Here is a 144,179-nt window from a genome sequence, read left to right as displayed (position 1 = left end):
TCATCAACTTTAAATGTAACCAGATAAGAAATGCAAAAAGGTCTGCTTCAGGGAGGCATACTTGGAGAGTGTAGTCATATTCAAACTCAGTTTTCACCTGGTTGTTGCAACATGAAGTACGATAATATAAACCCGAAGGGTGAAATTCAGCACCAGCATGACTAGTCCAAAACCATACTATTCTGATAGCAGTTCCAAATAAGTCAAAGGGTGAGAGCTTAATTTGTACATAAACATTGCCCAGGTTTTAGTCAGGTTCTCTATGTAAGGCTGAAATGTCACCCTTCATGAAAACAGAACCAAAGAAAAGCACATTTCTGAAATTGCTCCATTTATCATGTTGATTCCATGTCTTTCTGTTGCAGAGCCTACTGGGTTTTACATCAGTCCTGGTTTCAGTAGGCTCAGGATCATGCAGATCTCTGTGGTGAGTTACAAAATTACCTTTGAAAGGATGCCAGATGTGTATCAGGTATGAACAATGAGCTCTTTGCAGAATTAACATCACAATTATTATCACTCATAAATTTTCCATAGTCCAAAACATACTTCATATTATTAACATAATAATTCTACAGGCCTAAGAAAAGTCTGCTTTCCAGTCAGTTCCTATAACCTGTAACTTTTGAAATTTAAATGCCAATTTTCAGAATTTACTCTGAATTCCTTTCTGTTTCTATAGCACTGGGCACAACTATTCACTCCATTTATTCCAGCCTCCATATCATCCAGCTGCAACTCATTTTGACTTCTCTGCTGACTCAACCACATGCCACAAATGAATTGGAAATAAAGGTCAAATTTCAAGGCATGCTATATATATCTTGAGTTGGAGGTACACAGTCAGTCCAGAAACATGCATGGTCTGCCTTATCCATCCTATATAACTAGTCAGAAAGAGGAATGCTACATACATCAGCGTAGACTTTGGCTTAAAGACAGTTATATTTTGCTTTTTTAAATTAAGTTAGTAAAGACAACAAGGGCATTGGGTTCAGGAGAATCTCTTTGGGTAAAGTAGGCAAACTGTGATAGTAATATAGTTAATTCCGCATTAGCTTTCTGTCTGACAAAGCAAATGATACCGGAGAATTAACGCTTCATTGCCTAAGAGTCTACTAATACATGCAGCTGTAATTAACAAGCACATCCTAGAATACCTAACAATAGTGATGATGGAGACATAACATGCATTTAGAGTGCGTGCAAAGTATTATTTCATCTAGGAACATTACTAATGTTATGAGTTCCTCGGGAACCAGCAGTTCAATCTGATTTCACGGACAAATAACACTAGATCCTAGAAACATTTGATCTACCGGATATTGCTGGCATTGCTTACTGTTGCTTTCTCTGAACACAGACTTCTGTCAGGTACCATTCCTTAGGGCACAAATAGCTTTCTCTCTTACTCAGGAGTAGATTTTTACTCTAATTAAAATGTAAGTATATCTCTCACTATTCCAGAAGCTATCAAAGACTCTGCATATTCTTTGACAGTTCCTTAAGGTATGATCTGAAACTATTACCCTCCCCCAAAGATTTATACTTCAAAACAATTAGAACATTAGTAAACAACTGTCTTTTAATCAACACAGTAAGTATGAAAAACTCATTGAAATGTTAAAAGACTACTCTTTGCATAGAAGCTAGGAAATAAGGACAGTCAGGCAGGTTTTCTTCCTGCAGGACAACTGAAATTTGCTGAACATTGCCTATATGTACGAACTTCTTTACAGAACTCAGTGCAACACAATTTCAACCTCTTGAAAAGGGGAAGAGAAGGGGCAAGCACAATTCACAGGGGATCTTATTGGGAAGGCAGGAAAAGGAGAAATGGGATGCTCCAATGCACCATTTTGCACTTCTGAAAATGTGGTAGGCAAGACCAGAATAGTCTCCTGGAATGTGTTCTGGGAAGTAAAGTGATCATTGTGAAATGCACGATCCAGCTATAAGCAGAAATCAGAGCTTGATGCCCTCCTTAACACTTCTTTTGGAGGCTGCCTTTGAGGTGCTTTCAAGTTTTTTGAATACAAATGTTACTGCCTATTTTGCATGGCTGCATCCAGAAAAGCCTGTCAAGCTCTTCAGCATAGCATGTGGCTGGTGCACACAGAGGTGCTCAGTAGCCTTCCATGTCCTTTGGCAGGGGAAAGCATTCAGCTTGCCTCACCACAGATGGTTGCATGGACAGAGCTGACAGGTCGGCATACGGCAGCAGTCACAGGAGCAAGAGGTCAGTAGTCTCCTTAGACCATTCTTGCCAATAAATGACATACTTCAGATAAACACAAGAAAGCCAAACAAGGCAGTTATAAAGAAGGGGATTATAGTTGTACATACCGAAAGAAACTTCACTGATGAAGAGAGAGAAGGGTCAGCTAACATTAAGTACAAAATGTCATTTTCTGCACATGCATTTTGTAGGGAACCTCTCATGCTGATCAGCTGAAAAGTAGGAATTTTTTTTAGGGTTACTTCATTAACAGGTTTATTCTACTGTACCAGGATAATTTCTGGATGATGCAGAAGCTATTGGGCATTTCAGCACACATTTCTGCTATACTACGTCACAAATTGCCATACTCCTAGCAAACAATTATGCTATATTTTTTCACTGCTTTAATCCAGCTGAATTCAAAGTGGTTTGGAAAAGTAACCCCACCACAGCTACTTTCAAAATAGGATTTAGGGGGAGCAGAACCCATGATATCTGCTCCAGAGGAGGAATTGAAACACATCTAAAACATCCAGCCAAAACATAAGCTTATTTGAGGATAAAGATTAAAAGCATCACATTGCCATTTTTAGTTTTTCTGGGCTTAGTTTCTGGTTAGTGGATATTTTTAACTGCAGTTTTCAACTATTTTTAGGTTGATGCAAAAGGGAATGCACTTTGCTAATCTAAGAAATAGCTAGAAGAACTAAGTCATGTTTAAAACTACATCACACTTTGTTATTCCAGGCCATCAGCACCTGCCACCTGTTACATTAAAAGAGGCAAACCAGCCTGACCTAAAGTAACCATAAACCATGGGTGGAGGCAGGAGGGAGGGGGTGTTAAATCAACCTCCATCTGCGATTTCCATCATGGAAAGCATCAGTCAACACTTAAAGGGAGTAGAAGCAAGGAAGTAACAAGGCCACCATGAGATTAGAAGAAGTTCAGAATGCAGCAGACTGCTTCGGGAAAGTTTTCCCTGACACTCCTCATTCCCTGTTCTTACTCCTGCCACCAAAGTAGGATTGCACAGTGAAAAGCATTCACTTAGGAGGACACTGGTGGGAGAGATGGGGTACTACAAAGTAGCGCAAGCAAATACAAAGCCCATTTGACAGTAGAAGTGGCACATCACACATACACTTTTCTGGAGAAGGAAAAATGAAGGAGAACCTATTGTCTTCACTTCTGTACACCTAACCCTCGCTCAGGTGTTTACCTTGAAAGTGTCCTTTGCAGTCACCTATGGTCTTATGAGTCCTGTGTAGATCATTTGGATGGCAAATGCCAGCCTAGTAAACATTAGCTTTCACCACTTTCGTAGAGCAGTCTAAAATCCTTTCTGCTGCCCTGTCCTCAACTCCTTAATACCGGGAGAATTAGTCATCATTCTTACCATCCCAAGCACTAAGTAATACCTGTTCTTGGCTGTAACTTGGCTACCTAATACCCCTTCTGTTTTGCTTGTTTGTTGACTGGAGCGCATTGTGTTCTTTAAAATTAGCTCTGTTAGGAGGATTTTAAACATAGAACTAAGCATGTTCTTCACTATTACCAGCCTGTACAGAATAAGTAAGATGATAATGCATGGCACAATGGACTCGAGTCAAAACGTAAAGCAAGCTGCCAAGTCAAGACTACAGAGAGAGGAAGCAGGTTAACCCAGCTCTGCTTCTTTACTATTCTGCTGCCTGTGTACTCCTTGATCATGAGCTAGCCCCACTCATCCCACTAGTAGCAGACGTTATCCATAGCCCTGCTCACTAAGAACTGGTAGAGGAGATTATTTCTCAAAAGCATATTGTGAGAACTAATTAACTCTAGTTTGCAGATGTTAATGTATTACCCGAGATCTTCTCTTGCATCATTTAAGCAATAAGGATGGGGGCCTGCAGGGGGGTTTGCTAGCTTTGAGAAACTGGGAAAAAAATATCTTTTTTTAAAATGACATTCTAATTATGAGAAGTTTGAATCTAGCCAGAAGGCTTTGTTCAAACAGTAACTGTTGCACGTGATGCTGTGCATGTAGGTGTCACAGTTCACACCAACAGAGCATAACTCTCCTAGGAACATGACTTCAGAAGATTACAGCTTTGAAATGCAAATCCCTAACTAAGGTCACTTCTGCAAACATAACCTTTAAGAACTGGCAGAAAGCATTTTTCTTCTTTATAAGTAGTGACTGTGATTACAAACTGTGCTATTTAAAATCATCTATGAAAAATAAAATCAAACAGCCTCTGAATTTTGTAACTTTGCTGCCTTAGAATTATGTAAGAGATGCTGATATTGGGTAACTCTATAATCCATCTTCCCCAATTTTTTAAATAATTGGAAACATGTAGAGAAGCTTACAAAGTTTTTCAGATTGTCCCAACATAGTGAAGAAATTATCTCGCTTTTCTAGCTTTGAAGGAAGTCTGCTTTGAGTGGCAGTCTCTCAGACTTCTTTTGACACTCTTACTAATTGATATTCCCACTACTGTTTTTTGTTCCCCACAATCCCAATTGCTGAAAACAAAACATTGTTAGAACCACTACAGGAATACGTATTCCTGACTGCACACCTTAAAAAATATGCTGGAACTGGATAGATTTAACGAACGAAACTTCCACCTGCAGGTACAGCATTTTCATGGTGAAGTGCCCCCTATTTTAGTTTAATGGGACTACCACGGAGAAGTCTTCCATGGCTGTGTTTTGCAGATGGAAGGCTTCCCTTCCTCAAGGGAGGATCAACACAGGAGAGCTAACCCACTTTAAAAAACAAACAAACAAAATAACAACAACAGCAACACAAAACCCAAATATTTAACATGAGCATCTCATAGAGAATGGGTGCCCAAAGTTCTGTCACTTCATGATTTGTTGTTGTTTTTTTTTTTTTTTTTCCTCCACACTGGACTAGAGATACAGTCTCTACTGAGTGTACTGGGATTTCTACTATAGGCTTTGGTGCCTTCTGCAGCATCTAACACTGGATACACAGGAGCATTTTAGAAGATAAACAATTAAGTCATTTGTGCCTCAGTATACAGAGTGGCAAGAATAACTTGCCACTTCACTTTATTGTCTGTGTTCAATACCTAACCACTAGGAGCCAGACAAAATTGCTTTGCAAACAAGAATTTCCATGAACTCCTCTTCCCCCCTACCTACAAAAGCTCTGTTAGTTGTAGTGGCCCATGACCTTTGCTGGAAAGGAAGCTGCAGGCTGTCCCTTAAAGACATTCTGTAGGTGTCCTTAGGGCATCACTAGTGTTATGTCTCCAAGAGGAGAGAGACTAGGCATTGGGCAGCTCTAACCCAACACCTATAACACAAAAGGATACAAATCCAAACATTGTCATTTCTCCAGGGCCAAACAGGGGGCACACACCTCATCATACTGTTTCCCAGTCAGGGTAGCTGGTTTCTTTCCTATAGGACTCTCTCTCACCACCTGTAGCACAGCACAATCTGACTTGAAGCCAAGTACCCCCTCCTAAGAGAAGGTAGCACCACAGTGCCAGGACTGTAACCAGCTTCCTCTACAAAGCCTTTCTTCTGTTCAGCTGCAGTAGAGTCATGCAACTGGTTTGATCTGGAAAGCCTTGTGCTTACTTTGAAGGCAAGGGAGAGGACTTCTGTAAACCATGATGTTTTTTCTTCAGTCTAGTCTTAACTTATAAGCCATTAAAAGTTACCTTGATTTAAAGCAGGAATTTTTCCAATGTTTTTTGATTTCCTCCCTCAAAAGCCTGCCTTGTCCCTTCAGGCTTACCATAGCCTCAGAGGGCCTTCTGTTTCCAGCAGAGTTCATACTGGCCAAGCACATGAAAAGCAACCTTGATTGTGGGTGGCTTTCAGCTGTGAAGTGTGACACCAACCTCCACCTTCCTCTGGCACTCACACCTGCTCCATATAATTCACATAATGCTCCTAAAATGAGTTCTGGAAGTCCTTTGATACAAGTTCATCAAGGTCTTACTCAGCCAGAGGCATATCATTTACTCACAATGAACCTGCCAGGAGACCAGTCTGCTTAACACAATGGGCTGCAGTTTTGCACCAGTGGGTTTCAACTGAGAAACAAACAGGTGTAACAAATCAGGCACAATGTGCCCACCACATCAAACACAGATACCTCCTGAATATTAAAAAGGCCATAGGAATGCTGTAATGTTCTCTGTTTGTCTTATTGAATGCAATAGATTCATGTACACAGCATGTTGTTGCACTTTGGCCAAAAAAAAAAAAAAAGAGAGAGAGAGAGAGAAAACAACAAAACAAGAGAGAAGGGCTGCAGACTGATCTTTCTTCTACTGAAGTCAACAGGAGTTTTGCTGTGCAAAACTGACACAGAAGTTTCCTTTCTCCCACATTAGCTGCTCAAAAACAGCAGGTCAGTTTGGATAGGGAGGCGAAGGAAGACTGGCCAAAATAGAGAGAGAAGGTATTAAAATGCAGTCATTTCAGGTGTATCAACCCAACATCAATTTACAACCAATAGCAAAGCAGGATGATAGGAGTCTGCCTCATACATTCTGTGAATGTAGAATAAAAGAAATACATGCACATACCCTGTGAGCAATAAATTAGGAATCATAACCATGATTATGATTCTCCTCCTAGATTTGCATCATAGACTTGTATCTTGTTTCCCCTCCTAGAAGGTGCTTTCCTCATTCAATTAGCAGAAGCTGTTCACTGCATTATCACACCTAGTGTACAATTAAGAACTATTTCAGGTTATTTATATCCAAAAAGGCTCAAATTAAAACAAGCATCTCAACCTTGGAGTTCTTAGCTTTCAAGCTTCTGCCATTTCTTTAATGAACAGATTGTGATTTCTTGGGAGAGGGAAGAGAAATACAAACTTCTTTCCCACACTCCATTCCTTAAATGCTTGTTGACTCTTTTTGCCACATTTCTGCCTTTCTTCTCACATGCTTTCTATATCTCAGTCCAATACCTTTGTTCAATGAACTTAAGCACCTCTCCATGAATTCCAAGTCCCACTTTCCTTCTGATCTTCCCCAACAGCTTTCAACCTCACATTTCAAAGGGGTCGCTGTGCGCTTGCAGCCCAGAAAGCCACTCATGTCCTGGGCTGCATCAACAGCAGCGTGACCAGCAGGGCAAGGGAGGTGATTCTCCCCCTCTGCTCTGCTCTCGTGAGACCCCACCTGTACACCTGTGTTCAGCTCTGGGGCCTCCAGCACAGGGGCATGGAGCTGTTAGAGCAGGTCCAGAGGAGGGCCACGAGGATGATCAGAGGGCTGGAGCACCTCTCCTACAGAGGACAGGCTGAGGGAGTTGGGGTTGTTCAGCCTGGAGAAGAGAAGGCCCCAGGGAGACCTTATAGTGGACTTACACATTTTTATCAGGACACAGAATAAGAATATTCATACAATAGGAGCTGTGGGAGAAAAGGAAAGTTGCTAAGGGGAAGAGTTGTCACAGTTTGCAGATTTTTTTATCAAGGAAATAACCATGAACAAAATGATCTCAGTGTGCTTCCAATGCAGTTACCTTTCACATGAAGTGCTTAGCCCAGGCCTTGTATGCCAAATAGTGTCTGTAGTGGGAGTGCTTCCATATGCATACCAGATGACAGCTCATCTTTGTCCTTGGCTGTTATCAAGCCTCTGACCTGCCACAAGTCACTCAAGGAAGTGGAGCTGCCACCTCAACATATCCCACACCAAGCTCTGGGCTTTGCTTCCTTCTACCTTATCTTCTTTGGAAGTTCAAGAACTGGTGCTGTGTGACTCACACAGAGACATAAGTGATTAACAAGTGTAGCAAAGTCTGAGAACAGCCCATTTAGTAAACCAGCCAGCATATACCTACAAATAAGGGAAGAATTGTAAGAAGACAAGAATTCCCTGTGAATGATTCACAAATACTAAAACCTGCCCAAATTTGTCACGTAACACTTTCCAAGCTGAAGTAGTGTGCTAGCCTGCAGCATTCGAGGTTTGCTGAGGCAGCTCACCCCTCCACCCACAGTGTCCTTTCAAAGGTAGATCTCAAAGCACTTTGCCAATTGGGTCGATATCATTTTATACCCTTTTTAAGTGGGGAAAAGGGAGGCTGCCTGCAGAAGTTCAGCCTGCCAGCCAGAAGTGCAACCAAGAGCGGAACAAGGATCTCATTATCCCCAGACAGTCACCTTCTAGTTTAAGTATGCAGATACTTTTGCTGGTTGGGGCAGGGAAGGGGGTCATTCCAAATTCAAATTTGTGCTATGAATTTAATTTAATTCTTTTAAAATCTAAGGTTTTTTCCCACTTATCAAATATTTTTATATAAGTTCATAAGAGAATGTTTGTTTAGACAAAAACAATCACACCCTGCCATAATTACCCTTTATGTCCATCACACAACAGTTAATGTTTAAATGGTCCCACCGTCCCTGCTATCAGGATTATGAGGACATAATTTCAACCATAAACAAATTTACACAGTCATACTGCTTAGCCCCACAACAGAATTGGCACAGGACAGAGACCTTACAGAGACAGAAGGAGACACTGGGAGAGTCCCTTTAAGACCATTCCCCAGTGAAAGGCTTTGTTGTGAGTTTACAGGGTGATGGGAGTACAACAGCATGCAACAGTGCTGTGGGGGAGAAGGCAGGAGCAGGGACAGGACAAATTACCACAACCTCAGCTGCAGAGAATAAAATATCCCAGGCGGTGCATCATGACCAGCCAGCAACTCCTCTTCTCTGGGGCAGTGTCCTCCAAGATGCCTGTCACTGAGGAAGAGGGATAAAAGTGTGACCAGGCAAAATGCTAGAGAGGTGAAGAGGTGAACATCCCACAAACTTACTTGGTACTGCAACAGGTGCTAATTCACAGAACTGTCACCACATCATCCCAAGAGTTGTCTGTTTTAGTTTACTGTTTCCATCTGTTCCAGCCCAGACTCATACCACAGAAAACAAGTTGCCTGTCAAGCACTGGTTATACAAGTGGAAGAGGCCCACTGTCCTGCTCTAGTAGAAGTCCTGGCTTGGCCACAAGTCTTATAATGGTTTTAGTGTGACTTTCCTGAGAAGCAGTATCTGGCAATACAACAGCTAGCTCAGCATTAGGTACATTATGTAGTTCCTTCCACTACAAGAATAGAAGCAGGTTTTCTTGGAATGAAAAACAAGGTCCATGAGCCCCTCTCAATTAAGCACCATCAAAAAGAGCAAAATAAACTTGTTTTCCTAAGCCTTGGTGATGCAGCAGCACCACAGCTAGTTTACAGTGTAAAAACATGTCTTTCACAACACAAAGTCCACCCTCCTCACAAGCAAGGGAGGAGAGCAGAAGTCTTATGGACTCCATACATTTTGTGTACCCAGAACTGCCCAAGCATTGTCTGAAAAAATAACAAGCACAATCCTTCTCATCACAACCCAGCTGCAAGGGGTTAGCATATTTGTCTGGCATTCAAATGAGTGGTCTTTTATATACTGTTTGTTGCATGAAGTAGGAGACACACTGGTTTTACACAGTGACAGACACATTTCTCCAGTGAGGAAGACTGGCTGTCCTTCCACAAAAAGTTGTCAGCATCAGGAAAGAAAAAATGTTTCCTCCTCCAGAAGAGGGGCATCATCCTAGCAACAAAACACTGATACTCTTCCCTATGGCCATTATCACATGACTCAGTAGTCTCAGCACCACTTGTCTAATCTCTGTCTGTAATCAGAGATTAGGTTTATTATAAGCTGTAGCACACCAATGCAAGCAGATGTAATAGTTGGATCTTAGCCAATTTAGAGTTCAAGGACTCCACCTTCAATCATTGCTTTTATTGATCGTTACGAAAAGTTACATCCATCAGAAGCTGAAACTTTAACCTCCTACTATGAAAGTAAAACCCCCAGCATAGGAACACTGACATTAACAATCATCAAACTTTGGGGTAAGTACATACCAAAAGGGTGAAAAACAGCCCAAGGAAGAGAAACTCCTGCTTTTCTCTGACATTTTCTGTGCTCTCCAAGCCCTGTAAGAGGGAGGAGGGAGTCTCTGGGCCTACAGCCTTGCTTTCTCTCCACCTGGCTCCATTTTGTCTGGGGAAGGGCATGAACAGAGCAGCTGGAGGCATCAGAAGACTGACAGAAGAGGTTAAACAAGGAGTGTTTGGACTTTTTACAGCTTGAAGCAAACCCTTGTTAGGGGCCTGAAAACAGGGCCTGCAAAACCAGGCCTCCTTTTGCAGAGCTTCCAGCCCATAATATTTATTCTCTGCCTTTGTCACAGAGCACAGGAGGGAGAGGATTTTGCTGCTAAATTAACAAGGAGCCTTATCACTCCACTAAATTCCAAAACTTCTGCTGCAACTGGGACGTGTTCTTTCTTCAGGCCATCCTGGGGCCATGCAATTCATGACATCTGCAGATAACAGGCAACGCAGCCTCGTTGCCTGTGCTGCTGCAAGGAAAGCTGTATCCTGCTGGCCCACAAAACCATGTCCCTCTCTTCAGTGCCTAGTGAAGGTTTTCTTTGCAAAACCACGGGCATAATTGTTACTTGGTGGTTTCAAAAAGGCACGCTACATATTCCCCTGAAAAGCCAGAGAGTTCCTTATTTACTTTCTCATAAATACTTGTCAACCATTAAAAGCTGTTTTGCAATAACCCAAGGCAAGGGAGTAGCATTTCCCTGTCCTTGAGAGCTTCAAAGTACAGTCCAGCCCAACTCAACACCAAGCAAACTGAGTATCTTGCACTTGTTGGAGGGGCTAATGATGCATGCGTTCCTCACAGGCCTCCTCCTGCTGCTCCACAAGATGGGGGCTGTCATAAATGAAGCACAGACGCAGCATGACAGAGCTTTGAGGTGTTCATGAGGCAGCTTCATGCTGAAGGCTACCCCAGGGGAGCTGAGGTGGCTGCACAGCACATGAGGTATGGGCAGCAAGATATAGGGCTCCCAGGGCTTGCTCCTCAGCCCCTCTCAGGAAAGCACCTTAAAAACCTGGGAGCAAACCACTGGATTCCAGCATTTGGTGCATCACTCAAGGACATTCCTGGGAGTATAACCTAGTGTATTTCTGTCATTTTGATAAGAAAATGGGATTGTTTTTTTTTTTTTTTTTGAGCCTCACACCTCCTTCAAACCCCTATTTGCCCCTGTATCACTGAACTCAGGAGAGCAGCAAGTAATGCAGGACTTTAGAACTATCTCAGAGGTCTTGACTGTGAGAGTCCACAAAACCCCAGCGCAAAACAAAACCAGCTAACAAAAGAAGAGAAAAGAAAAAAGAAAAATCCATGAGCACATTAAAGCAAGCTAAAAAGAATAACATTCGCCTGGCAAGCTTGTGTCAAGTTGTGTACGAAATCAAAAGCAGAGAGCAAAGACTCACTGTGAGCAAAGTGGGTGATTTGACTCCCGGGGATTTGTCCCATGGGCAGAGTTAAAAGAGCTGATTTCCTTCCCTGTGCAGTAGTGAATCTGTTGAACAATCTAGAAATAGAATAACTTTAAATGTCATCAGAAATATCTTCTCTTCCATCTCCCTGTGTAACACGGAAGGGACTGATAAGAAGCCCTTTGTGTGAAATCTGATTTGGTTGGTGCTTTTGTGCAAGTAATTCAGAAGCGACAACAGCAGGAGGAGGAAATCAAAATCTAAGGCACTTGCTTAGACTTGACCTAATAGCTGCTACAATTCCACAGACTGCACTCCATAAGCATGTTCTCCTACTGTTTGTAGATTGTCTGTGAACAGCTGAAATACAATCTGTTTAAGCAAGTTCTTCTTTCAGAATGCTTTCCCTAAAAATTTTTAACATGAATCCCTGAGCTGTGTATCCTTTGTAGGCATGTTGCTACGAATAGTCTGTATTCAAAATGCTAGCCAGACTGGTTAAGTTTGAATGGCCTGAGTGATCACATGAAATTATATGAATAACTTTTATTTTTTTCAGTCTCAGCTGCACATCGGGAACAAGTACTCATGAGCTTATAATTCATTATTTCTACATACTCTTTACACTATTTCTACAGAGATCTCTGCCATTACCAGGGACAGGAGCAGTAGTGGCAGCAGAGTATGGAGTAGGAATAGCCGGGGTTCATAACTCCAGTGTATGAAATGCATCTGAATCTTAAGACTCTTTCCATTTGGAGAAGAAAAACTGTATCTGTTTAATTGATAAATCTAATCTGAGAAACATGTAAGAACCAGTGGTATCAGCATTTGGTGGCACTTTATTACATGCTCAAATGCAAGTCCACGCTAATAGGACATTATTTAGTGTATCAAGCTGAGGACTCAAGGACTGAGAAATGCTGAAAGCAAGATTACTTTATAGTTTGAGGGTGCTCCTTTCATGCATGCAAACATAAATACACATTCATACGAGTTCTCCAAGGTTTGTAAGAGATATTTCACGTTGCATCTGTCCTCCAACACACAAAGGCAGCAGTGGTAACAGCACTTCACCATCTGCAGGGAAAGCAAGGGAGTTAATCTGAGCCGAGATAAAGCTTACACGTAAAAGAAATATTTTTTCATTAGCCTAATTACTGTAATTAGAAAAAATGAGAAAGCCTTCCAGGCAGACAAGTCTTGTTAGGCATCTGTAACAGAAACAGCCAATTCCCAGACAATAAATAAATAAATAAATAAATAAATATACATATATGGATGGAGGTATTTGCAAAAATAAAGAAATGAAACCAATTATCTACAACCTGAGGATCTGAGCTCTGCGGAAACAGCAACTCTTCTCCTCCTCAGTAGCAGATGCAAAGCTCTGCAGATGGTTGCATGCTTGCCAGAGGGGCAGACCCTGCTAAGGTCTGCATTCCCCCCAGAACAAGGCAGCATCACATGAGACTGAAGAATCCTTGCTAAGGGTACATAAACACTACACGCCTTAAAGAAACCTTTGCTCCAGAGCAATGAATAACAGAAGGAGACCCCCCTCAGGCAGCTTATATCCATCTGGGCCTGGGTCCGTTCCCACCAGCCCACCTGCAGTTGTGCTGAGCTCACAGGTGCCGGCTGGCATTTGGGTGCTCTCTCTGGCATGTCTACTTTCTGAGTTGTTTTTCTGGCCTGCCTCCTCATGATGCTGGCAGAAAGATCCAATAACTGCAAGCGCTGCATTAAGAAAACAAACAAACAAACAAACAAACAAAACAGATAAGTGGAATAGATAATAAAAATGACTAAGGTGATGGTCCAGTGGACCAGATTGTGAGCAGGGCCTGTTAGCAGTTTGGGCTGCCTTTCTCATTTAGGAAAGGCAGTAAACAGAGCTTCAGCTCTCAGATTGTCAAGGATTTACTCTGGCTGCCTGCCTTGCAAATTTTCTTGCTAAAGTTGCAATATCCACACAGTGATGCTCTTCACCCCATCTCTTCCTCTAAACATCTTGTGAGTGTGCATGCTTACAAGTAACCTCAGGTTGGCTTTGTCAGAGAAACAACACATTATTCCAAAAGGTACCCAGCTTTTGGCTTTTTCAAACTCCCCTGAGTGTTGGTGGCCATCAGGTTAACACAGCTTCTGCCCCATGATTCTCCTGGTATGGCTCTGTGGTGGCCTGATGTCATACCTAACCACAGAAGACCATGACCTAATATACCATAACTGTTAAAAATATTGTGTCCAACACATTGGTTTCCTAACCTCACAGGGAAAATATTTATGCCATAAAACTTCTTTCCTTTGAAGAAAGAAAGGATCTGAAAGGTGGTATTTAAAATACAAGGTAGACTATGGGGAGTAGGAACATTAAATGGTCGAGTTTTCTTCTGAGAAAATAGAAGTATTAGCTACTTCTTTAGGATAAGAAAAATATTATAAAGACATTAAATGATGGTTTTAATAGTCTAAAGACATTTCTAATATTCTAAAGACATTGGAGGATGTTTTTTTAACATCCATGTACCTCTGTACCGCACTGGCAGTTCAGCAGCTCAGCGTTGCTAGAGGGATGTAAAGCAGCCTCCAAGTGAGGGTGTGGCTCAGGCAGCATGGAATTGCAATTTAAAAAGTCCATTATTTGCAAGCTTGAATGGAAGAGCAGAGTTATAGGAAGGGACATGTAAAAATGCAACCCATTGGCTGCAGAGACTGCTGGTGAGGGTAATGTGGGAGAAGGCATTTTCAGGTCACTGTGTACAGGCAGGGGACACTGAAAGGACAGAAGTGTAAAAAGATGAACCCTGCAAGACACAGACTTCAGCACTGCCACTGATCACTGTTTTGCTTGCAGAAACCAAGGTTCACTGCCGTCTCACAAGAATGCCATTTGTGCTTACAGCTAAGCAGACTTATCTTGAAATGCAGCCCTTTTCATGAGATCTAGTGGCCTGCAAAGCTTTCCGTCTGATTTGTTATTATTTTGTTTTTCCCCTTGCCTCTCCATGTCTGCATTCCCACACATAAGCCCGGCAGAGGCTGGCAGCCTTGCGAGTAGGGACGGGCAGGAATTTCCTGGGTCCAGCTCTGGGCCCCAGATGGGGGACCCATCTTTGATGACGGACAATGCTTACAGCTACCTCCTGCTAGCTGAGACCAGCTTAACAGCATCACTGCCTAAACCAGTTCGTTCTTCACAGACCAGAAAAATGCAAGCACTGCTACCTCTGATGGTCCTTAATGCATGTATTTCCATTTCTACTCCCCCAGCTCCTTGATGGCATCCCACAGGCTTTACCTGAATCCTGGTCCTGCCCCAGCTGCAGGCTACCCAGGCCTGTGAAGCCAGCCTAAAAACAGGGATTTCAGTAAAATCCTTGTTTTTTTTTTTTTTTGTTTTTGTTTTTTTTTTTTTTTCAGCTCTGTTTTGCTTCCTTACAGCACATCACACTAGAAATATGGGCAAATGTTTCTTGGTACTGAGAGCCGCCTTTTCATTTCGAAAGAATGTCCCCACCAACCACATTCCCATGTGAGGAAAAAGAAGCAATTACTGGTAAAGCTGCGAAGTAGGAAGGCAGAGATGTGCTCCCTGCCAGACCTTGCTGCCGGCTAAGCATGGCCCCAATGGTTTCAGTCACTCCTGTCCCACGCTGGGGTCTTGTCTTCCAGTTTATTGCACAGTCTGGCATAACTCATGTTTTTTATGTATTATTTTTTGATTGAAGGGGAAATAACCCCCTGACCAACTGGAGTGCATGGAAAGCATTGGAGGAAAAGGTGACAAGAAAAGATCCTCTTACCTTATACTGAAAGCATGCCATACATCAGGCCAGGAAAAGAGAGACATTTGTAAGCTGCAACCCAAACTTCAGGAGCATAAATCAACTTATGTAGGTGGATGAATAAAACATTGGTTAGTCTTCAGGTGTAACCCTGCAGATAAGAAAAAGGTGGAACAGTTTTTATTCTGATCATGCAGACAAATTCTGTTTTTATAATTGAGCAATTTCAAATTCCAGAACCTGGGGGAGGTGGTAGAAAAGGAAAAATGGGGAGATAAAAAATCTGGACAGAGGAATGAATTTTGGAACAATGATTCATCTACTGCTAAAAAAAACACCAAACAAATGCTGAACTCTTCCACCCATCTCCAGGACTCCACTGTTTCAAGAAGCCCCTCCATTCAAGGAATGAAAACTCTGCTCTGGCCGGAGTCAAGAGCTCTCCTTTATGGATAGCAGGAAACTTCTTCAAAGGGCCAGTTTATGACCCAGCTTGAGAGCTGGAAATAATTAAGCATTCTTGTCAGAGGTCAAAGTCATGGGGTGAAATTCCTGGGAACTCCAAACAACCCTGGGTTGAATTGAACATTTGGGCTTTTTTTTGCCCATCATGGAAAGGCAGCAGGCAGCCTGGGGAGAGTAACAAGCCCTGCCTGAGCTATCCTGCCTTGCTCTTGGTCTAAAGAAGCAAAGCTGAGCTTAAAAAAAAATCTGGAAATAAGAATCACAGCCAAATAATGTATTTATAGCAGCACCAAATATTAACTGAATGCAAAATCATGAACTAAGATCCTGATTCATTTTCTGCTGCTGATGTAACCCTGCTGAATTTGATGGAGCACTGGACAGCATGAGAGGAATCTGTCGCTAGATCAAAACAACAACACTGCTCTGGTCCCGGGGAACGGCTGTGCTCCATCGTATATGTTACAGCTGCAACATGGCCTATGTTTGCAGTGGGGCTGGTGCTACTACTTGAACAGTACAAGAACAGAACCACACACAGTTATTACTGAGAGGCTACACTCAATGTGCCTGCAAGCAGAAAGGCAAGGAGGGAAGAAGATAGAAAGGAGAAGGAGAGGATGGATGTCTTCTCCACATGCTGCGTGCTGACAGGAGACATGCTCAAAAGCATCTTTATTCACCCTCCTGCAAGGAATCAGGCCACTCTCTGCTTGTCTGTGTCCCTTAATCATTCAAAACAAAATATCTGATATCAAACTGCTGCATAAAGTAAAAAGAGTGCGGTCAGATCTTAAATCCCAACTTGGTGGACATCCCACTTCACAATGGGATGTCCACAATGGGATGAACTGAGGCCAAAGTACAGTTACTGATGGAATTTCAGGATAGTTGGGGCCCTGGCACAGTGGGATAGGTCCATCCCCAGTGCAGATGGCCCCTCTGTCTACGCCTCTCCTCATGCTCTTTTTCTGCCAGCCTGCAAACAGCCCTGCTCCATCAATTCATCCTTGTTTGTCCCCCTCCCTCCTCCCCGTTCAAATTTCTAAACCCAAAGAGCAACTGAAACCATGCCGTGACCTTCTGCACTGACCACTCTGTCTTTTGTGAATCAAAATTGATTTTCCTTGCATGGGAACATCCAGGATCTACCCACTGACCTTCAGCCTGAGGTTGCATGCTAAGAGTAAGAGAGAATGTGAAAGCAGCATTTGACTGTCAGTGTTGGCAAGAAATATGAGCCACCCTCTAGTAGAAAACAGTCTGCTTCTGTCCAGTGCCTGGAAATAAGGGAATTGCCAGACTCACTTAGACACAAGGGTCAGTATCCTGTCTCTGACACTAGCCAGCACCAGATGCTTCAGAGAAAGATCTGAGAAGCCTGTGGCTGGCAGACACAGGATAATCTGACCCTTATCTTCCTGCTTTGGAGAACAGCATAGCCAGACGCACAGAAACACAGGTGCATCCATGCACATCAGGAACTGCCTGCCTCCGAGTGCTCTCCTCCTGGAAATATTACAATGTCCTGTAAATACCGATCGCAGTAGTGTGCCTCTTGCCCCTAGGAACTGACTCTGTTTGGGAAGGGAATGAATAAGACAAGGGATGCTGAGGGTTCAGCAACTGTGTTTAGCACTAGAGTTTTTCTCTGTGTGTAGCTAATGATTCAGCTGAAAATAGCCCATAAATGCAACCCTGTTCACCAGCCCAGAGTCAGCAGTCCAGACAGGAGCTAAAATACCATATTTTTGACAGAACTAGCCTGTTTGAATAACTTCCTAACCCTTAGCCCACATTTCCACAACCTAGGCATATTCTTCATCATGATGCAGTATCCCTTTTCCACCACTCCAGGGTCAACAGTTAGGCTTCCCAATGACTTCAGGTAAGTTGTCTGTGATCTTCAAGTCCCTAAGGAGGACAGAAAGAAGGGAGATGGAAGGAAGGAAGGCAACAGGCAGAGACTGCAGAGGACTTCAGTCATTCCAGGCTGCTTGGCAAGGTTTATCCTGTTCTGAAGGATTTGCTTTTGTTTCCCAGTGCCCATGCTGAGTTATGTGAAGCAATTAATAATGTAACTCTCATCAAGAGCCTTGAAGAGCCTATGCAAGATGTACAAGGAGTGGCTGAAGTCTCTTGGTTTGTTTATCCCAGAGCAGAGGAGGCTGAGGGGAAGCCTCATGGCGGCCTGCAGCTCCCTCAGGAGGGGAGCGGAGGGGCAGGCGCTGAGCTCTGCTCTCTGGGGACAGCGACAGGACCCGAGGGAACGGCATGGAGCTGGGACGGGGGAGGGTCAGGCTGGGGGTTAGGGAAAGGTTCTGCACCCAGAGGGTGGTCGGGCACTGGGACAGGCTTCCCAGGGAGGTGGTCATGGCACCAAGCCTACCGCAGTTCAAGCAGCATTAGGACAATGTACTCAGAGCCAGCAGTGTGCCCTGGCAGCCAGAAGAGCCAGACATGTCCAGGGGTGCATCAGGCACAGCACTGCTAGCTGGCTGAGGGAAGGGATTGTCCTGTTCCACTCTGGTGCAGCCTCACCTTGAGTACTGTGTGCGGTTTTGGGCACCACAGTATAAGAAGAACATAAAACTACTAGAGAGTGTCCAAAGCAGGGCTACAAAGATGGTGAAGGGTCTAGAGTAGAAGACATATGAGGAGTAGCTGAGGTCACTTGGTTTGTTTGTCTCGGAGAAGAGCAGGCTGAGGGGAGGCCTCATGATGGCCTGCAGCTCCCTCGCGAGGAGAGTGGTGGGGCAGGTGCTGAGCTCTGCTCTCTGGGAACAGCAACAGGACCCGAGGGAATGGCATGGAGCTGGGACAGGGGAAGCTCAGGCTGCATGTTAGGAAAAGGTTCTTCACCAAGGGGGTGGTTGGGCACAGGGACAGGCTCCCCAGGGCAGTGGTCAAAGCACTGAACCTGTCAGAGTTCAAGAAGCGTTTGGACAATGATCTCAGACACATGGTATGATTTTTGGGTGATCCTGTGTTGAGCCAGGAGTTGGACTCGACAATCCTCGTAGGTCCCTTCCAACTCAGGATATTCTCTGATTCTGTGAAATCCTATTCAGTGGTAAACTGGGCTGAAGCTAGCAGATGGGTAAAGGGACGCTCAGCCCTCATCTATCAGTACTGTGCAGCCACGTGTCAGTGACCTGTCCTGTAGCATGGGATTGTCCTCCCTCCTTCCACCCCAATAAATGCTTTTCTCAAAGTGAACATTTGCATCTCCTTCAAGGATGAAACCCACCTGCAGTTGCTTAAGCTAGAAAACCAGAGCGCTCCCTCACAGATGGGCTCCAAAAAGGCACTGGGAGGAGCAGGGCAGGTTTCTGAGGCTGAGATATCTCACTGTCAAGCTCTACTGCCAAATTGATGGCTGAGGTGAAGTCCTCCATGGGCAGGAGGTGCCTGAGGTGCAGGCAGATCACCCTTTCTACCTTTCTACCTGTATCAACAGGTCTTTGTGGCATTGTTGATCTGCAGGGAAAAATTGGCTTTATATTGTAAAGCTGCAGCTGGAGATTTGAGGTGAGGCGTGTCAGGATAGTGGAAAGCCACTGGAAAGGCCACTGGATTTCATGGCCTAATTTCTCCCTCTATTTTGAGTTTATCTGTTGTTACGTAAATCAGATGATTATGAAAACATTACGCTGCTCATCACCAGCAGCTTGGAGGACAAGGGGAGGAGGAGGTTCCTGTTGACCTGCTGGAGAATATTGTTGTTGATACAGTTCAGGAAAACAGAGACTTCAGCACATTTTTTTTAATTAATGCCTGTTTCCGAGCCTCAGATGTCTTGCGGAATACTTTCTATACCAGTAATGAAAATGCATAAAATTGTGGAGAACAGTAGCATGATAATCCACATTATCTGATACTACTGCTGTTTGATAGCTCTTCAAGCAACATATGAAACAACCTTGATCTTCCTAATGCTCTTTACTCAGAAAGGGGCCTGACATAAAGGTACTTGTAATCTGCTTTCTAAAATCAGTGGGCATGAAAAATAGTGTCTTGGCATAAAAGAAGTGCTTCCTTGGTATTAATGAAGCAAGCTATTTTTAGTTTGTTATAAAGTAATTTGTGAGGGGCCTCTCTGAATCAATCTGAAACACAGAAAATCCTCTTCCTTCATCTGGAGAACATTTTACTCCCTCTCTCTTGCAAGGTATGTTGTCGAACAACAACAGAACAGCCTCACAGGCAGCATTTTCTGGAAAGGATCCTTAAATAGAAGTTCTCCTTGCCCTTCCTCTGGGTCCACCCAGGGGTTCAAACTGATTAACAAGTGTTGGTGGTTATCCTCATATTGGCAAGTTTCATGCCAGACTGAGGATGCTGTTCCCTGTGGTTAATCCCTGAAGCTATTAAGGAATAAATTGCTACGTACAGTTGTGCCACGGCAAAGCTGAGCCTCAGGAGCATGGTGGTACCCTGATAGCTGAGTAGTTCCTGGGGGCTGCTTTGCTTGCTGTTCGAAATACTGCCAAGGGTACAAAAGCTCATGTGAAAACGCATCCCTCCCATACATCCCATGGCTGAGGCTGCTGGAGGTGCCGGGTTCTGCTGGTGTGCTGCCTGTGGGCTGCTGCTCAAGGAGAAGCAAAACCTTCTTCCACTGCAAACGGTTTCCTAGGGAAAGCCAGGGGACTCGTGAAATGGAGCTGCTCGCCAAGCACATCTAACAGAGAGCAAAGTGCTGCCATTTGCGCAAAGAAAAAACAAATGCTCCCAAACTCAAATAGTTCAGCCAAAAGACTGCAGTTTTTGATAGGTTGCCAAACTCAGTGTTTTTCCATGCAAAATGCTAAAAAAAAAAAAGAAAAAGTTGTGTCTGTTCTACAGGGACCCTCCACCTTCCTATTCACTCATCAAATGTTCAGGATTATACCACTGTTTTACTGTTAGCCTTGGGAAAAAAATGTTATGTAGGCCATTTGGAAAGAGAATTTTTTTCTGCTTGCGTGGTTGTGATAAATTACACTTTGAAGAAAAAGGAAGATAGATGATTGTGGAATTGTTTGGTGGTTTTTTGTTTTTCACCTGGAAGAAAATAGAGATAATTGCTTTGTTCTGATCCTGAAATCAGCCTATTTCCCTGGTGAATGGGAAATGAGGTGGCATAAACAACAAAAAGGGGGGCTGCTCCTTAGTCCTGTAAACTCTTGTTTTAGCAACTTGAATATCTCCAATGCAGAAGACCTAAGGTGAAACGGTTCTCGTAGATTAGATATGTCTCCTGAAGAACACCCCTCCACATGTGGGTCCTTTCCATCCCTTTTTCTCCCCTCATCCTTCTCCTGATCGACTCGGTCCTGACCCAAGGACAGTAATAACTGCAGTTTGGTCTGAGGAACAACTTCTCCTTTTTTATTCTGTGGTCTTTCCACACTCTTGGACGATTTTTTACCCAGCCTGGAAGTTCTTAAATTACAGAAAACAATACCATACATGAAAACCACAGCACTCTGTTCTCACTGAAGCCCAAATGCACATTTCTGCTTTCTTTATAACAAAATAGCACTATTGCAATAATGCTAAAGCTATTGCCAAAGTGTAACTTTATCACTTGACACTAAAGAATGATCATTAATAGCAGTACCCCACTGTGTTTTTTTGGGAACAGAACATATGGACATCCTTCACATGCACATAAAATGTGAATAATGACAACACTTGCAGGTATACATTCTCTGAAGGAAAGCATGGATCCAGAAGCACTACATGTAGCTTTTTTTTTCCCCTGAAAGCAATTAAATACAGATGGCTACTGAGTTTCACAACAGCAAGCATATAGGATACTTCAGACTGTTTGGTGAGTGAGTGAAGTGAGGAAAGCAATTCACAGAATGTGACCTCTGGAATGCAGTTATTCCAGGAAGATGCCACATATTATCAGGGAGTGAATTTCAGGACTGAGTTATTTCTGGTAACAATTGAGCTATGGCAAAAATATTTACAACTAACTTATTAAACAAAAACATCCAAATATTTGTCAAGGAGTTTAATTATGATGAACAATTTCTGCAGATCTCATTAGTTTCTTCTTCAGAGAGAAATAAATGGATGGAGAGTTTGGAAATGATCCTATATGTTCATTTACAAGACACATACAACTCCCATTAATTTTAAACAAGAGGGTAATACACAGCAAAGACAAGCAAGACACGCAACCCACAGAACTGCTGAAAGTGCCCTTGCACATACTCCAGCCCTTCACAAAAGTTCTCCATTTCTTCACAGCTGGTCTCCATGTGAATGGAGATTTTATCTACATCTATACTTTCCCCATTTTCTTCCCCATGTATGCCAGCATCTGACACTTCCTTCGCAGAAGAGCCCCACCCCCAGCCCCAGCCCTGCTCACCCCTTTCCATTCAGAGCCATGCAGGCACCTCTGACTCTATACTTGGCCACCCCTGGGGCCAGGCTGGCCCCTGCTTCAGGGCAGCTCTGACCTTTCCTGGTCTCAAGGAAAAGGACAAGTGCCTTGACCCCAAGTCACCTCTACTGTTCTTCCCTCTTTCCTCTACACCAAAAATACTGAAAAAATTTAATATACTCTTGCTCAACCAATGGCAATTACACACTCCATTATTTTAAGGAAAAACAACTCGCAGTAGCTAAAGATAGTCCTTGGATTTTCTGTTATTTACTTAAGTGTGTGTTGAGCAATCCAACCTTAGCACAGATAAACAGAGTAACCCAGGGAAATTTTACTGCAGTAATCTGTCTGCCCTGAGAGAAAGCCTGCCTCAGAAGCTTTCAGTTACAAAGCAGAAGAAGAAGGATTTAAAGCACATCTGACTATAAAGTATGGATCTGAATGTGCTTTCCCACTATACAGTGACCTTTCCCTACTATTTCTTCTGATATCTAGCATCCCAAAGCTGGGATGTGAACCTGAAACAGATCTCCCAGGCCAGTTGCAATGGCTGTCCCTGGCCAGACCTCCTCTCCCTTGGTCCCAGCCCCTCTCATTTGTTCATGACTGCATGAGGATGCAACAGAGAGGACTCGGTGTACCTTGCTGTAACCCAGCAGTGTGTCATTCACCACAGCCATGCCTCCAACATGTCCCTTGGACATGTATTTTCAATTTTGTTAAAAAAAACAACCAGCCAGAAGGCACTGTTGTCTTTTCTCTCACTTTAGTGATCGCCCAAACCAGCGGATGTCTGGGCCGTTCTGTTCCCACTGCCAGAAAAACATATCAAGTGCTTTGTGCTGCAGCCTTCCTGGCAAGACACACAACTCCTTAAAATGTACCCATTTTCAGACTGCAATGTTAAACCAGGCGTGGGACTGGATTTACTGTAAAAGGCTCCCTCTGGCCCATGAATCTTCCAGCAATCCCCTGATGCAGTGAGTGCAATTTTGAGTGACTGTTCTAGCTTTACTCAGCAGTCCAGAGAGGTTTGTTTCACATAATTTTGACATGAGCCTAGCTGAAACTGGATGGAGGGTTTTACTTTCTGATGCCTGAGTCAGGACAGCTTCTTTCTCAGCAGGGTAATGAACCTGGTGTGCTGAAAGGAGAAGGAAACCCAAGGCAGACAGCTTGTAGCTAGTGTCAGCATCTCTGCATTTGGGAACTTTTCAATGTAGATTTTTGTTTTGATGAATCAGGACAGTTTTTTTGCAGTGTTTGGTGGGGCCAGGCTTCCCTTGCTGCCCCCCTGGCTCTCCCTAGGCACTTGCCTTGCTTGCAAGCTTCATCACTGTAAATGCATACCCGAGCATCTCCTGGAGGAAACAAAAAAAATGCAAACCAGCCACAGTCAGAGACTTGCTCTGTTAAGTTTATTTAGCTAGGAGGCACCTGAAACTCTAAGAGGGTTCTGACCAAAATACGTTTAGTATTCAGGACTGTTTTGTGCAGGCTGGCTTGCTTTGCTGCTGTGAAGAAGACAGCTTGGCACGCCCCTGAAAGCACTCCAGAGGCAGAGCAAGTGTCAAAGGAGCGCAGTGCAAAAGCCCATGAGCTGGCTGCATTGTTTTGTGCAGCATTTGTTTCATGTCACATCTCACGTAACAACTACTTGCTGTAAAAGTGATTTGCATAAAACAGTGTTTTCCCAGGGAACTGGGGCACAGACACACTGGCAGATCTCGGGGCTGAATTTGAGGGATGCTCAGCTTGGACAAAATCTCAACGAGTCTAAACATTACAAGGCACTAATTGCCTCAAAGGAAGCCATATATATATACAGATTCATGGGCCTGTTGGAAGAGGTTTTTGGGGGGAGAAGTATCTTTAGGGAAATATAAAAAGATGGCCCCTAGACTTTGGAAAAATGATTTCAGATGAATGTAGCAGGGGTGCAAACCACTCGTTGGAAGAATAAATGGACTTACTGAGCCTATGTTGAATAGGAAAAGGATTTCTTCTAAAGGTGGAATACCTCTGGAAACAATGTTTGCCAGCAGTAGGGCAGGCTGTAAAAGAGCAAAAGAAAGAACAGACGCTAAATCATTCAGTAGCAAAGCCTCTGGTGCTTATAGCAGGAGCCTCCCTGGGAAGAGCGGGTTCTGCACGCCAAAACACTGTAGCAGCTGATGTTGGTGTGGCCTGAAAGGCATTGTCTGTTTTCCATTGGTTCTTGAGCAACACTTTGCTGGCATTTTTCACCAACCCAATGGCTGTCAGGAAAGCCTGCTAGATTTCTTTCAGGAACAAGTAAACTTGGAACTATTATTCAACAAAAATTTTTTGAGAATAATGAATTTTTTTAATGAATTCCTTTAATGAATAAGGAAGAAGCTGATTTACATATCCGTTCCAAATAGCAAGATGCACAGCTGTCATACCAGAAGAAGAGGAATGCCAGTCTGGACATACATCAGTCTGTCCAGCTGAGGAAAACGATAAGCTGGGAGTGAAGACCTTGACTTGAAAGGGATGGGAGGGCCTGAGTAACTACTTTGATATGCTCAATACACTGCAGCAAAAGATTTGGTGCTTCCCTCTCATCTAAAGTTAACCTTTCGTTTCTGCGTGGAGCAGGGTCCTCAGATATGCTTCCTCGGATTTACTGTAATATTTATCAGCTGACTTCCCTGGGAGCATTTATCCACAGAACACATCTGGTATTTCCTATTGAAATTACTGTAAAGAATTTAAAAACCTATGGTGAGATTTTGAGGGCCTTCCAAAAGCTTCATATCTCCACTGACACAGAGATAAAACAGCAGTCCTCCCAGGGCAGCAGAGATTAACACAGAGATGCTCATACATGCATACAAAAGGATGAGCAGTTTTCACCAGAAAGAGGCATCTTTTGCCAATATATTGGAGTATGGCCTGAAAACTTTGTGAGTTAAAGCAGTGATACACATGCCTCATCAGAATAACATCAGCCTACTCAGGTCTGACCTTAGCCTAACTGGCTGAGGTTTCTAAGGTTTCCAGACATTTTCTGACTTCTGCCTGTCCTGTTCTTTTAGAAGTAATGTGCACCTGCAGCACTAATACATGGCTGTGGCTCTTGCTTTCGTTAAGGAAGTTTCATTTCTAAGGGAATCAGGCTTTCCAAACACGGCCCACAGAGGCGCTGAAATGCCTGCTGGCTCTGATTCACTACCCAAGGAGGTAAAGCTGCAAAATCTGGAGGAGTCTTTCTTGCCACAGCTTCAGTTTCAGCCACAGCAGCCCAGCGTGGCAGGGAAGATGGCCCAGAAAGCTCAGCTAATACACTTCACAGCCAGGTTAAAGCAGATGCAAGTCACTTTGGTATGTGCGGTCATGCTTGGAAATGTAGGAGCTGACATGGTGGCCGGCCTGCTGCATCTGTGAAGTCCTGAAGTCTTGATTTTGCCACCTCAGTAATTAGCATTGATGGGGCTAGGAGCTGCAGCCAGCTTGGCCTATGAAGCACGAGGGAAATGTGATTTCAGGAAAGATATTGGTGTGACAAGCTGCTGGCCATTAGTGACCACAGGGCTTGGTCTGGTTCCTCCTATCTCAGATGCAAACATCGCTCTTTGGTAAAACGTTCCACAAGCGAGTTAACAACTGTGTTTACGTAGGTGAGTAGCTGACTAGTCTGGAGATTAGAAATATTTGACGATGTTAAAAATGTGTCATGGATGGAAAAGGCTAGGGCTAGCAAACAAGCAGATTAAATAAAGATCAAAACATAAACAGTGTTTGCTTTGTGAGGTAATAAATTGGCTGTGGTTGCTTATCCATTTCAGAGCAAATTAGAGTTGGGGACAGACTGACTGGGTTCTATGAATTTGCGAGGCATGCAGAAAGTAATAAATTTACCTTCTGTACTTCTTCCACCAGAAGCACTCCAGCAAGTATCCCACTCTGAAGTGGTGTGCACTGAGACAAAAAAGCTGAAGTGCAGTGAATGAGCCTCTCTCTCTCCCCCCTCTCTTTCTCTTCTTGCTAACTCCGGCTTTCTTGCTAGTGGCCAGTCAGAGCCTGGTGCTCCCCACTCCCCCTCAGCCCACCTCTTTTGACCTCAGAGGTCTGGCTCATTTTTCCCATTCACTGACAGAGCTCTTTGGAGCTTGCCTTGACCAACAAATTTATTGAATTGCCTTTTGACTGCATCACACTTTCTCTCTTTCCACACCATCTTCTCTCCCCACTTCATCCATGCTCCATCACAGCGTGGGGAGCTTCGAGACACCTTAGTAAAGAACAAAATTTCAATACAGAGTGCTCAGTTACTCAGTATTGTTCCTATGACGGACATTAGCACCATTCTCCTGAGTTAATTAGATTTTCCCCTGCCTGCTCAGCTGGGCTGCTAGAAGGGCAGCATGGCTGCATGGCCTCCTCTTGACACCTTGTTCACTTCAGGCCCTGCAAACAGCCCCTGAAGAGCCTACTGTCAGCATCTCATTACAACTGTTGTTTCTCTAGAAACTACTAATGCCTGTAGTCAAGACAACCAAAACACCTGCAGCAGTGCCTCAAAGGGCACAGGAGATTATGAACTGGGCTCAGAACTGAAGAAAGGACTTCAAAAGAGGCAAGAGAAGGAGTGAGCCTTCCCTCATCCTCTCATGCTCCCTCCTCTGTTGGATATTCTTTGCTTTGTGACCAATAATAGGAATTTTGTCAGTGTACACCTAATCATGCTTTCCCACTTTGTTGATTTAGATGGGGTCTTGTCCCATCTCCATGCTGATGATGAGGTGCAAGCCAAACCTCCATCCATGCATGGGAAGGAAGCCTCAGTCCACCATACTCCTGCTATCCCTTAATTATTTTTTAAAGCAACTCAGCCTCTCAACTTCTTCATCATTCGCGACAATGAGAGTGAGGGTCCTGAAGCACCAAGGCACTTCTTGCTGCCCTTGTCTATAGCCTGGGGAGGCACTGAGCTGTGCAGAGCCAGGCAGACTGTGGCCATTCTTCCTCACGCAGCACAGCAGGGTTGAAGCCTACAATATGACTCTCCAGCAGTTCAAAATTGTTAGCACTGAAGCAAGGGTAGAAATATTGTCAGGAATTGGGGCTGCCAAGTAAATAATCATAATGAAATTATTACTCAGGATATCTGCACTGAACGTGGTGCCTAAAGGAACCACTCCCTGTGGGCTCCCTTATTCAAGGGAGCACTCAGCCTGAATATCTGAGAGATCTTGTAAAAAAAAAAAAAAACAAAACAAAAACACAACAAGGTTTGCCAAGCTGAAAGGAAATGACTAAAACCGGAAGAAAAACACTTGTGGTTTCTCTCTTACAAGAAAGAGAGCAGCCCGAGAACAAATGTAGGACTTACAACTAAGTCCTTCCTGATGAACCACTGGGAGAACGTGGTTGAACGTGAGAACCTTGGGCTCACGGAGGACTCAAGGAACACAGTGAGAAGGGTCGGTAGAGGGAATTGGGAGCACCTCTGGCTAGGTAAGTGCCCCCCTGGCTGTGCCTTTTGCTGCCACCCCAAAGCCCAGCTTGAGCCTGGTCAGGTCTCTCTTAGCTTAGACATGCATCAGCCTGATGGGTTTTGAACAGCCCTTCCAAACCATGTGCTTGCTAAAGCTCTGTGCTTGCTAAAGGCTGGATTATTTGTCATTTTACCACCACGGTCTGTTTTACTGAAATAATATTTTCTGAAATAAAATTTACTGAAATAAAATTTTTTTCATCCACCTGCCACTTGCTGAGAGAAAACATTATAAGTTCTTCTGGAGAAAGCCCATCCTTACTTGGCGCAAGCTGTGCATTGCCAAACAGATCATCAGCGTTTAATTATCTCATCTATTGTATTTATCAGATAGGAAGCTTCTCATTACTGTATATTCAGCAATAAAAAAGAAAAGTCTCTTTCATACTGGACATACTGGCAGTTCTCTAAACCAAGGTTTGGGATGTGAAAAAGCTCAAATATAATTTTAAAATGGAGTTTTTGCAGACAAAAGAGATCATTCTTTGCAAGCACAGGTTTGAACATAGGTCTGTTTCATCATTCTTATTCATTTCTAGGCTTTCTAACCTATAGATTTTTCACATGGTTGAATTTTTATCATGATTTTTTTTCCTTCGTTTATGTGATTCATAATGTCTGAGGAACATAACATGATTGCTACTTTGCTAGTCTGTGGTGTTGGGCAAGGTGTTTTCTAATGCTGGTGGGATTTGATTAAAGAAAAAAATAGCAAAAAAAGCATCTGCAAATGTTATTTGAATAATGACTACAAAGCTGTGTCAGTGGTACATGGCTCTTTCTTTCACTTTCCGCAGATGTTCACAGCTGATCTGTGATTGTACAGAGACCAAACATGAATCCTCAGAAAATATTACATTGTGACCTGCACCACACAGTCCAACCTCTTTCAGAAACACCATCCAGGGTGCAATAGGATATGACAATAGGACATGACTTGGGTAACACTGTGTGTTGTAAGCAGAAATGAATTGTTCTGTTCACTTTCACTCTATTTCAAGGAATAATTTCTTCAGTTAAAAACAATACTTGCAGACTAAATTCAGTTAAGCAACACCCCATGATTACTAAAAAGGGACTATTGCTTCTACTGCCCTGGAGGGTTCCCTTGTCTTCTCTTTTTGCAACCTGTCAGGATTTGCAATACAGTCAGGAGGACGAGCAAAGGCTGGACACACCTGTGTAGTGGTCAAGCCTCATGAAAAGCAGCCCTCGGCAACCTTATTGTAGGTTTCTGAAGTCCGTATCTACCAGCTCCAGACAGCCCTCACTAAACAAAGAAATAACAGAAAGATAGAAAATTCAGCTCATGGTGCTGAGGGTTCCTCTGAAGCAATATTGCTTCACAGGGTCAGTTAAAGTTATCCATTCTGCTAAAAGCATCATATAAACAGCAGGCCAAGCTCGACCAAGGATGGACATGGGGGCATAGTACTGAAGCCAGTTGTCTAGAATATGGATTTTTTGTCTGCTTCTAAGGAAAACAAAACAAGGCAGATGATAATAGCTTATGTTTCATCAGACAAGCCACATTGCCTCTTGGAAAGAGCTTTGACTCTCCTTCCATGCCAGGGGCCACTGTGGCTTAGAGGACTTGCCTGCTTCTGATAGTGGTGATAAATGAATGGGCTGGGAGCAAGCTTTGAACGCTGGTGAGATACAGTATCTTGCAGCATGAACATTCAAAATTCAAGCCCATGACAGAGGTGAGAGAAGAGCATAAATAGGGAAGGGGGAATCTTGTATTTCAAGAGGGAAGGGAGATGAGGAATGGCAAAATAGTTTGGGGAAGTTACAGCATTCTCCTTCACCCTCCTTACAGTCCCTATTGATTCCTTCTGCCAGTTGTTCTACCCACCCCAAAAGCAAATCTTCCTATCACTATGCAATGCAGTTTGATCTGCACAGTGTCCAACAGAGAAGAACAAAACAGAAGCAAAAGAAAACAAGAGAAGAACAAAATATGAAAATATGTCTGATTTCTGCCCTAATACACCTACTGCTCTAAAATACACATCTAGTCTATGTTCTGCTAAATCCATACCTATGGGCTTTATTTGCACCTAGAAAAAGCTTGTGCCAAGTAATCAAGGTGGGCTAGTTGATAATGATAATCTTTTTATAAAATTTATCATTTGAGGCCTACTCAAAATATCTTTGGTTGTAGGTTAGGGTGTTGTTGTAGTTGTTTGTTTTGTGTGTCTTTTGGTGTTTTTTTTTTCTTTAAAAAAATCATTCTTGTTACGTTTCTCTCACCTAAATTTGCCCTTTTAGAACAAAGCATGCTCTAAGCAATCTACCATACAAGCCTAGTGGCAGGCATTTTACCAGGAACAGCATATTTTAAGCAAATATTAGCATTTCAAAGAAATTTTGAATTTGTACTTTCAAGAATTGAAACTGGAAACTATTGTTCTTGCCACTCAGTGGAAAACAATCTGAATGAATCAAATACTAACCAAAGAGCATATCATGAATACCAAATACTTAAAACACTTCCAGCAGCATCTGGGAAACAAACTGAAAAGCAGAGACAGTTCTTTGTCTGTGAGTCGTGTAACAAGGGCTCCATTTGCCATTATTTGGTTTGAAGCATGTGGTTGGCTGTTCTCAGACCCTCTGACATCCCACCAAAGACCAGACCAACAATTCTCCTCTGTCAGCAGTTTAAAAAAAAAAAAAAAAGGCAGTGGTGTCTAAACAACCAGATTCCAAGAAGATTTAGAGATTCAGACAGGGCAAAAATAATGATCTTCAATTAATTTTTAATCCCTCTAATTTAAAGCTCAGTGTTTGTGTCTACATGGCTCTTGAGAGCAGGCCCCCCAAAAAAAGCTGTACTCACAATGTGCCTTATAATCAATAATCGATCCATCCTGTATTCTTGTTGGAGAAACTCCTGAGATGCAGTGCAGACATCTTCCCAGATATAAGGAGCAAGTCTCAAGTGACAAACTCATCACAGCTCAGCTGAACATCATCTGCTTCAATACCTCTGCAGACACCTAGATGAAACCCACCTCCTAGAGAGTTTTGTTGGGGAAAATCAGGTGCATGTGTTTTCTCCATCCAAACACTGATCAAGATCCTCCCATCTCATGCCTGAGCTTTATGGGTTTTGCTGTCTCAGAGCATCCAACAAGGGCCTGCTGCTGTATCTTCTACTTATCTTTCACAGAAAGCCTACTCTTGGTTTCTAGACCTCACTTGTTATGGAAACAGCTGCATTATCCACATGCTCAGACTGAGCAGTAAAAGATCTTGAGGATTTTGTGGCTATTAGGGATGCTTAAACGAGAGCTGGTCTGTGTTCTGTGATGTTTTCTCCTTCTCCATGGTAGCTCCTAAACATGTTGACTTTCTTCCTCTGGTCATTTGCTACTAGAGGGGGACTGAAGGGCTTTTCTAGAAGGTGACAAGGAGTAGTAAGGACTGAAATATCAAAGGAGGGTATTTTTTCATGTGGTCATGAAGAGAATTAAAGAAGGGAAAAGGACTTTTTTTCTTACCTTATAAAATCATCTGAACAGCAAGAAATGACCCCAGTTACTCTGATTCATAAGTTGAGGGAGGCTACTTTGTAGAGCTTGGCTGCTGGGGATGCACCAGCATGTTATTTCTTCAGAAGTTTCACACGAAGTCTTGAGACACACCATGACCCAGTGCAGGAACTTGGCTATAGGGAGGACATAGCCATGAAGTGTCTGCATCCCTATACCTCCCTTTGCCACTCAGCCACAGTGACAGTCTTTACCCTTTTTCCTGAAGCTTTCCTGTACTCACACAGGGACCTTACTGGCCTTGTCTTAAGTAGAGAGTCCCTGAGAAAGACACTGGAAAAAGCTCTTGAATGGAAGAAAATATTTTTGATAGCAAACAACTGCAACAAAACCATTTTGAGTAATCTGATTTGGGTGACTGGCTGCCACGTAGCAGCATGGGGTTGATAACCGCACAAAGGGTCTTTGTTGCTCTCATACTCCATCACAGACATGAATCCAAAACAAACACTTCATCTTCCTCTGATGAATTGCTTGTTCCACAAGTGCCATTTCTATCTGAGCTGATGAACTCTTATTCGCCAAAACAGATCTCTGAATGACTCAACACAGGACACCTCAGTAGGATTTTGTTTCATGTTTCTCTGGTACAGCTTTCTGAAAATAAGACACCATTTTGTAACAATAGCACTGATTATTTCTGCTCAGATTTCTGATTAAAAATAGCAAGAACAAGATTTTCTAAGCTGCAGACAAACAACCGTTGTTGAAGAAAAAGGAATAAAAGGTCTAAGTGGATTTTCTACCACAATAATCTGTGCATTTTTACCTGGTTCAAATGTTGGATGGGCAATCTCATGAACTGCACACCATCAACGTTGTGCTGAACTGCTCTTTTAAGTGTAAGTACTCAGGGTAAGAAGCATCACTAGAAATGAAGTATCCCACATATGTTTCCTAGGAGATACTGTGCTTCGGAAAGTCCCTCTGAACATCAAACTTTCCCCTTCTTTCAGAATTAAGAATTTGCTGCTGATAGACCTAGCTAGCAAATTACAATGTTCCCACACTAATTAAATAGCTAAATAAAGGTGCCATGTAGCTATGATTCCTACCTCAGGACACCTTCCCCCAGAGTAAGAGGAATGTTTTACTGCCCCCTTAAGCCCCCGTTCAGGTATGCAGCTCACTTCGCAGCCTGGGACATGGCTTTGTAGGGACATGGCTTGCTCCAGCAGAGAGGGGGAAAGGACTCCTTTTCTGTCTTTAGCAAGACAGACATTCTTCAATTTCTTTTATGGCTAGAGATGACATAGCTGTCTCTTGTGAGGAGAAGAGCCAGCATGGGGGTGGAGACCTACAGCTTTGCCTCCCCATTTGATGTGGTCTCTTTTAAAGGTTGCCCACTGAGACCCAACATTGATCAATCTATTTTTATAAAAAGAGCAGTGATCCCAATGAAGATTTATATAACACATTTGTGCTATAGCTCTTGGTTCCTTTTTCTTAACATACTTAAAGCAATATAACAACTTTCACAGGCATACCTTAGGAGACTGCCAACATTTCCTTGATGTAGGATGATCACAGTTGAAAGGAATGTGAATTTTATCCAGCCATTGGTAAGGTTTTGTTTTCCTTAATCCCCGAGACTAACTCATTGGATAGTTTGAAGGCTAAAAACTAAGTCTTAATTGAGATTTGCTCTCACTTAGGTTACCATGTGGCTCTTTTAACCAAAACACCGTGGCGCCTTTGAGGAGGGACTGGGGCAGGGGCTGGCTGTTGGGACAGGAGCCCGCAGCGCTTTTTGCTTTTGAGAGCCGGTTGTGCATGAGAGTTTTTCAATATGCAGCAAAACACAACTAAAGTTTCTGTTCAGCATTAAAGATTCTTTATTTGAAATGCTCTCTTAGTTAAACCTGCGAATGGTGCAACCTAGCCAGAACTCCCACAGGCTAGAAACAAACCACCAGTTTTATATCCCAGGGTGCCATCATTTTGCTTTGTGCTGCACACACACTGGTGATTTTTTCCCCCAGTGTGAGAATTTAGCTTATCTTTTGAGAACTGTACAAGACAAAAACCCCAAATCCTTCATCCCCCAGCAAAACTCACTAACAGTTGGGTTTCATCTAGATGTCTGCAGAGGTGTTGAAGGAAACTGTTGCACTTCAGCTGTGTTGACTGCATCACTGAAAACAGTAGCCAAGTTGAGTAGTAAAGACATGGCTGTGGAAATAAGGGAGATTTTAGTACCATTTCTACTGAAATAATTTTTAAGCACCCTAGTAGCTAAATAGCAGCATTTTCTTTAGTGAAATAAGTTAGGTCTCTTTTCTATGGGGTGTTTACTGCCCCACTGCAAGGACGATCCACAGATGTGAGGTGGTAGGAATGGAAATGCTAGGTACAACCCCTCTTCACATCCCCAGTGACTATGAAGTCACTTAAATGGGGGGGGAAATGTCCTGGCAAAGGGGGGACTAAAGGAGGAGGCAGACAACTGCCTTCTTGCCCCCCCGTTAGCATCCCCATGTCTCCAAAGTATCCTTCAGGCAATATAAGGGATAGCCCGGAGGCTTTAGTTTGGAGAAAAACCTAGAAGGAATCTCAGTTCCCAACAATGAGCTAGGGGCAGAAGCACTTGAAAGGTAATGCCTAGGCTTAGCTTTAGCTAGGATTTTAGCCCTGGGTTTCCATTAAAGACTAATAACTTGGACTGACTGTTTAGATGATGTTTGGGTCAGTGAAGACAGGCAAGCCACTTCTCACCCTGAAATAGGTATGAAAGATGAAATGAAGGAACCTCTGGAAGGACCTCTTTCTCCCATTCTGGGGGGATTGTAGATTATCAAAATTGGGTCTGGATGCCTGACAGCTAAAATTACGCCAGAGGTGGCTGTGTTTCAGCACAAGAGCTGCTTCCTTTTAAACAGGAAGTACAACTCATTTCTACTTTGCGAGAAAGTCACAAGGTTGAATGCAACGGCAGCGGTGCATTGTTCATGTGCAGCACTGTTGAGTGCCAAAAAGAAAAGACTACACATAACGAGCTTGAGCACCTCAGCATTTCACAACTTTCATGCCAAAAAGAGATCATCAACATTTCTGAAAACATAATTAGCTTTTTTTTATTTGAGCTGTAAAGAGTTTCCACATCAGACTTTTTTGAAGCTAAATAATAAATCCTGGTGAGCATTTTGTTTTAGGGAGATATTCCCAATAAATACCAACAGACTTTTAATCTTTGAAGGTATTCATGGCTTAATGATACCTAATAACAAGAACTGCTAATTCTTCCCACAACTCTCAATCACTACAAGACTACCACCAAAATCCTACCAAGCAAACAGTGCAAGTTGGAAACCAATTGGGCTGTGCCAACAGGAGCATGGCCAGCATATATGGAGAAGTGGTTTTTTCCCTTTGCTCTGTGCTCATTAGAGCACATCTAGACAGTGTGTCCAGTTTTGGGCCACCTAGTACAGGAAAGACAATGATAGCCTGGAGGGAGCTCAGCAGAGGGCCACCACAATGATTGGTGCTGGAGCACTTGCCCTGCAAGGAGAAGCTGAGGGACCAGGGTTCATCCAGCCTAGAGAAGAGATGGTTTTCAGGGGACCTATCAGCAGCCCCACAGCGCCTACAAGGAGAAGATAAGAAGACTGAGCCAGGCTTTTCCACAAACATGCATAGTGGCAGGATGAGACACAAAAGTTGTGTGTTCTGACAGAGGATGGGATGTTCTGTCTTGACATGAGGAAAGTCATTTTCCCCACAGGGACAGCCAAGCAGCCAAGAAGTGGAGCAGGTCACCCAGACAGGTCACACAGTCTCCATCCTTGAAGGTTTTTAAGACCAAATGGACAGAGCCCTGAGTGAGTCTGATCCTACAGTTTGTCCTGATTTGAGCAGGAGGTTTGGCTAGGTGAGCTTAGGAGATGCCTTCCCAAATAAAGGATTCTGTGATTCTTGTACTGTAAACTGTAATTTGTCATGAAGGGCATAGAAACACTGGTAGACATCACTGAACAGCTTGCAACAACACATGTAAGTACATAAGTAAACTATAGTAATGTGTGGTCACATCTCCACTAACATCACATCCATTTAATTCAAGACCTTGCGAAGCAAGAACTCAAAGGTTATCATCGTGGTTACATGAGTGCTCAGAACTAACTGCTGATCTGCCAAGAGCTGGTCTAGAGCCAGGTGAAGTAACTGGAAAGTTTGAAGGTACATATCAGCTGACTTGAGATGTAGATATCCAAATCTGAACTCATTATTGGCAGCTGATTGGCTGTCCAGAAAAAGAAGTCAGACCACACCTTCAGACAAATCTAAAATAGATGAGACAGATTAGTGCCAAAACACATTTACTCTCCCCTGACTTCAAAGAGTCTCTGTCTGACTGCTCCAGATACTGCCTCACATAGTGCTGACCTCTAAAGCTGGATGAGATGGATCCTACCCCTATTGACTTCCACAGGGGGGATGGATTGTGGTTGGAGCCTGTTGTGGTCAGCAGTCATACTCAGAGCTAGAATATTCAAATTCCATGCAGAAGTGTACTTCTGGTGCAGTTTCCCATTTAGAGTTTTATTGCCACAGTTCTTCAATGCTAACAGCTATTTACTGGGGGAAATTATTTTCCCTGACTGTCATGGGTGTAACGGTTTTGAAGCCTATAAGAAGAAATTTGGTGAAATATCGTAATGAAAAGCATGAGGAAAGCAGAGAAAAATACCTGGACTCTACTAGCAGATCTGAAAAGTTATGTATGTGCTGTGGGATCCAATAGCTTTTCACTCGTCCCAAGCCTATGTATGCTGTTCTGGACAATATGAGCCTATGCTCATGTGCCACAGCAGTAGGAGAAAACAATACCACCTTCCACATTACCAGGGGAGATGCTTCCAGCACAGGCAGAGAAGTGTTTGTGCCAGGCACTGCCCCCCACCTAGGACACTGCAGGGCAAATTGAGATGAGCTACCCAGGGTGATGAGGGCTGCAGGGAGGCTGCTTTCACCAAAGCTGGGGTTAACTCCACAGTCCGTTTCTGCTGGCAAAAGCATGAGGCCACATGATGTGAATCAAGATGCCAATCTGGGTTAAAAATAACCATGTGGGATGTTGGACAGAGAGCAGTGCAGTAGCCAACTGCTCCCAGCCAGACAACACTGGTGGGAGCAGGAGGAAGGGTGGGACTGCTCTCCTCAGCAGCTACCAGCTTGTGCTGGCCAGGACCTGCTGCAGAAGACACCCATCAACTGGGTCTGAGCAGAGGGAGGGCAGAGGAGGGTTTGAGTGATTCCCATGGACACCTTCGGTGGTGAAACATCATGCATAAAGTAGCAACTGACTTCTGATGACAGTATTATTCTCACACCCTGAAAAGGGGTGTATCCTGGGCTGTAGTACATTTAGGCTAGAAATTAGAACAAGCTTTCACTTACTCTCCCTTTCAGTTGTTTCCTTCAGTCTTCAGCATCTTTGCCTCCCACAAATAAAACAGTGCCCAAGCCAGAATCACCCACTGTCAGCACTTCCTGCAGAAATGACTTTCAGTGCCATAACGATAGAGGTATAGTAGTATAAAGATTTAAGTGACGAACAGGTCTCTGAGAGAAGCAATCGCTTTCATGAGGCAAACTGAAATAAAATACAGCCTTTCAAGTGAGTCTGAAGAAATGCTGCATGCCCAATTATTGCCTGTTTTCTCTCAGTGAATATGCCAACTAACTAGAAATGAAATTGTTGACTGCTCCTATCAGCCTTCCCTCTCTTTTTATTGCTGTTAAAGTTTTTGCCTCTCACCATCTATGTTTCCATTTATTTTACTTAGATGGAGTGCTTAAACTATCTTCTCCCTGAGTCATGCTGCTTGCCGTGGTAATATAAAGAGGCAATGTAGGCCTGGCTCAACACAACCAAGCAGTGTTCTGAATTCCCTAGCTGACCTAAATGAGATGGCTCTAAACTTTCCTCTGTGGAAAGCTGACATGATGCTTGGGAATGCCAAGCCAAGCAAGTAAGGAAATTGTCAGAACAAGCTTTTCTAAAATCAGACCAATAAAGCAGAACGAATATATGGGCAATGTCATTGCTATGTAAGGATATGCAGGACTCCAGTACATAAATTTACTTTAGACTTTGACTAGCATAGCTGTGAATACACAAAAAATGCCACCCCATCAAAATTTTGATCCTAGCATAGGCACCATCATACTAATATCAGAGGTCCTTCTGCTTGCAGGATTTATTCTATCTGAAAGGTTAATCTGAGTAAAAACTAGATGTAAAGTCAAGTTTCTCCCAGCCTCCCAAGTAGTCAAAACACGAACAAGCATGAGATATTACACACTACCCATGCAAGAAGAACTTGCCCTGTATTGTGTGTGCTGGAATTAATAGGAAGGCCCTTCAAAAGGGATCAAGAGCCTTTTTGAGTGTATTTGTGCTGCCGACATTTGTGTCTGGCCATTGACACCTTAACAGGGTTGCTTCAGGTACAAAGCACTTGCATACAGGATAGATACTTACACATATTGCACCATTGTAGTCATTGTAGTTCACATATGCCAGAGAAGCTCCATAAACTTCCCATGCTGACTTTTGCAGTGGTGGGGGACAGGCCGTTTATGAGAAAGTCAGTTATCTCTGTTGAGTAATGACCCCCTACTCCTCTTTCAGCTCCTCTCTCCCTATCAGAGAGGATCAGTGACCCCTGCCCCTTACTCCTACTTCATACCCACCACATGACATACTCTACAAAGTGCAATTGCTTCATATAAACCATACTGTTCAGATAAGCATGCCTGCTACCACACTCCTTTCAGCCCACAGGATATTCTCCTAAGCTAGCAAGGAATTGATTTTTCAGCCTGTAGATGCTGCCTAGTATATAGATGTCACCTCTTGCATCCCAGTGCAGCCAGGTACCTAGCATTTGTTTTGCTACTGCATCTATGTAGGAAGAAAGCTTCAGACTGGAGATTATTCTTGCTTTGCATGTGCACAAGCCAGTACTTTCAGTCAATGACCGACTGTCACTGGCCCACAACTAGGATTCACATCCCACTGTGGGCCAAGAAGTTCGTTCTGCTCCAGATTTCTCTACACACATGTACAGTATATCGGTTACCTTTCAGTCTCTAGTGTATTTATGCACAGAACTTCTTCTGAAGAGTTTCTCTTCCCATCTTTCTTCTATGAGTGCAATACACCAAGCTACCTTACCACCCCTAAAATGTCTAACTAGATCAAAGTTTCATCCCATGCTTTGTTCTGAATATTTTTCCCCAAGCTTGGCTGATATTGTGTTCTATAACATTTATATTCTGATGGCATGCTGAATTTGAAAACCAACCGTAAGTTGACAAATAATCAGTACTTTATAGACCCACAGAAGAGACATACTGTTATTTTCCATTGTATTAAGTACTTTGTGCTTTCACTGCCCTCTTGAAAGGCTGTCTTCAGCTGATCAGCTACAGTGAAAGAGTTTCACCATTATTCCTTAGGTGACAAAGATTGTTAGATCCTGAAAGCCATCAAGTTAGCAGGAAGACTAAACTAAACATGGTGTACCAGACAAGTAGTTAGGAGCAGTGTCCCCAAGGAGCTTCACACACAGTTTGCAAGATGAAAGATGGCTCTTGCTGCCTGCTCTGCCATTTCCACCTCAGATGCTCAGGTCAAACCAGGTTTCACTACACCACTGCCTGCAACACTTGAACACTGGATTGTTTCCAGGCCTTGACTATTTTTACTTAAAATTGTTAACATTATGTAAGAAAAAAAAGATCAGTTTATGGCTAGAGCCACTGAAACCAGTAAGCTCTCTCACGTCTCAGATGCTTGAACTGTATCAGCCACAGTATTTTATCACAACACTTGTGCCTCACACAAACTCATTTGCCAGCATCTTATGTTCTTCAGAAAGGCTCAGGACTTGCTCACAGACTTCACTTGACAAGCAAGCCCAACATCCCAGGTTCAGTGGTTGGCTGCTGATGCTGAAAGCAAAAGGCATTTTTATCTGCCTGTTTTCTAATCTGAATTTGTCCACCTTCAGCATCTAACCATTAGATCTTGCTGTATCCATAGCTAGTTTGATTATTAAATAACTTTGCTTTCAGGTATTGGTGGAAGACAGTCAGATCTCCTGTTTGAGAAACTAAATAGACTTCGCTTCTCCTGCCTCTCTTTAGACAGCATGGTTCAACCCACGCTTGTGCTGCTAGGACATTCTCTTCCTATCTGTCAACATCCTTTTAGTGTGTAAACACCAGAAACAGACTCTATATTTCAGTAATGGTCTCATTAATGCTGTACACATGGAAATATCACCTCCTTGACCTTTACTCAGCGATCTGCTCTAATCCAAGACAGTAGCATTTGCTTTCAGGTGTGCTGTATCACATGGGGAGAACATGCTTAGCTGATTATCTGTTAAAACAACAAGCCTGGTTGACTCACAGGGAAATTGTATTTCACAAACCCATCTTTAGAGTATGACTAAAAGTACATTTTTGGTCTGTAAATACCTTGAATTTGATTGGCAATTTAAAAACACTATTTCAATAAGATTAGTTTACCAGGTGAACCAGAGGACCCTGAAGAACAACTTTGTCCTTGACATTGTCCTTTAACTACTTCAATGGTTGTATCATCATTGAATTTGTCTAATGAAATACAATATTTGCTCTCAAGCCAAAAACCAAGTGACTGAACAACTCTGAGCCCAAGAATAAGCCCTTTGGTGTATCTGTTGGGAACGTCCTTTCTGATTGCTTCTCCCTGTAATTGCTTTAAAAAGTATGACAATTAGCAAGATTGCAATTCATTTAATGTCTTCAATTAGTTTTGTATATTTCTAGTTTTGTTTTTACTCAGAATATCCTGTGGAAAAAACTCACTTGCCTTATACAAACTTGAATAGATGTATGCTTAAGTACACATCAAAACCATCACCCCTATCAGGTGGCATCTTAAAGTACTATACTGTGACTTTTTGACAAAACAGTTTTCATAAAGCTATATTGATTGCTGTTAGTTTTATTACCTCTTTCTAACCCCTAAAAGCAACTCCATGTCAGCCTTCCTGTGATTTACCCCAGAATTTATCAGCTTACCACATGCTTTTCAACTGTTTGAGTCACCCCTTCATCTTTTCCTCATTTGATGAATCTGGTTATTTTTGGCTTGACACCTGACTTCATTTTCCAATTCTTGGTGCTGTCTGAAACATGATGGAGTTAAGGGTGTGGTAAGTCAGAATGCATTTTTCTCAAACTGATGTTGAAACTTTTGCAATTTCGTCTTGACCATTCTGACTTCCTCTACATGTTGTCCCCTTTGAGGGTTAGAAATAAGGTTTCCACACACAACCAAAGCCACAGTAGCTTAAAAAAGTTTCAGTAAAAGACTTGGTTAAAACTTCAAAAAATTTCACCCTTGTAGACTTGGAGAGACCCACATCCTAAATTCCAGGCTGAAGTCAATTGCTCTTTCTAGTTACATGAACACCATGATGCTATCTATCACTTCATGTACAGGTTAGCATTGCTACCTCACACCAACATGTCTCTGAATTCCTGCAGTGGGAACTCAGGTGACCTCCCAAATCCAGATGTAACGTTTTAAGAACTGAATTATTACTTGCGTACTACAGGAAAGTAACAGATATGCTGAAGCATCTTTGACTAATGTATTTTGTCAAATGCAAAACAGTTTCCAACTTATTGCTTCTGACAAGAAATATGAGAGCTTGCATGGCAAGCTTTACCAGTTAAGGCTGAAAACAATTTGTAGAATGTTATCACCACCTGTATTAGAGAAGGAACAGCTGCTACACCCCTCACACCGTATTTAAAGGGTAAAAATAGATGGCTAGAAAGCTGCATACACATTCATGTGGGAAGCATGAGGAAGGGAAAACACTGGCAAAAGCTGTGCTATAAGCATATCTGTACTCAGAGAACAGACACCCACTATTTAAGGAGTGGCTCCCTGATGCTCAGCTTTGAAAGCAGAACAAATATTTGGTGCTGGCTCTGAATTTTCCAGCTTTCAAGTTTAAGCAACGTGAAGCATCACGTTTTGCATCACGGAGCCATTCCACACAAGTTTGCTCATTGGGCTTAGCTTGGGGGGCTACACTGGGGTTGGCCAGCTTTCAGGAGGTGATCTTCTGCTCCTCAGGTGGCACTGGATTCAAGCCAAAGATCCCCTCGGAGTTTCTGGAGACACACTAGCACTTGGTTTAAACACTGTTTTCTTACTGATGGCAACACTTAGCAAACTAGGTAAGAGTTAAGGACTTCCTGGAATTAAGCAGGAGGCAGCATGGACTGTGAAAGGAGATGATTCTAGGAGGGGACCCTGCACAAAGCCTGAGTCTCCACCCTGCCTTCTTCCTCCCTGTTAGGAACACACTTCCTCTCCCACAACCTGCCTTGGCACTTTCCACTTGATGAACACACTCCCTCCCAGCAGGAAGGGCAAGAACAGCTATCACATGAGCAGAACAGCTCAGGAGCAGGGAAAACTTGTACAGAGTTAAGTGGTTTACCAAACAAATCCAACAACCAGCAGTGGGCATGCTGACATGCTGGAAGGCACCTCTTTGGTCAGCCTTTAGTTTAGGAAAGGGTGAGAGGGTAAGAACCCTTTCTAAAAGAAAGGGAAAAGCTTGAGAGCACTGCTATGCAAAGCCTCTTTCAATACAGCCTGCATTATGTTCCCAGAACAAACCCTCTGGGATGTCCCCACAAGTCCTGCTGTTGTCTTCACCTCTGAGATACCCCTCCAAAAGCTTAAGTTGGAAATCTAAGAGCTTTGACAGGGAACAAATAAAAAAAGCTCTCAGGCTCTTTTCACAAGTTTTAAGCTTTGAGACTGATCTCACTGAACTACTGGCACTGAAAACAAAAGCAGAAAAAAAATAAGGGAGAGAAAAGTGGGAAGGATAAGACTCTGAAGGAGGGAACAGGAGGGGAATAAAGCACCAAAGCAAAGGGACAGAGGAGAGCTCTTGAAATAAAGCCCTGCAGAAGATGGAAGAGCAGAGGAGCAGGTCAGCCTCCACTGCTTCCCTCCCCATCCACAAGTCATCACCACCATGATCTCAGAGTCATTCAAAGCCCCTCTCACACCGGTGCCAGCAATACTCCAGCCCACCCCGCATAACAGGTAGCTGTGGGACAGAGAGCAGGCAGGGATCGTGAATGATTTCAATCTCACTTGGTGACCCTGGACTGATGGAAAACCTGCAGATTTGACACTGCTGGCAATACAGCCTGCTTAAAAAGCCTTATATCCATCACAAGAGATCTTAGAGATACACAACCCTACTGGCACACGTTTTGCAGTGGTGGGGAAACGCCCCCAGTTGTTTCACGTCACTCTTCACGCCTACCACCACACAGACCTCATGTCTCCGTACCCCTCTGTTTAGAGGCACCATCAATTTCTCTTACAGAGTGCTTTCCAGAAAGCTTCAAAGAGAAAGTAGATACCTATATCATGTAGAAAAAGCCTCTGGCTTGAGTAATTCCATGGAAAGGCTGACGGGCTCAGGTTTCCTTCTCACCTGGAGCAGTATTTTTAAGGTTCTGTTGTGGAAGACAGTTTTACTACTGAATCCATAGTAAACTGGACTAGAGAAAGTCCTCCTACATGAGGGAAATATATGAGGCTTCAAAAGAATTATTGAGAAGAAAAACATTTTTTTCCTAAAGAAAAAATGAAAGTCTGAGAAAAATATAACCCTTCTTCCCCACATTGTGTTTATTTAAGCTTTGAGCACAAGATATTTAGATTTTTTATTTTGTTTCAGGGTCTTATAATAAGGTCATGTGTCTCACATGTCAAAATGAAGGTAATTGTGACCCAGTATTTTTCAACCAAAAATACCAAAATTGGTCCTTTCAATTTAAAAAGGAAAGTTTTTAAAACTGCTAATAAGTCTCTGAAAAATATCAGTTCTTAACAAAACGATTACTTGAGACAAAGTAGGGCTTTTTGGTCATGGAAATGATCTGGAGAAAAACATTAGCCTGGAGAAGAAGAGGCTCAGGGGAGATCTTATTGCTCTCTATAGATACCTTAAAGAAGGCTGTAGTGAGGTAGGGGTTGGTCTATTCTCCCACGTGCCTGGTGACAGGATGAGGGGGAATGGGCTAAAGTTGCACTAGGGGAGGTTTAGGTTGGATATTAGGAAAAAATTCTTTACTGAAAGGGTTGTTAGGCATTGGAGTGGGCTGCCCAGGGAAGTGGTTGAGTCACCATCCCTGGAGGTCTTTAAGAGACGTTTAGATGTTGAGCTTAGTGATATGGTTTAATGGAGGACTTGTTAGTGTTAGGTCAGAGGTTAGACTAGGTGATCTTGGAGGTCTCTTCCAACCTAGATGATTCTGTGATTCCCAAACAACTTCTCTATCAAGGCTGTCAAATGCCTCATTCGTATCCCAGAGACGCTGTTTTGTAAACCAAAACCTACTGCTATCTTGAAAGCAGGAAGACTCCTGACCTCCAGCTTTCACATGTAGAAAGCAGGTTCTGATGTCACCGAAAGATGACTCACAATGCCCCTTTGACCAGTCTCCTCCTGTCAACTGCCCAATAAAAAATGCTTTACACAACTATGAGTTCATGACCACTAAACTAGTGTTTAGTTGGCAAACTAAAGCAGATATCCTTAAAACTGCTTTGTTTGCCTGCGTGCATTGCAGAGCACTACCAGGGCCACGAGGTCACAGATCCCAATCTCACCACATGTAAATCACTTAGCACATTTGGAGAACACACCATTTGACAATTTGACAAAGGGCAAATTCACATCCTGACTCCCAAGATTCACATCTGCTGCCAACATTGATGGCAGAGTTCTCCCAGTTGCACTCCGGAAAGCTCTGGCCAATTTCACAGGCAGGTGGCTACAGAAGAGCAAGGGGAAGGCAGGGTCAGAAGCCAAATCCCACGTATTTGGCATTCCAGCAACTGGAATACCAGTCAGCATGCATAAGTCTTATCACCCACAGCATGTGCTGTCTCACTTTGTGAGGACTTTGAAGTATGTGGAAGGGGCTGAGATGACTGTGGTTTCTTTCACCTCTTTTGAGGAGTCCGGTGCTTGTGACATAATTTAGCTCTTGGATGCCCAAACCACTGACTCGATTGCTTTCCCTAAGCTTCGCCTGTCAGGTCAAATTGCAAAGGAAGAGCTGGCACAGGCAGTAGGATTTTCTCCTATTAAGGCAGGTGGTCCCTATGTAAGTAGGGGACCGATTCAGGGAAAAGTTGGGAAGCAGTGTTTCAGACTCATTTCCTATTTTTTGCATGTAAGGGCAATCACATTTATACAGGTGTAGCCAGGGCAGCTGATAAGCAAACATCACCTTTCCTTTTCATCTGCTGCTGGCATTTTTCCTTTGAAATCAATCTCAACTACAACCACACGCGCTGTCTCCAGAGCCAGATCTCTGGAAGATGGAAACTACAGCTCTCCATGCCACAATCACAACAAAGACACAAACTTCTGTTCAGCATTCTGCCCAGATTAGTTCCTTGCATCTATACTGCAGGGACCTGACCAATGACCAGATTTATTTGGATCCATGAACTACAGTGCATGAATTTCACATGAATTACTGTTCTAATCAAGACCAAATGGCCCAGAGATCAGAGCTGTACATACAAGAGCTCTTGTTCCCATTCCTGAAATAAGGCAGCTGTGTATGTCCCTGAATACATGAGATGAGACACAGTCCATCCCCACAGGAGGTACAGAGGGCATCCAGCCCCTGGTCAGGGCTACCTGGCCCACCACTGGCCTGAAATACCACTGCCCCTAGCATCCCATTCTACCTTGCACCAACAAATATGAGGAACATTTAATGACTCAGCAAGGGAAATGCTGTTTTGAACACCAACCCCTGAGCTGGACTGGTGCAAGCCCTGGGCCCAGTCTGTGCAGCAGTCAGTGCCCTCATGAGCTGACTTCCCCTAGAACAGGCCCAAGTCAAGACCAAGTGTCAGTTCCTCATACCATCTCCTGTGGGTGGTACACTGCATCAGAGCTGCTGGAGCATGAAGGTCTCAAAAGTTGCTTTTGTACGTGAGAAAACTGAATACCAGTTATCTGCCAGGGCCATTCAGTTGCTGAGCAGGCAACATTTTACTACAGCAAGAGCTTGCCCAGCACTGAGAAGCCCAGCTTGCCTCCTGGCACCCACCTCCTCAACTCTGCTGTGAGCATCCCTCTCTTGAGCCAGGGAATTCCAGGCAAGCCTCCCATGCCGCAGCACAGAGGTTTCTACAAACAAGTGTTTTTCATTATTATTTGAGCTTAAAGAACATAGTTTCCAGAATTTTTTTTAAAAATGTATAGATAAAAGTTTATGTCAGAGGCTCACTGAAATTTGAGAAATGTTTGCTGCCAAGTGTTGCACCCTTTTTGTTAGCAAACAAAATGTACACAGTTCTGCTTGGGTGACTGTATAACTGGTATGCTGAGAAGATGCTGATCTAGGAAAATAACGTGCTGTGATTGGTAGACCAAAAAATTGATACACCAATTAATGTCTTAAAACATTACAAGTGGTTTTCATGTTTATCCCAGTGCTGAAAACAGTTATCCTTTGGCAAATTTTCAGGAGGGAGAACTCAGACTATTTGGTAATACTGCAAGTAAGCCAGGGGAAAATAAGCATGAAAAGGAATGAATTGATCCTCCTGAAGCAGAACTGGACTGGCGCTAAGAGAACAGCATATCCAAGATAATCTTCCACTATCAGAGAAATGGACGGGTGACTATATATAGGGCTTCAAATGAATAGCTGACAACTGACACTTTGCTATGCACATTTAAATATGTACCTTCTTAGATAACTCCTGCCTTTCACAAACACATCTAGTTTCAATAAAAGGTTACACTTGGGATTTTATTTTTGAACACAAGTCTGAACTAGTCCTTCTGTCTGCAATTACAGCCCTGACAGCTGAAACTGTGGTTTACTTCATCAGTGGTCATTCGTCTCAGACATGGCACTAAAAAGTTACTGTCACCTCGGATGTAAGTCCCTTCCACTAACGTCATAATTCTTCAGGCAGTCCCACAAACCTCAAATCTCTTAGCCTCATGTGGAAAATCATTCATAGCAGCTGAGGAAACTAGAACCAGGAGCAAACACAGGCAGCTACTCCACTGTCACAGAGGGTGTTTAAAAGATGGAGTTTGCTAGCCAAGCCCCTTGTGCAACACACCCTGCCACCATGGCTGCCATTTTTGCACAAAGCATGGATCCACAGCCTGAGACCTCATTTGATTACTTTGTCAAAGAGGCCCAGTTTTTGTAAACAACTAGAGCTATTATTCACAGGTTTGCATAAAGCAAAACTGGAAGAGATTGTGGTTCTCCTCTTACTTTACAGCTCAGCTGCAATGCAAGGAAACCAGTGTTTAATTCTGTCCCTCCATCTCACTTGATTACCCACAACCTTTTATGAACATACTCAAGCCACTTAGTTGTAAAGCCTTGCACAAAAGGAAGGAAGGCGTCCTCATCTGTTCTGTTTCCAGCCCCCTTGAACTAGCTGGCTCACCTCTTGATCTGCAAGTGCCCCAGTGCTCAGGCCAGCGTAATGCAGCAAGTCAACACTTACACCGTGCAAAAGTATGAGAGCCATTCAGAGGTTCCCAACTCACCTCATATGGTGAAGGGAACACAGGCAACAACTATCAGTTAGGCAAGAGAGTAGATTAATCATTATCACAAACTATGGCAGTTTCTACAGCCCTCCCTCTATAGTTCTAATTTCATGCTCCATCCCCTAAGAAGTTCATATTTAGGCCAGACCAGTACACACCCAACATCTTACAACCAAACCATTTAACTGGATTATTTGTCCTCAACCCTCAAGTCCCAGTGACATTTACAAATACTAATTCAATAAGCTGATGCATCATGGCCAAAAAAAGAAATACAACTTGCAGTGAGCTTTCAATGGCAATTGCAGAAGTAGTTCTTGATGTAATTGGTAGCTACTCATCCAAAACACAAATTTTAAATTTGTGTGTTCTCCTGCAGTTTTGCCCATTTTTGTTATATGTGTTGTGTATAGACTCAGTGTTTCTGCCTCTGTTCAGTGAGCTACAGTCACCCTTAGCAGGCAGTCAAGAAATCCCCTGAGTGCAGCTGGCACTAAGCCACCCTAGGTGAAGTTAGGGTGTGAAGATGCAAACTGCACTAGGGAGAGGGGAGTGTGCTGCTTCTCTTCTCATCTTCGCCATGGTGGCAGAACTTCTGGCAGAGGGGTCAGACACACCACCAAGGTGTGCCCAACCCTCACCAGCTGATCATCACCTCAAATACTTGAGAGGAATTGCAAGCCTTGCCTCAAACTCTGGGCGGATAAATTTAATTGTTGGATGTCGGTCTTGCCTTATGTCAGAATGGCTTGCTTGTAATAGTTAACTCAATGGAGAAGTCACCTCTTTGATTTCAAAACTGATGCTAGAAAGAGAGCTACTGACCCGTAACTTTTTCTCCTGTCTTTGGTGTGGTATAAAGCAAGCGTGAGCTAGCAGATGATCACAGCCACAATACTGGGTTATGTTTACACAGCAGAAGCTTCTGATGATGCCTTCCTCTACAATACTGCCTTTAACAACTGTTTCCATACTACATACAAGTGCAGGGCTTGCACAGGATGGAGGACCATTCTCCCACAAACTGTCCAGGCAGAACCCAACCAAGGACCCGCAGCTGCCTCCTGGTGCCATGCTAGTTCTTATTGTACGTTTACTGCCCAGGACCAACCTGGCCCCTGCTCAGCTGAGCTCATGGGCCAGGGACTCCTGAGGGAAGCAGGCTGATGTTCATCTGTCCACCAGCAGACACTGGGGGGTTTTTGGAATGCATGAGATGAGCAACTCCAGGAGGCAGCTGCAGGAGCCATTTCACCTCCCTCAGGCTTAGCTCTGCTACACATGACTAATTCCTCACTTAAAACCAGAACATAAGGACACCTGATGGTACACACACTTCCAATAGGACAGCTGATGCTTCATTTTCTTTTGGCTTTTAACTATACTGCTTATTCTGCTTCTACATTAACTCACCTCTCCTTTGTCTGCTGTTCATGAGGTCCTTTATGACCTCCTGTGTCTTATGACTTACCTCCCTCTACCCCACCACACAGCTAACAGCTCGGTGGGTGGTAATCTGTGGCATCGTAGAGGGGATAACGCAAAGCTGTAGATTTGCCTACAAGATTTGGGCAATAATCTTTCCTAGGTATCTCATTCAGCAGGAGTACAGATCTGAAGCCTAGTGATGAGGCATGCCTCCAGCTTCTCTGCTACCACCTTGTACCTCCCAAAGCCATGTCTGAACAGAGAAGGTGGCATGGCCCAGTGCACACTGAGCATTGACTGGTGTATCTGATTCCCATCAGTCCCTCTAGAATTGCTCACTATCTGCAAGTATGTTGACACATACCCTAAGTAACAGCTTATATCTGAAAATGGCATTGCACAGAAGTTCATTTCCGATCTTGCAGCCATCTATTGTAATTGTCAATGTTGAAACACTGACTGCTCTGTGACAGACAGGAAATAAGCTGCTAAACACTGTCAAGACTGCAACGTCCTTGCTCATCTGCCTTGGAAACACAAGCTTCATCCACCTCCAAGAATCAAAAGGTTAGGAAAAGTGAATCTTTGCTTTCATTTCCTCACTTCAGACAAGGCAGTTGCGCTCCTGGTGGATACCATCACCAGAACCAAGCACTACATATCATGACCACGCATGCTGTCCACTGCTTTTTGGGCATTAATGAGGCTACATAACACAAGAAGCCACCAAAACTGCTCTTCTGCCTTGAAGAAGTGACATTGCACTGTAATAAGTCTTACTGACGCACCTAGTTCACCTGCCATCACATGTGCCACGTGGAGTGGAACCAGTCTTGCATCAGCCTACTCTTGTACCTCTCAGGAAGGCTGAGGTGGTCCAGATCCCTTCCACCTCAGTTCTCTCAGCATGGACACAACAGTTTGGATGAGGAGAAAAGAATTATGTACAGATTTGAGACCAATATATCCATTTTAAGTGTGTGCATATACACAAACATGCACGCCAGACCTCCCTGGCACATCTCAGTCCAGCACTTGTAGCATCAAAAACAGTTACAACTTAAAAGAATACTACAAAGTCAAGTACTCTGAATTAAGACTGCACAAATAGCCTTTATACCTGCGTTTCTTAGCTTTAGTCCTCAGCCATGCATTTTATGACTTTTTCCACAAGTTTGCTGCCTCATTCAGTGCCAGTAATTTAAGCATTAACCAGGGGCTGTGCCCTAATAGGTATCCTGTCTAGAAGGACCCTGCTCTATTTATTGTGGAAGTCATAATATGCTGCTGAAATGGTGAACGCTGTTGTTTGAAAGAAAAATCTCGTTTAAAACTAAAGTTTTTGTAACCTCAGAATGCTCCTGAAAGCGTTGCACAGTTTCTACAAGATGCCTGTTACCTTATTCAGCCCCAGACTTTGAATGCATACTTTATATTTCTCTACTTCCAGTTAATTGCACTGAAATATTTTGGCCTGTTTTGCTGAAGTGGTAAGCATGCACAAACAGTAAACAGAAGCAGAGGCCTATATTTCAAGTTTAAGTATCATAAGAAAAGAGCTGTATACAAGAAGTGTTTTTTCCCCTCTATTTCATGGTAGTTTGACATAAAAACAAATTTATTTTTTAGTTAAGTGAACTTGTGAGCAAAGTTGGGTCAAAGTCAAAAGGAACTGTCGGCAAATATTACCAATAATTCAAACATGTGGCTTTATTTTCCAAGAACAATCTGTTTATCTAAAGTTTAATATTAAAGTATGCTTTAAATGGAAATGAAAAGCAATGTTTCAGATTGCATTTTTCCCCCTCAAAATAATTATGGAAGAAGTAGACCACAGATAATGAAGGAAAAAAAACACAAAGAAAATACAAAGTTCTGATTCATCAAATATCACAATAACACAATAACCCATAGCAACAGCAAATTGTTATTCCCTTTACAGTCCTCCTACAGAAGGAGGTGGGACAGAAAGGAAACAGAGCCCACATTGTTGCTCCACAAGCCCTGAAGGGAAATGGCTCCTGGAGCAATGCTCAACCATTTACCTACCAGCTTGCTTAACAGATTCATGGTTTAATTGGGGTGGTTAAAGCACTCCTTTCCCTACCTGGGTTCAGAAGCAGGTATCAGGTTAGGCCCATCCCACACAACAGGAAGAGAGAAGCAGCCCTCAACTCATGGACTGGAGCCAATTACAGAATCTGCACCTGTACTTTGACCCCCAAGAATATCAGCCTACCTGGTCAAAGTCTGGCAGATGTGAACACCTTCAAGCAGCAACTTGCAGTCAGATGTATTAAGTAATTCTCACTGCAGATTGCTCTATGACTGCCCAGGAATTCAAGTGCATTCCTGTAGTTTAAATCAAACACACCTTTTGGACTATTGCAGCCTCAACTACCACGTACCTTTTGAACAGTGAAACCAAGCACCCGTTTATCAAGCTTTACACCTCAGCTGTCTATCCCTGCTCTTCTCCAACTTCTCCCAGCTCTCTTCACTTCTACCTGCTAACAATTCTCTCTTCATGTAAGCATGTGACTAGAACAACTCTTCAAACCAGTTCTTTCTTGAGCAGAGCAGGTTGGATGAGTATTTCCAGCTAGAAGTGTGGACTTTTACCACCACTTATTTTCTGCCCAGGTCTTGTACAAGTCATTTCACATCCTCATACCAGTCCTTGCTCTCAATGTTGTCTGTCCAAGTTTCAAGAACTGTGTCCTTCATCAAATAAAAGTGTAATTCAGCATATAGCAATAAAACTGTGAAGCAAAGACAGTGTCTGTTCATTATGCAGCAAGAGGGAAAAGGCTTTACAGCAGATCTGGAAGGCATGTGGGTTGCAACTTATTTTCTTTTCTTGGTGCTACTAAAAGGTACAAAGTAAAATCATGCATTCTATAGAGCAGCAGCGAACCCTTTCAGTACAATGCTGCCCTTCTTTAGAAAAGAGGTGCTCAAGATTTCATGTTTGCCCTTCTTCCTTAAACATAGCTTGACAAGGATTTCTTCCGCATTTTTATTTTGAAAAGGATTTTAATTGGATCTTTTTCCATCATTTTCAGTACCATGATTTACACTGGTAAGCCACACATCACAGAAGGATCATTTTGCAAAACAAGTGTTTTCTGTATGCCTCACAGTGGAATGAACTTATTAATTGAAACGTAAGGGTAATAATCCCACAGCATCAATTTGAGAAGCCCTTATTTACTTTTGAAGTACCTTTTATTTCCCTAAGGTAGGAAGTTCAGCAGTATCAGAGAGCTAAAGTATTCTACAGCCTTTTGTTCACAGGATTTAGCATAAGACTACTGCTACCTAGCATGAAAGCAAATAGCGTCCTTCAAGATTTTCTTAATTAAGCAACAGGGATGAATGCTGTGTGGACCTCATAGGCAGGTTTCATGCCTCTCTAGGGAAGAGGAATAAAAAAGCAACAACAAAAAACCCTACCAATATTTAGAGCCTTGCTCGATGCCCTTACTAAAAGGCCATCCCACTTTACTCTATGACAGGGATCCCTCAGCTCCCCAGCTGTGTGGCCCTTCCTGGATATCATCAGGTCAGAAACATATCGCATGAAAGCAGGGGCACTGCTCAGATCAAATACCTTGCTTACACTCAGGAAGTTTTGCTCCAGAAATAGCTCAGACAGCTTGACCTACACTATCTGTAGGCAAAGGAAGTTAATGCAAAATTACTAGCATTATTGCAATAACATAATTGCACCCCAACACTGCACCTGTAAAAATCCCAGCACTTGCACAAAATTCAGTGTCAGCATATCTCCCAGGTCACAGGAGAGATACGTGGTCAGCCAAAACAGGAAACCCTAAGCATCCATGGGTTGTCCAGCCCTGAGGCTGCCCTTCACAAGGTCACTTCTTGCAGAAGAGTTGTCCTAGGGCAAGACAGAGGGAAACAGTGTTCCTGTCCTCCACTGAGAGATGACCACAAGCAGTAGGTGGCTTAAGTCATAGAGGCTGGAGAGGAGGAAGAAGGGTGCCAAAGCAATTGTTAAAGCTTCTACAAAGCAAAGTCCAGAGAGAGGTAACTTAAGCAAGGCCAGCATCACTGGTTCCACAGCAAGGTGGCGCATACTGCCTCCATTAAGAGTCTTCCTGTTAGTATCTCCCACCTGGCCTCTTCAGCGTAATACCTGAGTACAGTTCTGGGTGAATATCAAGCTAAAACAGTAGGCTAGATGCAACCATCTCCTTTTGTCCCACTCATTCCTCAGGAAGCTTGCTGTATGTTATGTATGGAAAACTTTTTGTTGCTGTTATTTAAATCCACTCCACATTGGATGAAGGGCGAGAAATTGAGTTCAATATGTTTAACATGTTTTAGAAGTCAGGGGGCAGAGGGAAGAAACAACAAAAACAGCCATCCAGAAATTGGCTACTATTCACACACCAAGACATAATTTTTTTCTTCCCTGTGAAGTGCTGCTTCTGTGCTTAAGACCCAGACAGAGAGGAAAAATCTTTGCCAAGACAGTTTTCCTCATTTGTTGAGGGAAGAGAAAGGCAATTGCTGTGCAACATTTACTATCAGTCTTGATGTCAACCAAGGACCCTGCAGCTTACTGAGTGCTTTTGTTATATGTGTGTGTGTGTGTGTGTGTCTGCTTTGTTTGGAAGGAGAAAGTGCTAGTGTCATGATGCAAGCATCTTTTAAGAAGGCAATCACTTCTGCCTTGTTCTGTGAAGTTCTGCCCTCCATAGTTTTTGGAGGCAGTGTTAATGTTGTATAAGAAAGTGCCAAACAAAGTCATGCCTCCTAGGTTCTCTGCACACTACAGATGCTAGTGAAGGCATTTTGAAGTTCAGGAGCCACTGTCACACCTTACAGGCTCATCCAACAATTCAAGACAGTCATTTGTGACAAACTATTCTGGATTTGGAAGTACAAATAGTGAAAGTTACTGACCTCCTCAAGAAAATGTACTGTTTCCAAGGTTTCCTTCAGACTGACTCTCCTGGCAAATGGAGAAGATCCCAAAGCTAAAGAACTCCACTCAACTTCTTGCTCACGCTGTACATTGCACACTAGAAGGTTTATGTCACAGCTTACTGCAGCCATACCCTTTACCCATCTAAAACTTCACACCCTCCACACATGGCATAAACCCTCTTTTAACTCAGAGGGTTCTCACAGGCTTGCACAGCTATTTCCAGGCAACTCCTATGCTTCTTTTTCATGCAGCTCAGATCTTTCTTTCAGAGATTAAGTGTATCAGAAAATTCCCATTGAGGAACTGCTTATTGTTGGATGGTCACTTACGTATGTGAAAGCTCAGCAAGCAAATCCCATGCACAATAGCAGCTTGTGTGTTCCTTATCAGCATAAGGACAGGGTCTCAGCAATGTGATGTTTGGGTTACTCAAGACAACAAGCAGGTTTGAAAAACAAACCAAAGTGACCTCTGAAAGCATGACTGGTCAGTTTAAAGCCAAATTAATGATCTGCAGTATAGAGATCAGCCTTTTTGTTTGCATAATCCAGATGGCGGTCTGGCTTCTAGGCACTGTCCCTATATGAAGAACATGAAGAAAAATATTAAAAGAGTAAGATATTCAAACCCATAAAATATTGATTTTTTAATCCATGATTGTGGATTGGTTACACTTCGGTTTGCTGGCTGCATTTCTCTCAAAACTTGCTCAGTAAAGCCCACAAAGTAGCTGATTTTCCCCCAGATAAGGTCTGTTTGACCTTTTAGTTCTCCAGCACAAGGCTGCAACATTAAGCTGCAGACTTGCCAATGAAGGAGCTGCTGGAATAAACATTCCAGAGCTTTTGAACAACTCTGGATATCAGCCTTCCTGATAAATGCATTGGGAGCAATAAAGTAAGGCCATGCAGCATGCATCAGTTTGATACCTGCCAAAATTCCTTAGCCCTTAACAAAGATATAAAAAAGGTCACGTCTCTGATTAAAAACACATATTGCTAACAGTGGCAAAGTTATTTAACTGTATTTTAGAAAGAAAGTTAAGAAAGTTTTTCCCTGAGGTCAGTCTTATGCATCGCTAGAACTGTGCAGGGAAACCCTGAGCAGCCCCAAACAGTTTGAATTGGCAAGGCAGAAAGTAAGTAGCTTTTTCCTCCTTTGTTCATCTGTTTCATTGACCTTTTCTTTCAGGTGGGGAAAAAAGGTGCTTGGGTCTATGAAGAAATATTTAGAGCAAGGAAATCCTGGAAGTGAAAAGTCCAACAATCGGGAAAGGCAAGAACCCACCAGTTTACTACAATGCAGGATTTTGTATGGAGATAGCTGTCGTGGACGCACAAAGCTCCTGTGTTCCTTTGATTAACATACCATAGGTGGAAGCCAAAAACACCAGACAATGGTAAGTTTCTACAAAGTCAAAAGGCACTTTAATAGAAGCGTAACTGCCTTTTTCATGGAGCTCAGCAACAAAAATGTTCTTTCGTAAGGCTGACTGAATGCCCGCTTTGTTTAGAAGTCAGGCAGAGCTCTCATTGTCAGGTTGGCCACAAGCAGTTTTAGTGCAAGAACTAGGAGAGCAGGCATCCTGGGCAGGCAGCAGTACTGTAAGTCTTGGTAGTAAATGCAGCTTTACTGAACACACTGACAGGAGGATTTTCTTTCAGGAAGAGGGGTGAGGCATCTCCCTAGCAAACCATGTCTCAAGGGAATTGTACAGGCCATTGAGGTACAGTGTAAGTATGAAGATGTGAGGGACTTGGTCCATCTCTTCATCAGAAGGGAACTTTTGTAGACTGTGCTGATCACTTTTCATATTCAAGGGAAATTTTGAGATGTCATCAGGAAGAATTCATGATCTTCTATGGACAATTAGTAAACCAGAGCAATTCAAAACATTTTAGGCAGACTAGATACCACCACTAAAACCTCCACAAGTTTCCAGCTTTGCACTCCTTGTTTGTCAGTTCACAGCACCCCTGCAGCTGAGCCACCACGCAGCTGATGTCACTGCAAGTGAAGCACATAGGCTCAGGGCTGAAACAGCAAGAGGGAGTGAGATAAAGCTGTTGGCCTGCATGTTTAAGAAGCATTTCTTCCATCAACCTAATATGCAAATATATAGGCTTGCCTTTGAATTACCACACACACTCTTTTGAAGTCTAGATAACCATGGAGGCAAGAGTCAAGTTGTGAAGAACAAAGCACATGTCAGTGCTAACTCTTACGCTATAATAAACACTTTATCAGTAATGGCACCAAATTGGAGCTCAACAACAAGCTTAACTTTGCTCCTTAGCTTTCACCCCCCTAAAGAATAGGCTTAGAAGCTACATCATTACACAGGTGATAGAAAAGATATGGAAGTATGCTTATGATGTAATTACTTAAATCATGCCAGTCTCCCAATTATGAACCCACTTCTAATTATCCCAAGCATTCTCATCTGGCATGCACCACTTGAACATTTGTTTAAGCTGCTGCCAGAACACCTTTCATCAGTAGGACAAGGTTGTGAGTAGAAATCCTGTAGCAGAAACCTGAAGACAGGCTTGCATGCCTATCGTTCAGAACTAGCACCATATTCACCACCCTAAGAAAGGTATTTTAAAAGAAAACCACAGTGCAATTTTGAAAGGGGTCTGGGCAAAAGAAATCAAACAAGAACTCAATCCGAGATTTCCACAAGCAACATAAAAGATTTCTTCACTTCTTACTGCTTTAAGAAAAGAAGCATTTTCCAACTTTCAAAAAAAAAATCCAAACAGCCCCAACCTGAGGTTGTTTTCTAGCTTGGTTTGGACAGGAGAGAATTTAGATTTCTTTTTCTAGGGACCCCTCAAAATCTGAGATCCAGCCTGACCCTCTCCATATTTTTTATGGATCTCTTAACCTAAGCTCTTTTCTAGAAGCCATACTAGTTTAAGGTTTACTTCTTGACCTTCACTGTTTTTACTTGCCCTCACCTCTTTGCTCTGTAAATTAAAGTTGTCGGTCTTTTACTTCTTTATATAAGACAAGTGCATAAATAACCAGTAAAAATGTCATACATAAGTCATACAATTAAACATTTTCTCCTCCTCATGATGTATTTTACTGAGGTATAAATCATGACTAAAAGGCAATTTAGTGCAGACAGGAATTTTACTGGGGGCTGCAGATCCCCCAGGCTCATCTGGAAAATGAGAAACAATCATAGATGATGCATCTTGCTGGGTACAAGATCCACTGGAGCTAGAGAGTACTCCGTCTAGACTGAGATTTAATTTTCTCATTTAAATCCAGTGAAATATGACTGCACCAGATGCAGTTCCATAAAACATTTGTGTTGGAGTAAGGAGGTTTTTACAAAGCCCAATCACACTGAAGAAACCATGTGGACAGAATGGAGCACTGCCAAATCACAGGAGCTGAAAGGTAGCCAGTGACTCCCTAAGTTCAGCAAGGCTTCAGCTGCACTCACTTTCTTCCTCCGATTAAGGAGAAACTTTCCCCTTTGTCCTAGCCAAAACAAGTCTGCAGGCTCAGACATCCCCCAAACCAGATATGTTCAAATCAAACACCTCCTCCTTGACTTCCAGCAGATTGAAGCACACAACTTCAGTATTTTATCCCTTTGAGCCTTCCGCTGTCCAGAGCCACCAGCTCACAATACATTTTCTGAAACACAAGATTGAGAATATATGCTGATTTCTACAGCACTCTGCCAGCTCCCATTCTGAGGGATCCCAGTATTCTATTTTGTTTTATATGTTTTTTTTACTCAGCCTTCACTGTTTTATCTGCCTTGCAGTTCAGGCAACAAAGCTGACCCCTTGGTCTGTGCAGGCAGCTGCATCACAGCAACATGCCCTTCTGCAACGCATCATGCTTTTGGTGTGAATCTCCTGATGCTTTATACTGCAGTCAGCTGAGCTGCTCTGCAATACTTGTCCAGAGACTGTTCCTACCTGTGACCGCCTGCACAGAACCTCTAGCATCCAGCTGAATATATACACCTTTCCCAATTTTTAGGGTTTCCAAGCAATAGCTAATCTTGGATTCAGCATAATCAAGTTTTGAGTCAGGCTTCAGCAGTACTGTCCATCCACAGACTGGCAAGAGGAAAGGCCCCTTGCCAAGGGGAGAGGGAAATCAGGATTAAAAACTGTATTAAAACCCACAGAGAAAGGCTGGGAGGGCTGGAACAAGTCCACACAAACAGGGCAAGATCTGACAAGAGAGCATAGTATCTTTCAGCCATCTGTTTTGTTTTTTACCTTAAAGGTGCAGTAAACTGTATTTATACACAATTCCTCAGTATACAAAGAAAGCAACTACCTTATAGCCTTTAAAAGGGGCCTCAGCTGAGCAGCAGTTTTCCTAGCCTGGATTTTGGGGATTATATCTCACTCTGTGAATAATACTTTCATTCATGGGGGCCATAGTTTTTAGTCTATAACCTCTACTGCCAACTGACATAGATTATGTTCCTCTCCACTGAGATACAGCAAGATGGAGGCCTGAAATAGCAGTTGCCTGAAATGTACCTAGTGACAGGAACATTCTGTGCAGAGTTTTATTTCTCCATGATAATTTTTAATGAACTTTGAGTTTCATATCCACTGAGACAGCAAGACAGAGTACCTCATAACAAGTCTTGAAGAAAAACACCAAGTGCTTGGATTTTTTTCCCCTTAAATACAAGCTTCTGAGTAGTCTGAACAAAGTAACTTACCAGCACACGTTAGCCACCAGTGGTTTAGATAAAAGAATCCTTCACAGAAGCCTGGCCCTGGGAACAAGTGCTGCATTTGCTGTTCATCAGAGCAGAAGTCCATCCTCATGGGATAGAGCAGTCCTCAGGAGGTGCTGGCAAAACAGAAGAGCAAGGAAAAAGCCTCAGCCTATTCTTTTGTTCCTGCATTCAACCCAGCAGCTCCTAGACTGCAGACAGTCACAGGCTCAAAGCTGGCTTAGTTCTCTCTTCTTTCCTAGTCCAACACAGTGCATGCCAGGCACATCTCAAGCTCTGCTCTACCAAAGAGCAATGAGAACCAGAGGCATGGCTGAAGGAAAGGTTCAGGTTGTGGATTAATGCATCCTTGACCAGAGAAGTGACACTTCGCAACAAGGATGAGAGCAGAAGGGAGAGCCCAGGGACATAGCTGCTGGTGGGTAACCAGGGCATTTAAGGGTAGGTCTGCTCCAGCTACGGTGACTTCTCATACAATCGCTCAAATATTGCCTTGTCCAGTCAAAGACACCCTCTAGATGCTGTGTTTCACTGCTGTGTAGGGTAGCTACAGTGTCTATGTGGTTCACAAGGATTTGCGAAAGAAGTTACAATACATCTGATGCAGTCGAAGTAAAGGCTTATTATAGCAATACAGAGCCATATTACATAAGCCACGCTTGAAATGTATCATCACCATTATTACCCTGTTGGAGGGGGTAGATCCAGAATACCAAGCTAAATAGTGGTAAATACTAAAGCTTTGGAACAAGCCGATGCTAACTTCATATTCAGAACAGACTTTTTCTAGAGTCAGAAGTGATGAGACACCAGACCCCATTTTGGTCTGTCTGAAGTAATTATTACTGAGTAGAATGAAGGGGAAAAACAGAACAAAACCACCCTCTACCTGTCACAGTTTCTCTAGCTTACTACCAGCCAGAAATATTCACATTTTCACAAGAAATACTACTCCATAGATTCATTCTTTTCTGGACATGTTAAGATAAACACAGTAAGGCAGGTCACCCTGCAACCCTTATGTGTGTATGGGCAGATCTATTCAGGTTAACGGGGACAGCCACAACACCTGCAGGGCAGGCTCACACTCCAGGTAAACATTTACCTTTCAAAACGATATCAAATGAAAGGCTTTGGTTTGCCCCAAGTGAACATAGATATTTTCCTCTGGGAATTCTGTTTTGCTGTGTGTTTTTTTTTTTCCTGTTAGTTTTTTTTTTTTAAAGAACACAGTGAGGCAGCTCTCTGAAAAATACGTTTGAGCTTTATTTGCTTTAATCCTAAAACAAGGGTATCTAGCATCTACTGAAATCCCACAAATACACACATTTCTTAGCCACAGTACTAGAACAACATTAAAGAGCACAGATACAACAGGTTGCCTACAAATGATAATGGTTTTGTTTTCCTGCTCATTTCCCAGAATATTTTTTGAAGAGCCTTATTTCATTTTATTCTTCTGCCTTCTCTCACTCGTGAGATTTCCTTATGCTCATGATTGCTTATTTGGCGTAGCATTTTATTGCAAGAGAACAGCCAAGACCTGTGTGCATACATAGCACAGACCTTCCACTTGAGGAGAGCTGGTTTTTGCAGTTTATAGATGGCACACAAGCTAACTTGCAGGGTGAATAACCTTAAACCTAGAAACATTGAGAGGCAGTATCTGCATGCTGCATTTTGTGAGCCAAATCAGAACCACATCATCACCTTTTGATTTCACAACTCTTGCACCAGACCCCAATCCAAACATTACATCTTGAAGGTCACTCTGTTACTGAGCCTTAAAAACCATCTTAACTATACACAGCTGGGCTGTTAAAGGGATCTGCAATGCCACTAGCTGTTGCATCCCAAAGGATCCCCTTGCTCAAAAGGGCAGGGGAAAACACAAGATGTGGTTTGCGCCAGGGTCTACTTGAGAGCTTAGAGGCAGCTCTAACTCTGTATTTTTTTCCCCCAGGCAACTAGAACTCCTCCCTGCCCTGGGATACTTTGTGGTTGAACCCAAAGCCATTTGCTACCAGTAGAAAGACTTACTCTTTTCACTGAGTCACAGCTCTTGCTTTGCTGTTATGAACTCACCACCTTGGTCCAGGCTGAGCAGCAAAGACAGGCACACTTCCCTCAGTCACACCAGCCATGGCTGATGGCCGTAACCAGATCAGTCACACCTCACTAGCCACAGTTACGCAAACCTCAGCAGCTACAACCACCTGGAAAACAAAACAGTAGCTCCTTCCTATACTACTCCCTGCCCTTGTTTATTCAAGGACCTGATAAGAGATGACTGTGGCTATTTTCTATTTAAATTCATTAGTTAAACAGCAATTGATTACAGATGGAGAACAGTCTTCATGTTTTATTACTGATGACTTGTTTCCTGGCATTTAAGGGCAGATGTAGATTGGCAGATCTGTTCCCTCAAGCTGTAGATGCTGCAAGGTGTGGCCACACTCTGTGTTTACAAGCTATTATCACATCTCATCATGGGCTTTTTCAGCTTCTGGGTATGTCAGCAAGATTTAAAGGCTCTGTGTGAGGGAATATGAGAGCAGTTTGGTTTGTCTGCTATCAATCAAGGATTGCTGACATGCTTTAATCTATCACTTCTAGCTTTTCTATGAAGTAGTTACTTGCTAGTTTTTTTTCCCAACGGTTTTTAACAGACCTCAGCAGCCTTGAGCAGAGACTGGCAACAAGGCACCTAAATGGACTTTATATTTCAGGTCTACCAGGTAAAACACAGAGAGCCCAAACTGCAATACTGAATTCAGCTGGGTCTTGCTGCTCTCCCCATGCTGCACCAGGCCATCCCAGGGGAACTGTTCCTACAGTAACCAGGATCCAAGCTCAAAGTCTGTCAGGCCCATCTTTCTGCATTAAAACTGAGATGTGTGCAAGATCCTACTCAAAGTTTTCATCTGGTGACTATTAAAAATGAGACCAAGCTAATTGAAACAATCAGTGGGTGTTCTACCAAGCAAATGTCTTCAGAAATCTCTACTGGCTCCCTGAACATAGCAGAAAACACTTCAAAATACCATTGCTGAAGCCTTCTCTGCAGCTTCTCTCTCAGATCCCATTCCCATCCTATTTCCCAGTTCTCTGACTTCTCCCCTTTGCTCGTCAAGTGAGAGGTGCTTTCCTGACTCAAGGCCCCAGGTCACCACGCTGCAAAGTATCCTCAATTTACAGTGATTTCAGCAAATGACAGCGCTGGTAGTACTCTGTAGGACTTGATTCTTGGTGTTTAAATATGCAGTATACATACAGCTATTGTAAGAAGGTAGTGGCAGATCTTTTGCAGAGGGGGCTTTCACCATCTGACAGAGCTTCTCTACTCGGTCTGACAGCTGGAGTACATAGGAATCACTGTATCTGATTCCATATGTCCATCTGCTTCAGAGCGCTGGTTTTGACAGGTAAACAGCTGCCTTGCTAAGACACAAATAGTTTCCACAAAGGGGAAGTTTGGCCCTAACTTCCATGAAGGTTACAGGTCAGTTTGTGGCTTGAGTCTGAGAATTTATGGCCCTTCTCACACCTACCATAAAGCTACCAAATATCTGCTGGTTCCCAGATTACCACCAGGACAGATAAACCTGCCTGACAGCTCCTCTTTCCAGATTCCACAAGCTCCATGTGACCAGTCACTCACCCTGAGCCTTGCCATCCTCACTTCCCACCAACAACCCCGAAGTCATCGCTTCAGAAATGCTGGTGATGGCAGAAGTGCACTTACCTGTTTCTTTACATTTTTTTCGCCAAACAGAAAGATTCAGGGAAAACATTTTGAGGTCAGTTGCAAAAGGATTTCTTTAGTGCCATTTATAGCAGCTGATCTAGTTAATGCCTGACAAGGATTATAGTATTTTAAATACAAAGCTTCATGTTCTGCTGACCCTCCCAAATGTCATGTTACATTTCAATCTAATATCTGATTGGAGACCCAAATTCAGATCAAATTTACAACAGGTAACACGCTGGATGTGTTTTCCAGCAAATCTAGTGAACGCGGTTAAATCCCCTAGCTTTTTCTTTCACATGGCTATTTTCTATCCAATACCATGATAAATATCAAGTGCCACGACTGGATTTTTTTTTCTTTTATTATTTCTCAATAATAAACAGCACTCCTTATTTCTCAAGAGTAAGGACTATATCTGATGTCACAATCCTCACAGTTTGGTAACATGAGTGTATATGTTAGCACTGCCTCCAGCGTGAGCTTGCACAGTGGTATGGCATTCGTTATCTTGTTCAATAGCATTGTGATCAACTTGTCAACTCAGATTGCAGGAGTAGAGACAGTTTTTGTTCTTAAGCAGCAGGACTGCTGGCAACACATTGCATTTTTTTTTTTTGTGCATTATCATCTGCAAGCTTTTATTTTAGATATTCCTTCCCCCAAAAAATGTGGCTATACTTTCTTAAGGGTGAGAATAGGTTTTACAGTAGATGATCATGACCTAAAACTTCATTGGGAAAAAAAAAAAAAGTCATTTGTAGAGAAGGAATAAAGAAGCAGCTGCAAATACAGTAAGGTTAATGTATTAATCTTCTGCTGGCATGGCACACTCTGGGAAAAAGGCTAATTAAAAGGGATTTGTGGAAGGTCATCTAGGATTGCCTTATACTGAGAGCAGTGGCAAGAGAGCTGGGTTATCAGTGATTTTTGAAAGTTCTAATTAAAGTTCCAGAAAACAGAAGTTGTACCAAGAAACTGAGTCTTTGAACTTCATCTACACTAGAAATACTCTTTACATTAGTTCTGCAAGTACTTATGGCTTTAAGAAACTTGGAAGAGCAAAAAGTGTGTCTCTATTCTCTCTATACCTAAATCCTGCTCCTGTAAAATATGTGTGTAATGACTTCTGTTTACGCCAGTGATGGGTGTAAACAGCCTGATGAGAGAACATGGCAAAGTACTGCCGATTTTATCAGCTGAAGCGTGTGATATGCAGGACTTGTTTCCCAGGAAATCAAACTATCAACCAAATTACAAACCTAAAATCCCAGCTCTGCCCTTCTGACAGCAGCAGGCACAGATTTAGACAAAACCACATGTTCTCAAGCTCTTTATTTTTAAAAATGAGACAAGAGAATGATTCCAAGGTACCTCCATCTCCTGTAACACGTGTCTCCATTTGGAGACACTGCTGTGCACTTCAGACACAGGCGATACAGACGCTTTAATTGAGGGGGAGCTGCTTTCCTTTTCCTGACTTTGCTGTTGTCACTGGACCTCCCATTTTGGCATTATGGTGTGCATTTAATTTATATTTTGAATTACTGAAGGATGATGACTAGTTAAATTCATCGGCCACGAGGTTCATGTCCAGGTCTGAAACAGTTCCAAATCTTTTCAGAGCATAGTGTCATGGGTAAGGGGTTTGAGTTTTGCTTTGGTTGATTGCAGAGAACACAGTCAGCTACAAAATTAGCTCTGGAACCATCCCTGAATTTGTCTAGATTCATGGCCTTGTCTTGGACCAATTAGTAGCAACAACTGCAAAAGAATGTTGAAGGGAGGAAGAAAAAAATAAAATAATTCCATAAATTCCAGTAGCTCCTGGAAAAAAAAATGTATTTGACCTTTATTATCTACTAACTTCTAGCTCTAACAGCTTGCTCTAGTTTTTGCTTTTAAAATACTGTTGCTGTCAGAATGGAGTCCAAAGAGAAAATAGACTCTGGAAAAAGTGTGAGACTCTGGGGAGACAGTTATTTACTGGCAGTTTCACAACTGCCCCTGCACCTCTAATGAAATTTCATTTGTCAAATTCAGTGCAACTTGGTGACAAGCCAAGATTATTCTGCCTGCCTTTTAGCTCAAAAACATCCTTTTGGTCTCCTGCTCCTAAACAGTGCCTTTAGTTCATTTGAGAAGCCTTGAGAGAAAAAAACAGTTGCAGCTTGTAGTTAAAAAAGCCAATCTCAACTTCTCATGGACATGTCTTCTTATTTTAATCTGAAAAAGTATTTAAAATTTTGAACCAGTGTTAACACCATGCGTAACAAAACATGCTCCTCACCAACAGTACTACAAAAGCAAATATATTCAGCTTTGGGGGGAAAAAAAAAAAAAAAACACTGGTTGTGATTTTATATGGACTCACTGTCTAGGATGAAGCCACCTAATAGGATTTGGGACTGAGCATCCTTTCAATGCAGGATGAAAGCTTCTAGAGGGAGGAATAGATCTTACTTAAGATGTTCTTGAGATGTTCTTAAATGCTTGAGGCCTGGTTTGTGTAAATAGCTTGCATTTCCAGTCCAGTGACAGATAAAACAGTTAAGCTATTTGACTTCTCCCACTTAATACTACTTTAACCCCCCTGAGGCTTTTTGTGTGTAGGTCTTAGAGTAGAGCTGTCGATAAAAACTGTCACAGATTTCATTTGGTCTTATTGCAAAAGAATGAAAAAAGTTAACACAAACTGATCTCACTTCCCTCATTGTTAGGAAAACAAAACAAAACAAAACAAAACAAAAAACAAATCAACAAAAACAAACAAAAAATAGTGATTTATTTTAGATAGTCTGAATAGCTGTAGACAGAGTTGAAATATGGCAAGGAAATTGCCACCCTAAACAAGCTCCTTTGAGCAACTTGATGATTTTTTTTTTTCCTGCCTGAGCTATGAGTCTTTGGAATGCACATACCAATGGTTTGCTTGGTAATGTGCACAAACAGCTCTTCCTGAGGTCCTAAAGCCACTATGTACCCCAGAGTGGGAAAATGAATGTGAAATGAAGAGGTAGAGCCCGATGGTTTGTCTGGGGCAGGCTATTTGTGACTAAAATACGTGTGCTGTCACACATACAATGGTGACTTTTTTTGCATTTTCCTCTAAAATGCATGTTTAAAGATGAATATAAATATAAATCAAATGCCACAGTTTGATGGGATGAGATTTATGGGGGTGATTTAGACAACTGACATGTTTTGCACAAAGCCTAAAGTCTGCATCCTGGGAAACCAAACCTCAGCCTGGAGATTCTGAACCTCCTTCTCTCTCATTCACCTCCAAAGTGCTTGGTGCCTAATGCATGCTAAACACTGGTCTTACATTAGGCCTCTTCATGAAACCCACCCAAAACTCATGCCCAGGAGGAGGCTCCGAGGACTGTGCCTCTTTTCTATCAAAAGGCCCAGTGGCTAAAGCTTATTTCTGGGACACAGGGAGCACAAGATGGACACCCTGAATTTGTAGCAGTAATGGATTACATTCAGCTCATTTGGGTTTAATCTTACAAAACTAGGGTATAAAGAGGCCTCATGAGATCATCTAATACAAATTTCTGGCCAGCGGCAGGATCAGATATCCCTAGGTTAACCCCAGCAAGTGTTTATCTAACATGCACTGGAAAGAGTACAAGAAAGTAGAGTCCACAACTACATTCACATATCTGCATCAGTACTTTATACTCCCATAACTTATCTTTGTCTTATGGCTAACTAACCACTCTTTGCCTCATATTTATCTGCTTTCTTCCTTTCCCATTATGCATGAAAGGAAATATTGACCTGATAGAGAAACAGTGAAATTGAAAATCGAAGTTAAACCTTCTAACTGAAGCTAGTAGACAATGCTACAAAGCAAAATAAAGGGGAATTGATAAAAATAAGTCAATTCTTAGTGCTGTCATCGTGTATGGGGCCTTCATCTGGAGCTGTGCTGTGGATGTAGCAGCTCTTTGTTTATTTTGAAGGAGTAAGTTAAGCAGTCATTCAAGGGTGTGTAGGAAAAGCCTGAGGCTGGAGATTACGATGTAGCTTTCTAATTAGACTGGAATGAAAATAGGTCTAAATCCATTGGGTATACAAGATAAGTTTGCATACTTAGTAATTGATAATAATTATGGTTGCCTACAACAACAGTGAATGCCTAATTGTTATTTTGTAACCAAAGGCAAATGAGTAGGGTATTCGTTATACATAAGCTGACAAAACTTTTTAAAAGAGTCCAGCACAACACTACTCCAGGGCACAGGGAGAGCTGTCATTTATCTGCCAGCTGGTCACTTGTTGCAAGGGTCCAAGGAACTAAACACTATCTGAACAGCCTAACTCGGTCCTACCTAGCACAGTATTTACTCTTGAGAAACTGATGGAACAGTCTGTCTGTCATTTCTTTACATAGAAGAAATCACATAAAAGTAATTGAGATGCAAAATATTTGAATATGGACACAAACCATAGGATGAATGTGTGTTAACTGTCAGCCACAAAACACCTAAATACTATCCTAGCTGTCTAGGGAGGGAATAGGAAACAACCCATGGAATTTTTGATAACGGATGATCATCAAATGATGATCCTTTTTGTTGGGTTTTAATTTTAATGATCAGAATTTAATATGCAGGAAAATGAGAGATTCTCAGCTGCACAAATAGAAGTTACACAAAAGTGCTAACAAACCTATGTCTGGTTAACTTGTAGAGAAGTATGGATTTGCAATAACATGTATGCTGAAAGCATTAGGGCAGCCACGCATATTCCCTTGCACTTACTCCCTCAGTTCCTAATGTCAGGTACCAATGCAGCCTATGTCAATGTGCAACAGAACAAAACAGCACTTTGGGAATCAGAACAGTTTGGTCTGAGTCTTAATGTCTATCTTTACATATGTGTGCTGTGGGGTGTGTGAATGCCTGGTTTCCGAAGGAAATGAAAGCTTAAGGGTTAACAGACTGTATCTGAGCCTGTGAGTATGTCTTAGGAAAGTTCACCATGTGCGTGGATGACCATTGTCTGAGCATAAGAAACTCCTGACCCTTGTCTTTCAGGGAGCCAGGGCTGGTAGCGCACCCACAACCTAGCTCAGTGAGATGAAATACCAAGTTATCTGTGAAGTCACTGGGGTATATAAAGTAATACCACCAAAAACATCTCTTTGCAATGCAGAAATCCCCTTTCTGAGAGTTATGCAGGTGCAAGTTGATTTTGAACATTGAAAATATTGCGGATTTGTCAGGGACTTTGCAAAAGAAGATAATCTGTTTGCACATAAGAGCGCCCCTGCACACTTTATAAGCCAGCTTCTTTCTGCACTTTTAGTATTTGGGATTAAACTTTGGCAACAGATATGATGTGCAGGTCTGGAAGGTATTTAACTTACAGGCATTCTCAAAGCAACTTGCTCAGATTTCCAAATATTTGGAAGATTCTTACATATTTAAAAATACCTTATTGTATTTCGGTGGACGAGTTCCAGATCTTACTGTGTCCTGTAAATGCTTCTAGATACCCTCTTTATGGCAGCCTGGATTTTAGACAAGGTCTTATTAACAATAACACAGGTATGTCCTTTACAGCACTATCTGAAACAGCTCAAGAACTATTTTGCTAGGTTGTGCGAGAGAGCCTTAATCTTGCTTCACTAAACTGCATTAATAAACTGCTTCAGCTGTAACCAAAGCTGTGGTGAGTAATAAACGTGATGTTTTAGTCTTCTAGAGGATGGTGTTTACAGTGATGGACACTCATCTAAAGGATGGCCTAGAGGAATGAATGGTGCTAACAGTCTAAATACTCCCTGGAAGAGGGAGAAGTAGATCAAGAGCTCATATTCCTGAAGGGGTGTAAAACATTAAAAAAAGAGGGAGAGAGAGAAAGAAGAAGAAAGAGAAACACCTCTCTGTTATTATAGAGGTTTTATACTCTCTCACTTAAAAGTGGTGGAAAATACTTTTCAAAGCTTAGAAGGAGAACAGAATAAAACACTTTCAGATAACATCTGTACTCTTATCACAACTGGAAATGGGGAGCATCCTGAGACTTTAGAAACCCCGCATATTCCCCCTTTTTTTTTTTGTATGAGAGAAAATTGAGAGAAATGGAGTGGAAATCTCCCAAAATACAAGCATGTTATTTCTTTCCCCAGAAACTAAATAATTACATAGAAATAAAGGTCATCTGGCTTTATTTTAAAATCTCTGCCAGCAAAACTTAAACAATTTAATGTAAAAAAATTTTTTGTGTGTTTTTTGTTGTTTTGTTTTTTCAATCTGTCTCATTATCTGCAGTACACAGATGGTTTTGAATACACAGAACTTATTGCTGATGTACAATAATCCTCAATATACTGTGTTCATTTGATTCCACAGACCAAAAATCTGATACGGTACAGTCACCAGCTAGGCAATCATTAGGAGATATGTGAATACTATCCTACCTGCCTACATTTTTAATACCAGGACAACATCAGTAGGGCAGACAGTACTTATAGCATGAAGCAAAAGGAAAAGAGAAAACATTGTCTTAAGGGCTTCCTTCAATAATGAAGTAGGAAACAGTTAATTTCTGTAAGGTTAGTTCGGCTCGTGTAAAAATAACATATTTGAGATTAAACAGTTTTATGTCCTAAAGTAGCACCTATTTGTAAATCCACAAAAAGAAAGAGCACCATACAGATATATTCCCAAAACTATATGCTGCTTGGATGTGAATGGTTCATATCCCAGAAGAAATGAAATTTTGCCATTTCTAAACTAAATTTATTTTAGTTATTTAGTTCTTGCCTTTCAGGACAAACTCAAAATTTTTATGTTCACCCTTCAAGTCTGCACTTGACACCAAATGGGGCTTTATTTATATTTCAGATCAATAAAGTTTTAGGTGCTATTGTTGAAAAACAGCAATAATTTTTATTCCTCACTCAAAAGAATACTTTTTAAATTGGAATCTCCAACTTAGCCTTTCCATAATCAATGTTACATGGCATAAAATAGGAAATAAACACATCAAATACATTTCACATTCCTTTTCCTTTAAGGTGCTTACTGCAAAATTGCATACCATATTGATCAACACAGGCACTCAGGTCAGACTTGGTTACTCTTTCTCTACCAGAATATTTACTTCTCTGTTGGACTTATAAAAGGAGACAGCAAACTTAAGATGAATGAGATTACCCAACATCAGTAAAAAAAGACCAGTGCTTTTGAAGCATGCAGTCAGTACTTACTGACTCTGCTAAGGTGCATTCACTATATTTAAAAAGCAGAGGAATATTTTACCATATCAGTTGTAAACAGGAAAAACTGTAAAATGAGTATCTTTACACGTGGATATAGTTTGCACACATGCAGACATTCCAGCATTCATTATCAATTAGCAAATAGATTACCAAAAGCAGGAATCAGTTTTAGAAGTTACATAATCCAAAATTTTGCTGTTCTTACTGGAAACACGTTGGCTGATGAGTAGCATCATTGAAATCAGTTATGGCACTTCACAAATGAAACAGAAGTCCCCACTAGAGACAGTTTTAATGACCTGGCCTAAGGACTTCCATAAGAGTGATAGCTGCTGCACTTATTGCCATTTAAATATTTAAGTGCTTTAAGAGCACTCAGTTCCCCCAGTAGCCTTAGTTCTGCATTAAGTAAGTTAGACTGTCAGTGTAATGAAACATAGCTAAATGCTTGTAGAATCAGGTGGGCTTCAAACCATTAAAACAGCTTACTGGAGTGAAAGAAGTGGAACAGCAGCAAAATCACTGCCAGCTTGGTGGAAAGGTCAGGGACATCTTCGTCTGTACTTGGTATTCTTTGAACTTAGAGAGTTATTCTACAGAGAAAAGTGACAATCACATGCTAGTGCATCAGATTGCCTCGCTGTTAAATGGGGGAGCTGGCACATTAACCACAAGACCATTAGTGTGAGCACATTTGAAGCTCTTTCACTGTTGCAGGAAGAAGTTGCACAGTTGCAGAACAGGGCTACAGATATTGTATTAGATACAAATATCGTGTACAGCCATGGGTAGTTTTGGAAGAGGCACTGTGAAAACTCAAATAATGCAAGATTTTAGAAACTTTCCCTTGTTGAATATTATGAACATTCCAGCAGACCTGAGGCTATGTTTGAATAAAGAAAGAGCTGAAAAAAGTATCTAGTTCCTTTAAGTGGGTTAGTGCAAACACTCCCTGAGCTAGCCATTTTGCAGTCCTGTGTTTGTCTTTACTCAACTTACTCAACTTTTTTTTTTCCCCATATGGGCCAAAATTTTGCATTAATATCTTCTCTATGTAAAATGCTGCCTTCTGTTTGAATGTTGAGAAAATACCTGAGATCCATCAGCAACTACTGTCTCTTAAGTTGTGTCTCCAGCCCTACCTGCAGAATGATAGGCTGGTCAGGTCAGAAGCCATTTTGACACAGCTGTGCACCCCATTAAAAACACACATGAAGTCAAGCCCAAAAGCAAATCATTGTGAAGCCTTTGCTTCACACTCAAACCAGATTTATTAGGAAAGGAACCCAACCCTATGTATGATGATTACTCTTTAAACATTTCATAAATAGTATGGTCTGGGTGATTATTAAAATGTAATACATATTTATTGCTCTAGTTATCTTTTTCTTGAAACGAAATCATGATTCGTAGCCAGGTGGTGGTTTCAGGGAAGGGTAACTTTTTTCATTATGGGGCCTGAGACTGGGAATTATGCAATAATCTCAAGAGCTTGTCATTAAAGATCAGTTTACTAATTGGTTGGCCAAACATTTCCTTAGAACTTCTCTTTGGTAGCATTTTCAAACCATGATCTTGAGGGATTTTACATCATATAGCTAATTTTTTGTTCTCTAAAGGAGAAGAAAGATGGAGACATGATTTCAGTGCTAGCAGTAAAGAACAGGATGCTGAGTACATTCAGCAGTTCCATTTCTGTCAGGTGTGGTGCCCTTGCAGATTGACCAAGAAGTGTTATCAGGCATTAACCCTCTGGCTGACAGCAGTGAATATGGCAGATGCTCCTAGGGCACGGGTGGATGTTTTAATTGCACAGCTGTGCACATCTCCTTGTCAGATCAGGGCTAACCCTGGTGCCTGGCACAGGAGGCATCAAGTGCTTGCCACTGAGTGGTAGAATGTCATCAATATGGTGACACCTTTTTCTTCTCAGTTTATTAGCAAATCTATCAAAATCTATCAGGAAGGAGGACAGAGAGCCTCTGGTCCTCATGCATAAAGACACATGGACTGCAAAATGTGTAGTCCTTTTAGAAGAAGGAGCCACTGCATCTGATTCCCTCCCATCATTCAGCACAAGGAGCAGGTGTCCCCACCTACATTTCTTCCATATGACTCCTCCATATGAGGAGTCTGCTAAGCATCTCGTAACTCAATGAGAACTGCTTACAGAAACTAGCTCCCACAAGCACAGTGAGGCCCTTTGCAAACTTCAAAGCTGGAGGGCTCAGAGTAGACCTCCTAAGCACTGGCATGGAGTCAGCAGATGTTTGGCAAGCAAACAGGTGCCATATAAGTATTCCTTGTATGCTGCAGCTTTGTGGATGTGAACTCCAGCCAGGATGCAAAGTCTAGTTAGGTACCTGCCACAGAGGAGGAAAGAGACAAGATTTATCGCAGTAGCACATTCAATACGAGTGGAAGCCAACGCAGAATAAGCAAGGGCCAGTTGTACTAAGCACTGGAGTGAGAATCATTGCTCTGCATGTCTCCACTTGGCCTTCTAGATACTGTCTTTTGGCAATGTGGTTAAAACTGCACACACACAGTCAGCGTGAACAAGGTTTAGAAAGAAAGGCAACGTTAAGTGCTCTCAATACTACCGTGCCTAGCAGCACCCACAAAATGTCAGCACTTGTCACCGCTGGCACTACACAGCAAATTTTCTCAGAGTCCATTTTGATGCAGCTCTGCCTCACAGCCTGCAGAACAGGAAAACCACATCCTTTCTGAACGCGAGCATATGACCTAGAAATTCTCAGCATGAGGTGTGATTTCACTGGAAAAGACAGAAAGACATTTTGAAACTGCAGCCTGCAAGGTAGATTGCTGATGCAGAGAGGTTACTGAATAAGTAATGGATGCAGGGGTCTTTTGTTTTTAAGCACAGTACAGATTAGTAGAAACAGAAAACAGCTGTAAGGACTGATTTCCCTCTTCTATATCCTTGTCTTCTGTGCATCTTCCATCAAATGAACAGGCTTTTCAGAAGTTCTGGGAAAAAAGCATGCTGGCTACTTTGAGCACTGAGATGCTTGTCTGCAATGAATCATTTTCTGTTCCTTGCTGGACCAGGGAAGAGGCCACCCTCTATTTACGGGATAGAAGTGACAGAGGTCATGGCAGCCTAAGCGAGCAGGCTGTGACAATTTTACAATGGATGAATTTTTATTGGCTGAACCCTTGGGACCAGCAACTGGCCTGGATTTTTCTACTACTATTACTCTGACTACCAAATTTCTCCTGTTCCCAGAATTCCTGGACCAAAACTTTACCTGGAAACTGCTCAAATGTATTTGGAAGATGTGATGATTATTATTTTATACATTTTCTCCTCCATGTATCTGGTTTCTGCCAGACGAAACGCATTTATGGGCAGGGGAGATGCAGGTCTCAGACTCCAACTCAGTTTTGCTGAACCAGGGTGTTCAGATATCTTGGCTGTGATCCCAGCAAATATTCAAGGGTTGGATTCAAAAGATTTGGGCACTCAGCTCTCAGCCAGCCACACAAGGATGGGCATAATCAGATAGAACCTATTGGATACCCCTGCCCTCCTGGAGTAGCTGGGATGCCCTAAGATACCTGTCCATAGACTCCATGCTTCAATAACCCAATCCAATCCCTGCTAGACCCACTTTTGAAAATCTAGACCTCACTTACCTAAGCTAACTGAACCTCCAAACCACTTTGCTTTTTGAGGAGGAGGACACAGTGCCAAGAACAGGGGAAATCCATTTTGGTGCTGTTTGTATTGTCACAACACAGCCAAGGATATGCTGGGGGAGATTCAGCAAAGATAGAAACCCCTTTGAGCAACACACATGCCTCCCTATCGAGCTGTGCTGCTGCAGCTTGCCAGCTCTCCCTGCCACTCAGCTCATGGCTGCCTGCACTGCAGCTGCTGTGCTCTGCTCGTGTCATCATCCACAAATCACTAAGTGCCTGCATTTTCCTGCCTGAAAGATGCTGCTGCTGATGTTACTATTCCACCTCGAAGAACTACCAGCAGTTCAGAGACTGCTGACCTACAACATACACCAGAGAAAAACCTGGTAGTAGAGGATGCAGTAATTTTTCTTAAATGCAAGCGACTACATGATCAAATAGGTGTATTACATCTCTGCTATATATAGTTCTATGTCAATAAATGTTTAACCTCTGCAGGATTTTCTTTTACCCAAAGTTTAACCACAGTGTGGACAGTAAACCACTGACAGACTGTAATGTATACAAGCTTTCCCTTATTTTCCTCTGCACACACCTAAATGAAACACCTTCTTCTCCGGTACTTCATTTCTCATGTCAGTCATGGTTGTGGTCCAGAAGTGGGTTCATATTAGCATCTCAGCACGTGTTTTCTAACCTCACCTGGTACAAAAGTGCCACACTCTGCACTCACCTCATTTCTGAAACCTTGAAGGGGAATGAATGATAGAGCCATAACTAGCAGCAAAGAATTTCAAAAGAAATTCCCTAATAAAATGGAACCATATGAAGGAAAAAACAAACAAACAAACAAACAAACACCTCCAAATTAATTTGAACAGAAATCAGCCAACCTGAGAAAAATCACAAATTGTTTGCAAGTGATGAAGACAGAAGAAAGCAAAATTCATCAAGATCATATTTACTATGAATTAGCCAGTCAGTTCTCAACTTTGGAACTTAGCACTGTTACAGAAAGACAGGCCCTTGAATAGAGAGGAGGAAGTTGCTGCTTTGAAGGCTAGACTCACTTCTAAGTTAAATCTTCTCATACCCTGACAGATTTTTCCATATCTAACTACATCATTCATGGCGAGCATTTGGAATTCATCTATATGAATTCATCTACACATAGTAAGTCACAGAATCACACAAATCACAGAATCATCTAGGTTGGAAGAGACCTCCAAGATCAGAATTATTACCCTACACATGTGAACACAACTGTCACCTACTTCAACATAAGCTTTATCAGCTGGACTGGTCCAAAGAAGCAGTAATGACCCATAAAACTGAGCAGCTTTAGTATAGCAAGTGCATTCCCAACACCACAAAGATCTTGCACAAATCAAAGACAGAAGCAGTCTTTAGCATGTATGTAAACAGTAAAAGGAAGACTAGGGATAATGTGGGTCCCTTACTGAACGAGGGGGGTGTCCTGGTAACGGGAGACAACAAGAAGGCGGAGATACTGAATGTTTTCTTTGCTTCAGTCTTTGCTTCAAGGACTCCCCCCCAGGACTCCTCGACCCTGGCAGGAGGAGAAAGGGGCTGGGAAATGGAGGGCTCCCACCTGATTGACGAGAGAGTGGTTCAGAAGCGTTTGAATGGGCTCAATGCACACAAATTCATGGGTCCCGCCAGGATGCATCCACGTGTGCTAAGGGAGTTGGCAGAGGTGATTGCCGAACCGCTCTCTATCATCTTTGAAAGGTCCTGGAGAACAGGAGAGGTGCCCGAAGACTGGAGGATAGCCAATGTCACTCCGGTCTTCAGGAAGGGCAAGAAGGAGGATCCAGGAAACTACAGGCCAGTCAGCCTCACCTCTGTCCCTGGAAAAGTGTTGGAACAGCTTGTGCTGGATGCCATCTCCAAGCAATTGGAAGAGAAGAATGTTATGAGGAGTAGTCAGAATGGATTCACCAAGGGGAAGTCGTGCTCGACCAACCTCATTGCCTTCTATGATGGCATCAGCAGCTGGGTAGATGGGGGGAGAGCAGTGGATGTCATCTACCTTGACTTTAGCAAGGCTTTCAATACTGTCTCCCATGACACCCTGATAGCAAAGCTGAGAAAGTGTGGGATAGAGGAGTGGACAGCAAGGTGGGTTGAGAACTGGCTGACTGGCCAAGCTCAGAGGGTGGTGATCGGTGGCGCAGAGTCCGGCTGGAGACCTGTGACTAGCAGTGTTCCCCAGGGGTCGGTGCTGAGTCTGCTCTTGTTCAACACCTTCATAAACGACCTTGATGAGGGAATAGTGTCTGCCCTCAGCAAGTACGCCGATGACACAAAGCTGGGAGGAGTGGCCGACACGCCAGAAGGCTGTGCTGCCATTCAGCAAGACCTGGACCTGCTGGAGAGATGGGCAGGAAGAAACCAAATGAGGTTTAATAAGATCAAGTGTAGAGTCCTGCACCTGGGAAGGAACAACCGGACATATCAGTACAGGCTGGGGGACGACCTGCTGGAGAGGAGCTCTGAGGAGAAGGACCTGGGAGTCCTGGTGGATGACAGGTTGACCATAAGCCAGCAGTGTGCCCTGGTGGCCAAGAGGGCCAATGGGATCCTGGCGTGCATTAAAAGGAGCGTGGCCAGCAGGTCAAGGGAGGTGATCCTCCCCCTCTACTCTGCCCTGGTCAGGCCTCACCTGGAGTACTGTGTCCAGTTCTGGGCTCCCCAGTACAAAAAAAAGACAGGGATATCCTGGAAAGAGTCCAGCGGAGGGCCACAAAGATGATACAGGGCCTGGAGCATCTTCCCTATGAAGAAAGGCTGAGAGACCTGGGTCTGTTCAGCCTGGAGAAAAGAAGGCTGAGAGGGGATCTCATCAATGTTTATAAATACCTGAGGTGTGGGAGACAGAGGGATTTGGCCAACCTCTTTTCAGCGGTTTCTGGAGACAGGACAAGGGGCAATGGCCACAAAATTGAGCACAGGAAGTTCTGCACCAACATGAGAAAGAACTTCTTCACGGTGAGGGTGACGGAGCACTGGAACAGGCTGCCCAGGGAGGTTGTGGAGTCTCCTTCTCTGGAGAGATTCAAGGCCCGTCTGGACGCCTACCTGGGCAGCCTGCTCTAAGGAACGTGCTTTGGCAGGGGGGTTGGACCCGATGATCTTTTGAGGTTCCTTCCAACCCCTTCAATTCTGTGATTCTGTGACTAATGAGTTGTTATATGTATCTATTAAAATGGCATGCCTGACATATTTTAGATATGGGGGCATCTACTTACATAAATGCATACTTACAGCACATCCGAAGTCTAGAACCACAGCTGTATAAACATGTCACATGCGGGTTTGCTTTTGTTTTCTGAAATACAGAGCAAGCTCTGCAAGAGAAAACAACAAACATTAAAGCAGAGCTGAAAGCTGCCCAGGGCCACAAGTGGAAAAATGCCTCTGCATCAGGTGTCTTTAATTGTATCACTGCACAGAAAAAGCTGAAAAATATAGACACACTTTTTATTTACCCAAATATTTGAGTGAAGTAGCGCTAAAAGCAAGAACAGATGAAAACTCACAAGTTTTTAAGGAACTCAACTCTTTTTCATTTTATTTTCTCTAAAGAGTGAAATAATGAAATAATCTCTGTTATTCTCAAAGAACAGGATTGAGGTCAGCAAACAGAGCAGCCTCAAAGCCTGAGGGAACAGGGCAGAAGGAGCAATTGCCACTCACCATATGAATGGCAAGGAAAGAGAAAAACAGACCTGACCTTTCAGGGAGACCTGGAAACAGCCCCGAGAGCACTGGGAGAGAGCAAACCCGCCCCCCCCCCCCCCCCCCCCCCCACCCGAGAGCAAACAAAACAAAACACACAAAGAGGCATTAAGAAAACCTCACTCCAGTAGGAAGAGGAAGTGGTTTAAGGGGATTAGCTCCAGAAAAACAAAGCTCCACTCTTCCTCATACTGCCAAGGATTCCCAGAAATACTCTTCTGTAGCATCGATGGGGCTATGAAAATGTACAAATGTTGGCAACCGCTCAGTAAATGATAGTAATGGGAGGTGGCATCTCTGGACCTCAAACAGCTAGCAGACAATTGTCTCATTTTCGTGGTGTGTCAGATTAAATTTAGCCTTTAGTGCTTTGCTTGTCTTGTGCCGTTACCTCCTTTCCAGAGAAAAATGCAGAACATTTACAACCTTACACTGACTTTGACCTGCAAACACAAATGCCAGCCCACAAAAAACTAGTGCTGAATCATTTCTTTTCCCAGCTATGACCTTTCTACCCCTTCCGCTTTCGTGTCTGTCCATTTCTTCACGAGTGGCTCTCAAGCATCTCTATCACAGAAGTATTTGAGAAGATTCGGTAGATTTGTACTTGAGCTGCAGGGAAGTTTTCTCAGCCAGGAGCCTTTCATGGTGGGCAACAAACATAGCTCCCATTTTCTGACAGTGTTTCTTCAACTGTAACAAACTACAACAGCTGAGTATCCTGTTTCCCAGGAAACATTTCAAGTTCTTTCAAACTGAAATACCTTGAAATCTTGGGATATCACAAACAAACACATGCGCAATGCAGTCATGGATATCAAATAGACAACAGTTTTGCCTTGGCACTGTAAGACTGGGATATCTGACTGAGTCTTCTCCATCTTGAGGCTAAACAGATGAAATCTCAGAGCCACAGCCACACCTGAGTCAGTTTTGCTAGGATCAGGATTAATCATATCCCCTTGATCGTCCACTGAAAAAAACCAACCTTTTCAGCTGTGCAAACCCAACTCATCAGTAAGCTGAATTTCAGAGTGTGATGCTTTGCTGTGTCAACACAAAAAATATCAATCCCTTGAGCTTCAGAATTATTCAGAGGTTTGGGCTTTAAAATGGGAGTCATTTTATGGATTCAAAACAGGGCTGAAGGTAAGGCCCATGAAGTTGGTTAGTTGGTTATCTGACTTCAGAGTTCGAATCTGAGATCAACTGAGAAGAATTGTAGAGATGGATGAGGAAAGAGAGGCATGAAATTGGAAACAGACAATAACAGTTCCAGGTACTTTAACTATATGGGGACTTTTGTAGAAGAGGTATCGGAATGACTAGGTACTAGCCTAGATCTGAATTAGTCTGAGTTAGCATGGAAGAACAGATGTCTAATACTTCCTACTTCTGCTCAAGCTGGAAATGCCAGAAAAATTCCCTCTGCTTGTGGTATTTTGGCACTTCTGGGTTCAGTATACAGTGGTGAATAAAAATTAGGGAAAGGCCTGAAGCAGATCTCCATCCATTCCCCATAAATTTGAGAACATATTGCGTCTGTTGCAAACTTTGTGGGCGAGTTGCATGGGAGATGGATGTAGGTGGAAAAAAAAGCTAACAACTTCTCAAAACCTTCAAAAAGATAACTCCCTGGGTCCACAGCTTTGTTGTACAAGTGGACAAAGACTCACCATGGATCCAGTTCGGTGAAGCACACGCACAAGTGAAAGCACTGCTGAGTATGAAGGGCCTCGAGAACATGCATAAAGTTAAGCATGTGTTCAATTGCTTTGTTGAACACGGGACATAGGTTTTCATCCCTAGCAGCCATTTCCTGTTTGGACACCCTTTTCACGGAAAGAGAGAGGAAGAAAGAGGGTTGTGTAGCGTGATATTTTTAGATAGATTTTTAATGGAATATTTGTTAAGCTTTCTTCCACCCCAACTCCCCCCTGCCTGCTGTCTGGGTTTTGTATGTGTTTTTTTAATGGTTAGCAATGCATAACAGTATGGCTGCTGTTTAAATATTTGCTTGAAAAAAATGTAGTCTGTGCTTAAGAAAAGTGGTTTGGCACAAACTGAACATTCTCAAACGTCCATTTGCCAGATGGATCACTTTGTTCAATTACAAAGAAGAAAGATGGTAAAGGAGTTGAAAATCGAGTGGAATGTTCCTAAGCACACAGCATTGTTTACTATCTGCATGTCTCCTGGCATCCTGTGAGCAACTACCAATAAGCTCTTCAAAAATGTTCCTTTTCTTTAAAGAAGTCTGCATTTTTTACAATAATAAAAACGCAGTAGATATATTCTACAATAGCCTGATGGAAAAATGTGCTAAAGTTTTTCTATAAATCAAATGTAGCAGTTTGGCATTAGCTCTGAGGCAGTAAATTTAGTAAATTAGGACCAGATGATTTTAAAATAGAATCTTACATAACTTTCTAGTGTGATATATATATTTTTTTAATTTAACAAAAGTTTGTCTGTCTTCATAAAGTTATCTTTGCTGCTACCAAAATGTGGTTTAATCTTTAAGAGCCATATTTTTTGTTATTTATCAAGTGCAGAATGCTTTAAATAGCAAAGTAAGGAGGGGAACAGATTTTTCAAAGACAGAAAAGGGTATAATCTGTACTGATCCTCACAAGGTGTGGGTACTTTGGATCCCTAATGCCCCTGTTTCTCTCTCATTATGTTGATTAATAGTAGTCTGTTCCTCTATACATCTTCCTTTTCTTGCTCTTTCCCTTCTCCCACAATTCAAAGACACCTTTTCCCTTCATCTCTTCCCCACAGTGGTTACAGCTTGGTCCAACAGACTTTTCTTTCACCCATTTGCTTAGGTCAGGAGTCAGCATCTGAGACCTTGCGTTTCCTCCTGCTTCCTCACTTTTGATCTCTGCCCATCTCTGAGAAAAGAGGAAAATGAAACAATAAGGCCAGTCTGAGGAGTCTATTCCACCAGCTTTAGTCAAAGTCTGTTGATCCTATATGCATATATATACCTGAAAGCTGCTCTCCCAGTACATCTTCGACTCTTGTGTTTCTGAGCCAGCATTTAAACCACTAGATAGTCATGTCTAACCATGCCTGTTCTGGGGAGAGGGGTTTGCATACATACAGCCTTCTTGATCTTCTTTTTGAGCAAACACTCATCCGTACCATGATCTTTCACTGGAACAACAGCTTCTGGAGCACCATCGTGGAACAATTCCATGGTAGCTAATCTCACTGTGGCACACTGCAGTGCCCTACTTTTGAAAGTAAGACTGAAGTCCTTTTACGGTGCCTACTTATTGCTTGGAGGGGCAGCGCTAATGCATTATCTCAAAACTCTGAAATTAGAGGACAGTGTCACTAATACCCTGATGTACCCACAGCTTTTTAGCAATGGCTTCCAGATGTACATCTGGCAGGACTTCATGGCACAAAAAATGAGCTTTGCCCCGTTTTGAAAAGTAGTTTCATAAAAGCCATGAACGCACAAGGAGACAGATGTTTACAGCTCCCAGACAAGGGAAGTCTGAGGAGGTGAGGAGTCAAATCTTCATGTCAACCCTATGACTCAAGCCCACATCAGATTCCAGGAGCAAACACAATGAGTCAATTGGGATGTGTGGGAAAGGACAGAGCCTTGGGGGTAAAGATGGAAAAGAGGATGTAGGTGTTGAAGGAGAGATCAACAGACTGTTGTGTACAGCCTGCCCTTCATACAGTCCAACGACTGGTGCTTCTATCAGCTGCGTATCCAGTCTGAAGCAAGTAGAAGAATAACAGTGGTGGATACACGTGACAGCTGAGTTATCTGCAGTGCTGCATCCCTCACTGAGACAATCTGCTTAGAGGAGCCAATTAAGTCAAAGCCAAGGCTCACAATGCTACATGGTGTGGGCCAAATTCTGGTCCCAGTGAAGTCGAGGGAACCTTTGCCAATGGGAACACACTCTGTCCTTTTCACCCCATCTTTGGCTACCCTGCTGCTGGAAGCATTCAGAGTTCACAAATGATAGCAATGGAAAAGAGAAGGAGCAGAGTTCCCACGTTCCTTCTCTTCTACTATTGTTTCCTGAGAGTCCTGCAGCAGGCAGTAACGCAATGACTTTTTCCTTAAATGACGTTGGACTGAATTGCTCATTGCAAATAACAGAAGAGGAGGAGGAGTTTGGAAATAAGTCATTTTCCTTTAAAGAATTATTTTGGGAGAGCAGACCATAAGCAGATTTAGATGGAAGCAAAGATAACCATTTTTGGCAGTTTTGTGGAGATGCAAATTTACACTGAGTATGAGATGAGAGTTTAAACACTAAGGCCCAAAGAAGAGAAAAATAAGTGTGAGACTTTTCACATGCTTTTCTCAATTGTTATGGGTATCAACGGATCTTCACAGATCTGGCTGAGGCAAAAGAGAGAAAATATTGTCTCTTTCCAATTGCATATTCTCCTTCCAAACACATCCAAAAGGAGCAAATTTCCCTGAAATTCCTCAAACCTCAACTCACCTCTAGTCTGTGACTTCATGGGAAGCTTAGTGGTAAAGGCAAAACAGGCGCTTCCCCTTTGGACTGATTTTTTTTTTTTAAATCCCTAATTTACATTTCATTAAATTTTCTTTTTTGATTTCCCTCCTCCCACTGGAATGGAGTGGTTGCTGCTAGTGGACAACAACCGACCTGCTGGCCCTACCCGGGGTAAATGCTTTGGTGCTTTGAAATCAAGGGTGATGGGAGATGGGGAGAGGAAAAATATGAGGATATAAAATACAACAGCAGATCACCTACACTAAAAGAAACAAGGGAGATATTCAATAAGAGGTTCCTAAAAGCAGAGAATGATAAAAATAAAAAAAAAAAAAAAAAAACAATTAAAAAACACAGGCTTTGCAAACAAAATGGACACAGTTGCCTAGTCTAGTCATGGGATGATTACCTGAACAATGTGTAAAACTGATGGACAAAATCGGGAGAGATTGCACTTTAGGGGCAATTGTGATTTTTTGACAGGCTGAAGTAATGCACATTTTGCAAATCAGGGAGGAGGAGAGTATTTGGGCAAGGGCTTTTTTGGTCCTGTGTCCATGAAATGGGGCTACAATGTAGAAATCCTCTGCAAAGAGGATTCATGTGATTTCAAGGAATTTGATGTAGTTTTAAATCTATTTAAAATAGGCTTTTAAGGACATCAATGCACACCCCACTTCATATGCCATTTTGTTGCTCCAGGTTTCTGTACAGCCTCCCTCCACATAAGTTCAGGGGAAAAAAACCCTTCAAGATAAAACTTCTGGGGATGGGAATTGGTGCGTATTGCTGCATGTGTCTGTGTGCACCTGCTGAGAAAAAACAACTTGATGCTTCTCTAGCAAATCTCACCTTCCTAGATATTAAATACTAGTGTGGCACTTTTGACACAGCAAAGTGAACGTCTTTATTCCAGACCTGTTTCCTGTTTAATTGTCCATGCTCACAACCCTTCCTTCATGAAGGGCTCCTTTGCAGGCGGAACTTGCCACAGTCCACAGAAGAGACCATCTCCCTTGGGTGAGCTGTGTGCTATTTGAGTCATCCTTCATTCTTACAAACCCACTATGCCAAATGCACGTATTCAAAGAGCCTGATTCCAAACTGGGATAACAGTGCTGTGGTGGGCTGCCTAGCCTTGACCAAAAATTCACTGCACGAAAAGCTTAACATGCCTAAGCTACAGGGAAACTTCTCACCTGAGGCAATTCTGGTTCCAGTTCTGGATTCCTTTCATCTTAAACTAGCTATGATGCCTAAGAATATCTTTTCTCTTGAGCAACCTCCCTGTATGACATCTATCATATTTCATCCACACATCTGTGAACTAGAAAGAAGCCTTTTGCTTTGCTATTTCTCATCTTTTCTTAAGAAAAACTAAACAAAACAAAAACTCTTTTGGCATCAGTAGGTCAAATGGCATGCACACCACACATCTGGAAGCAAGCCTGTATTTTTTATCCCATGTATTAAAAACATTCGGTGCCAGAGCAGAAAATAAAGGAGTGTATTCTACCAGCATGACTGTTAGACTGTTTTATTTGTTTGGGAAATGAATAACCCTTTTACAGTATCTCTGGAAGGAATAGGCCAGTGCATGCTGCATCCTGATCTTCTTTTCTGTCTCCAGCCTTCCCCACATACCTTAAATTCTTCTTGCCCTCTCACCACCACTGGGTCATGGGCAGGCAAGCACTGGGGACCCAGTCTGCCCCAATGCTGCGGCTATTTCAAAGGGCAGAAATTGCCTGCAACAGCACCAGCTTCTGCTGTCTCTCCTACCCAGCACACACATGGTATCGAGGTGCCCAGGTCTCTGGCTTGCCTTGGCTGCCTGCACTGCAGGTGGCAGTGTGACTGCAATTGCTTTGTCTTCCACAAAGTCCTGCCTATGCTGCCCAGGATGAGAAGTCCCCTTGGCTGACCCAGATGCTCTGCTCCGCTGGGGCAGCTGCTTCTTCTGCATCATCATCTGCAGTCAGTACTCAGCCTTGGACCAGAGATAAATTCATTTTGTTCTGATTTTATGTTCTCTCCTTTCCTTTCCCCAGGGTGAGATGGGTCCCTCATGCTGTTTTAATAGTGATTCCACTGTTTCCCTTTCCCATGTTCATTTCCTCCTGAGAACCTGACTGCCTGCTTCGAATAACAAGTGGAAATTGTAGCAGTATTTATTTTCATCCTTTATTTAAATCTGAACAGATTTTGCAGTTTTTAATCACTGGATCAGGCTGGTCGCTCAGAGAGATCCCAGTGCCAGAATAACTAAACTGCAATTGCTTTCCATGATTTCCCAAGCTAACAAAGTCTGGATTCACTTTCAAAACTTTTTAGGTGGGAGGACACCAATATATTTCTTTCTGGCTGGCATTTGAAGCAAAACAGAGAGGACAGAGGGAGCTGCATTTATTCCTTTTATCTGAAAGAGCACCACTAAACAGGACTTTGATGGTTGACTTGGAAAGTTAAATGAGTGATTCCTGAAGAAACTGAGTAAAGCTGCGTAAAATGCCCTTCTTGAGAATGTGAAACTGTCTTTGTGCTTTCTTCAGAAAGGATGTGGGATGCCTGTACGATTAGTTCATACATGCTAAAGGAAACGTAGTATTCTTGACCAAGGCAAGTGAACCTGCTCTGTGGCTTTAGCCACAGGCATCTTATGTAGAACAGCAAAGGAGAGTCAAATTTTAAAAGATACTTCAATTAACAATTTTTCTTTCACAGCTTGACCCTTGCATTTAAACCTGACCATGACAGGGATGACTATCCACCCTGGATAGGGTGGATCACTATCCACCTTGGATACAATATCCACCCTGGACCACTATCCTGCCTGGCAGGACAGACTTCTGTTACTGTCGCATGGAATAAACTCCTAGCTTGAAAAGATTTCCTTCACTGGTCGGAGAAAAATGGAGCAGGTTTTGTTTTGATTTACTGAAATGCAAAATATTCCCTTCTTTGGGTGAGAATGAAATCTTTTTCTCATTGTCTCCTAGTGAGGTGGGAGAGAGGGCCTTTCTGTCTAGACAGACATAGAAGCCAGCCCACGTCAGTGGTGAATTTTTGTTCATGTTCTTTTCAGGAAACAGCAGCATTTCATCTTCTTTTCATAGATTTCTCCAAGCAAGCAAATTCCACCATTCTGACTGTGTACAAAACCATTCTATAGCGAAGAAATTCTGGCCACTGAATACCAGCTGAACCAGTCTGCGTAGCATTATGTAGGTGGCAGGATCGACGTTAATCAGCAGTACCCTCCTTTGCTCTTAAAGTGCAGTGGCACTATAACTAAACTAATTTTAATCCCAATCCCCTGGCCAAGTATCACAGCAAGAAGTGATGCAGATGCTGCACAACATTATCCAAAGGATAGCCACGGATTTGTGTGAGGGAAAAAAAAAAAAAAAAGTCGTTCAGTGCTTCCAAAACACCAAGCTCACAGACTCCTTCTGAAAAGGATTTTTCAAGTGTGAGGGAGACACTCCGCTGTGCCTCTCTTTTCCCAGGTTGTATCATGGGGAAAGCAGAACAAGGGGTTTCTGTTTCAGTAACCTTTCAGAGTAGGATATCTGTCTTGTGTTTGTCTCCTATCAGTTGTCACAGGACGATAGCTGGCTGATTTGCTTCCATGGCTGTTTCCCTCCCAGCCTGACTGATGGCTTTGTTTCATGGTGCACACTGAGGGTTGTGCTGGGTATGCCGCGGAGCCTGGCTGGCAAGCCCCCCTTTGGTGGCAGGACCATCTCACCTGCTGCTGGCCCCCAAATACCTCAGAGCCCTGGCTGGCAATCAGGAGAGCATGGGGAGGGCACCAGCCAGTGGCACAGTGAGAGATAAAGCAAGCAATAAGCTCACCAGGGTGATGTATAAGAGCAGGAGAAGGGCACTGGGTTGCCCAAATGAGCAGAGAGTAATATTAATTTGCCCTCAGCAAAAGCAAAGAAACAAAGGCCATCAATGCAGGCAGAAGGCGAAGTCAGAGAACACATTTGCTACTCCACTAGAACTGCAGCAGCATAAAATATGAGGCAGTGATTCAAATCATTGCTGGGCTGTGAAGCAAAAATACACATTACATGAATTACCCTCCTGCGGACTTCAATAGGGCCCTGTTGTTATAAATCCTGCCAGAATATCTCAAGTTGCCTCTACAACACATACATCAGTGAAGCCAGACCTTGGCTTCCTCATCAGTGTGTTCCATTATATAATTCAGCTGATTATCCAAGGCAACCAATTTAAAACTTCCCAAGACTACATGTGAAATAAAGTCTTTACATAGTAAAGACATCGCCCTTGACAAGGTCATCGAGAAAAGCAAAGTGCTTGCGCTAACCACAAATGTGTGCTTTCCACAACTGTCACTTTTTATGGTACCGTGTCAAGGTTAGAGGATCGTATTTACAAATCTCTTTCAAGGTATATCTAATGCCTGATATTCATGATAGACTGGGGAGCTCCGCCACACTGCTAGCTCTGCTAGAGGTGTCACACTAAGCAGGAGTATTTCACCCTTTGGGAAATTAACCCCCCCCCAAACTGCAAAGAAAAGCTAAGATTGTAAATGGAGCAGGTGAGAGGGGAAAGGAGGGTGCATGAATCAAGTGAGCAGTGGGACTTTACTGAAGAGGTGGTGAGAGATGGCAATCTGTTTTCCTCCCTGTAAAATACTTACTCTTGTATCTGTTTCCTTACAATTGTAACATACTGCTATCAACACCGATAAACTTTGGGGTTTGATGTCCAAAGTTTCATTCTGGTGGTGTTTAATTACAGATTTTTAGCATGAGTTATGGAGACAGATAAATGCAAAGCAATACATAGTAGGCAATAACCCAACTAGAATTTCACATTAAAACATCTGTTACCTCAGATTAAACTCAGTCAGGGACATTTTAAATGTATCAGAGGCAATGCAAGCTAAAACAAAAGCAGGAGGCACAGCTTCTCAAATGTGCTTAGGTTTCATAATGTGATTGTAAAGCCCTCTGAAAAAGGAAAAACACCTTTTACACGAAAAATATCAGTACTGGTGGGATGACTGGAAAACAGACACACTCTGCATTTACATATAGGTGGAGTCAGAAGTAGGATTCTGCTTTTCTTATTTTTGTCTTTGATAGCTGTCTGGTCCTTATTAATGTAGTTTTACAATCTCTAATGCATTAATCTTCATGATAATGGTGCTAGAAATGGAGGCTTTCAGATCAAGAGATTATACAGGGCTCATTCAGGGAGCAGGATTTGGCTGTTAGTCCAGCACCACACTACCACCTTGGCCGTTGCATCCTCTGTCCTTGGGAAACGTACCCTAGGAGAAATTTTTATCCCTGCAGTATGAAGGGCAAAAACACGCAATAAATAAATAAATACATAAATAAAATCAAAGGTCAAACTCTCTACTTGTAGAAACACACCAAGGAGATTTGTACTTTCCTAACAATAAGCTGGTCATGCATAATCACTGAAACAATTCTTTCCTTAAATAAGTTGTCTTAAGGATACAGCATACAAATGAGCTGTATTCTTTTGAAGCTACTCAAATTTATTTTGATGGTACACTCAGAACAGTGTTGCCCAAAACTCAGCAATATAAAATAATATCTATTTTGAAAAACGGGGTGAGGGGAAGAAAACAGAAAGAAAAACCCAGAAAAAAATCCCCATAGGAGTAGGGAGCACAGTTGCAGAGTCACGCTCTGCACTGCAGAAGCTGAAGGTTTCGTTTCTCACTGAAGACTGAGGTATCTTTTGTATTGACAGGGACTTGTACTCCATGAACTACCAGGGCATGTGCAGGCAAGAAAGAGTACTGAAAAAATACACATTTCTGCACGCATTTGGTAAATATGTACAGTACCACCACTTATTTTAGCCTAGAACTAGGTAATGGAGGAATTACAGATAAAAGTATCGCATTCTTTAGAGGCTATGAAGCCATTTCAGCAATAGGATCTCTCTCTAGAGGACGAGCCACATGAGAATTTCAGACTATCACTGTACTGTGAAATGAAGTTATGTTTGCAGACTGGTAGTAGAAGATTATTCTTTGCTGTTTTTCCTTAGGCCACTAGAAATAGTCTTGAGTCCATCTGTGACCTAGAAACGCTGGGTGAGAGCCAACTTGGGCAAAAAGCAGAGAATTTATTTCCCTTTTATCTCAGCAAGCTGGCGTACATCCCACACACAAAGATTTCTATTACGGGCATTACAGTAATCGTGGCTGACTAAGGGACACGATTTAGGAACCGCGGAGGGCCGCTGCATGTTTATTTCCCCTGCCGGTTCCTGCCGTCGAACCACGAGCCGCCACCTATTCTCAGCCCCAAGGCCGCCCGCCCCTCCCTCAGCGCCGCCTCCCTCAGCGCCGCCTCCCTCAGCGCCGCCTCCCTCACGGCCCCGCCGCGCAACGGCAGGAGCGGGAGAACTGCAGCGGGGCGGGGAGGGGCGGGCGGGGCGTGGCCCTGGTGTGGGCAGGCGCCCAACGGGAGGGGCGCTACGCGACGGAACGGGGGAGCCTGGCGGCGCGGCGGGCGGCGCGGCGGCGAGACGCGGCGGCGACGGGGATGGTGACGGGGATGGTGATGGTGGCTATACGGCACTGAGCCTTGCCCGGCAGCCCCTCCGCAGCCATGAAGTACAAGGTGAGGCGCCGGGGAGCCCCAATGCCCGCTGCTAGGGCTCGGGTTAGCGGGGTTGAAGCTTTGAGGAGTCGCGTTTTGGGGGGCAAATGGGATGTGCTGCCTAAAAAAAACCCACCATCCAAACATTTTCCTTATCCAAAACAACAATAATAATAATAAAAAGCAACTTTATATTTAAAAAAAAAATAAAAAGCAACTACATTTGCAAAAATAGGCAGCCCATCCCTCTGTCCCCCATTAAATAAAAAGAGGGACTTGGACCTTCAAGACCCTTTAGAGGTGAGACACACTCTTTCGGGAGACACAAATTTGCAGACTTCTGTCTTAATATTACTCCACTTAATTCCACTTGATCCTGCTTTAAAATGTCTGGGCAAGGCACTGCTTCACTTATGGGGCTGTAGATTAGCATACAGACATACCGTAATGTTGTGCGATTAGGAAAAAAGGGGGGGGGGGGGGAAGGAAAAACTTTACTTTCTCTGCCAAAAGTAACTGCAGCATCAGTGCAACGGGGAGGTGATTTAGAAATGTCACGCACGGTACACGCTTGGAGATTTTGGACCGAAGATGGGCAGAGTGTGATGTAAAGGAGCCCACATCCTACAGTGGTGGATAAAGCTTAATGTGAGATGTCTGAGGGATGCCTAGGCAAATGTACACTCATCCTTATGCCTTTCTGATGTCTGAGCTCAGCCCAGGGTTTGCAGATCTCTCATACCCAAACTTGGGAAAGTTTAGACTTCGTTTTCAAAGCTGCTGTCAGTTTATCTCGTGGCAGTAAGAGTAACCAGGAAAGGGAGATTGTTTGAGATACAGACCGACCAAGATACCCTGTGACTTTGGAAACTTTGATCTGCATCTGGTGGCTTTTTTTTTCTTTAATTATTATTGTCTCTCAAATAACTGCTTTAAAGTCTGAGGTCAAATTCCTCTCATGCTCCTTTCTACTCCCCCTTCAGACCAGTTCAGGTGGACTTTGTACCCACTTAGGAAAGCCGTGCCTCTCCTCAGAAAATATCAGGCAATTGGGAGTAAAAGAGCACAGTGTCATTGTTAGACCTCCTGAAATGCTTCCTAGTTGTCCACAACTAAGCAGCACTTTTATCCCAGTAGCAAAATAATGGTCCTGCATGGTTATGACAACTCCCTGACTTTTCTTGTCACCGTCCATCCTTCCTGTGCTGCATGATCACACTTCCTATGTAACCCAGTGGCACTGCAAGAATAGGAATTAGTAAGGTAGTTGAAAAGGGGGAAGTCCACCCTGTTCCATAATGCTTCCTGTGCCCCTGGTCTGGTTGAAATGAACACTTTGGTTTGAGGAGGTGATTACGTAATTCTAGATGGAGCAAGCTAGACAAAGAAAGAGCAAGCCTTTAAAAAAGTTTTTTAAAAAAAAGAGAGGTTTTGACCTCAGAAACCTTCTTGTCAGGCTAGGATGTTTGCTTTCTTTAGGTAATGTGAAGTAGTTACTTACACTGTTTAACTAGGACAAACATCCTTAGGTATACTTCATATCCCTGGATTAACATACAAAGAAATTACCTGCTCATTCAGCTCTGATATTTTCTTTCTTTCTTTTTCTATAGGGAAACAAAAGTCATGTACTTTTTATTGTTTACAGAAAATAAAGAAACAGAGCATACTCATGTTCTGCCTGGGAATGTGACAACTCCTCAGAGGTGGCATAGCTTCCAGGTGCAGAGTTGGGTCTGTTTCACTGCTCCTGGTATTCTCCCGGTGGTGTTATTTTGGGGGTTGTCACTCTTTACTTTTGTTGCAGTAGTCTATCAGATAAGGCTTCATCTACTGAAGTGATTGAGGTCCCTATTACTACTTAGGGTGTTAACGGAACAGGAACTGACTTGTGTGGGAGACCCCAAGTACATCTCTCCATCACTCCTGACTTCACTTTCAGTGTGACTAAACCCAGGGTTGTTTCTGGTCTAGAGTTCCTTTCTGCTACTCAGTCTGTTATCTTCTCCCTTTTTTCACTCATAAGCATTTTGAAAACTTATTCCCTCCCTTTGTTCTTTCACCCAAGTTTCTTTTATTCTTCATTCCACTCTTCAAACATTCTTCTAAGATAATACCCAAGTCCCCTGTATGCCAGGGAGGAAATTCATGTGGATTTCAGCAATTTTAGAATTTAACCTTAGATGTCTGTATATTTCTATCTTTTGCTTACTGTGTGAAATTCGGTGAAGATGTGACTGTAAACCAAGGACAGATCTGACCTAAGGTCAGGTCTTCTTCTACCGTTCATGTACAAGTTAAATACTGGAGAATACAAAAGTTATTTTGATTGAGCCATGGGAAGATAGGAAGCATTGAGCATAACAAATACATCTGTGCTGGTTGCTAGTATTTCTTAGTCCGACTTGTCTGAAAGCTACTTTCAGAAACTAATTCCTGTAGGGTGCAGTTGTATTATGGTAATGCCCCAGTTCTTCCTCATTTGATGGCAACAGCATCTTTTTGTGCTAAATCCCCATGTTCCACAAAATTGCATCCCCTCAAGTTCTCGAAGGATGCTATTCCAGTATTCTTGAAATCAGAAGGTGAAATCCACTCTTCTGGAACCAAACCCAGACTGACTGTGACTCCAAGGATGAAGCAGTTATGGCTGAAATGCAGTATGTTGGAACAGAAATATCTGTGGGTTACTGTGACCAGAAAAGAACATGGGTGGGAGAGGTTATCTCTGGCCAGTAATTCCAGTGCCCTATCTCTGGCAATGCTAGTGTGACACAAGCAAAAGAAGGGGGCATTGTCATAACAAGGCTTTTGTGGCTTGTTGGCTGTTCACAAGCAAGACAAAAAAGAGGAGGAAGGAGAAAGGGGACTTATCTCTTTACTAAAAGATCCATACAGTTGGTGAAAGAGAAGAGAAAAAGAACTACATTCCTTACCTCACTTAAGCCAAAAGGAATGACGTAGATGTAAAGTATTAGGTCTTGATTATCTATTTTTAGATAATTTGTTGGGCAAGGAAGAAACCTAAGTAAATAGGGTTTGTAAAACAGGGATTTGTGCTAAGGCACAGTGCTTTAATATATAGAATTGATTACAATGCCTGCATGCCAAGACAAACAAAATACTGTCACTGGGAAGAAATACTATATTCCCAACCAGAAATGCTTGTGAAAAGCTGCTTGTAACCCTGGCAATGAAAGACTTTAAGCATCATGCCATGTAAAGGGAAAAGAACTGCCTGTACTTTACTAACCAATCCTCCTTGTCTTGTTTATTCCTCACACTCTTTGTTTTCCTTTTTTTTTTTTGTATCTCAGCAATCACAGTGTGACAATCAAACCTAGAAATAAATAGGAGCTGTAAAACCTTGGAGAAGGTCATATTAGAGAAACATATTAGAGAAACAAACCAACAAAATGAAAACTGTGCAAGTTTGTGCTGTCTCTGTTATGGTCATGAGTTTAGAGTAGAAGTTTCATGATTTTCTCTCCTCTGTACGCACATGGAGGGAGATGGCAGAATCCCAGCAGGATCAGGCCTAATGGCATTTATCAGCAGCAGCACTAGTGAGAAGTAGCAGTAGGACTGGCTCCTTCACAAAACTTGGAGAGCCACCATCGTTTTCAGATTTCTACTCTTGCCCACTCTGGCCTCTGCATGCTGCCCCTGCCCTCCAGTAGACTTGCATACAGCTTCTGAGTCTCAAGTCTGTATTTATATACCTAATGGTGGTATTTGCCTCAGTATGTCCAGGTATCTGAGAAACTTGTGACAGAATTTGTTTAGCCTCCCAGAGACTTCCTAGGATAGCAAGGTACTGTACTGTTAGTCCCATTTTGCAGGTGGAGGTGCTGTGCCATACAAATGTTACAGAACTTATTTCAGAGGGAGGAGCCAGGACAAAGCGTTACAGCTAACAGCATGCATTTTTTTGCGTGTTTTCTAAACTTCTGTGTTTTCATGCTAACAGCTGCTCATTAGTAATGTAGCTGTAAGCCTGTTCATCAAGAGCTAGTTGTCTAAAATACTGCCGTGCTATCTAACGACATGATCAGAGGGGGCCCTACCAGATTAGAGAGTAGAGCTGCCTAATAGTAAGGCTTCACAGAAACATTTCCTGCAAAGGAAAAACTTCAAGCACAGGAGAAAAGTTCTGCAGCCCTTCTAAGCCAATGATCACCACTCTGCAGGACACAGGCTAGCATTTGGAGAAGTCATATGAAGTGTTATTGTGAATTCAGCATTAACTCTGGGACCAGTTTGTAACACTGTATGAAATCACCTTTGGAATCTCATAATCTCAAGCATGGCAACAGTCAGGGTTAGAAAAGATTATACTTGCACTGATAACTTATCGCTGAACATTGAACTCCTACGTGTGGTGTCTCAGGAGAAGTTTATGTGATTGAATTGCCTAGTACCTGTTGCTCTACAACATTACAAATACCAGAGTCATTGCAGTAAGGTCAGGCTTGACTAGTGACCCAAGTAAAAGTTGAGAGGAGGAAATTCTGAGTCACTCACAACCTCCTTGCTCCACTACTGGAAGGGGTGTCCCTGTTTGGCTTCTTTGGCCAACTTTAAACACAGTAAGAAACAATCTTATATTCATCATCTTGCAAAGAGCATGTGCTCATGGCAGTGCTCTGAGAGAAGCAAGCCTACAGTCCTGCTCTTGCACAGGAGTGCAGGCAAAGAGGAATCTGGAATCTTTAGTGTCTGGAAATAGCAAACAGCCTAGTGTCTCTCTGCATGCAAAGACTAGAAGAACATAATTGAAACATAGAGCTCCCTCCGTGTCTCAATGCCATTACCAAAGATGCTAGGGGCATGGGAGGACTTCAGTACACAACAGCTTGAGCTAGCAAAAGTCACTTTTGTTTTGCCTAATTTATTTAGACTAGCTTATCCCAAACACTTAGGTGCGTAAGTCCTATTGATACCAATAGAAGGTAAGCATGTGTTTGTCCCTAAAGTCTGGAGCACAAAGATCAGTGTGCACAGGTGTCTGCTTTAGCTGTGACAAAGCTGGAGAACCTGCATCTTTGAGAGTTCCTACTTCTGCCTGCCTTTGATGAAGAGAAATAGCTGAACTTTTTGAGAGAGCATATACCTCTAAAAGCTCACATTCAGTGATGTTTGGAATCATAAATTTGGAAGTCACTTTTCAAGACACTTCTTTATGTAATACATGCTCTCTGAACACCCATGAAAGCAGTGGACGTTCATCAGCAACCGTACTCCAACTGCCAAAATATGCTTTATAGTTGGTCTGCAGTAGGATTAATCAGACAGTCCTCTGGGACTGTACTGCCAAAAATATTGCTGAATACATGCCATAAATATTTGTAAGTCAGGCTACTGCTAAGTAAATCTGCATTTAAAGGTACTCCTTGCTGCCTGTAAATGGCTGCAGCTCTCAGTATCAGTGAAGCTGTGTCTCTTTACAGCAATAAAGAGTACAGCCCTTGAGTTTTGCTACCTGTCTATCACAGGCTACTCTTGGCAAGTGACCTTTTTCATTTGCCTGTTGGTCTAGACATTACAGTAGTGGAAACTGTCTTAATTTTAAGGAGTTCATTTTTCCACAGCGGATTTGGACGTAGTTTGTGTTTGACAAGAAACAGGACTGCTAAAGCTATAGTTTGCAGTCCGAGAAACCCAAGTGCTTAGCATGACAAAAACTTTATTTTTTTCCTCTGTAGGGATGAAGCTTATTCCTGCCTTTCTGTTTTTGTGTTTATTTCAAAGGTGCTTCATTCACAGTCAGAGTGGATTAGGCTGCCTGAGAAAGGAAGAGTAATAAGAAGGCGTTTACTCTACAGAAATGCAGTCAGCACATCAGAGGTCCTTTCTTAAACAGGCCCCACTCACAGCAAGGTTGAAAAATTTAGCAGGAGCAATAATGTGAATCATTTGGTCACAACAAATCTCAGAAAATGCTGCACCATCCTAGGACTTTATCTCAATTCCTCCAGTGAATGTCTTGCTTAGTTGAGGGCAGGAGGGGGGGAAGCACAGACTGAAGATTCTGTGATTGTCTTTGAAACATATATATATATATATATATATATATATATATAATCCAAAGGGTTAGGTATAAAACATCTGGAAGTGTACACTGTTTGTTTGACATGCAGTTTGCAGTAGGTATGTTCATGAATACCTCTCTCCTAAGGACTTTACATCCAGATAAAAAGCTTAGGGTAATAAATCAACTTTTACTGTTACAGAAGGGCCTAGTTTACAAGCAGATATCTTCTCTTTTTTTCTCTCTCTGTCTTATTATCCTGGTTTACCTCATTTGCAGCCCTTAAGCTCCACAAACCAATCTCTCATGCAATCGAGAATACAGTTAAAGTTTTATTTCAATTTGAGAACAAGTGTGGTAACGACAGCCGGCTAAAACACACTCCCTTCTTGCATCTCCATGAGAATGCTTCCCTAGAAAATGTCAGCTTGCCAAAAAATGAGCTGTGCTGGTAGTTTGGTGACTTTTTGCTGACTTTTGGTGAGTGCCCAGTGGTCTGGAGAAGACCCTGATGGGACCTGCCAAGCCTCATCTGACAGCCAGGCCTGCCTGTCCTGCAAGCATGTGATCTCCAGGCAGCTCTGGCTTCTTGTCCCCTTGCCAGGCTGCAGGTGGGTGCCTGGGGACACAAGTTCCCAGGCTTGTTTTCCCCCAGTAACCTGAACTCTTGGGGCATCGTCACAAGTTGTGGCTGCTGTTTAGTAACCCAGGTGGGTGATGGTAAAGTTACAGGAAAGGATGGCTTTCCCTTCTGTGGAGAGTTTTTGGAGACAGCTGGGAGAAGAAAAACACATCCCAGTTCAGCTAAGTTTTGAATGTTAAAATCAATTAGTCATACTTTCCAAAGCTGAAGACATCACACAAAAGTCTGTGACAATACCGAAGTCTTATGTCTACACAGCTATAGTTTCTTGACAGTCAAGCTGTGATTGTTTCCCCAAAGAGTTGCATATGGAAGGGTTAAATTTGGGAGCAAGAGGTTCTTTTAAGGAAAATTTCTCTGGAAGAAGGCTGCTCACTAATGCCAAAAAATGGAAAACTGAGAACTCAAAACACAAGTTTCTGGATTCTTTCTTTCCATCCTTCCTTTTTTTTTTTTTTCCTTCTGCTCCTTCAGTTTTTACACATTCATCATCCAGTCTCCTTTCATTAAGTTTTAATTGCTTGCCTGAAGGAAAGAGGTTAGGTTTTCCACATGCTCTTTGATTTTGAGGCACTGGGGTTTAATCACAGTGAGATAATATTTACTCTAACGCTATTGTTTGCACGCTTTATTTTTTCCCTCTTTTTTATTTTATTTTTTTTCCTGTTGATGTCACAGAAGGCACACAGTCCTCAGACAGATTTGAAAAGGCCTTTAAAAGTCATGGAGCTAGATCACACCCTTCCTTGGGTGGGGGGAAAGGAAACTGGTTACGAGGGTAAAATACATACAGAAAACTCTGTGAGTTAGGTGTGGTGGAATTTCCCAAAATATCAATAGGTCTCGAAAGTAATAAGTCAGGGGATGTGGTTTGTATTCCCAGAAAGAGCAAAGAAAAGATTTCAGCACTTCAGAAACTCAGGGGGCGGGGGAATAAGATCAGGGTATGTGATCAGGGGATCGCTGCTCTGCCTCGCTGTTAATTGTGCTGTCTCTAACCATATCTGCCTTGTGTGATAGCTCCAGACCAGGCTGGGTGGTCTGACAACACACAAGCAGAGTGCATTAATCTCATGGGTGTTCCCCAATGCTGAGCTAAAGTGCATTGCCTCAGCCAGGCCCTTTTCTAGCCCAGCTATGGCCTGTTCAGTCCCAGCACCAAGAGCCCAAGCAGGAGGTTACTATGAGTGGGAGGGAGAAGCCGCTTCTGCGTGCTCACCAAGCACCTCAGAAGTCTAATGTGATGCAAAAGGCATTAATGGTACAACCACCCTTCTCTACATCAAAGATAGGAGGGGTAAATCAACTCCTTATGCAATGTCTGATCTAAAATTATATTTCTGTGATGATCTGTGTAATGCCGAGGAAAGCAGGGCAGCCCCCGAGACCTCACATCCCCTCTAGCTAAAATCAAATGAGAACAGCCAAACAAGCAAAAAACAAAGCAAAAGAAACACAACCAGAAGAGGCAAAAGTATAGCTTGCTGTGCAATGTAGAATTATCATTTTATTGCTCTTAATAGATTCTGAGCAAGAGAACTGTGTTTTCAGCTCACTTGCGCAGTGTGAAATTTCAGGCACAGCAAAAAGCAGATGCACTCAGTGCAGAACAATGAAGGATCTTGTGTGCTAATAATCTTCATTTTCACATTTTTCCTTCCCCCCATCTCCCTTTCATCACTAAGGAGCTGCTCTTTTATTACCTTCTTTAGGATTCATGCACTTGGATTCCTTCCCAAATTGCAGGTTCACTGCTCTGCCTCAGTTTTGTAAAGTACTTTGCTGACTGCCTGCAAAAACTCTGGATGCACGAATCTCTCTTACATGCTTAAAAAGGGATAGCTGTGGTGAAACAAAAATGTCCTCAGAGCTGAGAGCACTTGGTCTCTCATGTGTTTACTTTATGCTTGAATCCCAGTCATGGAAGAACTGATGGGCCACATCAGCAAGCAGGAGTGTGAAGTGCCTGAGCCCTAGCTGATCTGCTAGCTGATTGCCTGCCACCCCTCCTGGGTGGAATATTGTGCCTGTAAAAGCCGACTGTGAATATATCCAGAGCATGACAGGTATCATGCCCTCCTGTGGCTTACCCCAGCATGAACCAGTAAGGAGGGTATATGCGGACTTGTCAGCCTTACTTTCTGCATAACTGGTTTCACTACCAAAAGCAGCCCAGAGCAAACTCCTAAATTCAGGCGTCTCAGGCTGGACGAGAGCTGGGACAGCTCAGTGGAACACTGAAATTAGACACTTGCCTTTCCTCTCTGCAGACCCAAGATTTTCCACATCACAACTTCCAGACAGCTTGGCACGCTTCAGCATGACTGGCAGCCTGTGTTCCAGAGATACACAGGACCAGACTGAGGATACTCAGGGCAGAAGATCTGTTCTTGTTAGGGCTCTGCTCAGGCTGTCACCTCATAGCTCGCTCTCTCATTAGCTGTAAAGTCAACCTTCCAAATCTGTGCATGGAAAACTGCCTTAATTTCCAGACAGCAGGACTTGCAATTATTCTGGCTAGTAACATTTAACCAGAAAAGTGTCTGTGCTAAAACAGAGGTGTTTTTTGTTTTTGTTTTTTGTTTTGTTTTGTTTTTTTGTGGAAGAAAGCAAAGGAGAGCCTAAAAAAGGTAACTATGGCTTTTGCCTGTATAAGTCTATGAAACCTTATGACGCTGAGCATTTGCAGCCAGGCTCTCTGTTTTGTCATTATCTGTGAGCCAAGGAAGCTCATGTTTCCCAGAGCCAATGGACAGACCACAGGTCTGAACTGGGTGCTGTGGGCTTCCCAAAGTCCTTCTGCTTGTCCTGCTGAAGCTGTGGTAACAGCACTGCCCTAGTGGTGCAGCAAGCTGTGTCACACATGTTGTGGTAGCATTTCCTGCTTCCTCTATGGAGCTATTAACTTAAGATAAAAGGTTAAGTACCTGCACACAGCTTGTTGCTGGCACTCAGCTACTATGGGTCTGCACACACATGGGCTGCTACCACCAAGCACTAAGGGACCATTTTGCAGTCCATAACCCATGCAAGTCACTGCCTTCTTCCACATTAGAGGAGAACAGCAACAGACATTTTCTAAGGCTGAACGTCTTATTCTGTCACCTTAGGCAACTTGTATTAAGGAGACAGGACAATATTTACAAAAATATTCTGTGATGGAGAATTAAAAGCAATCCAACCAAGATAAAGCTTCTAGTTTGTGCACAGGCACTTCGTTGGGGTGTCTCCCTTACCTTTCCTTCCTTTGTTGCTCTCTTCCTTCCTTTTCCTAAGCTATCAAAACATAGCAAAGAAGCCATTTGGGCTTTTAAGAAACAATTTGTCCAATAATAGAGCGGAATCCCACCCTTCTTCAGATAAGAACAGAAGTGATTTCCCTGGTTCTATTTTTGCGGAAACTCCAAAGATAGGAAGCAATATTTAAAAACAAAACAAAGAAGAAAATAAAGCACACACAAAAAAACCACAGTACACCCCACAAGCCAGAGGAGGGGACAGTATGCACAAACCTGTGTTCTCTGGAACATCATCAAATTGCACCTCTGAGGGAAGTGACTGCATTTCAGTGAGCTTACATTTGGCTGACCCTTTTCTTTCAGTATTCATTCACGGCAGCACTGGCTGAGCACTCAGGTCAGCAGCTCTGCGCCAGGAGCTTGGCACCACAGCCCTTGGCGCTTAAGGAGCCTTTTGTATTTAATCTCATAGCGTGTCGTTTATCATTCCTGTGTTTACTTGCATGGCTGCCTGCACCTCACACGCTCTTGTTACCCACGTCACTGGCTGTGTTTACTCTAACAGCAGGAGTAGATGTTTCCACCGCTCTCTCAGTTACCTCTTCTGCCACTCAGCCTCATCAACAAGCAACCGTCCATTCTTCAAATTAAAAATAACAGAATTTTATCAGTTCCCTTTGCTTTAGGGAAGGCTAACAAAAATAGTTCATATTTTTCAAAGTATTTTTGTGTGTCTTTGTTCAGCTGCAGGCATGCTAGCCATTGATCGCTGTAGGTTTAGGAGAGAGGAGACAACTTTGACTTTTCTGAGATGGACCTCGTTCAGTCTTTATGCATCTGAATCTGGCCTGTAATCTCTTCTGCATCTGAGAGGAAAAATAGTTTACACAGAGAGGTTTGTTTTTTTTTTTTTTTGCTTCAGGTACTACAAATAGGACATCTGACAGCTTTCAGGGCAGCATCTTTTATTCTCAGCCAGGTTTTACTGGGACATGCATCCTGGACTCAAAAGAGAAAAATCTAAAGTGTGCAGAGAATATGAATGGATTTAGAACTGACATTGAAAAAACATGAAATTCCAGGTTCACTTTACGTAGTGAACCCTTGAAAACTTTACTTCTGTCTCAATTGATGTTGAAATTTGGGACTATGGGCACTGTAATCTGCATATAATCTAGAGAGTATCCAGTCAAGTCCAGAGAGTCCAGAGACTTTCCAGTCAAAAAAGTCAAAGCTCTCGTTAACTGAAGCATGGCTGCTGTGCTGCTATAACACAGGAGATCAGGAGAACAGAGTTGTTTACAGACCATGGGTACTTTCAGTTTTAAGAGAGCACAATTGCAACTATCATGCAACTGAATGATATATATATATCATATATCACATATGTGATATCATATATCATATATATATATCATGGCATATATATATGATATATATGATAAATATCATGTAACTGGATTGATAGAGAGCAACAGAGACATCCATCCGTAATCTTATTAAAAGAAGGCCATAACAGCCTTTTTTTCATAAAAGTTCATTTTATGAAGCACAGCTGATTTCCATGGCAAACCAACATTTGTCCCTATCTAGGATCAAATAATTTCTCCCCTGCCATTACAGAACATGAATTTGTAGTTCTGAATCTGTTGCCCTCCTTTTTCCCCCTTATTGTATTGGAAATATAAAAAGAATTTTGTGCAACTTCCTAGTTGCCAAAACAACTCCAAGACACGTTTCTCATCAGCCCTTTCTCTAATGCCAGTTTGTTTAAGAAATGGCTGAGTTTTTTTTAGCACTTAGTCATGCAAAAAGGTCACTGCTGTGCCTTTGCCTTCTCATCTCAGATGTTAGAGCTTATTTGGTGCTTCACAGATAAATGAGTAATAGAACCAAGCCTCTAAGAGCAAGTCCAGTCAATTCCAGATAACCCTCTCCTGTGTCTAAGCTGATAGATCCAAACTGAGACTATATTGTGAGATACGGTCTGATGCCCACAATATCCCAAAGCTATTCAAATTTGTCAAATCAATCCAGATAAAGTATTGAGGGGTATCTTTGATCAGGACTTCTTTCTGCATGTGGAAGAGTAGAGACTACCAGCCTGATCACCACAGCCAATTAAAGATTGCTGTGTGGTTCTCAAAAGCTTTCCTGATGAGCTTCTGTGGTGACTACTTTGATTTTTCTCAAGGCTGACTATGCTGACTATGCTGACTAATAGCAGCATCTGTGATACTGTTCCTGAAGCTCACACTGAGAAGTCCAGTGAAGGAAGAATGGAGTCAGAGAAACACTCAGAACACGGGAGGTTTGCTTAGCATGAAAACTTGTTGGCAACCAAGCAACAGGATTTTTGTTTCTCATTCCAGTGCTTGTTTGGAGGAATATGTTATGACTTTACTGCTCCATCAGTGAGGGATGCTGGTGGCATGACTATGGGCTATTCAAAAGGCCTTGGGAAAATTGTTGTGAAACAAGTGGCAACCAATTAGTATAATTCACATACTGGTGCCCAAGTTAACACTGACAACAAGAATCTGATGCTATTTGCAGCAAGGAAGTTCTTGAAGCATATCCAGAAAGTATTAACATGCTGCATGCCAGGTGGTGAGAAGGTCACTGGGACAGAGATAATGAGCAACTGGAAACAAAATTCACATGGGAATTTTTATCTGCTCTAATTCTGCCACCATTCCAGGCTTTGTTCTGAGAACTGCTTTGCTGTAGAACCTAATCATGTTTTTTAAATACCTTAAACCAATGAAGTATAGAAGAATAAGCATTTATCATTGGTTTAGCCTGCTCATTTTGTGGACACCCTGTAATCATTGTCCTCTTTAAACATCATCCTCTGCAAAAGCCCTGTTTAGTTATACAGGCTGAGCTAGTCACATCAGTAGATTTCTCCTGTGAAAGACACATTTGAAAGAAATGTAAAAAAATAAGTGATTAACTTGAATATTCACACTGGACAGGAGCTTTTCTTTTCTGAGCTTCTTGGGCTCAGCTGAGCAGTAAAGTCAACACAGCAATAGCACAGATGTAGCATTTGAGAAGAGACCATTGTGTTTACTGGTGCTAAGGAATAGTTTTAAAGTTCTGCCAAGGCACGGACATAATTGCTTTGTGCTGTATCTCTATTCACATTTCTCAGCATTGTTGACTGATGAACAGAGTAGATTTCAGTCAGAGAGAATGGTGGGCCCCCAGTGATGCTCTTCACATGGGAGCTCAAAATGGCAGTCCTGCTTTTCCAAGCCAGAGCCTAATTTATAATGACCTCCCTAATGACGCTGATGAAAGGCAAAGCCGATGTTTCTCATACATTTGAAAGCTGATACCCGGTTCAGAGAAGAGAAAACTGATCTCAGGCACCCTGTTTCAACACCACATGTCTGAGAAAAAACATATTCATCTTCCTTTTATGTGACATTTGAGCTTCCCCCTTCTCCATCCACCAGTTACGCCTTCATACAACCTCCTGGTTGTGTGCTGTGCTTAGAAACATTGACCCAAGCAAGATCAAATGAAGTCTGCTGTCTTGATGAAGAACAGAGATGATGGGGAAACGCTGGTGTTTATCAATGGGAAAAGATATAATGAATGGGGGATAAAAAAAAAAAAGTTTTTATATGTCCGAGAGGGAGAATAAATAATGACAGATAAAAACAGTAAACTGTACTTGCCACTGTCCCTTTAGTAGAGGGAAAATAAACCTTCTAGGCAGCTGCATTATCCTATCTTATAGTGGATTAGCACCATTTCAGTCCGTGTACTGCATCCAAATACTTAGTTAGAACACTCCAGATATAGGGTTCCCTGTGTTTTTTCAGGTGCTTACAATTAATTTATAACTGTCTCTGCTGACTGCCTTCACCAAAAAGCGGGCAGGCATGGAGCAGTCACTGTCAATGTATCTGGAAACATCACCAGAGCCAAAAAATGAAACGTCCACGGCCTTTGTGAGGGCTCCAAGAATGTCAGTACATACAGCCTGCCTACTTTCTATTGAATACCTAAGCTTGACTGTTAATTCAGAACTGAATGTGCCACACAGGCCTGCAGAGACAGAGGGAAAGGATCTGGTTCAATCTATGAGAGGAGATAGCACTTTTCAGGAAGATATCTGCACCTCACAAACCACAGGTCTACAAAAACTCAGAGGTGGCTTAAAACTTCTTAGCAGAGGTACCGCTGGTAGCATAGCCACAGCAAAATGGACCTCAGGGCAAACTGCAAAACCTGCCTGAAACACTAGACAGATGCTTGGGAGTAGACCCGTGTGAGGTTTCATATTATTTCAAGTGGAGAAGTATCAATGATCAAGCAAGATGCATATAAGAACTCTTAAACTGTTAAACTGACACTCTTTGGCTGCCCTTGGAGTCCTCCCAAGTTGCACATTGATGTGCTATGCGGTAATGTTTGGTACCTAACTTCTTAATTCTCTTTGACTAAAGGACATGCCCACATAGACATCTTACAGCTTTCCCTGTGGCAAAGCTATGACTCCCGCTGGGGTCACTGAGCACATTGTTTTTGAAATAATGTTCTCTTCAAGATCTGTCTACAGAGAGCAGGGCTCTAAGGAACCTTGTCCTTTGTATTTTTTTTTGTTTGGGGCTTTAGGGTGGTGGTGGGTGGATGGGGAAGCTTTTTAACCTATTAAGCTGCTTTTATGCTGTTCCACTAAGGAAGTTTACAGAAAGAATGAGAAGGCACAGAGCTACATAATACGAGTGTCGTAGTTCAGAAACAGTGACATTTTGTCAGTTTACATTTTAGGGTGGGTTTTCCTCACCCTGTGATCCCTAGATCCCTAATTTTAAGAAGTCTGCAGGTGTTAGCTAAGAAAAGCTGTCCCACTGTCATTATGCTAATGGAATCTGCACCTCTCTGCACCCAAAAGCCTTTTGGGACCCTGCAATTGTTCTGGTTTATGTTACTTGGAGTGGTGTTCAAAATTTATTTAAAATATTGGCTAGCTAGCTGTAGCTCTGTACACAGAGTATACACATGTTTATAGGGAAATCAATGCCAGGAGATGATGAGTTTACAAGCCCCAAGGAACAGGAAGAGCATCCTGGAGCTGAGAGCAGAACTCTCCTGGCTTACAGTCCTTATAGGCAAACAGACAATTTAAAGAGCTTCTACTGGACCTGGTATTACTGGAAAAGCTCTCACTTGCAGTGTTGCACCTCATTTCTCCAACTTGGGAAAGAGGAATCCTGTGTTATGTTGCATCATTTTCTGGGTTATTTTGGTTTCCTGCACACTTCTTTGTCAAATTCAGTTCTTCTTTCTCTCCACCTAGAATGTCCTTGAAGTTTTAGAAAAATTCTTGCTTGTTTGTTCATTTGTTTTTCTTCTCTTTCTTTCTCCACAGAATCTTATGGCAAGAGCCCTGTATGATAATGTCCCTGAATGTGCAGAAGAGTTGGCCTTCCGTAAAGGAGACATTTTGACAGTGATAGAACAGAACACTGAAGGCCTTGAAGGATGGTGGCTCTGCTCCTTACATGGCCGGCAAGGCATCGTTCCAGGCAACCGTGTGAAACTTCTGATAGGTCCAGTGGTACAGGACAGTCCATCTGGCCAGAATATGTCCAGTTCAGGACTGACACATCAGTCCTTCAACCAACAAAAAATCTATCAAGTGCCAACCTCGCATGCTTCTGCACAGGACCCTGTCTACCAGGTGCCGCCTTTGCATCTGAATCAGGGAATTTACCAAATACCCACTGGTCATGGTCTAGTGGGGCAAGATATTTACCAAGTGCCACCTTCCATGCAGAGATGCCTTGACGGTCCGCCTCTGATTAACAAGGTACATGCATTTACTTTCATATCATAGCTCCAAAGCAGGTCATTTGTGCCGACTGCCAGTGAAGTAGTTAATATGTAGTAATAGCCTGTGGGCTTAAGGACGGGTAAATAAATAAGTCTACTACCAATTGCTGAGCTACTTACCAGCTGCTAAAGGTGAGGGAAGTATGTGGTCTTGTGTCCTCACAGGCTCCCTGAGCAGCCTGGAGCACATCTGGCCTATGGCATTTTTGCATTATATGCTCAAAAGATAGCTACTGCAGTGAGATTAACTCTCCCACAAGTTAATGAGCAGTTACATCATCTGCCCAAGTATTTTTTGTTTAATTAAATATGTATTGCCTCAGTGGTTCTAACTACAAAGGGAAAGCAATGATTGATGAGACAGGAGATACTTGGGAGAGTGAAGGAGCAAGAGGATGATAATGAGGGGTTAATAATGAACCTAAAGTTTCTAAGAATGCACTTGATAATTATCTATGCAGATTTCTTGATTGAAAGTGGGATCTCCAAAGCTGAGAGCTCCAAAGGCTCCAGTGAGAATGAGCGACATTGCATTATGTGGATCCCCCCTCTTCCTGTTGTCCATCTCAGGCTCTCCTCATCTCCAATCATTGCCTCATTTTACATTTGCAGGTGAAATGGTGCACAGTACCACCTGTGCATATGGCAGCAGGGTCTTGGTAACTGAAAAGATTAGGGAAAGTGTGTACAAGTGAGGGAGGAGATTCTCCTGGCCTTCCAGACTGCTTATTGCCAAGCCAAAAAGAAGTTGCCCTGCAGTCCTTCCATTCCCAGCTCAGCAGCTCTGGCTAGCATCTAGCATCTTCCTTACCTTGAGAGTGTAAAGCATGGTATTTATATCCAAGTTATATGAGCAGATGGTGTCTCTGTAAGGAAGTTCCTGACTAGTTCAAACTTTTATCTCATGATTTATATTGGCAAGACAGTCTGTTTTGGGTTGTTCTGTTTGTTTGTTTGTTTTTAGACCCTAAATTCACATTTTTTCATATCAGGCCTTCAGAAGAGTTCTTCTCATGATTTTATTTTCTTGTTATAATTTCATTTTCATTGATAGGAATAAATGGACTTTTTTCCTTCTGCGCAAGAGCAAAAGATCTGTGAAATCATTCCAAGTCAAATTATAGGAGAGGTTTGATTGCTCAGCTTTTCCACAATTATGCTTTGTAGGGCATGCAAAAAGATAAAATGAGCAGGAAGATAAACTGCACTTGCTGCATAAGTAGAAGTAGGATCTTTGTTGGAGCAATCTTGGGTTTTCTTGGGTAACCTCACATCTTCTATCTCCTTTTCTCCTGTGCCTACAGGCTAGATACAGTTAAACATTTTCTGGGGCAGTGTAGTTTACCTATCCACGGTAACATTTAGGCACCTTCCCAGGTAGTGAGCAAACACCTGGCAAAGAGCCTCTTCTTGAATAGATAGCAAAGAAAAGATCACATTTTAGTGTAGGTCTGTATGGAACAGCCCAGAACCATGTGGAGATGCCTCACCCAGCTGGCTCAGTCCACAGAAGATGCACCATACCGCAGAGCTGCACCAAGCCTGTCAAGAAGCCCAGGGTGTTAGCTCAGATTACATTCTATTTACTGACCAGCTACTTTGGTTTTAGGACCTGGCCTGTCTAAATGATGACTAGCGTAGTTTACGCAGCGTAATGAGTGTGTGTGTGTGTACTCTGAAAGGCAAAAGTGCAAGCCTGAAAGGCAAAGCCCTCCAACTGCATGCAAAATCTCTTAACCTTCCCTCATGCCATCTCCAGCTCCACTGAAACTAATAGGACATTCTGCATAAACCTGACCGCTGCATGGAGTGTGATAAAACCCCAGGTACATCGAAATAATTGAAACAGAGATTTCAGTTAAATGCAAACTTCTTATTGAGGTGTGCAAAAATCAGAGAAACTAAAACATCTGTTTTCACTAAGTTTCAGCCTGGAAATTTTTCAGAAAATTCGAATATGCTTTTTTTCTGAATTCAACAGAAAACTAAGACCATTTATTTGTCTGACTTATAACTTGTTTCATTTAATTCTTTGCAAGTTATGAAAAGTCAGCCGTGCTGCATAAAAACAAGTGGCTACACTGTCCATTGTAGAATAAACTAAAGGTGCAATTTATAAAGTGGTTTACCCTCAGCCAAATAGCTGTCAACCTGCTTAGCACCGGCCAATTCTTGTTACTTAGGATGGGATTGTTTTAAGCCCAACTTTAAATTTATTTGTCCTAAAAGCCCCGAATTTCGCTATTCAGTATTAGTGTCAAACTTGCTGGATGGCAAACCTCATTGCAGTGTCTTCCTTTGATTAGAGGCAGACACATGTTTAGCCCCTTGGAATTCTCTGTTTCAGACTAAGAAAAGTGCTTTGGGGTTGAAATGATGATAGACAAGAGAGAACTGTAGGTTTATTAGTAACAGAAGAGTCTAAGGCAAGAAAAAAAAAGTAAAGAAGAAAATACTCCATTCTTTATCAGTCTAACCTTGCAAAGCAGTGTTTAGTGCTATGCTCACCAAAAACAGCTGCTGCAACTCCCTGCTAATGCCTTCATGAAAGAAAAAAAATAATTAAGGGGAAGACTTTAGCACTTGCCTCCTTTGTCTGGGGAAACAGCCTGTCCCCAAATCTTCCTTCTCTAGGGATCAGTAAAAACAATCCTTAGTATTAAGGAAAGTTGGAAATCTTGAGCATTTGATTTTGGGAATCTTTGCCTTGACTTCATAAATTATGAATATCTTTTCTCAGACTTGTGACACCTGCAAAAATGACTTAAGTGAGCCATTCTGCTTTCTTCCATCAGCAGAAGGAGTTGGTTAGCAAGCTGTGTGACTTGGTGGGGCTATGGAAGTTAAAGGGTTTTTACTATACACTCATCGTATGTGTAAGCCTTCTCCCTTCTCATAGCAGTAGCTCAAGAAGGCTGCGTCCTAAACACCATCCTAAGGAGGTCCAGCAGCAGTTCCTATCCTATGCATTTCCGTGCACGTTTGCCTGTTTTCTTTGTGCAAATGTGTGGTTTGGCTGCCATACAAGTTTTACAGGCAAAGCTCTGACTGCTGTCAGGCAGGAATTGTCTAGCCTCAAGTAACAGTAAATCAACAGCAGGCATGTTATAAAGCTGTGTTGAGGTAACACATCTAGTTAGCCAGAAAGGCAAAGCAAACCAAAAGGAGTCCTGAGGCAGGTAATTATAATGATGAATTGATTCTGGCCAGGCAAGTTGTTGACGACAGAGCTCTACCAGCTTCTTCTGTCAAATAAAAATACCACCTTCTAAAACTTACCCTACAAATGACAGAGATAACGAGGGGTGGTTTAAAATTAGCCTTGCTCAGCAGTAAGCTTTTACAGCTGTGCTGCAAGTTCAGTCACAAAACAGTTACACCTCCAAGTGTGAAGAGCATCAGAGGAGCATAAAGATACAAAAGCTGTATCTTATGATTTATTTCTCCCTTCTGTGCTCAGCCTTACTTTCACTGCAACCAGCAAAGAGAAGGAACCTTCAGTTAAATCTGGTATTCAGGAAACCTGGGTTTTATCCTCGCCACAGACTTCTGCATAGTCTTGAGTGGAGTCTCTGCACCTCAGTGATCTCATCTGCAAAACATGTGGGGGCGATTATAAGGGAACTCATTCTGTGCAGACTGCTGGGGGAACATCCTTTGGGAAAGGTGCCATCAAAGCACAAATTGTCTTCTGCATCTGCAGTTACACATAGCTTTCTCTAATTTAAAGCTCTTGTGAAAAATAATGATTAAAGGACATCACCAACATAATTTAAGTCTTCTCTTTTTCTGGTTCAGTGTTTCCCTGACTGACCTGCTCCACTGTCCCTGCCATCCAGCAAATAGCTTTGGCCAAAAGTCTAAAGGAATTGTTCCCTTGTTGGAAAGCCATTACAATATCATCTGAAAGCTTTCTGTAGGAACCAGTAGCTTGAGCGAGAACTTTTGATCAAGAGAAATCGGCACAAAACAGAATATGAGGTGGGTACACCACAGCTGTTCAAGGAGGGAAGCAACTGCTCTGCAGTGGATATCAGCCCCGAAGTACAACTCCCACAAGGCACAGAGTAACTCAGCCAAATAGAGATTAATGCCAACTAGGAATACATCAGCTTTTTTTTTTAAAGTAGAACTCCACAGCTTAGGAAACACTTAAACTTTCCCACCTTTTAAAAGTGCATGAAGCAGAACACAAAAGGAACTCATATTTGCATGTGAACATCCCTGGCCTATTTCGAAGTGTAAACACGCCCTTGACAGGGATCAAGACTTTCACACCTCACCATCTTGTGATCTCCAGCTTTTTCACAAGTTCACTGCCTTCAGGAGGAGGTTTAGGCAAACTGTGGTTGAGAGAACAGACCTTATTCCCTGATGGTCTTCAGTTACCCTAGAGTCATGTTGGTTGAATCTACGTGAAAGTGGCACCACCACCCCACAAGTAGCACCACCCTGACTGTTCTGGCATAGGCTTCAGTAGCAAGTCAGTTAGCCACATTGTGACGTTTTTCCTTCCAAGTAAACAAATACTGTCCTTGTGGGGAGGAAACAAATGGCTGCAATGTAATGTTTGTTCCAGGAATGAGCCTGCCCTCTCTTTATCATCTTTTTTCTTGCCTAGCTTCACATTTATGAAGTATGAAAATACATACACCTAGCATAGTGAAGAGCTGTGGTTAGCATGGTAGATACTTGTGTCAACAAGTGACAAAATAGTGCATATGCTCCCTTTCTTTTTTTCATAAAAAAAATGTATTTACATTCCAAAATGGAATAATGTCCCCATTTACCCTCAAGTAACAGCTTCCTGTGATACAGTTTACTTAAATGGCCCAAGCAGTCCATCTTTTTACTTTCACATTACAAATTCTACTTTGGGGATTTGTGTCCTTTGTAACAAGATCCTACTTCAGTGTTAAAGTGTTGAACACACAACAAATTTGCTGAGTGCAGCAGGAATTGTAACACGTACCTCAACACTCAGTGCTCTGTTTCATGAAGTGTGCTCGGAAGGATGAAATTCTCTCAAATGCAAACTGAATGGTAAAAGCAGCACACAGACATATCCTTAGATTTGGGTGTTTCTCTTGTAACTTCATGTGAAATTAATAGGAGAAATGCCATTTTAACTGCATGGGCTTCATATCAGTAATCTATCCTCAGTAGTCTCCAAGAAAACCACTGGGTGAAGAAACCCTCATCCATAAGGCAGAGTAAGCAGTAGTTAGTCACTGATGTGATTTGTAGAGAGCTATTTTAAGAAAAAGACTGCATTTTATTAGGCTGAGTAAACATATGAGCTCAGCATTACTCCTTGTTTCTCCCTATGCACAGCTCTCTTTTTAATCAGTTCTATTTGTAGACCAGAGGCATGCATTTTTTCCTAGTAGTATCAGAAAAGGGGCCAGTCCTGCAGCCTCATTCAACAGGTGAGCTCCCCAGGAACACAAATCTGCCTGCAAGGCACAAGTGCAGGATTAAACCTTAGCTTTAAAAAAAAATAAAAATAGTTAAAATAAATAAATAAGAAAAAAGCAAACTTATGGGCTCTTCCTTGGTGGTTAGACCTAACTGCATCTTTGGTTACACCTGAAAATCCACTAGCCAAGCACTAGGTTTGGGTAATTTAAATTTCCCTGCAAGTGCCCAAACCATAGAACTACAGCAGTCAAGCATTTTAGAAAAACTTGAGTGCAAAACTGATTATTTAAAAAGTGAGCCTCATCATAGGAGGACGTGCAATTTCTGAGGTGGGAAATGGATGGATGTAGACTGGTGTTTGACTGTCTGGAAATATAGTGCTATTGATAGGTAGAGGCTTTGCAGGTGCTGGATGATTTTGTAGACAGTTGTTTTGGCAGAAAACTTACCAGCATCAGAATGTCATAATTTCACATCTGGTATGTTTGTTGGTTTTTTTTTGTTAATAGCAGTGCTAATATTGTGTGTGATTTTTTTCACCTTTAGAAAACCCTAAGCTTAAATGAACCTTTCTACCAAAACAGATAATCCAAATGGAATCAAAGTGAAATTAATGCAATTAAATTCTTAGGAGACAAAAACATTCCATGAGACAGTACATCCGTAATCCCTAAAGAACACTGACATATTCCTATTGGATCTTATCATCACAACTTTTTTTATATACACAATCAGACCTGTCTGAGGTCGTCTAATTATTATATTAACTGCATCCTTAATTGCCTGTTGCATTAATGCCTGTTTAAGAGGAGTCTATGCCTCCCATAAACTTGCCAAAACAAGCTGTGTAAATGTAAACACCAGTTAGCAGAACTTGTCTGAACACTTGCCTTGAGAAACCCATACAAAAATAGAACCAGAATATAGCTTCTAAGCCCAAGAACCTCTATAAATCAAATTACATTGAACTTCTTCCTGCTGGAAGCTTTCTTTTGCCTACTTCTCTCAGAGCAACATGATTCTCAACTTAAGTGACTGAGAGACGCTTCCCCTACTTCTGCTTGTGTACACCCATGAGAGCACTCACGTGAAATTGAAACTGGCAGTGTTTCATTGCAACCATTTTTCCCCTCACTTGGAAATGCCAATTTGCCCAAACGGAAACTGTTGACAGGGAAGAGTCATTTCTGAGAAATGTCGCAAATAAAGAATAAAATATTTGAAGGGAAACAAAAAGTCATTGAAACATCCGACTTAAACATTTTCCAAATGAAGGTTTCTTACCCCCCCTCCCCCTTTTTATTCTCCTCTAACATTATATCTAGAAATTTAATATAGGAAGGAAGAAATAAAGAAAATAAGATGAAACTCCTTAAAAGAATTAAAACAAATAATTTGGACTGAACCAAACTGATTTATTGTTTGTTAGCCTTCAGGATTTCCTATCACTCACAACAGTAAGACCATTCTCTGCCCTACCTGTCCCAGAACCTTTTCTTCTCATCTTTGTTCTTCATTTCATCTCATCCTCTAAATGCCCTATCATTAGGCTTCTGTTTTTGAGAGCAGACAGTCATGCTATTACCAGCATAGGAGACAAGTGCACATGTTGAATGGTTCTTCATGTTGGAACCTTTTTAAAATGGGAAGACTAAATAGGCTGGGATGGCCAAAGCAAGAAGCTGCTTCCAAAACACTGAAGTACCAAGTTTTGCCATGGGCTTTTCATCAATCAAAGCTTGTGCTCAAATTTGATCACAGGCTTCCAGATAATGCTTTAGCAAATAACACATACTTCTCCACCAGAAGAACTAAGCACACAATAATTTTGGCAGATTTTTTTCACCACAACCATTTATTTTGGCACTCTAGAGTTCATGACTCTTCTATCACCAGTACTGTAACACATTAGCTCTTTAGCCCTGCTGGCCAACATGCAGAAATGATGAAATCAGTCTGTCTTAAATGAGTAATTGTTACGGGGATGGCACTAGTAAAACCCTTCACAAGTATATTGGACAAGTATCACTTTTTCCACTTCCCTTGAAAATGCTGATAATTTTTAACTATAAAGAGCTGCTCTTTGCAGTTGTTCTCTTCCTCTCCTCAAAAGTGACACGTCTTCAGAAGTATTGATTTGTCTCTTTCTTTTTAATCACATTTTGTAAGGAAGAATGACATCAGAAGCTAGGAATACTCCTTCCCAGTCAGCCTTGCGATTCAAGGGCAGCCAGCACCAAGCCTGTTCCACTGAAGCAAGCAGAAATGTTGCTCATAACAAAACTGGCAGAAAACCCTCAAGCTGATGTGAGTGAGAGCAGGATCAAGTCATGAAAGCATCATTAAATGAAAAAAAAAAAAAGTAAAATTTTGTTAATGGCAAATGTGTTGATCCTTTTTCCACCTTGTACTGCTCATTCAGCAAAGTCTATGCAAAGATGGACCTTTGTATCTGCATTTGGTTTTTGATCATGAACACCAGCAGCAAGCAAAAATTCAACACCATAATCCAAAACTACAGCTGATGCAAATCAGCACCATTCCACTGCACATAATACAGCACTGTCATTCTATGCTAGTGGAAGCTTAGGTCGTCTGTGTAACTCTATAACTTAAAAAACAAAACAAAACAATACAAAAAAATGAACCAACCCCCCCTCTTCCCCTCCATGGGTTCATGGTTTGGATCAAGGCCAGCATGTGATTTCAAATTTTTTATTTTAAATCACTTTCACGTCTTCTATTTCACATCTTTGAGAATCGCGATGCAGAACTTGCATAAATCTGGTTGAAATAAGATGACATCAAAAGAAGAAAAAAGTAACAGATTTTTGTTACTTCTTATTATTTGTATTACGGCACCATGTTTTGCTTTATTTTGCTTTTTAAAAAAATAGACTGGGCATCTACTGGTGAGGCACTTCATAGCCACATCATAAAGTTTCCATTTAAAGCCCTAAGCCTGCAAAGCGAAGCATTTTTAATTTAACACACTGGGTGAGTCAATGACATCTGGACATGCTTCAGCCCTGAGAGCACGTACAATGACAGCAGAAAAGCAAATCGTCATAAGCAATGGTCCCAGACAAGAAGTGGACATAAAGCACAGGCAGAAAATAAGCAGGCATTTTAAAGATGCATGCAACATCAAAGAACAAATCAGTTCTGCGTCAGGGTAGCGTTTTACATGTAACCTTATCTTCACACATCTGAATCTTACTTCTCAGAAAATTCAATGGGGAACACCCAGTTAAAGACAGCCTGCACAAAAGCAGCAGTGTCACCACGTGTGTTGATACCATGCCTCTTTCTGCCAGAATAACTCAGTCAGGCTGGGAAAGAGAAAGCAGTCATTCCTATCGATTTCCTTCTGTACTTCAGAAACAGTTGGCCTCATAGCACTAGAAATCAGCTCACAGTTGCAGCTCCAAACCTGGTGCATTAGAACTGCCTCTACAGGCTTCCCCCCCCTCTTTCAGCTTGTGAGCCTTGGTCAAAAGCTCTCCAACATTTCAGTGATGACAGAAAGTACTCTACGTGAATATTTTATAGTGGCCTGGTGGTTATTCATTATTTAGATTGAAATAAAGTGTTATGATTTGATTATGCTAAGACCTATGGCAACTCACAAAAACAAACATTAGTAAGCACAAGCATAGTTAGCACATGTGATAATGAAACCACAACCTTTATTTACTGACAGCTGGAAAACACATCGGATATCGTCATGTATAGCAAATAAGTTAAGATTACTGCATCATACAAATATTTTTGCTCATTTTTTGCAGCAGACAATCCTGAGTGATTTGATAGGTGTTATTGTCAGGAAGTGCATTATCAGTCACTGGAAATCTTGATACAGCTTGTAAAAGACAGGAGAGGAAACACTTAACTTTTGTTTGTTTGTTTGTTTTTTGTAAAAAGGACGGAGTTTAGCCAGCTAGCCAAGTTTTTTCAAATACTCATCTTATCTTAGGAACACTCTTCTTAACACAACCTTCTTGCTGTTCTACTTAGTCATATAACCACCACCACCCTCATTAAAAAAAAAATAAAAAAATAAAAAATAAATAGACACCTGGCTTCCTAAGCACATGAAGCAAAACAGAAAGACGGGCTGAGAGGTGGCTCACTGTCTGATCCAGCACAGTTCAGTGGCTCATAGAGTCCAAGAGAAAAGGGACCACTCCCCAACCCCACCCCCGCAAAAAAAAAATCTCTCACTCTCTTACAGTTTTCCCATATCCCTTTGGCTGTTTCATTTTCCTTACAGACCTAAGATAGTCCAGGTAGCTGTTATATAGCTACTTAAGAGGCTTGGGAACAGATTTGCAATAACTGTAGAGTTTTACATTAAACAAACTTACAGAAATACCCTACAACAGAACAGATATGTTACTTTTCCTTTAATTACATTTTGATTAATTTTTCCTATGTCCAAGCTTTATAATGGCTCCATTTTATGCACTACCGCTTGGTCTTTTCCAGGACAGGATTCCTTTCAGGGCAAGCCACAGCTGATTTAACAGAGCCAGGACTGACAGCTGACATTAGCAGCAGCTTCTGGCTGTGGCTCATGCCCTCTGCTGAGAGTTACCCATGGGCTGAAGAGGAGAGCATCGTGGGAGGAAACATATTTCAATGCAAATATTCCTCCAGATTTAAAAAATACATATACAAGATCTAATGCATATGCCTCCTCTTCTTCACCTCTAAAAGCACTGATCTGTTTCAAAAGCAGTCAGCAAGGGTTGGTTCAGAAGGTTCTTGGGATTAAGAGGCAGTACTGGGAAATAGCGGTGATTTGGGGCAAGTTGTTCAACATACCCATGCTTCAGCTTTCTCACCCTATAAGACTCAGTAAAGCTTAATTTCCATCATTCTGCATATTAGGTACTGCAGTTCAGGGGAAGAGGCTGAATTCTGCCCTCCACAGTATTGCTGTAAATCCAGAGTAATTCTGTTGGCTTCTGTACATTTATTCACCCTGTGTCCTCCTTAAACCATGTAAACTACAATTTTGTGCTTCTGCAGGAAGCACAGGAACTGTCTTGTGGCTGCCTTAGTTTGGAATGTTCTCTGTTTTAGCCTAACTTCCATTTTAATCCTGGAAGAAACAGAATATCTTTTTTCCTTATGTTTAAGGAGGAGAGTTTTAATGAACCACAAGGCTGGGAATTTTGCAAAGTACATGCACGTTGAGCTCTTTTTCTTGGTCATAAATATGCCATTGGCATGGAAAAGACGCAAGTAATTGCTTTTGGAAGAGTGTGGTATTCAGCAAGAACAGAACAAACTTTCTGTTCAGTTGTCTTTGTTTTTCGGTACTGAAAGTTCAAAGTAGGCTCATTACATGTTTCACCAGAGCCAAATCTGGTCCCTGTTAGTTGCTCTGCATGGATTAAGTGGTTAACGATGTTTTGAGAATGTTGGGCTAACTAGTTTGTGGGAACACCATCTGTTTCCTTCAGTGTGTAAACAAGGAAAATTGCTGATTTGAAATGCAGGATTATTTAAAGTCAGATAACCACAGGCATTCTTAAAAGAGAAGAGGTAAAAGGAAAAAGAATCCTCTTGTGGTCTGAGGATCAGTGACATTTGCTGGAAAATAAATCCTTAAGTACCAAACAGGGCTGCTATCCCCATTCCACAAATGAGAGAAGGAGAACTTTTCTTTTGCAGCCACCTCCTTCCGTGTGAAGTCTGTCTTCAGAACTAAACGGATAGCGAACATGCAAAACCATAAAAACTGGTTCAACAATGCGTTGAAAGGGCTGAGCAACCCATTCAGAAGAACAGAGTTCATTTAATAGATTTGTGGGTGAATACCCCAAATCAGAATTTTCTTCTGAAAGTACTGGGTCTGGTGGCTTTCTTCATCTATCCAGCTACCTCCCTCTTCCTTATTCAGAAAAAGCAGTGTTCCACATTTTCATTTCATTGAGCAGCATCAGTATTCTTTTAAATTACTGTTACGAAACATTATGTTGGTATCAAGGTATGTTTTGGTGATGAGCAGCTTCTGTTCTGAATTGACTAGGAACAAGCAGTCCAGCAGAAGGCATGTTTAACCTAGTGAAAAGTGATGGAAGGGAAGAGGAGCAGAGGTACAACAGGAAATGTTCTTGTACTCAGTGCAGAGCTTTATCAGCGTTTGTGGGGAATTTTATGAAATCACTCAGAACATGTTGTTACTGGAGAATGATCCTTCACACAGGAAAATACACCTGAGTCACTGGGAGAACAAAGTTGTCTTTCATATTATCAACAAACCTTGGTTGTTGCTGGGTGTTGCTGGTTTTTTTTTTAGAACTGTATTTTCTGTTTTTTCTTATAGCTATTTCAGAAGCCTGAAAAGGAGCAGACATAAAAGCCTCAGGCATTTTTACTTGGAAAATAAATGCCACATTAAACACAGTGCACTGCTAAGTGCGGCCTTCAGACAGGTCAGGTCTCATGTCCACAGTCAGTCATATAGGCAGGCTGTACTCATGAATCCCCCAAATCAGGCATGTGGTGTTTTAACCTCACGCTGCCTTTGATGACAGCCAGAAGCCCCCAGATAAAGGAGTGACGCTGCTTGACTACTACTTCAGCTTAGTCAAGTCTGTGCAAATGCAAAAGTGTCAGAAAGATAAGTGCAGTTGGCTTCCTTCATCTGGCAAGCCTAACTTTAGTGTAGTTATTTAGGATCACATTGCAGCCATAAATAAAAACAGTAGCCTTGTAGTTGTTTAAGCCTTTCACATGGCATCTAGTAGGCCAGCCTTTTCTGAAAAATGGGAAGGGTCTCTAAGAATGAGCAACAAGAATAACCGCAGCTGCGTGATACTGCTGCTGTGCAAATACTGAAGAACTTGAGGTGCCAGAAAGCTCCTGCTGAGGTGCTGTGTGCTGTCTCCTTGGGTAGGACTGGAAGAAGCATCTTACATCTGAGGCCTGGAGGAGATCTGGTCAAATTTTACTCCTAATCTAGATTTAGGATGGAGTTCAGCTTCTGGATAAGGTCACAACTGAGCAAAGGTTTATAAAGATTTCAGCCCGAGGAATGATGCCCATCTTTTTGGAGCCTAACAGTCTTGTCATGCGAGGCACCACTCAGCAGGTAAAGCAGAGCTGACCTGCAGCGGTGCACCACTTCTCCCTGTTCCCAGAGCTTGAGTGGGGCCCCTGCCTGCATCTCAACAACAGTCTGTTTTTTTCTCTGTCATGGTCAAGCACTGCCCTGGCGTAACAAGCAGCCTAATGCCACAGTGTTCACTGTGGCAAAAATATTCATGTAGATCGGCTACACAAGAAGCCCTTTAGGTTTTTACTTTGCATTTTCTGTTCTCCTGAAGGACAATTTTTAAAAATCCAGTGACTCATTATTGAAGCAAGGCTGTGGCTGTGATTTTCGAACTGCTGGAAGGATCCTCTGAGTAAACACTGCTTAAAATCAAGTCCTTCTGTTCCTAACTTGGGTGGAAGGCATTTGACTGGCAGCACCCAACTGAAGGGAAAAAAAAAAAAAAGTATGCTAGTCTGATCTCTAGCCCTCATGGTCAGAAAAAGCACAGGGAAGTGATGTTGAGTTTCTAAGGCAAACAACATAATCCCAGTAGTACATGAGAATGGCCTGGGAGGGGTGATGTCTGGAGTGAGCCATTATGGGAAACTTCCAGTAACTTAAGGGAGAATTGTCTTTAGAGTTTTGCCTGTAGATCTCTTTTACAATGTAGTAGGTGACTCTGGGGGAAAAGAAACAGTCTGTAATAAATTTACATTTTTAGATTATTTTTAAAAAGCTCATAAGTATTTAAATCCTATTAATCCTACACCCACTTCAGCAGGAGCTCTCTGATGGACAGTGAACCGGTATAGCACTATGGAGATCGTATTGCTTCCAGTTCCATCTTCCCTGTCCTCTGATGCTAATTCAGGGAAAAGCAGCTGCAAAAAACAAACAAACAAACAAACAAACGACATGACATTCCTCCCTCACCTTAGGTGCACACAGTCAGCACAGTGTACATACTACAGGGCACATTGCCTTGGGCTACTCACAGCTGAATCACACCTGTATTTGAAAGTGATAGGACAGTCACCATGGGGTGGGGGGGAATCCAGTGTTTTTTTCATGGTACGGTGCCCTGAAAAAAAACTACACAAAAATATTTATGCAGCAAATAAAAAGAAGAAAAGCCTGCATTGTTAATACAGCAAAGAGGAGGTAGCAGGTTAACATCAAGGAGTTTCCCTGCAGACCTCAGCCAATCAACACTCACAGTGAAATTTGGCCAAGACGCGAGGATTTCTTATAGCCAAAACTGTTGTGGGATCTTTACTGAGCACGTGGTTGAAAATTCTCTTTGACATCTTGCATACATTTCTAAAGGTAGTTAAGTAGCTCTGGTAAACAATTCTCCCCTGCTGAGCACAAAACCACATCTCATATGGGCCTATGTAATTTGTCATTTTATGCCTTCAGGTTACGGTATTTCTATTTATTTTTGTTGTTGTTGGAGTCAAGCAGCACCGGCAGAGGTTAAGCAGTATTTCCGCTATAAAATTAGCTCTTTTGGGGGTTAGGTAACATCATTTCTTTTATACCACACTATACTGAAATTCTAGCACACAGATGCCTTCCAAGACATAAGGCATTTATTTTTCACCAAAATTTATTTGAAGTCATTATGGTTAATGGTTTAGAAAATGCCAAAAATGTAAATTCTAAGCTTTTTTCAGAGATGGCTCTCACATTGCATACTTAAAGAATGGCTTAACATTTCCTCTCTCTTAGCCACTAATATAGACAAACCAAATGGAGACAGCATAATTAAATGCCCCACTTCGGTAGGTTTAAGAATAGCTTTTCTAGGTAAAGAATTTTCAAAGCCACAGCTCACACTCAGTTATTCAGGATGTTGTCCTGTGGGGCACAGTAACATGAGACATTCTGCTGGAGTAGGTAGAAAATACTTCCATGAACAAAGGGGGAAGACTCCCATAATATTTTGAGCCTCTGTCAGTAAGTGGGAACACTCAACACGTCAGTAGGATTAGCAAGGTCTGTATAGCCTTGATCTCAGTGAGAGGGTGGTATGACCATCACATCATGTGGTTTGTGCTAACTGGCAGTCAACGAGAGGAAAGGACAAAGTTCTCTTATATCTCTGAAAGAGAATCTTTGCTTGACAAATAGGAGATAAACAAGCAGCCATGTCAGAAGTGGTCTGGAAGAAATGGATGGTACATTTATAGCTACTGATGGTCACTTTGCTGAGTTCAACTGTCAGAAATATATGTAGACTTGTGTTACTGACATTGTCACCTAAAATGTGAATGTTAATAATACCAGAATGTTTATACTGAAAACCCTATGCATTTACAGAGAGTACATGCCAAAATCTTCAAAGACTTAAGTTTCCTATTCTTCCAACCCACAGGTAATAACTCCAGTCAGGTCAGGCCAAGGTTATGTTTATGAATTCCCTTCCAAATACCAGAAGGATACCTACGACATCCCCCCTGTTCGCCCTCTCCAAGGGGTAAGTACCAATAAAACTGCCAACAGCACTGAAAAGGCACAAAAGATTAATTTCTACCAGAAGTTTAAGAGCAAACTGAGTTCTCTCATTTCAGAGTGAAAACATGTTTTAATTAAATGCAATGACTTTTTCACAGAGTGCAGAAGTATTTCAGAGTTGTATTTGAAGTTGACTAAGCTCTGGCAGCACACCAAACACAAAAGTCCCATTCGTTTTCTGTATTTTGATCAAACAGAATATCTAAACAGAATAAACTTGCTGCCTGGGAACATTTTTTTCCTTTACTTTGTTTTTGGAAAGTTGACAGTAATTCGTTCAGTAAGGGTAAAATTATCTCTCAGACAAACAGCTGCCCCACAGGGAATTGTTTTCACCATGTGTCTACTGCACATGTCACTGAACTTGAAATATATTTTTGTTCTGGGGAACACCTTTGGCACATGATCTCCAAGACCACGGACATCTAGAATGGATGCTTGGAGGACTTCTAACTCAACAGCCCTACATCTCTCTGTGGCTCTTTAATAGTGCAGCTCCTCTAGGGAACAACGTTGACAGCCAATAGTACATAACAGACTAACACTGAGTGGATGGAACTGTTGGGAAATCTGGGGTAAGAGACATTCGAACATTCGCCTTAGAGCACACGCAGAACCCACTGTACCATAGGACATGACACCAAATGGGTTGCTTGAAACAGCAGACAGCTTTACTCCCTGCTAGTAAGACAGCCCACACTACACCGGATAAAGCAGATACACGATACTGAGGAGCAGCCTTAATCTCAGAGGGTTTGGTAGCATGTTCTTGCACAAGCTTATTCCTCCATCCCTCTAATGTCTGTTGGTGAGGGTGTCATCAGTTCTAGGCACGTGAATGTAGTGCTCCCCTGTTCACCCCAACAGACATCTGTAATAGACCTGCCTTGATTTAACCTTTGGGATGGGAGTCAGCCATGACTTCATCTGTCCAGTCTGCCATCCACACATTTCCCCAAAGGGGTCCTAGCAGAGCATAATTCCTCCTAACTGTCCAAAATACCAGCCAAATCCAAGTAGCTGTCCCACATGAAACAGAGTTGCACAGCCCTAGTCATCTTCAGTCTGAGAGGAAACATGGAAACCAAGAAAACTTACCCAAGACTAGAGTTTTTGTGAAGTGACTTACTTCTATAACCAATTTATTCTTTCTTTAGATATATGACATTCCCCCCACGTCGGCTAAGGGGACTGCACATCCAGGTCCCATGGGAGAAGCGAAAGCTTTAGGAGTGTATGATATACCACCTGCCAAAGGGGTAAGTGCTAGAGTTTCCACAATATCATGCTTAAATGAGTTCACATATGATTCTGAAGGAAAATGAGATTCAGTACTTTAAAGATTTCCTTAAGCTTTTAACGTTTTTGTTAAAACTGATGAAGTGAAGCACTGTATCAAAACTGCTAACGTTATGGAGTGTGAACTGGTCATTAGACCTAGATTTTCCTTATGGCAGCATGCGGCCTTCTTGGATTTTGCCTTCCATGAGAATTTGCATCAAGGCAAAGATTAAAAAGTGAGATATTAAAACTGATGCTCCATCAAACTCAGAATGTCTGACTCCATGGAATTCAATAGCAGATCTTCCATCCAAACATTCAATTTGCCATATGGAAGATGTAAATTATTTTGCTATTCTAGCCAAAGGTTTCATGGTTTGCTTTCTGTTTCAGATCTATGCTATACCTCCATCTGCATGCCGAGATGATACAGGCCTGAGGGAAAATTTGCAGGATTTTTCATCTCCAATGGGGCACAGTGCAAGACCAGAAGGAGCGTATGATATTCCTCCTCCTATCACCAAAACAGCTGGGAAAGAACTTAATCAGAAATTTTCTTCCGGGGGCCTTTTATTGACTGATGGAGTAACACACAAACAGAATGTTTATGACATCCCTGTGAACCATCAAAACCATTTTCTTGGACAGCAAATTGCACCTCAGAAAGACGTTTATGATACCCCAAGGGGAATTGCATTCCCAGGACAACAGACAGGACTCATTGAAAGTCTGGTCTCAGAAGGAAGAGAAGGTGTCTATGATGTGCCACCACCAATTTTCCAAGACACTAAAGGCTTTCAGGATGTGACTGATGGGATAAATAGGTTGTCTTTCTCCAGCACAGGAAGCACAAGGAGTAACATGTCCACATCTTCAACAACGTCAAAAGACTCTTCTTTCTCAGCATCAACTGCACAGGACAAAAGACTAATCCTTGATCCAGACACTGCTATAGAGAGGCTTTATCACCTTCAGCAGATGGTGGAGACAGCTGTCAATAACCTCATGGCCTTCACTACAGCAGACTGGCGGTCTTACAGACATATGGAGAAACACATCAATGAAATTCATGCTGCTGTGGATAAGGTAGAGCAGTCACTGCTGGAATACCTTCAGTTTGCAAAAGGGTCAGCAGCCAGTGCTTCCTGTCTGTCTGAGTTCAGCCTCTACAACAAAATGAAGAGGGAGGTGCAAAGGCTGGAGGACTCTCACCAGATCCTTACCCAAACCAGCCATGACTTGAACAGCTACAATTGGTCTTTGAATGTTCTAGCTGTTAACAGACTGCAGAACAAGTGTGATGACCTAGACCGGTTTGTTATGGTGGCAAAGACAGTCCCGGACGATGCCAAGCAGCTGACCACCACCATCAGCGTCAATGCTGAGGTGCTCTTCAAACAGGTGTTGAACAGCTCACATTTCAGGAACATACCAGAGAATATGAACGCTCCTGACTACGTATATAACAATCCTCATATGCAACATCATGGAGAAAAAACACAGAATCACTGTGGTTCCCTTCCTCCGCTCCTGAGTAAAGGTCAGCACCCTCACAATACCACCAGCAAGAGCTTAGAAAAGAGCTGGATGGATGACTACGATTACGTTCATCTTCAGGTAGGTAAACCCAACACCTTGTTCTGTGCAAGACCAGGTAAGAGTTGTTGATGCTTCTTTTTTTCAAAAGCTGTTTGCAGGAATGTAGCAAGTAGATTGTCACACTAAGACATGTTCAGGAGTAGTTTCACCAGGGTGGTTACTTGCTCTCAAATAGGACTGTCGCACAGACAGCAGCAATAGCCTTTTACTTCAGCTGTGCTATCTTTTTCTTCTCCCTGCTCTCAGGGATCTACTGCCAGTGAAAAAGTCAATACAAAGAAGCCTGCTATTTGGCCTATAAGTTGTCATGTAGCTCAGGAGCAGTTTTGATTTAACACAGTGTCTTCTTACATTATGCAAAACAGGGGAAAGAAGAGTTTGAGAGGCAACAGAAGGAGCTGCTGGAAAAAGAAAATATCATCAAGCAGAACAAAATGGAGCTAGAACACCATCAGGTATGTTTGCTAAGGTGCAATAATCACGTTGAAATGTAGCGTTCTTGCATATACGGAGTACTGGTCAAATATAACAGGAGAGGCCCTTGCCTTAGCACTGTGTGACTGCTAGCACCTTGGCTGTGAGACATGCCTGAGTGCCAGAACACACAGCTAGGAAGTCCCAGATGGCTGGGACTGGGTCTTGGCTAGACAGTGGACCGAGGTTAGCTTCTTTCCAAGCCAGTCAAGTGTGCCAGTCAAGTTCCACTATTAACAGATTCAGGAATGCAAAGGACAAAGACACACGCTGTCATGATCCAAATGAGAAATGGTGAGCATCAGGATTGCAGCACTGTCCTTGCCCGTGGCATCTGTGTCAGCCATTGCTTATGCCAAAGAAAGCTCAAGTATTTACTGCAGATTAGCTGTTCTGAAAGTCAGCATCTCTGCCCACTTTGTTTCCTTGCTGCCACTTAGTAACTGTGTGGAAGCAAAGCCACAGCTCTTGGTGTTTGGAATGACATCTCTTGTGACACAAATAAGCCTTTCCCTTGAAAACAATTTCCAACCATCTCAGTTTAAGAGATCAGTTATCTTTTTTATTACAGTGCACCACTATGGCAGGCTCACTGTGTACATGTAATAGAAAGCAGTCCCGATCTCCAAAAGTTCTCATCCAAAAGAGAAGCAGACTTCTGTAGTGTCATATAGTGGGTCGATAACAAAGCCAACCTTAGAACTCAATTTTCCTGACCCACAATCCAGTGTCTTAGTCACTGGACCACACTGAATACACATGCTGCCTGCACATATGTTCAGTGAACAACAATACCATTAACTTTAATAGTGCTTAACATCACTTTAAAGCTAAAGAAAAACAAACAGGCAATGTAAGATTGATGGCTGTCATTGTGCCATTAATCGTTCAGTAGGTTGCTGCCACGTGATATGGCAGCAAATTTTACATTAAAGAAACAAAAGAGCTGAGAACATTCCTGTTTCCCCCACTTTTGGTGGGGAGGACAACAGTAAAAGACACCTCATGTTCTGCATTTCCTGCTGTCTGAGCATATTAAACTTTTGCTTCATCAGCACTTAAACTTAAGTGCCTGTCTTTAATTTCCCAATTGTCATCTCAAAACCCCACAGAAATGGCAGGTTTTTAAAGATTGCATAGCTGTCGTTGTCACTTGGATCCATCCCTCATTTACGATTTCAGCATATTCTAAATGAGAAACAGCCTGTAAATTCAGTAGGCTTCTAAATGCAAATGGAATGTTTTTAACGTTTTTTTCTTCTGAACTCTGTTTATATTTACGTTAACAAAAGCTCTCCCTCACTCTCCACCCTCACTCTCCAAAGTAAGATATTCTTAAGAACGTGTACACTAGTTTTTATTCAGTGTGAAACTAATCTAGGATACCTGTATTACTGTTCTGAGGCATAAGGTATAATTGTAATACTTAACCTCTTTATAGGAACATTATTTGAAGAGAAACTTCTTATTTGTCTTTCAGATCAATCAGTTTCAACAGCTGGAGCAAGAGATCACAAAGCCTGTAGAGAACGACATTTCGAAATGGAAGCCACCTCAAGCTCTCCAGATTGCAAACAGCACTGCTGCCTCTCATGACAGAGAGCCTCTTTTATTCTACTCTGACCAATACGAAACTCATTTCAATTACCTCCTAAACACCATCGATGCCTTTTTCAGTTGCATCAACAGTTCTCAGCCCCCCCGAATCTTTGTTGCCCACAGCAAACTCGTCATTTTGAGTGCTCACAAACTCGTGTTCATTGGAGACACACTCACACGGCAAGTGACAACTCAGGACATACGCAACAGAGTGAGGAACTCCAGCGATCAGTTGTGTGAACTGCTGAAGAGCATCGTGATGGCTACAAAGATGGCTGCCTTGCATTACCCTAACACTGCCACGCTACAGGAGATGGTGGACCGAGTAACAGAGCTGTCTCATCAGGCACAGTTGTTTAAACTCTCACTAGTCCAGATGGCATCCTTATGAAACAAAGCAGAACATGACCCACGAACAGTGAAACAGAAAAGAAAACTGGAACTATTTTTATGTAAACATTATCATTTATTTTTTGAAGATATTTTATATGAAATGTTTTAAATATGTTCTTACAAGTTAGAGAATCTAAAGAAATCAGGGATCTGGGAATATATCTGGCTCCGTATTGTGTTTCTGATATACATTTAGACATGTATACACTCTGTATATGTTGCTACATTCCCTAAAACATCATTAAGCACCTTAAAGTATGCGTCGGGTAAGCAGTGCATATCTTTTGTATATACTGCTATTTCTTCAGTATATTTAACTGGATGCTGCACTCTTCTTGATTCATTCCATCTTAATTTTGGCACATAGACTGGTTGTGAAATCTACTTGTAGCAATCCATGAAGCAAGTGTAATGGTTCTCATAGAACCCCATTCCCGTAATGGAATTAACCTAGTAATTTCCAAGAACTTTAACTTCCCTCTCGCTGTTTTGTTATATACAGGATTCAATCATTCTGAGTAGTATATATGCACAACCGCAACAAGCAACAAAGTATGTTTTTTGGGGAGAAAAGCATGTTTAGGCCATATAAGAAACAACCTTCTAAGAAGGAAAGAACTGTACATATTAAATATCTTATGGCGTTCAAATTTTGCTGTTCCTAATAACTGTACAATATCAGATTTTAAAGCCTGGAGTCTCAGCAACGTAGATTTATGTTTACCTTGTATATCCTTGCATCAGCAATTAAATTAAAGTCATGCTCAAAAGCCTTGCTTATGGACTTAGAGTTATCCTGAGAAAATCCATTGGGCTCATCTTTGAGGGTGCAGATGAGGAATGTCTCAAAATATCAGTCCCTCCAGAAGGATTAAGGTAAGGATTGTAATTCATACAGGAAAAACAACAGAATTTGAAGCATTGGATAATTAAACATATGTATACATTGTACACAATTTGATGAAGAAATGGCACTTATTTTTTTTATAGGAAAAAATCTTGGAAATTAATTGCATGTACTTCAATTTTGATTTCCATTCAAGTATTGGGCTTTTTTTCCCCTAAATTCTGTTCCATAGCTACTGGTCCTTCTGCACTACAACATTACCAGAAATGACCTCCTGTTTTAATAGGGCAATTACATCAGCAGTATACACAATCTTACACAATAATTTTCAACTTGGACCCTTAAAAATTAAGAGTTGCAGGGACCTTTAGAAACTTCATGTATGCCAGCTGCTCCAAAACATGTATACATGTATAAACTTGTTTTTATTGGTTGCCTTTTGCGTACCCCCTAAAATTAAGTCACAGAACACCAGCTGTGCATGGTCCTCACATTAGAAGCTACTCTTCAAAGTGGGCAATAGGAGCAGTTGAGCTCATAAATTCCAGGCGATTCTGGCATTTTAAAAGCAGAAACACTACTGTCCTCAGATAAGCCAGGGTAGTGCCACATTGATGTATTTTGACTGCACGAGAGTGCAAATTGCTGGTAAATACACCATCACAAGATCAGTAGCACCTAGAAAACAGGCATTTCTGCTTAACTTTTTCTGTTCCCCTGTTTGTATCTACATATCTGCCTTATTGCAATGGGATTCACTGTCTTGAAACAAGTTTCAGCAGTGTATGAAACGTTGCTGCCTTAATATATCATCTCAGAGTAAAGACTGCTCTTAGCATCCGTAACATCACTTCAAGGCTCCAGAAGGTCCCCAGGAAGTCCCAGCCCAACCTCAGAAGCATCAGGATCAGCCCTGGTGCTTGGCTCAGGCTTAACATCCAAAGCCCAAATCAGCTTGAGAATAAGGGTAGTTATCCTATTGTAACCAATAGCCAAAAAATTATCTTCGTGAACCTGTTTTGTACTTGTGCTGTTTGGGATTCGTTTGGTTTTCCTTGTTCATTTTTTCCATTGTATATTCTTAGGAAGTGAAAAAGCATTCTGAAGCTTATCTGTTATGCTGATTGTGCTTTCAAAAGAACCTTAATCACAAGCCTGTATACAGATTTAGTAGGGAGTCATTTTTAAATCATTAAATGACTAGGGATTGTGTTTTTTTGTTGTTTTGTTTTTAATAAAAGGTTATATTTGGCCTTATTTTTTCTTGTTTGTAAGATGCTTAGAGGACTGTAAAAGATCCACATGGGAACCAGAAGAGCAGCTTTGCTCAGTGCAGCCATCCCTTCCCTTCAACCAACAGTGAGAGCCTCCCTCTTCTAATGTGTGCCAAGTTAAGTCTATCTGGGCCTCGATACCACCTGAAACAACCATATGCCTTGATAGATCACAGTGTTTTCTGAAAGTTATTTTCCCATTTCACTGCTGCTGAGGCATTACCCTCCCTGCTGTCAAACACCCTGGATGTGCAAGAAAGAGAGAAAAAGCCTGTCGCTGGCTGGGATCAGCTCCACTCTTACGGCAGTTCAGCTGCCAATGAAAAAAGTTCCTGCAGAGAAAACACAAATGAAAGCCTGGAGAACAAAGTGCCTGGCGTGGCTCCTTCTGTATTTGCAGGGGGACAGCCAAGGATCCATGAGGTGCTTCCTGGGAGTACTCCATTTTGTTCTGCTAAATTTTAAAGAGCCCAACAATAAAGGAGAGACTGGATAACCCAAACAGTTCAGAATAGAAAGCAGAACCTCTTCTCTCGCCTCCCTGAGCTGCAGCATCCCCAGTCAGTTGCCAACAAGCTGCTGCTGTTTGGCAACCGAGTGGATGGCCCATGTGAAATGAGTCTGATGTCCAGCAGGGAAAAACATCTGCCTCACACTAATGGCAAACACAGAACACACTTGGCTCCTTACTCCAGACAAGGAAGTAAATATTAATTCTTATTAATTAGACAAACGCTTCCTTTCTCTCCCAGAAAGGTGACAAAGGGAAAAAGAAGAGAGAAAAGCCGCTCTAGAAATTGGCAAGTTTCAGAGAAACTGTCAGTCCATCATATAATCTGTTTCTGCAGAGCCCACAGGAACTATATTTTACTTCACCCCATACCACACAACTCCCCTGCTGCACCTCTGAAGTTTCTTGCAAGCCAGGGCTGCACAGCTGCTGTAGTTGTGCTGCCCTGTGTATTGCTGGGACTTCAGGAGATCCGCTGTCTGCCTTTCCAGCTACAGCAATGCAGGTGAAGTCAGTCAAGCTCCCACACTGCCACCAGATTACACCCCAGTATCTTCACATCCCCTGTAACGTCTATACCCTAGAGCTTCTAGCACTCTCCAATACGTACATCTGGGATACATTTCAGATCTGTCCCTCCCACATCTCCTGCTGGCGCTCCTCAGGGCGTTCCTACGCTGGTAACACCATCCTTCTACAAACAAAGCATCCAAAGCCCATTCTTCTGCCAGTTTCTCCCTGACAAACCCTTCCTCCTGGCTGCCTACTCCATCTTAACATGCCTCAGTCTCAACCTGTGGGAAAGGAATTCGCAGGTGGCTTTGTGCTGTTTCACATGTCCCTGAATTAGAGATAATGAGGAAACAAGCGGTAGAAACAAAAACTTGAGCAAGGTCGAGATAAAGTAAATTGGCTACAGTGTTAAAGATGAGCTTTGGGCAGTGGCCAATTGCTGGCTGGCTTGAGACGTGTGTCTGAGGGTCTCTAACCAATTGTATGACAGATTCGGGCACATGGACAGCGTGTGGGGCTACGGGGAAGGTATATGTAGTAGTGAAAAAGGGCAATAAACGTCTCCTGTTCAAAAGCCATCAGGAGTCCATGTCTTTCATTCCTTCATCAACCTAAAGCCTTTAGAAACTTGTCGTGCTTACTCCAAAGTCGGTTCTTAACCTTCCATGCCTCCTTCTCCTCTCACATTAGTCGACATTCAGGCAGGAAGGTTTCCAGGGTGAAGTATAGTAGTTAGTCTCAGTGCTCCTCCTGACTCTGAAACATGTCCACTCATTTCCTCACAGCATACGCTGACAGTTTCAAAAGATATATGCACCACTCTTAAATCAACTGAGCAATTTTTCTGTCCAAAATAAGATTAGAAGACCTCAGACTATCCAGATAATATGGATTTTTTTTTTGAAGCATTTTTCTATTTGCATCTGAATTCCACCCAGGACAGCAGCTTTCCCTGTCTGAGGAGTCCCAGAAACAGTTGTGTGGCTCTTTGGCACCACAGCTGGCCTACAGTCACACCTAGCTCTTCAAGAATTCCTAGAAGTGCTTCTGACTCAACTGGGTGTTGAACAGTGCCTGGATGAAGTGATAGGCAGTAGAACACCTAGCCCAGCCTTACAGCAGGGCTGCCGACCTCAGAGCGAGCAGGAACAACAGGAACCTCAGCCTCTTGGGTTGACGGGACTGCATGGGCTCCCTCTGTAGCTGGTGTCACCTCCGCTTCCCCCAACGAACCACTCTGAGACAGCCTTCCTTTGATTAAATTAGAGACAAATTTTCAGTGCAGCTCACATCTTTAGTGATGTTGGAGCATGCTGGACACACTGCTGGACTCGCTTTGGAAACAAGTACATCGTTCTCTTAGTCTTCAGTGCTTGCAAGTTACAGAGGGAATGAAACAGCAGCCAAACCCTGGAGCAGATATCTCCCCAGAGCTCCTCATCTGGGAAGTTCTGCTGGGTTCAGAGTGGTGTGCTTGTCATCCCACCATCTCCCAGCTCAGCAGCTTAGGGCAGGTGTCCCAAAGCAGAGGAACAGCAAAGACTGTTTCAGGTAAAAATGTCAGGGCATGGACCGGGCATGCATGCAGGCTTCACTTCAGCCTCGTATGGCAGCAGAGCATCAGGAATTGCCGGTGCTGTGGCAAGAAACAAGGAGACAAAAGCTGCTTTTTACTCCTGATAAACTCACATCTCTACATTTGCCATGGGTTTATCAGGAGGAAAAGCTGAAATGTTCCAGAACGCAGAACAGTGCTGAACAGAACAAGACTTTCCTGGGCTTTACTTTGCAATAGTCATCTCCACACACAAGTTTGTGCCTCATTTCTCCTTCCAACAGGCACTGTCAGGCTAAATAAAGCCCAGAACGGATTTGCAGCCTGCTTTCTTCTGCCTCTCCCTCTGGTTTTAACTTCTGCCCCTGCACTCCCACAAGCAAAGTTCGTCAAATCCACATTCCTTGTGTAAGTCTGTGTTGTTTCATTGCTATCTCCATGGCTTCCCTGAGTCACTGCTGGGGGAAGAGCCCCACAACTGGGAAGCCTACACACACGGAGATGCAGCTGCAACAAATTCAGCATATCTCCCATCTCCCTGTCAAAGGCTTCTGTTTCTCTGCTGAACATGAAGGGGCATGCTATCTTTTGCTGTACAAGCAGCAACTTGATAGATCAGGCTGACTACAGCAAGAACAGAATGGGGGAGAACACTGTGCATCAGGTCCACAGGAGATATATAAAGCTAACCCCACCTGCAGCATGTTGCCCCGGCCTTGTGTCACAAGCAGCAGCTACCTCTGCAGGCCACAGCATCCCAGAAGGTCACCGATAGAAAAACCCCAACAACATCATGATTCCCTGGCTCCACACACGCTCACACCCGCGTGCTGCCGGCCGAAGGAGGGATGTAAAACCTTGCTGCGGCACAGGGGGGTTGTCCTACGAGATCAGGGTGATTTTTCTGCTTCCCTGTAATTTCCCTTAATTACAGGAAAAGCGATTGGAGCTCTTTAAGGCCAAGCTGCATGATCCCAAATGCAAGAAATAATTTGTAGCTTCCCACTTAACTAACTTTACCCCGTTCAGCCCTGCAGCCAGGGCTACCTGAACCATTTTCAGCCAGGAAGATGAAGGAGAAAAATTCCCAGAAGCATCTGCTGTTTATGCAGAGGCAAAAACAGGCTTCATTTTACAATGAAGGTTGCAGTGAAGGACAAGCAGAAAGGTCTGCAAGAGGAGAGCAGAGAAGAAGGAAAAAATAGCAGCTTGCTCTGACTTCAAGTAGCCTTGCAGAAATGAATCAATCTTTAAACTCTTTGTGCAGGTAGAAGGCTCCAGGGCATTTCCCCCACACACTGATTCAAGCCTGGCTTTATTCCCAGCTAAACTCAAAGATAAAAAGCCACGAGAGTGACTGGCCATGAACATGAAAAAGAAAAATGGACTTACACTGTTCTGTTTTTCCACCCTGTGCTTTGATTTTACGAAGGATGGTGAGAGCAGCTCAGCCAAAAGCCTTTATCTCAGGAGGCGATTTAAGCTAGAAACTGGTACCTGTAATTAACTTGCACTCCAGAAGGGGAGAAGTTAACTAAACTGGGCTTTTTTTGTGCTGTATTTCAAAGAGAAATTAATTTTTGATAAATGAGAACAATCACATGTATTTTGCACTGCTCAACCTGTAGCTTTTGTCACTTGTCGCTTGAGACGCTGGTAACAGATTTACTTCAGGAATGAGCACAGCCCTGCTGGCAACTCGCATTGCTTTTATAGGAACTAGTACGATGAGTGAAAGGACATTCCCAGAGCAGGGCTGCACTTCACAGGACACGTCATGGCCCTGTGCACATATGCAGGAGGTGGACACAGGATCCAGCATTTTCACCCTGCAGCAGCAGCAGGAGGAACTTTAAATAGACTAATTATGAATCGCCTAGTCTCCTGAGTGAAGTCCTGAACACTGTGGTGGTCTTTGTTCCTGTGTAGTTTAGAAACAACCGTCCTGCTTTGTGGATGGCTCACCTATAGGAGAAATTTTGTACAAATTGGTAACTTAAATACTGTTCTCTAGGTATGTTTCTCTACTGTTTTCTAAAATACTTTTATTCTTGATTTGTAGCCCCAAATACTCTGGTAAAGATATATATATATATATTTTTTTTTTCCCTGTTGAAAACTGATCAAATGCCCTGGAGCATGTCCAGAGAAGGGCTACGAAGCGGGTGAAGGGCCTATGAGGAGCAGCTGAGGGAACTGGGGTTATTTAATCTGGAGAAGAGGAGGCACTTGGGAGACCCTATTGCTCTCTACAACTACCTGAAAGGAAGGTGTGAGGAGCTGGGGGTCAGCCTCTTCTCACAGATAACTAGTGATAGGACTAGAGGGAATGGCCTCAAGATGTGCCGGGGGAGGTTTAGGTTGGAAATGAGGAGACATTTCTTCTCAGAAATAGTGGTCAGGCATTGGAATGGGTTGCCAGGGAAGTGGTAGTCACCATCCCTGGGGGTGTTTAAGGAAAGGTTGGACGTGGTGCTTAGAGACATGGTTTAGTGGGTGACATTGGTGGCTGGGCTAGATGATCTTGGAAGTCTTTTCTCGATGCTACACACACTGACAAATCCTGCAGCTGTGAGCAGTATGAATAACCACCAGCTCCACCCAAGGAGTAAAGCTGCTTGAAGGCAGAGATACAAATGAGAGCCTACTCCTTGTTCCCTCTTTTCTTCTCTCTAGGGGTGGTGTACTCAGAAGTGCCCCGGTTTGGGTCAGTTCATCTCTTCTCCTAGTGTAAGACACCCCAGGTGTGACTTGTCTTGCTTATCTAAAGACATTTGCACATGAGCAATCACCAGGGCTCTCCTTAAACTGAATAGAGAGAAATAGGCTCAGTAAAGCCTGATCTGTATGACTAAGTCTACCTTAGCAGGAGATAAACTCTCTCCAAGCTCCATTGTTTACATCTCCTCAAGCCTCTACAGGCAGCTCAGTTAAGTGGCTCATCAACAAACGATCACATTGCGGGATCCTAACATGACAAATCCCGTATCTATCTCCTGTAACTTGGCGCAGCTACATATGGAGTTTAACTGGAGTCACAAGCTAAAACACCGTAGAAGCTTGTGGATTTCCCCAGGACCAGGGAGCCTGGTGTCAGTAAATCAAAGCTTTGGTGCTGAGGCTTCATCAAATCTCTTCTCTTGACAGCTCCCTGCTTGAAGCAGGGCTGAGCCCAGGCAGTCACCAGGGGCTCTGGTAGGAGCCCACAGCTGCCAGCCTGCAGGCATGACAACAGCTGAATCACAAAAAAATAAGAAGGCTGAAAGAACTTCTATTTTACATACATTACCGCATACAATTACTTACAGTATAGCATACAATTTCAAAGTGTGGTTTTCAAAATGACTTTCTGACAGTGATTTTATTTTCTTTTACTAATTAGAAACACGTTATGAAAGATCGTCATTTACTGTTTCCTGACGGCCAGCATATAGGCCTCCATCCTATTTTTGTTCCGTATCAGCATGAACATGACAATTATTCGGCAAACAATACGTACCTTAGTGAGTACACACATTCAATGAAACGAGTCTTCTACAGTGCACGATATTTGGAAACAGTCTCGGCTTATTTTCAATGCTTTATCTGATGGCACAAGCAAAGAAACTGCCCATGCAACAAACTGCAGGGGCAGCTGGTAGCACATTAATAACGAGCAAGGTACTGGGGCACTGTGCTCATCAACAGCTAACCAGAGCACACTTAAGATGGGAGCATCAGGACACAGAAACTGCTCCTATACCACAAACCCATGGTACTACTGTCTGGGAAGACAAAGGCACAGACAGGCCAGCACTAGTTACCAGACCCTTACCACAACCCAAATTGCTGCAGCTCACTGGTTTTCCAGCAGACAGATCTTCCTCCAGCTGTGCTAGCAAAGGGAATAAACTCCCACATTTCACATTTTTCATATGGAGCCATTACATCTAACTTTCTGGTCAGGGTTCCATGACAGGGCAGCAGCACAGGAGCTCAAGGCTATCTATGGTATCTCTTATACAGCAAACAAAAGCCTTTGGAGCAACAATTCCGACCCTTTTACAAGGAATTACTTTTACAAGGAATTACAAGGAATTTTTTTTTTTAAAGAAGAATAATGGAAGCAGAAAAGTGAAACACAATGTTTTGTACCAGAAAGCACCCATGGCTTCCCAGAAGGAAACTGCACAACAGGCACCCAGGCAAGGACTGCAGCAGCAGCCTTCCCTTCCCCAGCAGGGATGCTTGTCCACAGCCGTGAAGACGAAGGCACCAGCCTCATTATCAGAGCAGCCACAGCTGTGGCCCCCTCACCAGCTGAGATGCATATATATCTTTAAAAACCTATTTCATGCTCACAGCAGCAAGTCCTCCAGACTTGATTCATCTCTTGCCCTTGTACTGCAGGCAGAGGGAATGCAAAAAAAAAAACAAAACAAACCAAAACACAACAGAAAACCCAAAGGCTTTCCAAGCCCTACCTTTTGCACAAGTAGGAAGACTGATGAGCTTTCCACAGCTTCCTTGCCCAGGTGGGACAGTCTCGCACCTGCTGACAGCAGCACAAAACATGAAAGCAAAGCCCAGCTCCAAAACACACCAGCCTCTCAGCATGCAGAAGGTCTCAGGCAATGGGAAGGCTGCAACCTCATCCCCTGCGCTGCACCAAATGCTGGCCTCTTACTGTCATTAGTAGTAGTAAACATGATGGCTATTAATGAAACTCAGTCTATTGCGTCTTCTTCCCAGTGCAGGAAGCACACACCAAACCCCACCACTGCACCCTCTCCTTCTCTCAGCACACTTTCTTCCTTTTGCTAGAATGGGACAAGCTCACCCGATCTCCCAGAATTACTTTTGAAGCATCCTCCAGTCCTGCTTGAAGTATTGAGGACAAGTGCGGCTCATCTAACATGAACTCTCAGTTCCTCTCAGGAAGGGCATGGGACAGAGGAGGAAATCTAGTGCCATTGCTGGAGATAGGTGTGGACTGTGATCACAGGGAGATGTCTCTCCCATACAGCATCAAAGGAGCTTCCACTGATGTGGTGGATGGATCCTGCAAGATGCTGACCTGCTAGGTGACTGCAGACAGCCCAGTTTATTCCCAACACATTTACTTTTGTTAAGAGGCTCTCTTGCCAAGTGCTAAAAACTGTTAAAAAGAGCAGCAGCCCTCCAGGCCCAAGCAGCACATGAATGGCTCCAATGCAGAAGGGCAAGGGAAGCCCTGCATTAACCCTACCTTTATACACAAACTCCTGTGCACAGCTGACCTGAAGCCTTCCTGTCTTTCCACCCACTCCTTACTTACAGGAAACCTGCAGGGACATGGTGTCTTTGAGCTCAGTCTTTAAGAGATGGATTGAAGGAGAAACGCATGTAGCCTGGACACAGACACAGCTGCAATAAGCCCTCTTTCCCTGGCAAGCCATACAGCCTGAAAGATCAAAAAGGGTTCAAAGGGACACCAACAAAATGCTCCCTGTTTCTCCCTTTGCCTGAATCAGCAGGATGACTCACAAGCTAGCAAGGCTCCCACTACATCTGTATCTCATTGCTCTTCTCAAGGATTTCTGTCTTCATTACAAAGAAAACGTGACACAGGCTCTCTACCCCCAAGCCTAGTATTAAAACCTTCCCTGCAAGGCTAATATTAAGTGAGCACATCATAAGTCTTGGTTTTACAGCCAGAAAACAGCTGCTCCGTAACCAGGAAGATTTTGACCAGCTCTGGTGGGCTGTCATTTCACTTCACATCCCTGCAGTGAAACCATAAGAAAGGTGAGAAATGCAACAGCAGGTTGTTTCTGAAGAGATCTGGACAGTAGACAGTTTACTCCTATGATTAGTCCAGAAAAAAATAAACATGAAAAACTAACCCATTTCTTTAAGCTGGTCTTTACAACGTTACAGTATGTTCATAACCCAGAGAGGTAAAGAAATGCTGCTTCTATTTTATGGCAAGCAGTAAGAAAAGCAGATCCCTCTTGGTACTTTTGGGATTTCCTTTGAGGCAGATCATTTCTGAGGTCACTTTCTTTGACAAAAAAAATTATCCAGTGATCCTCTACTGCAAAACAACATGCAATTCCCCCAGGCACAGGACTCTACACACAGTTCATAGCTTTCCTGGCACGAGACATGTAGGCAAATAGCAGGAAGGCATTCCCTGCAAGGGGATGTCCCTGTTCCTCCCAGCCAAGATCCACCAGGATTTCCACCGGGATCGCTAAAAACAGGGACAGCAAAGGTGATTGACCGCACTGGGTGCACTGATGGGTGGGTGCTCAACAGGTCTCCTGCAATGTGCCCTCTACCTGCAAAGCTTGAAGGCCCACGCCATCTAGTGGTGAACAGCTGGGCCCCAAGCTCCCTTTTCACCCACCTTTGGCAACAAGATCCTCCAGGTTTCAGACAAGACAGGCACAATTCACCTGTTTGGGAAGCCAGTCCAGAGGTAAGCGCTTTCCTGATAGCCACACTATTACTGCAGCACTTAAGAGGAACATGAGGACATCTTGGAACTAAGGGTACGGAAAAAGTCAAGCCTCCCCTCAGTATTTGAATCCTTTAGAAAGTATAAAACAAATAACGTTTTGTACATGTAATTGCTGGTAATTAAATGATGCAAATGTCAAATAAACCTTGTGATTTTGGCAAATTAAGAGGCTAATACAGAAAGTCAACAGAAAAACTGAGAACGAGATCCAGAAAGTGAAATTTGTATTTGCTGATACCAGACTTTCAAATCCTAACGAGCCATTCAAATCCTCCAGCACAGAGGAGATATTAATATCACATATAACAAGCTACCCTCCACTGCAGCAGTTTTGAGCAGGATGTAGGGTGCACACACCTCCTGGTTTGCTAAGTTACTCCAGTGAAGGCAAGGCAATTGAAGCTCCAGTCACAGGTTTCACAGCACAGATTTCTGCATAGAAGACTGCAAGTTTTAATGGAAGGAACGAGAATCAGCTGCCTGCATCGTACTGCACACACACAGCCCCAGCTGGGAAGGATTTGCAGGTAAATAGTTATCAGGCCACAGCCCCCAATACAGGACATGTCTTCTCACCCTTCCAAGTTCAATGGCACTGGCAGAGTCCTGGTGGCAAAGCACACAAGCCATGCTAGAAGGAAGTACATCACAAACAGTGTACATGTACAGTACAGATGCTCAAAACACACAAATTTCTGGTCTACATGAAGAGTACAGCAATATACACGTCTTTAAGTTTTGATATGAAACCCAGCATCCTTACACTACCAACTCCCAGTCTAATCCTAGGTAAAAGTCTTCACATAGGTTTAACCAAGGCCACATAGGTATAACCAAGGCAAGATGAAACCCAGCTTGTTTTACAAAGACTACCTGATCTCCTTGTGTTGGATAATGGCCATGAGAACCTCAAGGATTGCACACAAGTACCTGTGTGGAAGGAGCACTGCCGGCAACGATGGCCTGCTAGGGAGCTTGGGGCAGAGCAGAGTTACAGAGCAGCAGCTTTAGTTATCTTCCTGGAGCAGACCGTTATGTGCTTCCTTGTGGTCAGCACCAAGCAGAACAGCAAGCAGGTGCTTTATGAACATCTGATACTTGTAAACAATCACGTATCACTCCCACCTATCTCTAACCCCCCCCTTCACAAACACACCCCTATCTACAATTCAGACTTTTTGAAGTCAAAAAACCCTCAAGTGCCCAAGTTACCTAATGCCATAGCATTTTACTGTACTCTGTTAGTAGGCCCTTTCTGCAAATGAGAAGAGTAGGACAACAGCAGAACATCTCATTCTCGCAATATTAAAGAAATTTTATGGCAACAAACACTCAGGACTCAACATGCGCATTTTACTTAACAGAAGCAATCAGGGAGAAGCACACACATTTTCTTCTCCTGTACAACATCCTCAATTCCAAACTATTAGACCTTCCTACTTTAAATCAGTAACCAATCTTAAAAGTACCAAGAACAAAGGAAAGAGGAGTTGTTTTCTTTAATTGCTAAAATCAAATGACAGCTTTCAAGAGCAATGCAGAAAAATCATCTGTAATAACTACTGACCTAAAAGACACATACTAACCTGGCTTTTAGGATGAAATCATCTGTAGGTACTATGCCAGCTAGAATCTGACTTCTGAGAAGTCCTCTTTTGTAGTGTTGTACACTCATATGAAGTCTTATTCTACAGAAAAAAATCCTGTTCCAAAGAGAGCCAGAAACCCACTCAGATCAAGTATTTGCAACAAGTCTGGTTATTTTATTTTTTATCTGTGCAATCAGTTAAAACAAGAGCTAAACAGATGAAAACAGACAACCACAGAAGCTTTAAGTACAGTATCTTAACACTGAAGAAGCAAATGACCACATTAAGCACTTTTTTTTTTTTTATGCTGGTCATTTCCAATCAAGACAGAATTACATACACAGGTATAGTTCAGTGTAAAACCTGATGTTAAGCAGCAAGTTGCTCACGAATTGCAGCACGGTATATGGCATTTACTGCAAACAGCTACAGCAGCAGTGCTCAGTGGATGAACTGCATAGAATTAACCTTATGGGCAAACATTAGATAGATCACCACTATAACAACCTTAGTGGCTCTCTAACAGGTCTGAATTATGCAATTCAGCAACAATTGTCTATACTCTGCTATTTTAACAATACGTTTTCTATACTCTTTCACCACTCTGTACTATATTTGTTCCAGCCTTCCTGGCAGTAAGTGTTTTCAATAAACTAATTACATACAATGCAAGTAATCACTGCTTATTCAAAAGTTACGTGGCCCCTGCAACGAAAGTGATATGAATATATTTAAAATAACCAACCCAAAGTACATTCAAGAGAATGGCTGCAGCAATAAGGCAATGAACAGTTTTGAAAATAGCTTCTACTAAACAAAACAAGACCAACCACATAACATGTTGTCTTCATAAGGTTTCAGACTTGAATAGGTCATTTCAAAGTTAAGTGCTTATCCACCAGTAACAGTTCAGAAGTACACTGGTAAAAATATTCAAAGACATGAGTATATTGGACTGCCAGCAATCACAACCCAGGTCTTATATCATGAGTATGCTTGCACACACACAGCTTCATTTTTACAGGTTTGCATGAAGTGCCCTGCACAGAGATTTTACTACAGACTCTCAGGAAAAACTGTATATTGACTGAAGATACCAGTATTATAGAATTCTTCCTAACCTCATAATATAAGCCTCTGGCTTATAAGTACTAGTAAGATCACAAATGTTATACACTAAGCAGATAGTGTTATTGGCAGCTATGTCACAGCAACTTTAAAAAAATAGCATCAGCTGTTTAAGAGACTGAAAATAATTTTGGGGAGTGAAATGTACACTTACAATCTGCAAATAAGGGAACTGCTTGGCTAGAGCAGATGAACTACCCAGAGATTCTACACCCATTAGCTTTAAACTACCATCTAATTGCATATTTAATCATTGTCAACATTCAAACCTGCATGGATCTTCCTTCATTAACTTGCTCCAGAGTCTTGATTCTTGCACCTTTAGAACTACTCTGGATAGCTACATATATCACTGTAACTTTGCATTTCTTCACAGCTACCAGAAGCAGAGACTGAGTTAACTGTTCCTTATCTCAGATGGAGATATTACAAGCATAAGCATTTTGCCATCTTCAGTGGATTTATGTCTAGGCAAAAGTAAAGTGCAGTGGAGTGTCAATATTCTACATCAGGACAAAAAAAAAAATTCTTTGTTTGTAAGCCCATATTAGCAAAGCTCCAAGACAAAGATGCTAAACATTTTTCTTCAGAGAAATGCTCCAGGATTTGGCTAGTACTGCTGAGCTGAAAGTCTCATCATGTGAAAAAGACATACAGACACAAGAATATTGTGACAATAAGTTGTGTAATGCAATCAACCGAAAGCAACAAGGAAAAGAACCTGATTGCTTTTGCTCAGTTTGAGTAAACGGGAATTTTACTAGCGAAGAAAATATTAAAAATTCCCTTGTCAGCAGTCAGGAGAGGAAGGAGACTTATTATATTTCTGCATGTGTTTCAAGGATATGTGTACTGTCTAGTCATGCTTTAAAGTACAACCCTGTGATACAAAGCATGCTTATACGTACATGCTAGTAACTAAAACAATGACTTTCAGGTTCCAAAGGAAGGTCCAGGCTGATCTTACATATCTTAATGCTCAAGCATCCAAGTCATTTATAAGGTGAATACTCTCAGTAACTTTCAAACAGTATTCAGAGATGACAAATTAAAACAAAGGCACCAAAGAAGTGCTCTTTTCCCAGAAGTAGGTCTACTTAATGAAAAACTTAAACGTTGCTGCTTTTAGCTGCATAAGTGAACTAAAACCACAAGTTTGGAAGTTACAGGTTTAAACTTCGTAACAGCTGCAAGTACAAGATCAATTTTGTAGTCCTGTTTAACAGTTTTTGTTGTTGTTGTTTTTGTGTTTGTTTTAATACAATGAACAGTGATCCAAACAATACCACATATCCAGGTTCTGAGAGAAAACTGAGGCTGTTCATGAAATAGACATTTTGATTGTTCCCCACACCATGCACACGGAGGTGGAACATGCATGGTCCTCTTCTTCCCAAAGATCTCACGCATCAGTCTTCAGAGTGGCTAGATAAACAGAACTGGAGCTCTTAATTCTGAACTGAAGCGTCAGAATAGCTGCATAACTCATTCTCAAAAACCAGGAGCTCATTACTGGTAAAGATCAGCAAGTCCCCCACCAAACATGAGGTACCAAATTCATTAAATTCATTGCTGTAACAATATCAAAGTGTTAGAGTGACATCTACCAAACTGGTCGGAATGCCTTCACTGGTTCCAGAGAAAAAGTTAGGTCTGGTACCAAATACCTGATGTAAGAGTGTTCAAGGTGAGCTAGAAAAGTACTTAGTATTCAAGAGCCAAAGATGACACTTCAGATTACTAAACCATAGGTACATAACCTAGGCATCTTCCCCTCTCCAACATAAGTTGGACTTGGAGTAAGAGGTTCAGGAAGAACATACAGAAATCTATCACGATTGTTCTACCTGTAACCGTTCTTATGCCAAAAGCAAGAAAACAAATCTTATGACCCGATTCCTTTTCTGCCTTATTTTAAGGAAACAATTAAAACCTCCCATGTTCACCTAATATTGTTTTTTCATATTTCATTTATACTTATATAGAGATAAGAAAATAACAGTTTCACTTTAGAATACTTTCTAAAGCAGGATATTCTTTCAACTGTTTTTCAAGTTCACACACATTCTCAAGGTTGAAAAGAATATACATTCATATATAGCTAAAGAAATAAAACTCAATTTCACTACATGTAGTTGCAGTGCTGTAAAGAAAAAAATAATTTAGAAACCATTTCAACTCTGAAACATTTATTATGTTCAGACAAATGCAAAGGCTAAGCCTATGGTCCAGGACCTGTTTTTCATCTGTGCACAGGGACCGGAGCTACAGCAGCTCAACATTTTTCTGATGGAGATCCCTCTCCACCCCTCATTTCTTACAGTACTCTATGACTTGCTGCTGAAGCTCTCCCTGAACCTCTACCGAAGTAGCAAGTATTGACAGTTCCGAAGCAAAGGTCCACAGGTATTAATATTACCTCTTAGGTCAGTTTTTCATTACGGTCAAGCCATTGAACAACACAGTGCAGAGGTGCTTAACCATTCATAGTTAACCAGAAGTTCAATGTAGTATTTTAAGTTGTTTCTTCTGCGGGTGCCCTTCGCTGTCGAGCAGATTTCTGTCTACTTCTCTGTGGTGAGGGTGGAGTCTCCTGTTCAGCTTCTGTCTCTGCAGGCTCGTTGTCCCCCTGCTGGGACCCTGTATCACCTATCAATTCTCTCAGGAATTTGAACTTAGACAAAAACAATTGCCAGACCACATACCAGCCTGCAGGAGACAAAGAAAAAAGGTACCACTTAGTTACTTCACACACATCGATAGGCAGCTCTCAGGCAAAACACAACAGAAAAGGGAGAAAAAAATAATCAAGTGCCACCTTGATTACTCTTAACCCCAGCATCCCTCCCTCCCCCTCCACACCCACTCACCCCTTTTCACAGTCCTGTATGCAACTATTCAGCTTGATCAAGTTTGCCCTCATCCAGAAGCAAATATTCTAAGCTCCAGGCAAGAACCTGAACATATTCTTAATTGCAGTGCCACAGCAAACAATAAGCAGGCGATTACACCAGTGCAAAGACATGGACCTTAGCTGGCAGGAGAAAAGGAACTTCTGTGGTTACATCTAAAGCAAGGCGACAGGATTCAATATGTAGGCACTGTAAAAAAGTAGCAGTGGGGTTCCTATGCTCCCTCAGCAAACATCACACTCAGGACAAACCACCTTTTAAAAGCTGCATTACATTAGGCACACTTGGAGACTTAATGCCATGTTTTACATTAAATACATAACTTCCTTATCATAATTCACTAAAAGACAACATCCTCCAAATTCAGTGTTTTCTCACCACACCAAAGTTCCATTAAAGTAAAATTAACATTATCAGGTAAATTTGTATAACATTTAGTTCTACTCCAATGCAGAAACGTTCTTGGTCTCAAAACCACACAAGTGAATTTTACAGCTGAGAGAGTCACATTTCTAGAATCTCTAAAAATATTTAAAATCCACCACCTCCTTGCTCTTAAGTCAGCATTTCCAGAACAGATAGCCAACACTTACAAAAGCAGATGTATTTTTATCTAAACCTAACCCAGAACCTTCTTTATAAAATTCTCATTTATCTAAGCACTTTGATAAAGAGAGGCTGGAGCTGTACCAAGCTGAGAACTAGTTATCCCATTCCCTCTAGCTGGCCAGTCAAGTTTCATTATCTATAGCTTAGAAGTGTCACTTAGCTGCGTATTTCACAGATAAGTAGGATAAAATTGGAGCTGTGATCCAAAGGCATATGCTATATATAAGCATCATTTGCAATATCAAAACCATTTATCTCAGTCAGAGCTATAAATTAACACTCCTTTTCCCAATCTGAAGGTTTTGCCATTCAAGCCTGTACTGCTGACACCTGCAAATATTAGCAGCCCTGTTTTGCACAACTAGGGAAAGCTGTTCCCCCAGCAACAGAGCTGTCAGCAGAAACAGATTTCTGAGCCTAGGCAACAGGCATATTAAGCAAGGTGAAACACGAACAAGTGGCACTTGTATAACCACAGCACCTGTATTTTTCTCCCTCTTCTGTCACTGGAGTCAGGACAAGGTGAAAGAGCCATTACTTAGGACAAAGCAAGACCCCACCCTTCCCCTCTGTCCTAGAATACTCTTCTCATCCTGTAGACTTTTAATTTCCAGAACTTCTCTGCTACCAGGGTCAGCTAGAGGAAGGCATGACAACCTTTTAAGATCCAACTTAATTCCCAAGGCCTACTCTAAGTATTTCCTTTTCTGTTAACATCTAAAACTTTAAACGATTTGTGAATAAATTGAATCTGATGTCTCACAAATACTTTAAAACCCCTGTATCTAGAAAAGAAAAATGAAAATGGCTCTTTTATTGTGTTTTTGCATATCTAGAGGTAAAAATTACCTCTACTTCTGAAGATTGTTCCCATTGAGTGGTATTTAAGGTCTCTGGGATCTACAATATTTTGTCAACTTCGAAGACCATAAATCGATCCATTTTTCTCATGGCTCTAAACCTCATTAAAAAAAAAGTAATCAAATCTCCAAAAGCCATGCTCACTTCCAGTCTGCATGGGAAAGAAAACAAAATATTCCCAATGAATACAGGAAAGGTGAAAGTGAGACCTGAGCAGAATATTACAAACTGTTACAAGCATCTTCAATTCCACAGTTTGCTGAGAGATGAAATTTGGGAGACTGAACCGAGAAGTGCATGAAAAGCATGCAGAGTGTTCTATCACGTTCACTTAAGGAGATGGGGACAGAGGGTGCATGAAGCTCTCAGCCACAACTTGCCTTTTTCAAAAGGTCCTTCCTAAAATACCTTCAAGTGAATTCATGTCAGATACATACATTACTTCCAGAGAACACCCCAAGGAAGAAAAAGCCAAAATATTCAGGGCCTCCCCCAAAATAAAGTTGTAGGACACTTGACAGAAGCACCGGAGTATATTTGATATAAACAAACAGGTCAGTAAGTGAGGTAATTAACTTTGGCTGGGTAAAGAGCTTCATATGCTTCCTTTATCACTGCAAACAGGCCACTTACACAGAATTACAACCTGGACAAAAGCAAACACTGAAGGCCGTTACAACCAACCTGACCAGCAGGACCAGGCAGGAGATGTGTGCCACGATGCAGTGCATTGAAAACAGAATTACAAGAGGCTTACCCACTGACAGTGGGAGGGGCAACTGGGCTCAGGAGTTGTAAAAATAAATTCAGGTTTACCCTGTCTCTGCCACGTCACCATCCATTGCTGCCTCCTGGTCTTCTTCTCTGATCTTTCTCCCGGTACGGTGCTCTCCTGGAGGCACATCCCTCCCCACATGCACCCCAGCTGGTTCCACATGAAAGACTCCCCAGATCTGCCAAACTACACCACAGACACTGTGGTATAAGGTAATCAAGGTAGAAAGATTCCTTTCCTTCACTTGTTCTCATCACAGTGCCAACTTGGATGGAAAGTTTTTTTAAAACATCCCCCAAACACACAAACTCATCTGAATCCAGTTAAAGCTGCCTCTTCAGCTGAGACTCCCTGTCGCTTCGCAGTTACCAAACACTCCAATGAAACTTCTCAGAAATAACCAGACTAGTAAAGAATTGAAGCAAGTTTCTCAGGGCAAAAGAGACTCTCCAGCAACAGTACTGAGTAAATACACTATTAAACAAACCAAAAAAAAAAAAAAAACCACAAACAAAAGACAAAGCCTGGAGGCAGATTTGAAGTACCAAGTTACTTTCAAATGAGATGGCAATGCATCTTTTACCAATTTTTAAGCCTCTTAAGAACACTGCAAAATTGTAACCCCATACTTTTTAACTGTCAACTACAGAGTGCATTTAGTGTATTTTATTTTTTTTTAAACAAGAATGGACAGAAAGGCCACTCTCCTATTATGCATCTCAGCTTTGCCACTATTTTGCTGTAGAGCCGATGCCAGGCAGGTAGTTGGCACCACCAGTTTGCATCTAAGAAGTTTCCAGTCTGTTCAGGCCACTCAAAGAAGTCCTACTGGTTCATCTCCACACACAAAATACTTGATTGGAATCAGTGTTGTCTTCTTTAGCCATTTGCTTTGCCTTTTTGAGTCATTCTCAGCTTGGTTGAATCTGTGACAGTCAAACAGCACTGGCACAATACATCTTCAGCCAACTAGCAGGGGTGACACGTAATATTTTACCCTAACCGGTGAAAGAAGCTGCTCTCTAAGAAGCAAGCTAGGACAAGGGTACACCACTGCAACACACAGCAGGGGCTCCAGCTCTCGGTATAGCAGATACCTAAATCCAGAGAGCCTGGAAAGTCTGTCTGCTGCAACCATTATTCAGCATTTAGGCAAAGTAGCAGCTTCCAACCTCTACAGAGTTGTAAGCTGGGAGCCACTTAAAACGCCACGGCTAGGTGCCAGCCAGAGACATTTAAGCCACGCTTGGCATCGTGCCATCAGTATGTCACCCCTCCTACAAATGGTGATGCAATTTGTTTGCAAAGATGGGACCGTGACTCAAAGGCTCATTTACTGACTCAAAAGCATGTATCATCTTTGCAATAAAGCTGTC

The 144,179-nt window shown here is 42.4% G+C and overlaps 2 protein-coding genes and 1 long non-coding RNA gene across 4 annotated transcripts in view; 2 read left to right on the top strand and 1 right to left on the bottom strand.

The window, feature by feature from the left end:
• The first annotated feature begins 27,561 nt into the window (after window positions 1-27,561).
• Window positions 27,562-125,849, top strand: NEDD9 (neural precursor cell expressed, developmentally down-regulated 9). 2 transcript variants are annotated; one of them, XM_083827547.1, is made up of 8 exons: window positions 27,562-27,715; window positions 54,554-54,761; window positions 102,947-103,387; window positions 118,260-118,361; window positions 119,557-119,658; window positions 120,074-121,297; window positions 121,645-121,734; window positions 123,234-125,849. In XM_083827547.1, the coding sequence occupies exons 2-8, from the start codon at window positions 54,759-54,761 to the stop codon at window positions 123,741-123,743; spliced, it is 2,472 nt and encodes an 823-aa protein (XP_083683673.1). In that variant the 5' UTR covers window positions 27,562-27,715; window positions 54,554-54,758; the 3' UTR covers window positions 123,744-125,849. The 2 variants fall into 2 exon arrangements, with proteins under 2 accessions (XP_083683673.1, XP_083683672.1); XM_083827546.1 differs by lacking the exons at window positions 27,562-27,715; window positions 54,554-54,761 and adding an exon at window positions 87,493-87,665.
• Window positions 103,394-117,385, top strand: LOC310895850. Its single transcript, XR_014580995.1, has 2 exons — window positions 103,394-107,391; window positions 111,005-117,385. It is a non-coding gene; the product is annotated as an uncharacterized lncRNA (long non-coding RNA).
• A 10,822-nt stretch (window positions 125,850-136,671) lies between the features above and the next one.
• The window catches only part of SMIM13 (small integral membrane protein 13), a 12,077-nt gene continuing 4,569 nt past the window's right edge, over window positions 136,672-144,179 (bottom strand). Inside the window, exon 2 of the mRNA XM_083827576.1 lies at window positions 136,672-140,355. Coding sequence (XP_083683702.1) covers window positions 140,162-140,355 — 194 coding nt within the window. The 3' untranslated portion in view covers window positions 136,672-140,161. The remainder of the gene's footprint in view (window positions 140,356-144,179) is intronic.

The sequence above is a fragment of the Anser anser genome (genome assembly GCF_964211835.1).
Source record: "Anser anser genome assembly, chromosome: 2".
Lineage (NCBI taxonomy): Eukaryota > Metazoa > Chordata > Aves > Anseriformes > Anatidae > Anser > Anser anser.
This window is presented reverse-complemented; position numbering and strand designations above follow the sequence as displayed.

What these genes read in the sequence shown, in the direction of transcription:
- NEDD9 (XM_083827546.1), top strand. An exon ending in CTGTTCGCCCTCTCCAAGGG is followed by an intron (nt 118,362 to 119,556) that starts GTAAGTACCAAT and finishes TTCTTTCTTTAG; the next exon opens with ATATATGACATTCCCCCCAC. An exon ending in ACGATTACGTTCATCTTCAG is followed by an intron (nt 121,298 to 121,644) that starts GTAGGTAAACCC and finishes TATGCAAAACAG; the next exon opens with GGGAAAGAAGAGTTTGAGAG.